The sequence below is a fragment of the Ruditapes philippinarum genome, unplaced genomic scaffold, assembly GCF_026571515.1.
Source record: "Ruditapes philippinarum isolate M1 unplaced genomic scaffold, ASM2657151v2 ctg1703_1_1_1_1, whole genome shotgun sequence".
NCBI lineage: Eukaryota > Metazoa > Mollusca > Bivalvia > Venerida > Veneridae > Ruditapes > Ruditapes philippinarum.
In genome coordinates this window covers 1-144,179 of record NW_026866780.1, presented here as the reverse complement: position 1 = coordinate 144,179, position 144,179 = coordinate 1, and the positions used below count along the sequence as shown (strand labels likewise).

Genomic DNA, 144,179 nt, shown 5'->3' with positions numbered 1-144,179 from the left:
GGTAAGGTATTTTGACCCTTGTTATTATTCAACAATTCATGGATTAGTTTGTCATCTTTTAATTTTGAATTGCCAGCATGCTGATGCCATGATGAACTTCATTACTTAGCCTAGTTATCGATAAATTAAACACTTGCCAGCATTAACTTGATGATTACTTTCATTACTTACCCTAATACATGTATAAGATTATTAAACTTGACCCAGCCATTAATTGTGTACTATTATTAACATTACCCTACAATAATCAATGTATAAACTTGCTGCCTTTATCATTGAATGATACAATTATAACTCAACCTATATATCCTTCATAGCATTGCCCTGCTTCACTTATGATAATATAAACTTACTATATAATCATTATAAACTTTGACCAGCATTAACTGTGATTACTATCATATAAACATACCTAAATAATCATTATAAACTTGCCCTGTTTATTTCTTGATGATACATTTTTATAATCGAGCTATATAATCATTTAAGCTTTGCCCTGACTTTATCTTGACTGATACAATTAAATCAACCTATCATTAATAAGCTTGCCCTGCTTCACTTCATGCATAATATCGATAACTTAACCCTATATAATCATTATAAATGTCCAGCATTACGTGATGACTATTCATAACTTACCCTAATACAATATATAGGCATTATAAACATTTGCCCAGCATCAACTGATGACATATTAATAACATACCCTAACATACCCTTTAAAACCTAAATAACATTAATAAACTTGTCCTGCTTATCATATACTCAACTATATAAATCCATTATAAGCTGCCTGCTTCAACTATGATCACATACATTATTATAAATCTTACCTAATATATATATATATAGACAGATTATATGATGCTATATTATAAACTACCCTTTTATCTTATAAGACTTGCGCTTACTATGATCACACATATATTCTATACCTGCCATGGCTTATTGAGTATATTTATAACTCCTTATCATTCATTATTAAACTTGCCAGATTAACTATTATACTATTATAACCCTATATATTTATAAGCATTGCCCTGCATACTGATTGTATATTAATAATTACCCTATTATAATCATTTATAAACTGCCAGCATTAACTATTTGATACTATTTCATAAACCTTATTAATATATAGCTTGCCCCGTGCTTCACTTTGATCGATCAATTTTATAACTACCCGTATATTAATCATTGTAAAACTTGCCCAGCTTAACTATTGATGCTATTCATTAAACCTATATATCATATAAGCTTGCCCTGATTCAATTTGATTCTAATATTATAAATTACCCTTTATATTTCATCTATAAACTTGCCAGCATAACTATTTGTAACTATCATCAACACACCTATATAATCATTAAGCTTGCCTGCTTCCTGGACTTGATATCTATGTAACTTACCCAATATAATCATTATAAACCTGCAGCATTAACTATTGATACTATCAAAACCATATATAATTATTTATAAGGACTTGCCTGCTTTCAATTGATGTAATATCTATATCTTACCCATATATATTCATTTATAAACTTGCCCAGCTTTAACCTGAAAATAGAAATAAAAAATCTGTTTATAGAAGTCATACATTTTTTTTACAATCATAAAATGATTGTATAATACAATGTGCAGTCAACATACCGGTAATTATAATAATGGTATTGCTTTATTAAGTTTTCATTGTAATGTATACACTTTAACATCAACATCACAAATTGATGTGATTCCTATACTTATATATTGTTGCAGAATAGTACACATAATTACATCTTTAAATGTTTCTGCAATAAGGAATACTATTGTTAAATGATCTATTTCAAGTGATTGATTGATCTCTATTAAAGTCGACATATGGCTTTCAGGAAGTAACACAAACTTTGACCTTCATTTACTTAGTTGTTTAAAAGAAAACAGTGACCTTGACTGTGGTAAAATTATTTCTCCTGCGCAACTAACAGGCTCAAGTTTTAGAGTCACTACATTGGGTTCAGGACCTGTTCATCATATGAAATAAGTACTTCAGTTTTCTTGATTACAAAAAATTGGTCAACAATGTTGAACAAAACAAAGTTAACAGAATCTTGTTTTTCACTTTCAATCAATTTTAAATAGATGATTATAGTTTTTAACTTTAATCTTTTACTTAACAATGTTGTATTACCCAACAACACCTTACACCAGAACAAACTTACCGAGCTATAACAGTTTTGCACTATGTGAAAGACAACTATCTGTAGCTAGATCAATTTTCCTAATTAAATAACACTTAAATGACTATTTCTCACCAATCCCACACGATTTGACAATCAGCTATGTACTCAATTGTTCCCAATCTTTTACCTCACTTTCTTTGTGCTGACTTACTTCCTATACATTACTTTGATTCAATAAAATTTTAGGTAAAATGTTCTCCATGGTAAATTGATATAGGTCATTTGGCAATGTTCCAGCTTTACTGGCTGGAGGGGAAGACCTCAGGTGCCTTTTTGCAATCAGGCATGAACGGGAACCTGAGGAAGAACCACCGTTTGAATTCATTATTTAAGACAACCAAATAATGTATAAGGCAATATTGTCGCACTAAACAAGTTTGTTACACTCCCTGTACCTAAAACTGTTTATCTTTTTAAATTTAATTTGACATCATGTTAAGACTTTTAGACTACTGGAGGAAACTCTGTAAATGATTTCAGTAGGCCCTGAATTAGAACAGTCATAAAGTAAGGCCCTGATTAGAACAGTCATAAAGTAGGCCCTGAATAGTAACAGATCATAAGTAGGCCGCTTGATAGAACAGTCATAAGTTAGGCCTGCATTAGAAAACAGTCATAAATTAGGACCCTAAATAAAACAGTGATAAGTGGGGGTCTAAATAGAAAAGTTGGGCCCAGATAGACTTTACTCGCCCTTGATAGCTTCCCACGGACAGAGCTGATGTTAAATACTACAAAATAACTTATATTAAACACGACTTCAATTTGTAAACAGGAAAATTTTTACATTGCTTCAATGCCAGGTGATACTTAAATAATTCTAAAACAGAATAGGAAATCCATCTACTTATTGCATTTGTTGAATCATTTTAGAATGAAACAGTAAACAATCGCATGTTCTCTTTCAAGATAATCAACAAGCCCAGTAAAACCTGGATTCAAACATCTCAGGAAAATATTCATTTGTAAATTAACTAACAGTTTGACAATTTATGACAACTCTCTGGTGCTAAACTTGACATTTTTAATGAAATTACCTGTATTTTTATAATAGGGACAACCTATTAGTGGTTCTAGCTAGGAGCTAAATGGATTTACCAAATAAATAATTAAATTATTTCTTTCTTTACATCTTTTTACACCCTTAAATTTGGACGTATGGGATTGCCATTAGCTTTATTTTTATACACTAACAACTTTAACTAGTCCACTTAACTACCCTGATTTGTAAGAGGCAGCACATACAGCTGTCAACTAACGCCCTTGTTTGTAAGGAGGTCTCACTATCTGGAGCAAACATTAACAGTTTTTTGTCAACATTACTACACTTGACTTTGTGATGGAGAATTTTCCCTATCTGGAGCAACACTACAAACTAGTATCCTAGTCATCAAACTACCTTATTTGTAATATCTGACTTCCTAAACGCCACCACAACTTTGTCACATAAACGTAACCCTTTGATTTGTAAGGATTATATCAATATCTGGAAGCCAACATACAGCCTAGTCACACTTAACTGCCCTTGCTTTGTAAGGAGATCTCACTATCTGAAACCAACACAACAGTCTAGTCACACTTAACTGCCCTTGATTTGTAACGAGATCTGACTTTCTGGAGACAACACTACAGCCTTATCACACTAAACTGCCCTTGATTTGTAAGGAGATCTGACTTTCTGGAGACAACACAACAGCCTTTTCAAACTTAACTGCCCTTGATTTGTAAGGAGATCTCACTATCTGAAACCAACACAACAGGCTTGTCTTACTCAACTACCCTTGATTTGTAAAAAAGATCTGACTATCTGAAGCCAATTAGACTACAGACATTTCTGATAAGACTTTTCTATACAAGGCCTTTTCGGATTTCCTAGATTATAATGAACTTAAATACGAATATGTGATATAATCAGACATATACAAAATAATTCCCATCCTACTCACTTTTAATTGCCACAGATTCTTCTTTAGCTTCAACTTTAAAGATGTTAATATATACTAACTGTATCAAAAATCTGGGTAAAAACCAGAAAACAAACAACCAGTTGTATGGCATATACATCAAAACATTTCAATATGGAATATTGTAACTATATGACACCATCTATAAATATACAGTTAATTGGTTGAATTTACTGACTGATTAATAGACTTTAACTTTGGTCAATTTGTTTTGGTAGAAAACTCTTTTTAACAATGAAATGAAACATTCAAAGATAATTTGATGTCCATCTTGCAAACCTTTAATACTAAACTAATCTACATCTGACATTAATTTTCCAATGAGAAATACCATTTACACTTGAATTATGTTATTGCATCATTATATATAATTCACAATAATGCAGTTTCTACAGCTACATTGTATAGGTGTTATGGTCGCTAAATATGATGTTCAGACAATGCCAATAGTAATATGAACTTGTAATATGAACTTGTGTGATTGATCAAAGCCCTATTGTCAGAAAAAAAAAATTACAGTAACAATGAATAAAAAATGTAATGTACTCTGCTGAACAGGTGAATGACTGCAGATAATGTTACAAATTGTTCTTTTAAACATTCAATAACTGGGAATGTAAAAAACAGAAATATTCTTTCTTTGTTGAAATTTCAGGAATCAATAAAATATCTAAATTAAACAATAGAACTTTCATTTTTAATGTTCAGAACAAATGAGCAGAATAAATATTTGTCAGTATCTAAAGTGAAGGACAAATTGTTTTTGTCTTTTTCTTTCTTTTTTTCGATACCTAAAATCATCTGCAGTTGCAAGTCTGCACAACATATCAAATTTAAATATTTAATTTGAATACCGTTAAATCTAGCCTCAACAAATAGATATCAACTTTCAACAAGCCTTTATCTATGTACATCATGTTCTGGCCATTATCTTATACACTTAAAGTACCAGGAAATGTAAGATAAAATTTACTTCAGCTTATCACACACAATATCTTGTATATTTCATAATCTTCTAGGTTATTTATATTATAAACTTTTTCCCATTACATTGCTGGGTTATAATCACATCTATAATTTAATGAACATATGCAATCTTTATTCACTGTTGGGGAGTAAAATCACTAAATTTTAAGCAAGTGTTGAACCACAAACCTTATTATACAAGCTAGTAAGATAGCTTCTTCATACGAAACACAAAGTCTCTGCAGGATTTAAACCCACATCAGTGATTTAAATTATTTATATACCTAAATCACTCTGCAATTACTTTCCTTATAAACAATACAACAGTTATTTTCCTAAAATTATAAGACATTTATTTTCTTTTTTCTAGAAGTTGTTTACAAGTTTCAAGTAGGTATCTATAAAAACAAAAAACAAAAACAACAGTTTTTCTTACATCATCTGTTTCAGTAAGGCAACATCCACATAAACATTCCGGTTGAGGAACTGTCACTATTTCAACAGATTCAACTAAACTCCAAACACATCCAATATATATAACATTGCTGAAAACTTTCACTAAAAACACCGAGAAAACAACACTAATATTCATTATGACTGTTGCAATTTTACTAATAACAACTTCAGGAAGTGTGCAATTTACATTTGCCCTGTGCCCGTTAATTTCAATGACAACAAACTTTGAGAATTTAATAACCAATAATAGATTAAATTCTGCTGCGGGCCAACTCAACTGAGTAAGTCAATGTTAATTTACCAATACATATAGACAAATTTGTTGACAAACCTGCTATCTTATAATCTAGGAATAATTGAAGGTATGTGTGCGTCAAATAAGTTATAATAAGGGCAAACTTTTTTTAATATTTCCTCAAAACACATAGAACATTTTGTATAATGTAGTGTCATATCAGTCCACTTCAAATTATTATAATAACTGTTTAATATTTCACGCTCTTTCTTCAAAACAGCCTCTATCTCTTTTTACAGCAGCTTTTACTAACTTGTTAATAATATACATTTACAGCTTTTTTCTTGCATTATCAAATTTACAACTTAATATATCCAATTATCAAATTCACAGCAGTTTGTTTTTCTTGATAACAAAGTTTTGAATTTTTCTTCATAAACCACTGTTTAACTGACACACTGTTCTACAACCGTTTTTGTCCATCAAGCAATTTTCATCTTTCTATGATTTAATTTAAATTTGTTCCCTCTTCTTAAACTTGCAACTCTGACTATCTTCATCAAATCAAAAATAAAAGTGCATGTAATCCTGACTTCAACATTTTCACTAGTCATCACCTTAGCGAGTGCAGTAAAGGAATAAGTCCTTCTAAATTTAATATGAGTTAATCAATTTTTGCACTAAGGTGACAATATAACAAATTTACATTTTTGGCTCCATGGAAATTTAGACAAAACTGTCAACATCCTTATCTTAACATTTTGATATTAAAATTACTACATTTTTAAATTGAAAACAGGACATGTTCATTACACAAATTTGGTGGGATTAAGATTTAACAAGCTATATGAATTTATGGTGCTGTAAAGAAGTGTATTAGAAACATTTTAATTGCTTAACCCTTTACATAATTATAATGGTATCTTTTTTGATGTAGAAAGTATCAACATTATTTTGTCACTATTTGTACTCACAACTGCTTGTAAAAAGCAAGTAAACAATTTAAACTTGCATATGTATATTCAGATATATATTAACATCACAATATGTTACAACTGCAAGCTATAGCTGTACTTATTACTGGCTATCAAATATTTCAACAAGAGATGATAAAGAACACTTCAGATATCATAAAATACTGCACATTTAATGACTTCAAAAGATAGTAAACATTTGAAGACGAGTTTATAAAATGCATAAGATGTATAATATAAAATGAAAAAGATTTTAAGAGTTAAGAATTGATTGTGACATACAGCTTGTACACACTTGTCTGTCTTCTTTTTTTAACAATAATCTTACTGCATGCGTAAAACTGTACCGTGTAACCTTAGATTAAGCAATCTTTGAAGAATTTTCAAGGACAAATAGTGGTTTTAGCTTCTTCTACAATCATCTGTTACATGTAATGATTTATATTGAGATATATTTAATTTTTGACACCCCACCCCACAAAACAATACTAAACACAAGCATTCTTATTTCATATGCTAGTTTCAGTTTTATAACTCCAGGTCACTGCTCCTCTTTGATCTGGAATAAGTCATTGATTCTATTCAAATCAATAAACAATAAGCTGCATTAACCTTACTTATTTAAAGCAACACAATATCATGCATCGGTTTGTTCTCTATAAGGAAGGATGTTTTCTGTTGAAAAACAAAATACATGAAGTGAAAGTTAAACACAATAGCATAAGTAATCATCAGACTCATTGTAAACTTAGTTCAATATTAACTCTCTAAACTATAGTATTTATTACTAGCAGAATACAGCCAAGCAACAGAGACAAACCTCATCTAATGTGCAATCTGACCTTACTCTGTATAAATCTAGCCTGCTGAGGCTAAGCTCAACAAACGTATAACGTCACCTTACTCTATATAAATCTAGCCTGCTGAGGCTAAGCTCAACAAACGCACAACGTCACCTTACTCTATATAAATCTAGCCTGCTGAGGCTAAGCTCAACAAACGTACAACGTCAACTTACTCTATATAAATCTAGCCTGCTGAGGCTAAGCTCAACAAACGCACAACACCACCTTACTCTGTATCAATCTAGCCTGCTGAGGCTAAGCTCAACAAACGTACAACGTCACCTTACTCTGTTTAAATCTAGCCTGCTGAGGCTAAGCTCAACAAACGTACAACTTCACCTTACTCTATATAAATCCAGCATACTAAGGATAACCTCAAAAATGAGCAATGTGTCCTTTCTCTTTATTAAACAAGACTTCTGAGGCTAACCACAACAATTGTACAACCTGACCTTACTCTATATTAAACCAGGCCACTGAGGCTAAGCTTAACAAATGTGCAAAGTGAACTTACTCTAAATAAATCCAGCCCACTGAGGCTAAGCTTAACAAATGTGCAAAGTTACCATACTCTATATTAAACCAGGCCACTGAGGCTAAGCTCAACAAACATGCAAAGTGACCATACTCTATATAAATCCAACCTACCGAGGCTAAGCTGAACAAATGTGCAATGTGACCTTACTCTATATTAAACCCGGCCACTGAAGTTATACTCAACAAATGTGCAATCTCACCTTACTCTATATAAATCCAACCTACTGAAGCTAACCTCAACAAATGTGAAAATGTGACCTTACTCTATATAAATCCAGTCTACTGGGGCTAACCTCCACAAATCTGCAATCTGTCTTTCTGACCTTACTCTATATAAATCCAGCCTACTGGGGCTAACCTCAACAAATATGTAATGTGACCTTACTCTATATAAATCCAGCCTACTGGGGCTAACCTCCACAAATGTGTAATCTGTCTTTCTGACCTTACTCTATATAAATCCAGCCTACTGGGGCTAACCTTAACAAATGTGCAATGTGACCTTACTCTATATAAATCCAGCCTAATGGGGCTAACCTCAACAAATGTGCAATCTGTCTTTCTGACCTTACACTATATAAATCTAGCCTACTGGGGCTAACCTCAACAAATGTAAGCTGACCTTACTCTATATAAATCCAGCCTACTGAGGCTAAGCTTAACAAATGTGCAATGTCACCTTAGTCTACATAAATCCAGCCTTCTGAGGCTACCCTCAACAAATGTGAAATGTGACCTTACTCTATATATAAAGCCAGGCTATTGAGGCTAGCTCAACAAATGTGCAATCTGTCCTTACTTTATATAAATCCAGCCTTAACTGAGGCTAGCCTCAACCAATGTGCTACCTGAACTTACTCTATATTGAACCAGGCTACTGAGGCTAGTGCTTTGACAGTCCCTGTATCATGAGTAATCAACATACTTAATAGTACTAATGTAAGGCATTTTCAAAATTTGAAAAATATATTTATTGACACTTTAAACCTGAACAACCATTTTAAGGTAGGAAAGAGGTCAGTCTTAAGTTATACTCCAGCCGCTCATCTCATACCCTATTGTTCTGGTTAACTAAATGATGAAGACTTGAGTATATACTCAAAAGACAGGATTTGTACCATTAGGAACAATTATAACCAGTATTGTTCTATCCTTCCTATGTTTGCTATTAGTATTTCTATGAATCAACCTGGAAGAAATTGATTATTTTTATATAGACTCTATATTTCTAAAAAAATTTAGTACAGATTTAGTTAAATGCATCCAGCTATATTGTGACTGTGCATGATATTGTAGTTGTTGGGCCTATGTAATTGGGAATGTCTTCCAAAAACCATTTTGTTTTTGCCATAAACTTTCATGCCATTATTTTCACCTTGCTACCACAAGATATGGCAAAAATGAGATTATTGAGTTTACAGTCACCTCAGTACAGGAAATTGATGGATCTTTAACAAAACTTTATAGGCTAAGTACTGCATGTCACAGTATGTTGCCATGACAACAATACAGTTCAACAGTGCAATGATAAGAGAAACAACAGGGTGTTGATACAACAGCAGAGAAGTCATAACTCATAAGTCAATCATTGCAACAGTTATAGTCATACAGTATGAGATACAAGTTTCATAATTCAATACCCAAAATTACAGTACAATATTTTTTTCACATGTACCGGTATGTTCAGGATTGCTGTACTCTGTGCTGCACATGAGAAGTGATTACATAATTTTTCTGTAGTCCTAAGACAATGTTTCATTTTTTTGACTTAGTGTTGATAAAGTTGATATTGACAATTCAATTCTTTTCCAGAAATGTTTCAATATATTGAGATCAATCTTAGTGAATCTAGCAGTAAATAGGCAATAACTCTAAGGTACTTTAACAGTATAACAATTGCTCAATTAATGCAACATTTCTATAACAGTGTAAAACCTTGTACAAGGTAACAATTTCAAAATCATGCTAAATTTATGTTTCTATCCTTGATAAAATAACAATAAATGTATGTCACATAATACTATAAATATCACGCTTAAACCATTGTTTTTATTAAAGACTTTATCTTCCTCTTTTTACAATTCAATGAAAGTGCTTGGAAGTAAAATCATCATTTGATCGTGTTATTGACTTAATTACATGTCAGTGTATCAGCAAAATTTAAATTTAAGAAGTCAAGCATTTGATCTGCACCATATACCAGTTAAAATTACACAAGCATTCCTATAAATGTGTTTTATTGTTAACTCTCATTCCTCACAACATCAGACCAATATTAAACGTTTTAAGAATACATGTATTTGAAATGGTGGCTTACTGAACTATTTTTATGAAATTGATTGATTATTGATTGAATATTAATTTAATGGAATATAAATCACTATTTTCCATCATGATGTACAAGCAAGCTATATTCAACTCCACTTATAACCAACTCATTTATAACGAACTATCATTAATAGCAAACTAAATCTGAATCCCCGACCTATTCCTTCTTTATTTTATATAAAATCTCATTGTTTAAGATGTACATGTACTAGCTTATTACAAATTTTCGGCAATAGAGAACCATTTTTTCAAGTCCCAAAAAGGCAAAAAACATGTAAATTTCCTTGGTTAAAACAAAGTGTTGTAAGTCTACTGTTACAATTGAAATATTGGGATGCACTCGATTAAAGATCAGAACATAAATACCGCTATCCAATAATTATTCAATCAAGTGTTATGGCTTCAGGGAATAAAGATTTTGGTAAAATGTTCTCACAAAATATTGCAATACAATTGCTTCCCCAGTATTTAAACTTTGTAACATTACAGTTATAAAATGGCAACAACATCAAAAACTGGAATAAAACGAAAGGTGATTTCTTTGTCTTTGAATTTTTAGTGCCATAGATGCTGTTTGAAAATTTTTAGGAGATCCAAAATAACTGATTTTTTTTGCATGTTACTTTTATAGAAAGTGCCTAAATGAATGTGTTCATGAAGTTCAACCTTTTGTTTGAATTAAATACATGTATACAATAATACATTATGCACATTAACTGTGAAACTTTCATCTGCAATAAATTAAATACATGTACATAATATATTGTTCAACAAATTGCCCAGAATAAAATTACCGCTTCCGTAAAATACAGATTACAGGTCACCGTAATTGGTGACTAGTGACAGGTATGGCTTTTTCCACCCAAACAAAGCAGTTGTTACTACTTCGCTTTTAGCTCACTTTAGATATAACGATGATATTTTAATGTCCCATTGAGTTCGTTATAAGCGGAGGTTGACTGTATATTAAAATACCCTTCATAAGAAGATGTATTAGCAATTTTATAACTAACCCTAATTGACTGAAATATAAATTAATGATTATTAATATTCAAAGGGCAAGTACAAAATATTCAAACAATTTTTTTCTCCTTTTGAATGCAAAGCATAAAGCAGTCATTAGACTTTTTCTTGACAAAATATAAACATTTTTATAGCTTTCTTTTCATTTCAGTGAGATTGCCTCGCTATAAAACTACAATGTAAAGTAATAGAAGAGCCTTAGTTAGTTACAAAACTTTATCTTAACAAACAGACTTCCTGGTCAATCTATTTCCAGTAAATTGGAATCTCATGTTAATCAGTTTTATTGATTTGAAAACCTTCTCAAGTAATAACGGCCCTCATTAATTCATACACAACAATCAGAGTGGAAATTCCTACAATTTACATTTTGTTCGTTTTCAGAAACAGATCTAAGTAAATTACAGCTTCCTTTTCTTTTTTTAAACAAAACCAGGGACAATGAAAATAAAATAATTTCAGAAGAAATATAAAAGGCCAGCCACTTTTTTTTTCTAAACATAATCTTAATTACTGGAATATGGGCATGTATTACCAAGGAGGCCTACAATTTTATAACCATCAAATTAAGTGAAGTTTCTTTGATGTTTATCAAAGTTGAGAGCAACAATGTTTTCTATTCTTTCTGAATGGACATGTCTGTGAGAGGCAGACCAAGACAAAGATGTGAAACTAAAAGCATTGATCTTATTGCTGAACTAGCCTTTGGAACTCCCAACGTCCACGTTACTGAACACAATGTAAAAACAAAATTCTCAATATAACTTGTGTGGCAATGGCAGTGTGTAAATATATACACGTGTGTATATTGTTGGATGAACATCTGTTTTCTTACATTAATAATAATTATTATAATGTCTGAATTCCAGAAAAAACTGCGAAGACAACTGTTACAAGAAATACTATTTTAATATAAAAATCATTATTTATTCACCATTTATAAAGTACATGTATTCTACAACATGACACTCAAATTTCTAACTTTTAATAATTTATAATGTACATGTAACAGTACATAAACAAAAGAAAAAATTGCCAAAACAAGAAAATTATATATATTTAACAAAATGAGATTAATTGAGTTTTCTCAATATTAAAAATCTTGCTTTATTTCCATGAAAAAATGAATGCAGGTCGAGTGTTGTTTAAAGTGAGCAAAGCTTATCAAGTTAGCGGTTCCTGCTCATTATGATTATCATCCTTGTAATGGTAGTCTAAATGAAGAGAACAGTAATTATTGTGCTTACACAAGAAATGTATACATGATTGATGAGAAAAATAATTACTATGCCTATTGATATAAAACTGCTTATTTGCTATTTCATAAATGGTTACAATGACCTTGACCTTTCAAACAAAATAGATGTATGACCTCAACCTTTAAAACAAAAAAGATGTAACAGATAGAACACAACAAGATGCTAGCACATTATAAGTTTCAATGTCATACTTTAAAATATTACTATAAACAAAGTTTTGATAAAAAAAATATTTTTGACCTTTTGAGCCAACAATTTAAACATGACTCTGTATTTACATATAAAATTTGAGGTTCATAGGTCAATGCATATTAATTTAAATCAGTGGCCAGTTTTAATAATTTTTTAATATTACAGGTCCTAGTGACCTTGATATTTGACCTGAAAATGGATGTAAAAGGTAGAACTCAGCAAGGTGCATTCACATAACAAGTTTAAAGTTCCAAGGTCCGTGCACTTTAATGTAATGGCCAAATGGACTCAAGGTGCATTCCCAAGTTACAATGTGACAGCATTGTTAGTATTGATGTCAATGACTATAAATGAAAACTTTTACAAAAAAGGTTATCCAACAACAAATGGGTCATGACAATAGCTCTGCTTTTTCTTTGAAAAGTAGAGCTAAAATTCATAATATTTCATACCAGTTTCATGACTTACGCATCATCTTAACACTAAACATGACATACATCTATAGATATAAATGGGGCTAATGATTTGATGTGAAGAAAGAAGATATAAATTTTTTAACTTATCTAAGTAAAGAAATTTAAATGACAGACTTCTTACCTCAATTGGAATTCCTGAACTAACATCCCCTACTATATATGTTAAATGTTTGTCTGTCTGTATGAAAGCTGAAAGTAAAAAAATAGAATACCATTAAGTCTTGTATACTTATTCATGTAATTCCCACAAAACTTTGATTTTTATGTTTCAAATAGTTTCTTTTATTATATATACAAGTCATCTTAAATTAAGACAATCTTAACAATCATAATAAATTATTTTGTTTTTTCTTTAATTAACTTTATTTACCAAAAACTACTTGTGAGTTATTTCTGTTTTAATTGGATGGTGAGAAAAGTGTTCAATTTAAAACAAATTTATTAGGAATGAAAATAACATTTAAAAAAACTGTAATGTACTGTTGATACTTGTATTTGAAGATGATTATGATAATTTTCATATATGTATTATACACAATATGTGCTACATAATCTAGAAAAAACGCTACATAATTTGGGATACAGTTCAGTGATTTTTTCACTGTATTTTACAGCCGAATAAAGGCTGTTTCCCCTAGCCCAAAATAGGTATATTTTCCCCTAAAAATGCTAATATTTTCCCCTAAAATGCCTTGTGCTCTTCCTTACCAGAACCATGACTTAACAGCATCTGACTTATATCATCTAGAAGACAGAAATCTGTCCCTATATATAGCCTCTGCTATGTACCATGCATGTTAAATTGAATTGATATTAATTTTTTTTATAAAATGTGTGGGTAAATTCCATTTTCAGTTGTTGGAATTTGATTTCAGGTTTTCCCCCTTTTCTGATTTATCACGCGATATTTTCCCCTTCGGAAAAGCACAGGTTGTTTTGAAAATTGGGAAAAAATCACTGCAGTTAAAGTATTGTTCAATTTCTTCAATACCATTTAAATTTTATTTTTTTACGCATAGATCTGCTATTGTTAATTTATTTTTCTCGATTGATTTCTGGAAACAAGTGCGTTGTAAACAGTAGTTTTGCTATGATTAGCGGAATATCCATTTAGATAAATCATCACATTAGAGATTAAATTAACAAAAATTGGCTTACAAAATAATCTGAAACACTCAAAATACTTTGATGATAGGTTAAACAGCACATATTCATTCATATCTATTTAACATAACAAAATATCTGCATATACTTAAAGGAAAGATCTGGTTTGTATGTCACGGTTCAGAACTGTCTAATATATAGAGGGAAGATGTGTAAGCGGCCAGGTAGCTCGGTCAGTAAAGCCAAGGAACAGTATTCCAAGGTTCCCAGGTTTGAGTCCTGGTCAGACTGCACATTTTGCTCACCCTGTGACATTTACATTGAAAATTGTATACTTGTTATTAAGTCATATAAGCTTTCTGCATCATAGATAGCACCAATTTTCATATTAAATCTTGCACAACTGATGTTAGTTACTGTTCCAGCATGGAATTTTTTAATGATCTTTATGACTTTAAAAAAGACAAGTGTTCATAATCAAAATAATATGTTAACCTTTTAAATATCTACATATAGATCTATATCACTTAAACTTTAAAAGTACCAAAACCTGGAAAACATCTGTTTACAGCACCTGTTTCTAAGGTATGACACATAACCATGCATAATAAACAAATAATAAAATGTGAATTAAAATGTATATTCATGCTAAAACTTGCTATCTTAGATTTCAAATAAAATTGTTCAATGCATTTTATTTAAACTACATTTTTTTAAATAAATCTCTACTGTTTAATATATCAGGTCATACTTTCGTGAAAATCTAGCACAAATTATGACAGAAAATAACAAAAATACGATGCCTGTTATTTTCAAATATTTCCAATTATGTGAGCTAAAAACATTTCCTCACCTTGGTTGTGACTTTCTACTGTTTCCAGACTGTGACATATTTGACATAGGGTTTGAAAGAATAGGAATAAAATAGTAAAATGTTTTGACATTTCTTTTCTCTTTATCCGCGCCATGCTGTCTTTTTTATATTTACAAACAAAACGAATTTTCATATACGAAATTCCTTATATCTGCTCATATAAACATAATTCTAAATTATTTTTATCATATAATAGCACTCAGTTACTTTCGATGACGCTCTAAAATTCAAGAAACATTCTTAAATTATTATAAATTTCTACGAATATGCGACTTTATTAAAGGTCAGGAAACAAAATATCACTGTTACAAAGGATTCTATTGGCTGAATGGTTTCTAATGTCCTCCTGACCTATATTTATACATTACGGAAGGAAAGGCTTCAAAGCATTTAATGCATCCTATTATGACAGAAAGTTCGTTTGGTTTTTGGACTTAATGATATAAGCTCCGATGTAATAGCACCACCATTCAAATTTGTGATCAGAAGTCAATATTTTGTCTCTGGTTTCTGTGGAAACGCTGACCAATCAAAACACGCCATGTATCTGTAAATATTATTATGATTACCATTTTATTAACACGTTGTGGAAACTACATCATTAATTACAATTGAGAAAGAAAGCTGTAAGTTTTAAAGGTCTCAGCTGTATTTTTTTTATAAGTGTCACTCTTAATGAAATTTAATTTAAAGTCTTTTTTGTTTTTAAGTCATGCTCAAGTTTAAAAAAAAAAACAAAAAAAACCCCAATAATATGATGGTGAGAAACAAATGACAGACTATTCTCACCCTTAGGCTTAGTTTCCGTTCCTCACCGGTCACCCTGACCGGTTCTCTCCAGGCTTAGTTTCCGTTCCTCACCCTGAACAGTTCTCTCCCAAATCGTTTCCTACCCTAACAGTTCCACCCCCGCAACAGTTCTGCCCAAAATTTGTTGACAGTTTTTCTCAAAAAAGATTTTTATTTTTTTTGTACAAATGTGTTTTACTATTACTATTTTTAACATGATAACAAGTGGTTAAAAGGAACAATAGAGAGGACAATAGAGTAGCCACATAATTACTGTCCTTAACAGAATTATGGCCCTTTGTTGATTTTTAGTTTTCAACTTGTGGCACATGTAGTCCAAAAAATATTTGACCTAGAGTCATAAGATTGACAGAACAGTGGTGTGTGGGGGCATCCGTGTCCTATGGACACATTTCTAGTTTTTTTTCTGGGGTGAGGTCAGAGGTAACTTTTGTACTACTACTCCATTCAAGTCTTTGTATTTTGGATAAACAACCTTTTTGATTGGTTGTTTCATCAGTTATGTTAAAGGTCATTTTAAGATTACTACTCCAAACTGTTTTTTGGTTCGGTTTTGGCGCCATTTGGTTACAGTTTTTGTCAAGACATATACACAGACAGTTGTTTATTCAAATTTGACAACATTTAAATAAATAATGAAATTGGTCACTTATTTAATTTTGACAGCAAAAAATCTTTGGTTTATTGGAATACTAGACCAATTACCCGTTTCTATTGGAAATCAATAATTTCTTGTTCTGAATTTAATTAAAAAAGTACAAAATTTGCAAAGTTAAAAATTCAAATCCAAATGTCTTCAAAACTCTATAAAACAAACTTTTACTCGAATTTTCAATTTTGGAATACCACTCGTTTAAGATTTTTTTTTTAAGATTTGTTTTACAGAGAGTTTAAGCCACTCAGTGTTTATAAACCTGTTGTCAAACCACACTTGTGATAGACCACATTTGATTAAAATAGTTTTGAAACTAAAAAAACTTGGAATATTCTTTTTAAGCAAATTATCACTTAAACCAGCTGTTGAGAGTAGTGAGTTCTTATAGACAAGGATTTACAATTTATTATTCTATATTTCTACATTCATGTATGTATTATTAACACCATCGTTATTACATGATTTTGACCAGAATGATATTATCCTTCCTTCAATGTCAATAGATAGGCATACATCCGGTTTCTCCATATACAAAATAATTTGTTGTTGACTTCTTTAACCTTAGAATAAGTTTTAAAACCTTAATTGTACCACCTCAATAATGTCAATATTACCAAATCCCAAAATTTCAACACTGCACACTAAAATTGGCTTGATTGTTTTGTAAAATAGCTCAATTTGTAAATCTATCAGAAGATTGAGACTATCAAACTTTTTTTTATTTTATAAGATTAAGAATAAAATGGGAAGGAACAGTCTGCACATGTGCAACAGTCAGGGAGCAAACATCAGGGGAGGAACTGGAAAGGAGTACTGGTCAAAGTTACCATATTAATCAATAATGACCCAAGTCTTTTTAATTGTTTTATTTAAATTGAATGTTCCTTTAAATTAACACAATTAGTCTATAGACAGACAACCATAGCCTAAAATTTTGACATCCAAATATTAACAATTCAATACAAAAGTCCCCTACCAGTAAGAGCAGCACAAGAAGTATGTCAGCAACATTTTGAAGGGTCATAGCCATTCATACTGCTATCTTGTCATATTTCAAATTTCATAAAATTTCAGTACTTTTGGAAAAATTAAGCATCTAGCATACAGACATTAATTTCAGTAAATTAAAAAGATCAGCATATATTAAACTTGGCAAAGAGTATTCCAATGTTGCAAGCATTATGGGCTAGTTTGGTTGCTACACTGTATGTCTACCTAAGACCAATGTTCAAGTGGATTATCCGCAGGGTGACTGGTAAATGTGAACTCCTTCGTATAACATATCAGTACCCTAAGGGAGCTGCAAGGACCAAATATGTAGGTATGTATTTATGATATAATGCATTCCATTTCACTTTGCAACATAGGTTTAGGGGCAGTGCATTACAGTGTAATGCAGTACAAAATATATTAATAGTATTGCATAAAACATATGCATGAAACATCAATGCTTGAAGCAGATTCATTATAAAGAAGTATTGTATAAAATAACAGATGGGGAAACCAAGTTTGTAAGCCTTATTAGACTGTCATAGATTTCCTACATACACTATTAATTACAAGGTTGAATTAATTTTAGGGTTATATAAATGTTCGGGTTGTTTCTAAGATGTGTTGCTGGAAGTTTTATGAACACACATACATGTGATATATAGGAACATGACTGTGTGTTATCATTTGAATTTGTTCTGATACAGACAGTTGCTTGTTTTTGTTGTAGAATACAGTTTAAGGCATTCCAGTCAAAATGAGCTGAAGAGACTTGTAAAAGAGACTGACACAAACATAGAGGCAGCAGTTGTCTTGGTAATGAAAACAAAAATGATATTGCCAGAAGTACATTCACAGTAAGTCTTGGTAGTAAATTGGATTATTAAGTCATGTACACCAAAACCTATTTTATAGAGACCTTAATTACATGATGGATGCTAGATACATTTCTGAAGTGGATAAAGAACTCTATATACATCTTACTCTTCATAAGCAAGCAAGACTTTAGTCAGACCAAGAGAGAGAGAGCCAGGTTGCACCCAAAACACGCTTTATTGTATCCCCAAGCTGCCATAAAAACAAACATATTTTCCCTCATGATAACAATTTATGACACAGAAAATTTTTTTTCTCTTTTCTTTTTGAAAAATTGAAATATTCATTTTTAACTCATCACCTAAATCCCTACTTTCAGGCAAGTCATTAAAGTAGCTAGGATAATAATAGTGTATTTCAATAAATTCTGGTAAAAGTTAATGATAAAATATGGAGAAAAAAAACATTATTTTAAATGGCTTTGTCAAATTTATGATAGACTGAACAAGTTACTAGTTATTCTTTTTCATTTTGGAAATTTATCACTTTGGTTATACAAAAGTAAGTAAAGTATAATGATAAATCAGCAATTGAAATGAGGATTTTATTGTTTTAGATTTGAGCATGTATTTCGACAATGTTTGACCCAGATAAATGGATATATAAGATTACAGCATACAGTGGAAACTATAAGACAGGTGAAATATTCCAGTGAAAATTCTGACCACGAAGATAAACTGATGAAGGTAAATTATTGATGATTCTAATTTAAACATTTACATATCTATTTAGGTTGTTAAAGACTTAGTGCCTTTGATGTTTTTTGTTTTCGTTTTTTTGACAGTTACATCAACATGTCATTGCTTCATTTTAACTGTAGATGCCTAACTTACATTATATAAAGATGTTTAATTTTTGTAGCTATGGACTGTACTAACAGATGGTGAGAAGTTAACATCAAGAACTAGTTCACAGTGGTCTCAGCTTGGTTTCCAAGGTAACGATCCTCAAACAGACTTCCGTGGCATGGGACAGCTTGGTCTGGATCAACTTCTGTAAGAAATGATTTAATTATACAGATCATTTATTGAACAGCCTTTAAATTATACTTTAAAGGAACTCTCTGACGTATTAAAAAAATTATAATCATATTACTCATTACTGTAACATGGAGAATTAGACTGTCTTGTCACATAAATCTAACCGCTAGTTTTGTCATCTAGTAAGTCTTTATTGTCGGGTTTTCCTGTAATTCATTCAACTATGGATAACAGTTCTCTGAATGTGCTGAATATTTCACATTTCAGATATTTTGCTACAAAGTATACAGCTGAAGCAAGATCTATGCTTTCAAAATCTCACAATCAATATTTCGGGTAAGTTTCATGCATGACAAAGTTGTTAAATGTGATAAAATATTTAATAATTTTACTTCACTTTATTACATTCTGATGTTGATGTTTGTAGCAATCAGTTTGTATTCATAAACATGTAGTGTGAAAAAAATTATATGTTCTTTAAAAGAGGTACACATGTAGTCTGTCAATTAAACACTCTAAGCAAAAAAATGGTATTAATGTGATATGATTACATGCTCATTGGAGAATAACTCTAAACTCTCACCACACTAAATATCTTAAATGGACTGGTCCATCTTTCAATCTGGACAAAACCACTTGTCTTTCTTAGAGAAAATTTAAAAATATGTAAACTAAATAGCAAATTGTAGATCGTGGTGGTGTTGGTAGTTTTTACTCCAGATCACTACAGTAAGCCACATGGAATTTACCAGAGCACAGTTCATCTACCGCATCATTCCTGGGCAGACTGTCAAGCAGTTTACCAGTACTAGTTGCCTTCACTTTCACAAGAAACTGAAACTTATGTACATGCCAGAGCAGAGCAGAATGACCATGAAAGTGACCTGCACCATCTGGGAATCGAACCTGGGTCGCCTAATTCACAGTCCAACGCTCTACTCATTGAGCTTACCGACAGCATGATCAGATGGCACAGAGGTACTTGCTGATCTTGATCTGTACTGGTCCTATGGGTCTAACCATTTGTGACCAGCAGGGTGAAGGAGGTAAACAGTACTTGTCACCTGTAATTTGTTTAATTCTATAATATATCAAGGAGAGGGGAAATACAAGTGTATTCTTTGTATGTATTTCAGGTATTCGTTTGCAATAGTAGGTATAAACCTAACAGAGCTTGTTTATACATTATTGAGATATGGTAATCTCCGGACCCATTTCTATAACAGTAAAACTGCTAAACCTACTCTAGAAGACTTTCATGAAGTTTATTGTAAGTATATCATTATGATCAGTACATAGTTTGTTGATGAATGTTAAATATAAACGATCAGTTCTGGAAGGAAGATAGAAAATTATTTCATCTATCTTTCAAGGCCCAACATAGTTTCCTGCTTGTGCTTGAAATTACTGAGAACCAGTTTCCTTGTTAATGTGTAGTGTTGTGGACAACCATACTTGTGTGTAAGGTTGTTAAATACATTATGAGTATTACATGCATATTACACTATAGTAATAAGTTGACACTACACTTTAACTATATTTCATGCCATGTTGAGTGTATTTTGGGCTGAATGCCTAATAATGCAATAAATACATCATAGTAACATGTAATGTGGATGAAGCAGGGTGGGGGGTGGTTTATATTGGAATTATTTTGTTTTGAGTGTAGGACAAAAGCCCTCCCAGACAAAAGCCCTCCTGTCCAAAAATGACAAAGCAGACAAAAGCCCTCCTGTGAAAATGACAGGGCATTTTTGGACGGGAGGGCTTTTGTCCGTGTCACTTTGTCCTATCCTATATGTTAAGTCTGGATTGTTTTTCTTTAATTCTTTAATATAAACTTTTGAACCAGTTTAGGAATTACTTTTAGCTTTAAATAAATGTGGAAGGTCACAAATGTGCTATAATGGCCATTGGAGCTTCATATTCTTCATTTGCATTTTGACAAAGTAAAGCCCCTTTCTTTAATTTGTATTTTTTGAATATCTCTAATGAATTAATAAAGGTATTAACTTGAACCTACCAAGGACATTAATAATATCATTCTTGGAGAGTTCTACTTGTTGTAAGAAATGTCACCATATGACCATATATGTGTCAGAGCCCCTTCCAAACTAACTAACAAACAAATTAAGCACCAATTCCTCCATCATAGAAAGAATAGAATTACTTTTATTACCAATCAAGGGTCATATTAAATGACATATAAATTACAATAATGAGATCAAATAAAGATGTTAAAGAAAATAAGACTTGATTTGTATTATAGCAGTAATAATGAACTGAGAAATATAACAAATCATCTGTTGCTATCTATTTTATAATTTTAGGTCATTTTCTTACAATTTCATCCTGATTTTTCTTTTGTGTCAATTAGTTAGTTTAAAATGAATGTTTGTTTGATAAATTAAAAATTGTATGTTGATAATTGATCATGAAATATTTAATAATTATACATGTATGTTTAAGTTTTTGGCAGTAGATAGAATATACTATTGAAGCTGTATATCATATATTACAGGCTATGTGTTCTATAACTTTGATTCATTCTGGTTTGCTGAGAAACCCAAGGACATTATGGAGTTTGGCAGACTACGGGAAAAATATCGCAAGAAATTGGTGGCAAAATTACGTGAAAAGGATACAATTTTTACAGCAGACTTCCAGAACAAGCAGAATTCTTGATCTTACATCAACTTGTTTATGCAAAAATATGTGATTTATCTTAGTTTTATTTATGCCGGTACTTCAATTTTTAGCTCGACTATACGAAGTATATGGAGAGCTGTCCTACTCGCCCCGGCGTCGGCGTCCGCGTCCATATTTCAGATTAAAGTTTTGGTGCAGTAAAATATTTTTCACTATAACTTTGTCATTTCTTAAGGTATCAACTTCAAACTTCAAATATATGTTCCTTATCATCAACCACATCTTATGTGACAAGGTTCATAACTCTAGCACCAATATTTTCAGATTTATCTCCCCTTGAACTTAGAATTTTCCTTAAAAAATACTATTTTTTACTGTAACTTATTTATTTCTTAAGGGATCACCCTCATACTTCAAATATATGTACCTTATCATCATCCCCATCTTATGTGACAAGGTTCATAACTCTAGCACCAATATTTTCAGATTTATCTCCCCTTGAACTTAGAATTTTCCTTAAAAAATACTATTTTTTACTGTAACTTATTTATTTCTTATTTATTTCTTAGTGGATCACCATCATACTTCAAATATATGTACATTATCATCATCCCCATCTTATGTGACAAGGTTCATAACTCTAGCACCAATATTTTCAGATTTATCTCCCCTTGAACTTAGAATTTTCCTTAAAAAACATTATTTTTTACTGTAACTGATTTATTTCTAAAGGGATCAACTTCATACTTCAAATATATGTACCTTATCACCATCCATATCTTATGTGACAAGGTTCATAACTCTAGCACCAATATTGCAAGAATTATCTCCCCATCAACTTAGATTTTTTTACTAGAAAAATGTTATTTTTTACTATAACTTTTTTAGTTTTAAAGGTATCTACCTCAAACTTCAAATACTTATTTCTTATCATCAATTACATTTAATGTGACAATGTTCGTAACTCTTGAATCAATATTTACAGATTTATCTAACTTTGAACTTAGGATTTTCTTTAAGAAATATTATAACTTATTTACTTTTTAAGGTATCTACTTCAAACTTCAAATATATATTTCTTATCATAACACACATGTTGTGTGACAAGGTTCATAACTCTAGCGTGACTATTTCTAGAATTATTTCCCCTTGATCTTGGAATTTATGTTAACAAATTTTATTTTTTTACTATAACTTAATACATTATTATACATAATTGATTTTTCTTTCATAGTTTTGTCCTCCTTACTGCGTCCAGTATTTTATTAGTCGAGCTTGGCTGTCTCCTGTGACAGCTCTTGTTGTATGTACTGTGATGCACATTTATCACATACCAATGCCCTTTTTGCGACTCGGTAAAAATGGTATTGCACGGCCGTGCATATATTTTGATGTGACGTCATTTGCGTAAGATAAATATAAACATAAGATGCGCTAAATATTAGCGTTACTCTATAGGCGTGCGTGTCAATGAAAAATGTTTTTTTTTCACTTCAAACAGTCTATATTTTTAGTATGTGATAAACAGAATATAAAATTTGTGTAAGTTCATAACTGAATTTATTGAACTTTTTAATAAAATAATAGATCTATTATGCTCGCCAGAGGCTCGCATAATATAATTTTATTCAACTCGTTATTAAACTTACACTCATTCAATATCCTCTATATATATCACACTATGGTGTATGGAAGGTTATTTCATTGATCATTTTATCATACATTAGTTTATTTATGAACATCTGTGATTAGTTACAAATGTTTAACTTGAACTTGTTAAAAGAAGTTATTTTAAAGAGGGTGTTTCTCTTACTGTTGTCAATGACAAATATATGAAAATATTTTCCTATGAATATCTAGATTTAATGAATGGAGTATATTTTATAGATTATACATGTATCAGTCAGTATATCAGATTTACCTGCTATATCACATTAGTTTCAGCAAAATTTTGCTTTGAAATAAATAAGTTTTCTTAATACAGACAAATAAATAGCCAAATTTCCTTCAAAATGCAAACCTTTTGCACTATATATTTCATAACTGCATTTCTGCACAGTTCATGATAATTATAAATGTACTGTTTATGGTATAACTACATATTTAATCACATTTCTACTCTGTTTATGACATACCAACAGCCTAACTTGCCCAAGCGATCACATGTACTAAGCAACTTTTGACTTACATGACCACTTTCTCTTTGTATCTTTAATGTGTTAAGCCAATAGCTCAAGGCACCAGCTATCTAATTAGTCTTTTCATCAAGCATCCATTTTTACCTGTCATGTCTATAGTCTTTGTTTTTTTATAGAACGCTACCTTATGCGATTACAAGATTCAACATCCAAAGTACAATGTATGTGTGAAAACCTTAAATTCCCAAACTTCTAGCATATGCAAATGAAGTTAAGTATGATGTGTGATGTGTATTATCCAATAAAATCGGTAAAGCAAAGCAACGCTCTGCCCCTTCTGTGATGATACATATGATGCTTTGTTGATACTTACACATGTATATAGTGTTGAAAAACTCCTATTTCAAAGGAAAGATATCAATATTAAATTTTTACGTTTTTTCATGCTTAAAAGACCATCGTATTGAAAGAACTTTTTTTTGTGTTTCCCTTGCTTGGTCGCTTAATACAAGTTTGACTGTACATTGTTGTAACACAAGTATACTGTTCATGACATCACTACACTGTAAATGGCATAAATACATTGTTTATTTCCATTGATTGTACATCTCCACATGCTTGCTATGTAATATTGATAACACTTATCCCTCGAGTTGCCTCAATTTTAATTAACTAAATTTCCTTACAGTTTTATTTCAACCATTCATTTTTATCCTGGACTTTATATTTCATTACATGTAATGGTTAATGTGTTTGTAATACTTTTCAGTTTTCAAGCCTTTATAAATGAGAGTTTACAAAAATTATTGATATCTTAATTGTGAAAAAAAAAATTCAACTTTTCAAACTATGTTACACAAAATGCTTGATTACTGCCATTGAATTGATCAGCTGAATTATTGTTATAATAACATATTGTTCTATTGTACTATTCATGTTTAAATACTTGAGAAAAGTAAAGAATTTAGTTTCAAGTAGTATATGTGTTGTTTGAATGTCTTATACATTTCTTTAAAATGCTGCTATCTTTCCAAGAGAATTATTACAATACTTTAAAGTAAACCGGCATTACTGATTTCATGCTACCTGCATTGTTCACTACATGTATTACATTTGTACATTGATAGAATCCTATATGGCCCTAACCTGTCTTATCCAAAATTATCAGAGTAGATCATTACAATAAGAATTCACCAAAACATGTTTGTTAAAAATAGAACACATGTCAGTGTTTGTGGTGAAATTTAGTGTAATTTAAATAAAAGGCAAGAGTAGGAATCTGTCAGTAAGGCTTTATCACAGAATCTTTAGCCAGTCATCTTCCTATTCAACCTACAATCTGACTTTTATCATTTACATTTGGTAAATAACTTGCTAACTAATCAAGTCTAACCATTGAAAAATTTCCACCAGTAGTTATTCATTCACAACAAAAAGCTTATGATGTCCTGTGATTTCTCATATACGACCTGTTGCTAGACAATGTCTTTATTTTAAAAATCCAGTCGTCATTATGTCATTTTTAGGGGTTACGGTATCCTAGTTCAATACCACATGCAAAACTTTTTACTTAAGTTTCAAGATTGTATTATAGTACATTTCAAATATCGCGCCTTGAATGCTCTAATGCAAACAAAGCAAGAAAGTTAATTTTACATAATAGGTTAGAGCAATATCATTACACAATTTGAGAAAGATGTATATTCTGACTTTGGACAGGAATATTGAAAGTATTTTATGCACCTACTAATAAGGTAGGGTATAGATTTGCCTGTTGGTATATGATGCTGTCCTGCTAACCATCAACAGTGAATTGTAGGGTTATCTGTGCCTAGATTCTATATATTTCTACTTCAATTTCTAGTTTATCGAGAAATTTTATCAAAATCAGATAGAATGTGGACTGACCAATGTAAATTGTGAGAGCAAGAAAAAAGGTTTTAAAACCTTGCTACCTGTTGTTGTTGTGTCTGTTTTATCTATCTAATTTAAATTACCACAATTCTTCGACAATTTTCATCACCCTGATTTTTCTTCACATTAAACTGGCCACTTGTTACCAGTTATTCTAATTTAACATTGTGAACTCAATGTTGAGAATAGAAATTGGTGGAAAACAAAACAACAAGTTGTCAGTGCTTATCTTTATATTTTGATAGAAATATTTTTGATCTATAAACAACAAGATGATTCTCATTAACATAATGAGTCATCTTTATAACAACAAGTGTCTTTACTATACAATATAAAGTACATGTATACAATAACAGTACCTGATTTATTGTATAAATCTACACAACAAAGTATTTAACAAGAGCTCAGCTCCTGTACTAACTACAGTACCTATCATAGGTATTCAACACAGTATCATAACCTTCATATACAAGTTAAATAACTAAATACAGGTTCATTCAACAGTTTATTCAAATATTGAGAAGTTAATTCATGAGTTGTGCATTAATTGTTTTATTCTATGATTTAACATGAGAGTCATAATGCCCTTAAACCTGAAAACCGTGATTAGACAAAGCCATAATTTATACACTTAATAAAAATGTCATAGGGTCATGGATTAAGTACAAAATCACCACTGTAAAGAAATGCAAAAGTAGGTCACTGGGTCAAACAGTAACTCAAGGTGTAAGTTCACTTCCAAACACAAAAATATACAGTCCTTACAATCAAAGTTAACAAGTACTGCTTTAAACTAATACAAGGAGTCAGTGAAACTGAACAACTAGGTGGTACTACAAATCACATTCCTAAGTTATGCAGTCAAGACAAAAAGTGTTTCAATCTACATACTGGTAAAACATGTCTACTGGGATAGGTTAAATTATGTTCCAATGGATTAAGTTGAACTGAGGACAGACCTACTCAAATGCTCTAAGCCTTGACAGTTTCTGGCAAGATAATTTTCATAAGATTTTTGCTATATGTCTATGTAAAAGAGTGACCCAGGATTGGGCCATTATTTTCACAACTTGACGAGAGGTGAAACACAACAGACATAGGACAATCATGAAAGCACTTTGCTCAGTTGATCTGAAAGAGGATGGGTATTTTTCTACTTAAAAGAAAAACACAAAAGTAACTTATCTTGCACCAGAAAGGGTTGCGATTCTCAATACTAGACATATATAAGTAATATAAAACAGAATTCCTATCAGGTTCTGTATTTAACAAGAAATGAAGACCAGTATTACAGTTTAAGCAAATAAGCAAAAACCCTGAAGGTAATAAAATAATGCCTATACTTGTGTTGCCATTGGTAAATGGTCTAAATGAACTTAAATTCTACTGACACAGTCTTTGGAAAAAATTTGATTGTTCCATCTTAAAACAGACACTAAATGTACTAGTACTAATATAAGATATTCATCTAGTATTAGTACTAAATTATAACTATAAGAAATACTTCAATAAACACAAAATTTTACAAAGAAGCATTACACTACACAACAAAATATAAACAAATGGCAAAAAAACAGTAAAACAAATACAACAATTTCTGTAACATTAAAATAAAAGACATACTTCTAGATAGATTATGGTAGTGTCATACAAAGTTAAACACTGATTAACATTGGTGAAAAACGGTCTGTTCTTTACATCTCAATCTTAAATATCTCCTGTACAGCTATATACACTAGTTAGTATCTATCCCCGTTTCCTATAGACAATCTACCACACAGTATCCCATACAAACTGCCCCACAACTAGCTACTGTACTTCAATCTAGCCGCCATATTTTTTATCAAAAGCAGTATGCAATTAAGCAAAAATTATGAACACAAACTAGTTAAAATATAACAAAATGAACAAACAAACGATACCACTGTAGAATACAACTTAAAAAAGAAAGCAAAAACAATGTTTTATATTATTACTTAAAGTAATGTTCTTTATATTATACAGGAATTATACATAGAATATCTATCTCTAGGCATAATGGCAGCAACTTGCCAATTCTATCATTAGAAAGTCATGCCAGCCTGTACAGTATTTAAGGCTAGTCTAAATAAGACCAGACTGTAATAAAGTCTAGTCTTCAAAACATCAGACTCTATAAAGGCTGCACAGGATTAGATCAGACTCTAAAATACTAGTTGATTACTGTTTCAATAACTAACATTTTTCTTACAAAATTCATATCAAATTTATTTTATAAAATCAGCAAAATATAATTAACTATACAAACTATACCTTTTACAATCCTTTGAAAAATGCAGTAAAAATGCTTGTAACAATCTAATGTACATGGCAACTTTAGTTATATAACTGTTTAAGTGTTTACAAAACAGAACTCATTACAATAATCAACCATGGAATTCAAAGTAGAGAGTAGAAGAGACAAAACTTCAACGAAAAGCAAATATACATGTCTATTTCTATTAAAAATGTTGGGTTTTTCGTATAATATATTTTAAATCTAAATCTTGATTCTTTTATCCAAAGCCAGTAACAATAAATCAGGACCAGCATGACATTATTGGTTCCCAAGTAGAAATTTGTGTTGAAATTAGTTCCTGACAAACATTCCAGTTTCACACACAAAAGAAATTAGAATCAACACTTAAAATTCATAAATTCAAAATATATGTTCTTCAGGTAACATTTAACATATAAAAATCTATATGTAATAAAATATTTATTATAAAATTTAAAAAAAGGAAAAATATGTTGTAACATAAAATGTTTATTTTATTCAACACACAGGAATATTGCATACAAATGTATTAAATGTTCCAGAAATCAATATTATGCAGCTATTTTAATTAGGATTTTTATCGTTTACAATGATTTTGTGCATGTCCCAATTGCCCCTAAGGAAATATAACAACAAATTTCTTCCATACAGGTATTTTGGGATAAAGCTTTATACACTTTAACCTCTCTATAAGAGAAGTAAGGAATGGTTTTTCTCCATAGGAAACTGTAAGTTAAGAAAACAGGGAATGTAAAATTTTGTAAAATTTTTGCATATATCATAGGATATGAATATGATTGTAAAATATGACCGCTCTTTTACAAGTTACAAAGCAAACATCTGTCTACATGAATTTACACAAAGCAGGCAAACATCTGTCTACACACAAATTTACACAAAGCAGGCAAATATCTGTCTACATGAATTTACACAAAGCAGGCAAACATCTGTCTACATGAATTTACACAAGGTAGGCAAACATCTGTCTACACAAATTTACACAAAGTAGGCAAACATCTGTCTACACGAATTTACACAAAGTAGGCAAATATCTGTCAACATGAATTTACACAAAGTAGGCAAACATCTGTCTACATGAATTTACACAAAGTAGGCAAACATCTGTCTACACGAATTTACACAAAGTAGGCAAACATCTGTCTATACAAAGAAAGCAAACATCTGTCTACATGAATTTACACAAAGCAGGCAATCATCTGTCTACATGAATTTACACAAAGCAGACAAACACTTCATGAATTTACACAAAGTAGTCAAACATCTGTCTACACAAATTAACACAAAGTAGGCAAACATCTGTCTACACGAATTTACACAAAGTAGGCAAACATCTGTCTACATGAAGTTACACCATTTGTCTACAAGGAGTTACAAAAAGATGGCAAAGATCTGCGTACGTGAAGTAACACAAAGAAAACAAAATGCATAAAGTTTACTAAATGCAAAGTGACACCTGATTTTAAAAATATCAAATAACACAATTTTGTAACATTGCACATTATTAAAATAATGATAGAAAAAAATAATATTCTTAAGAAATACAGTTTAGCTTATTACAGTATAAACAGTATTACTGAAAATGTGACCATGCTTATAATCAATTCTAAATTTATACACACAAGAATAGAATATAACTTCATACATATCTAATGTACTAGATGTTTCTTATTATTGCAACATGACGTCTTAGTACAGGTTGCAAATTGATCAGTAGTCCACTAGCCCAGGCTAGAAGAATAATATCAGTTGAAAAATTACAAGTAACAAAATCAACTGGCCTCTGAAAAATTGACAGTCAATCACCTTAATTTCTGAAAATGAATTTCAAATGAAACAACTTATTTATCCTTGGTTCTGGGAAATTAATTGCAAAATAACTGTCATTTTTCTAGATTTCACTATCCACTTTAATTTTTGAGGCTTGTTAAAAGCTAATGGAGCTGGTAGATTTTTCCTACCACTAGTCTGAATGGCTTGTGGTTTTCTGGCCCTATATTCATTGACTTCAAAATTAATAAAATTTTGTTGTAGTGGTTTTTGTATGCAATTCAGCGTATTAAAGAGAAAAAAATCGATCACAGACAAATTTAGAATAATTATTCAATAAAGGTTGCCTATAATTGACTTTTGTTGAGCAATATACCATGTTTACTGATAAATTAAAATAATTATTCGATAAATTAAAACAGTTTTTTTAAATGCAAGGCATGCACATTTATTTAACAATGTGTTAAGTTATAACTTATAACTAGGTTTAAAGGTTTATTTAAAAAATAAACTCTTTAAAAAACACTATGACATATTTATGCCAGAGTTATCAACCTGAACATAATAAACCAGTTTGAAAATTGTTCTTAACATGAACTTAAATATGTATAACATGTTTATAATCTACAAATAATTTGAGATCTGTAGAGACTGATAATTGAACATTTAAGGGTTTACTAAAGTCCTGTCATAACTGTACTCTCATAGGTCAATAAGACAGTACTTCAGTAAACCCAAACTTTCCACTTCAAACAACTACTAACAAATATCAAAATACACCATTTTTCAATACTTGAAATTTAGACCATACAAAAATAACAGATAAAAATCATATAATTACATGATTCCCATTGACAACAAAATCATTAAAACCTTCTATAAGCTATAATTATAATAAATCAATCATTATCTTTGTGTTAAATCTTAAATATGTCCACAAGATTTAAAACAAAATATCCAAATTCCATGACTTGAAAGACAAGACTTCTGCAATGTGCATATCACACAATATTGTAGAGTTAAACAAAATCACTGGGTAACTTCTCCTCTCCCTTTCCATCTTTACTGGTAATCAATTGACGCTCAGAATTAAACTGACCATCTGTTGCACTTGAACTACCTTCCGCTTTTTGCATTGTATACATTTGTATACTTTCCTCAAGACTGGTGCCCTGTTTGCTTTCCTGTGTTTCATCTATCAATGAAAGACAGTCTAAACTATCACTAACAGATGTTTGTGGATATAAACTGGTATCAGCAAACCCTGAAGATTCGCTCGACAAAGTTTTTGAAGATTTTAGCAAATGCTGTCTCTCATGGTGCATGAGATTTGGCTCAGAATGTACATTTTTTCCTCTGGAGGATTCATCATATATTGCTGTCTTCCCTGTTGAAAGGTTCATACTAGATGCAGGGTCACTGAAACCAGTCGATTTCTTCCCACTCTTTGCATGTGCCAGAAGAGGTTCATTTTCCGAGTCCTGACTGTTTGAAATGGGTGACTGATTTTCATCATCAAAATGATGTTCAACAGACAAACTGAACTCTACAGGTGATGTTTGAACTATATCACTATCTGGTCTAATTAGCCTTACTACATCTCCATTTGGAAACATTTCCTCATCGCTTTCACCTTCAAAGTTATCATCTTCACCGGAGTTATTCTCTGTAAAGTTATGTACAAACTCATTCAACAAACTAGATTCATACATCATCTGTGCTACAACACTATCATTTCTCTTCATTGGCTTTGCTCTTGCTTTCATTTCTTCTTCTTCATCATTAATCTCTTCTTCAATCGCATCAAATGCAGAATTAGAACTCTTTTCTGTGTCTACAGTTGACTGGCGTCTAAACTTTCCTCTAGATCTCACTTGTTCTGCACTATTCTTACTTTCAGGTGGGCTGTTTGTATCAGAATTAGAAAAGTGAATGGTTCTCGGTACATTGTCTGAGCTAGACTTACTCTTTTTTGTGGCAGGAGGTCGAATTTCAATGTCATCCTGTGATGAAACCTCTGGCAAATTTACTTCAGCATCTCGTAATGATTTTACTGCAGTGCGGAAAAGTTGCCAATCTCCGAATTTCATTTGTAAACACTTGCCAAGATCATCAAGGTCACAGTCAGTTAAAACCATACCATTTATATTATTGTCTACTACAGCTTCCTGATATATTGGTAACTGTTGGAGATTTATACCCCCAATACGAGCTAGAAGATTTGACACTTCCTCAGTATTTAATTTACTCAATACCTCACCCGTATATCCCTGCAATATAAAACATACTAATACAATAGGTTACAGTAACACTTCAGATTTAAATACACACTCTCAAAAAATCTTAACAAAATTGAAAGATTTACATTTTTGTTCACCTTTTTTAAGAAATTACAAATGAAAATAAGAAAGTTCAAAATCAAGTTCATTAATCTAGTATTTTGTGTTTTAACTAATAAACTAATATAATAATTGTACTGACTGTGATATATTGCCTTGGATTGACAAACTTCTTCACCGATTCCGTTTGCTCTGCGACAGGTCGATGATGACTTGACCCTGCCATTCCCATCCCCATCATATAAGGATTTTGCATGCCCATTAAATGAGGATACATCATTGGTCCATATTGCATCATGTGACCTGGATACACAGCTCCTATTGGTTGTTTCCCTGGAGTTCTATGGAGGCTAGATTTCAAATAAGGATTTGATTCCTGGTTGGGTTTTGAGGGAGTCAGATTTGGAGGTTGACTGTATATGTTCATGGGGATCTCAGACTGGTTCAACTGTTGCTGAAGATCTGTAAACATAATAATTTACAGTACATGTATAACAGAGTATGTGTATCCTGATAATAAGAAGTCTTATATGTGTTATATTAGCTGATTAAATGTAGAAAATTTGTTTTCAAGTATAACAAAATTTACAACATTGGTGAATAAATATAAATCACTATTCTCAAAAAATATACTGTTTGACATTCTGCATAATCAGATCATGTATCCAGATTATCCTTGACAAAATTAAAACATCATTTGCATGCTTAAACTACTTTCATAAAGCAAGCAGTATTATGCAAACAGATACATATTATTGTAAAATGTTCTCCTTTCAAAGCTGATAAAATTCCATTTAGGAAAAATATGACTTTGTCTAGTTTATACAAATTTCTATTACTTTGATTGTGTTGGAAGCTATAAGCTTACTGAAACACTAGAATCTGCTCCTGGAACCAACCAGTACTAAGCAATGAATGAATGGCAAACCCATTCGGCCAGCAATCTTTAGATTACTAGTCTGATATGTTTACCACCCAGCCATGCTGCCCCTCGAAGACGTTCTTTATACAAACCAATAATGTAAGCAAGATGAAAATACAAGATAATGAAAGAAATATAACAAGAAGACCATAATTAACACTCACTTCTGATAAGTTTTCTCAGGTAGGGGTCTAGATTTATTGTACATGGAAGGAATTTCTTCAGGTCAGCAATGCTTAACATTGGTGAACTAGCCGACTTGCTACCGAGGAAAACTTGTAGTTTTCGAACGTTCCTGTCAATCTCTAACAGAGGTTCTACTTCACTTGAACTTGGCATCTGACCTTCAATCCTTTAATATATAATACAAATAAATGAACATTGTTTTCACATACTAAGTGACAATTGTCACTTGATGAAAGGAACATTTAATATTAAAGTAGACTTACATAGGTAGGAAACAGACTACAATGTTACTAAATTACTGCAAATCAATAGCTGGAAACCTGTAGAAACAAGAGCTGTCTGAGTAGCAGCATGATGCACTTTTCTCACTGCTGGATAGTGAACTGCACATGTTCTAATGCACATGTTCTAAATGAAGAGATAGTTTGTAATTTAAAACAAATGTTTATTGAAATGACCTATTTTAATGTAATGACCTATTTTAGTTTAGGTGTAAGACATAAAGGTGACCTTCACATTTGACATTTTGATCCAAAAATGGGCGGGATTCATGAAGGTGCATCTACATACAGATTAAAGTTCCCAGGTAAATGCCTCTAATTAGATGGCCAGTTTTATGTTTTGTTTACAGGTCCAAGTGACTTTGACCTTTTGACCTGACAATTGATCTGGCAAGTAGAAGTCATTATGGTGCTACCATTAAGTTTCATTTCAATAGCTCTGTGAGAATGGAAGTAAATGGCTAAAAACGAAAATACATAGAAATTTTTACATATTTAAACAAACAGAATTTTATATATTAGTGCCATAATAAATCAATCAACCTAACATTGCAATGTCAATTTGCAGATTTCAGCTAAGAAATTAGTTTTATACATGTATTTGTAACATGTAACTGCAAGATGTAAGTAAACAGATGTCAAATGATTGAAATATTATGAGACAATATGATTAATCTTTTTATGATAAAAAATCTTTTCATAAATAGACATAGATATATAGTTGTGTACATACTTGTCATATATAAACTTCAATGTAACATCATCATTAAGATCATCATGTTCCTCAAAGAAGAGAATACACCAGGACAATCTGTATGGCCACTGTTCTACAAGGTTTACCCAGGCTGCCAGGCGATACCAGTTAAAATCTATGTTATATGCTCTCAACAAACGTCCTGAAATATGATTTGAGCCGAGTCATGACAAAACCAACATAATGTGTTTGCGACCAGCATGGATCCAGACCAGCCTGCGCATTTGGCAGTCTGATCAGGATCCATGCTGTCCGCTTACAAACCCTATAACAAGTAGAGAAACTGATAGCGCACAGCATGGATCCTGATCAGACTGCGCGGATGCGCAGGCTGGTCTGGATCCATGCTGGTCGCAAACCCATTATGTTGGTTTTGTCGTGACACGGCTCATTTCTTATATCAGAGTGCAAAAATGAATTATCTGTCCATATAAAGCTGTTTTAACTGTCAACCTAAATAATGAAATAATTGAGCATCAAAAATAAATTTAATCACTTTAAATAATACAAAGAGTCCAGACATATTAAGAAAAATCTATCCAAAAATTTAGAAGAGAGAATATTCAGTGTTGTTTTACTGTTATGATTAAGAATACTCTTGGTAAATGATGTTTTTAAGAACTTTCTATTTTCTGGTCTGAGAGTCCAATATAAGACAGTAAAATCATACAGATTTCTTTTCGACTTGATCCTTTTAGATAATAAATTTAGAAATCACTGTATTTGTACAATGTATAACTTTAAAGATATACAAGAGATATAACTTACCAGTAACAGCAACTATATTCATTAATCGTCTCATACTTTTAGGATTGATATCACTAAAATAGTCGTTCTTGGTTAACGTGTGTGAAATATCGAAGTTTGAGTGGGTTACTTGTGTCAGACTGTCATTACGAGGTTTGGAACGACCCTTCTTTATGCTCGGATCTATAACTGAGAACCCAGAGATCTGTGACACCGTTGAATCTTGGTGCTAGAAATACAAATAACTTTACATTAATTTTAGTGTGCATTTACTCTATAACCTACTTAAAAATTTTCCGTAACACTAACTTTTCACATAGAATATAAAAATTTAGTATTAGAATTATTGTCTGGTCAACTAACGTATTCATTACAGTCTGACAAGACATAATACAGAATCAGTCTAATGGTTAACATTCCTGAAAAGTCAAAATGAGAAATGTCAATAAATGGATTAAATAAATAATACTTATTATATCCCCCAGATGCAACTCTAAAACTCATTCTTCAAAGTAAGCCTTCAAATAAACATGAATTTAAATTTCTACAAAATTAACGTAACATGATCTGTTTACACAAGTCACTCTATACAACAGAATTTGTTCATACATAGTACATAACATATCAGTCTGGTGCAAGTGTAGACATTCAGAATGTTAAAATAGTCATTTACAGGGAATGACTTAGGTGTAGAAGCCAACAATATCCTGATCCAGTAATGATATCCATGCTGAGTACAGCTGCCAGGTAAGCACAGGTGCCAGGTTAGCACAGATGCCAGGTGAGCAAATATGACAGCCAGAAAATAAAGATAAGTGCATTGTATAAACAATGCAAGCTGAAAGTTTGAAATGCTGATCTCACTCCAGTAACATCTAATGAAAAGTAATCGTTCATTTCCTGCTTAAACCAACTCTATGTCAATCTAATATTATCATTAATAACATTGTTTTAGATTAATGTTGAAGAAAAAGTTATGGAGAAATTAAACAGTTGATAGAGTATATAAATAATGTTTGACTCTAATTGAATTTACAATAAAAAGAGCAAACAAAGATTGTATATTATTCCAAACTAATATGTTACCTATTTAAGTGTGGAGTTAATATGTTCAGTTTTTATATTAAATCATTGCTGTACATATGAGTGTAACTCATATTGCAACATCCAACTGATGATTTTTTTACTACACCATATCATTTTAATTATTTGAAAATAGACTATTCTCTTTCTTTTGACTTAAATATCACAAATTTACAATAATGATAACTAATCTACTATGCTTAATTTAATCAAAGTAAAAGTAAACAAAGCATCTCTGCCAACTGCTTTATATGTATATTGCAAATAATGAAAATTAGGAAAATAAGCTACTGGTTGTAAAAAAAAAAAATAAGTTTGTTATGTGAAACTTAAAATATTCTTTCTATTAAATTTTTTACCTTCATAAAACTTGTTCAATTATATAAAATATGTAAAGCAAACTGAGTGAGCACGTCAATTGCCAAAAGGATATCCAAAGTCTGTGTGCACTATTTACCTTGACCTCTGAAATATGACTTTTAACTATTAAGGACAGAAGACACTGTCTTAAAGTGGTTTAACTATTGTGCCACATTATTACTGAATTTCTACATGTCAAACTGGTCAAGCAAAATTAAACCAGACATTGACATTTGCCCAAAGTTTGACCTTTAAATGTCCAATCTGGTTCTTGCAAACAAGAGCCAATCTTACTGAAGCAAATATTCACACCAAATCATATTTGGAATTACTTAATGCTTGGGTAAATTACAGCTCTGAGAAGCGAGCAATTCTGCGCAAAATTTTGACCTTCGGCTCTTTATTGTAACCCTGACCTTTGACAACCAAAATGGTTCTTGCTTACAACATCTTATATCATTCAAACTACAGACAAACATTTGTACCAAGTTATTTGAGCTATGTCTGGAATCATTTAAATGAACAAACACACACATAAATGAAACTATGATTATGCCAAATTTGTTGGCCTCACAATATACAGACTTAAAATTGACTCTTATCCAATCATCTCTAAGGTTACTTCCTGCTGTCAAATATTCAATATCAATACACTGTATATGTATGATTTTTCACAGGAAATCAACTCTGTCAGGGTAAAATCAAGAATAAGCACACAAAAAAAAAACAATCAAAATTAGAAAAATTTTAATTTTCATAGTTAATGATAATCAAAGAAGTTAGGTAAGAAACACACAGGAAAAGAAATGAATCTTATGTACATGAAATTATCATGTTAATTTTGATTACACTTGCTTCTTCTTTGTTAAGGTATTCAACTTTTCAAGGGACATTTTTTTCATTCAGTCACAGTTCTTTATCCATTTTCAAAAGTTTTGTGCTTTAAGTACAAAATAGTTAGCCTAAATGAAATTATGATATAAGAACATAAATTATAAAATTATATTTCTACTGAAATAGAAGCAAAATAAACAGCACTGTTTCTAGCAATTTACTGATGAAATATTTTATCGGAAATCATTTTTTTCAATATTCCATAAATAAAAGCCAATCTCTGAGTGAAGACACTAGGAAAAAAGGTCAAGATACTAAAAGTGAGGTAAAACTGAAGTAAAGTGAAGCAAACTCAATTAAAACATAAGCTGAAAGCACAATACCGAACCTGGTAGACTGCTTCACACAACGAGAACCCAGACACAGTCGAGTCCTTACGCTGTAAGTTAACATAAAAACATGAGATATATACCTGCTCAAGTAAAACTGCAAATTAATAGAGTGAGATTGGTTTGCAAATAAATCAAAGGACAGATTGCATTGCATACAAGCGCAAAGATGCTGATATATGTGATTTATGTGCAAAAGTTGTGGGGGGAAAAAGCTACATTGATTTTAGATCAGTTCTGTGTTTGACTAGATAAACCTGTTCCCCTATTGATTTAATCTTAAATGTTCCATTCAATAAATAAAATGTTATACTGGTATTGGTAACATCACCCTGTCCTAAGCAGTAAATTTTTAGAATAACATGAATATTGTTGGTGTAACACTATGCCCACTTTTGTAAAACTTTATCAAAATAGTATTGTAAGTAATTGCAATTTTTTCTCCCAATGTATTCCTGCGTTTCATGTTTATTCCCCATGTATTTCAGTCCATATAAACTATATTTTACTATGGTGGCTGATTTGTGCCATTCGTATTTTCGCCCTGCGACCCCGCAAAGCGAAAAGTGTAGAACTAACCAATTAAAATGGCAGGGCCAAGAAGCAAAATATTTATTGTTATAGGACGCTAACAAAAGTGCTGTTGTTCGTCTCCCTGCCAAATTATTCATAAATAGTTCAACTTTTAGCTCCACACCCCTGCTAATTAGTGTGTTTTCTCTCAGCACCCACGCCTTATTAGTTGTTTAAATCTTGATTTTATGTCCCATGCCCCTGCTAATTAATGTGTACCCTTTTTTTCACCCAAATATCCCTGCCCACAAAAGCTACAATGTACAGTTTTTCCCCCATGTATTCCTGCCAACATAAACTACAATGTATAATGTTTTCTTCCCATGTATTCCTGCTAACATAAACTACAATTTATCATGTTTTCTTCCCATGTTTTCCTGCCAACATAAACTACAATTTATCATGTTTTCTTCCCATGTATTCCTGCCAACATAAACTACAATGTATAATGTTTTCTTCCCATGTATTCCTGCTAACATAAACTACAATTAATCATGTTTTCTTCCCATGTATTCCTGCCAACATAAACTACAATGTATCAGGTTTTCTTCCCATGTATTCCTGCCAACATAAACTAAAATGTACCATGTCTTCTCCCCATAAAGTACATTAATCATGTCTTCTCCCCATGTATTCCTGCCAACATACACCACAATTTATCATGTTTTCTCCCCATGTATACCTGCCAACATAAACTACAATTTATCATGTTTTCTTCCCATGTATTCCTGCCAACATACACTTAAATTTATCATGTTTTCTCCCCATGTATTCCTGCCAACATATACTAAAATTTATCATGTTTTCTCCCCATGTATTCCTGCCAACATACACTAAAATTTATCATGTTTTCTCCCCATGTATTCCTGCCAACAATGACTACAATTTATCATGTTTTCTTCCCATGTATTCCTGCCAACATACACTAAAATTAATCATGTTTTCTCCCCATGTATTCCTGCCAACATAAACTACAATTTATCTTGTTTTCTCCCCATGTATTCCTGCCAACAAACACTACAATTTATCATGTTTTCTCCCCATGTATTCCTGCCAACATAAACTACAATGTATCATGTTTTCTCCCCATGATTCCTGCCAACATACACTACAATTTATCATGTTTTTTCCCATGTATTCCTGCCAACATACACTACAATTTATCATGTTTTCTTCCCATGTATTCCTGCCAACATAAACTACAATGTTTCATGTTTTCTCCCCATGTATTTCTGCCCACATAAACTACAATCATGTCTTCTCCCCATGCAATTCCAGTCAACATATACTTCAATTTATCATATTTTCTCCCCATGTATTCCAGTCAAAATAAAGTACAATTTATCATGTTTTCTCCACATGTATTTCTGCAGACATAAACTACAATTTATCATGTTTTCTCCCCATGTATTTCTGCCAACAAACACTACAATTTATCATGTTTCTTCCCATGAATACCTGCCAACATAAACTACAATGTATCATGTTATCTCCCCATGTATTCCTGCCAACATAAACTACAATTTATCATGTTTTCTTCCCATGTATTCCTGCCAACATAAACTACAATTTATCATGTTTTCTTCCCATGTATTCCTGCCAACATTTACACTGTTTACTCCCCATACATTTCTGCCACTCAAACTACAAATTCAATATATCATGTTTACTCCCTTTTTTCTCAGAAAAGAGAATTCCTGTTAAGTATGATAGTGGCAGGCCACTTGGTTTAATACATATAGTTCATAAAAAGTGTGGACTGGCACCATGTGAACATCAAGTGATCCCACTACCTCACTTTATCATATCATGCACTGGTGAGGCAAAAAATGTGCAACATGTGTTAGCTAAACTGAGAGACAAAACATAACTTAAGCATTGAAATATTCATTTAATTTTCAGCATTCAGAGAAGGGTATTGGCAATAAATAAATTTCAACAACCCAATGGATGGTTCAAATGCTAATATAAAATTTCTTTCTCTTGACTTGGCTCATTTAATATTTGGGAATGATGTAAGTATTATAACATCAAAGTTGGAAAGTATTAAAATAGCATAGCAAGCATTGTGTTTTGAAAGTCCTATTTTTATTAGTGTTTTGTTAAGAAACAAAATGCAACAAAATGCGAAGTTGTTTCAATTTATGTTTCTTTCAACCTCTTTTGTTTAAATAAACTGTTGGAATAATAAAGAATGAGATGTCTAGCAAAATCAACTACAACTTCTCACTTCATACTGGTTATTGTTTAATTACCACATCATAGTCAGTAAAATGTATATAGTGGACTATTTAGCAAATATCTGAACCTAGCTTACACTACTTTAAATACAGTCAACTATCGTTATCTCGACATCGCTTTTCTCGATATTTCGTTATCTCGATCAAATTCTGAAAGTCCTGTTTTTTCCCCTTCTTTATCTATATTGAATATATTTCTTTATCTCGATATTTTTATTTCGATTTTTTCAGTATCTCGATGTGATATTTCAGTCCCAATAGTTATTTTCACACTATAATCCTTTGTTTATCTCGACAAATAATTGTTCGTCTGCGCCCTCTCGCAGAGGTGTGAAAAACACAAAGCGGACGGTTATCACTCAAAGCGCGTGTCATAATAATTAATGATGATATGTTTGTAACAAGTCAAGGTGTTTTGAAAGTATTGTTTATCTAATTAGCGTGTTGATTGACTTATGTCGAAAATGAGTGAATTTTCCGTTATGTATAAAACATACGAACACTGTATTTAATTCATTATTACTGTAAAAGTCCAAGAAATACGATACGAAATATAAATACGTTATATAAACACATTGGGAAAATGTCGGAGGCAGATGATAATATAAAGTTGTCTGAGAATCTAACACCAGGTGAACGATCTAGAGAAGGGCCCGGTAACCAACCCGGGAGGATATCTGGATCAATCACAGCTGAGAAATCTGGAGAAGGACCTGGTAACCAATCCGGGGGGATATCCAGACTCTCAGCAACTGGTGGTAAGGGTACCAAACGAAAATTGAATACCAAGTCATACAGCGAGAAATACAAGGCAATTATAGAAGTTGAGGAAGGGAAAAAGAGCAGAAAGCAAATAGCCGCAGAATATGGTGTTCCGCAAAATACGTTATTGACCTGGCTGAAAAACAAGGACAGTATCAAGTCAAAGTATGTATCGGTAGACATTGAGCCTGATAGAAAAAAGTCACGTACAGCGAAATTTCCAGAAGTAGATGAAGCGATGTTGAAATGGTTTGAAAATGCTAGATCACAAAACATATCTGTTGAAGGTCCTGTACTTCAGATGAAAGGGCGAGAGTTTGCCGAACAACTTGGCATCCCTAGTTCTGACTTTGAGTGTTCTAGTGGCTGGGTTGAACGATTTAAAAATCGCTATGGCCTTGTTTCCAAAAAAGTCAGCGGTGAGTCAAACTCTGTTGACAAAACAGGTGAAGAGTTTGAAAACTGGCAATCCAGACTCCCGTCCATTTTGGAAAAATATCGGCCTGATGACGTATTCAATGCAGATGAAACTGCTATTTTCTATCGTGCTATGCCTGATAAGACGCTCGAGTTTAAGACAAAAGCTTGCCATGGTGGAAAAGTGAATAAAGAAAGGTTAACAGCTATGGTTTGTGCAAACATGAGTGGCACTGAAAAATTGCCATTGCTTGTTCTAGGAAAGTCAGAAAAACCTAGATGCTTCAAAAATGTTCGCACCCTTCCCACTCAGTATAAAGCAAATTAGAAAGCTTGGATGACTGCAAAATTCTTTAAGACATGGGTCAGAGAGGTAGACGAGAAAATGCACAAGCAAGGGCGTAAAATAGCCCTAGTTATTGACAACTGCTCGGCACATCCCAAAAAGATAAAAAATCTGCATGCTACAGAGCTTGTCTTTCTTCCTCGTAATTCCACAAATGTCACTCAACCTATGGACCAAAGTGCACTATAGGAAGCAGGTTGTAGCTAAAAAGATAAAAGCAGTTGATAACAACAAGGACTTCAGTATATCTGTCCTAGACGCTCTTCGTATGATGCGTCATGCCTGGTCTCAAGTCACCAGCACAACAATTAAGAATTGCTATCGTCATGCTGGCTTTACATCTACTCAGACAACAGATGTTGAGTCTGAAGATGAAGCTGATGATGATATTCCTTTGAATCAGCTCGCTAGCATCCTTGGCACAAGGGTGTCAATGGACGATTACGTCAACATCGACGATGAACTTCAGGCAACTGAAGCAATTTCTGATAATGACATATTGTCTGAATTATTGGAGGCTCGCTCAGTAGATGATGATTCTGACAATGACGATACGATCGAATCCACGGATCCAACTCCAGCACAGATTTCTACTAAACAGGCGACTGAGGCATGTGACACAATTCGAGCATTTCTGGAATCCATAGACAACAACGACCATATCATTTCCAAATTCGATGACATCGAGCGATACATTTCAAGGAAACACCTAGCAGTCAGATGCGGAAAACAAACGGACATTACATCATTCTTTAAGAAAAGTGATTAAAATGTGTTTAATACTGTGTGCTATCATTAGAATAAACTTTACTGCAAGTGATATCAGTTTGTAAACTTGTTATCGAATAATCGGTAAATTAAATAAACGTGCTAACTATTCATAAATTGTGTGCTTTTATAAATGTGCTATTACTCTCACAAAATGATTGCTATGAAATGTGTTTATGTAATTTATATGTGTTATTATGCAATGTTAAAGTACTAAATAAATAAATAAACAAGAAACATGGCAATGCCATGAAACCAGGTTTTCAATTATCACCATTGTAGATAAATATGTTGTATTTGAAATACAAATACAAGCAACAAACAATGTAACTATGTGCAATGTAAAACATGAATAATGTAGGAGGAATTGCCACTGAAGAAGTGTTCACTATAATATTATGTATAAGGAAAAAAACAAAGGGCCATAATTAGGTCAAAAACTATCCAATCACAAAACCCCGACAATATGTGCCAGGGTGCTTGATGACAAAGCTTCTGTGAAAGTTTGAACAAAATCCGTTGAGAAATGTAGGACGAGTTCAGCACAGAAGAATTTGTTCACTATAATTATATTGATAATTCTGTATAATGAAAAACAAGTTACAAAGTAGACATGAAATAATATATCATATCTTTTTTTTAAATTACCTCCAAAGATGATATGACCTTTGACTGCCAAAATCAAGTTAAAATCATGTAAACAGGATTTTCAATGTTAATGTCACTGTGACCTTGACCTTGGAGCCAGCCATGCGGAACATGCGTTCTGCACGTCATCTTGATGTGGTAAACATTTGTCTGAAGTTTCATCAAAATTCTTCAAAGGGTTGAAGAGTTACAGAGCGGACAGGATTTTCAATGTTAATGTCACTGTGACCTTGACCTTGGAGCCAGCCATGCGGAACATGCGTTCTGCACGTCATCTTGATGTGGTAAACATTTGTCTGAAGTTTCATCAAAATTCTTCAAAGGGTTGAAGAGTTACAGAGCGGACACAATTTCGTTTGACGCCCGCCCGCCCATCCGCCCATCCGCCCAGCCGCCCATCCGCCCGCCATACCCCAATCTAATAACCAGGATTTTCAAAATTGAAAACCTGGTTAATAAAGTTAGAAAACAACGTTTTTGTTTTAGTGGTGTATAACTAAGTAAACCTCACTATGTGTTAATCACATAGCACCTAAATAATGTATTTCCGCTGGTAAACATCCGTTTAATTATGTAACAAATTGTTATTTTTATTATAAGGATTGACACAAGATTATGAAACATCGTACTTATTTGACTTATAAGGTATGCGCATGTCTTTTGTAAAAATTAGTTTTTGACATGTTCAAACCCTCATACGTTTATCTCGACATTTCGTTATCTCGATATTTTTTTTACGGTCCCGAAGACTTCGAGATAACGAGAGTCGACTGTAGTCACATCAGTAACAATTAACTCCCTTTTCTGTTGCCTGTTTTATTAACCCCACCCCCACAATTGTCAAACCCCTCCTCTTTTGTCACAATACTTGACTTTGTATGATACAACATGCATAACCTATCATTGAATAGGTAAACTTATGTAGAATACCATAATCAGGTAATGTAAGTGAACATAAAAAATTATAAATAACCTTTTAACCTAAAAGTATGGTTTTATAATATTACAGTCAAACCTGTGGAAAGCCATCTCCTAATACAACCTATATTATACAAAGGCCGTAAACAACAAAAAAATGTTCCAAGAATAATCATACACAGTGATAATTAGACATTTTTGTGACTGAATGTCAATTTATGATTTCATTTAAATTATGAATATACGTAAGAATTAGCCTCGTTAAAAGGACCACTTGCCATCACCATTTTTATATGAAGATTTGACATTACAGAGGTTTGACTAAGTGTATTATAGGAAAAAAGTAAGAACTTACAGTTTTTGTTTCAACCTACAATTATTGTCTTGTAATTTAAATATATTTTATTTACCAGTACTAGCAAAAACATTTAAAATCTTGAATGCATACAATATATTACAAAGTTTCATTAATTTTAGAAATAAAGTGTATTACCAATGTTTAACAAAATCATCAAAATACTAGAGACATGTCAGTCAAAAATGTTATGTTTCTAAAAATCTATCAAAATTCGTGAAAACATCAAAAAGGCTATATGTAAAACAGCTGTAATAAAATGCATTGGAGAAGATTTGTGCATATACCAAAGTTCAAAGAGTGTTCTACCAAGAAGTACAATTAAACTAGAATTTAAACACTAACTACTCTCAAACAGCAATTACAAGGTTGTCATGGTAACAGAATATGAAATTTTAAAAATACATACCCTGTATGATTTATGATTATGAGTTGGTGACTCGTGGTTCAATTCATACGTTGACACACTCTTTGTTAAACGCTGTTTCTTAGCTTGCAGTCCCTGACTTTGAAAAGGGAAAAAGGCAGGTGACAATGTTATAAAAAAATCAAAACCCTTTTACACTGTATCGTGGGTTTCTGGACTTTTAAAATTCTGGTCAATACCCTTTTAAATTTTTAATTTTGTGGGTCTACCCGAAAATATCAAAAACAAAGGAGGAATCTTTTTGCCCCTTTTAAAAAGTGGGAAAGGAAATTCTAACACCTGTAGCATTTTTTCCTTTTCACGGGGTATCAAAACCCCGTCAAATAAAAAACCAAAAAAAACCCGTTTTGTGTTCTTTCGTAATTTATCAAATAGTCTCACAACCCTATTCTTTAAAACAACTTCATTTTTTCAATTCTGAAATAAACCCGTCAAATTTTAAAAATGTCATGAACTGCTCCGCAGTTTTTATTATTCTAGGGTCTCTGGGGGTATAATCATGGATAGAAAGGCTCGACCAATGTTGTGTATATTAGTCAGCAGCGACAGACCTACGACACATGCTAATGCTATCATTACACCATTTACAGCATGTGTCTCGAGTTTATATGTCACTAATAGAGATATACCAACAATTATAACACAGTAAAAAAACCCCAACGATCAAAATTATGAATAACAGCCTTATAGTTTTAAAATCGTCCAATGTAAGTTTGAAAAATTATCATTAAGGGCAATAATTTCAAAATGGCTATAAAAAAAATACATTTTTTTTCCTTATTTTTCACAAATAATTTACCCACATTTAAAATTTTTTGAGAGAAGAAAAATAAAATTCCACTAGCTGGAGTAAAAATTGAAGTAAGTATTAAAACTATAAATACTTAAAATTAATGACCCTTCAATTTCAGCCTTTTTTTCATTCGCAAAAGTGTGAATATGTTTGTTGATATGTTTTATACAAAATTTTAAGTGAATATTTATAGTACCTACTTGTATCTACTCTATTAAATAAAACAAATTGTGTACAAAATATATCATAACATATTCACCAAAAAGAAAATGAGGTAAACAAGAGCCAATGTCAACATGGCCATCCCCCGCGAAGTGTGTTTTGCTCATTGGAAGAATGTATATGTAGTAGAGCCAGAATAATTCCATTTTTAAAGAGGTCTTTTGGTAATGAAACTGATGGCTATAGTGATTACAGATTTGAAACATATGTGAATACTGATGGCTGAAAATAACAAAGGGCAATAACTGAAAAATAATGCAGGTAAGGTTATCATTCTTGTGTGCTGCATCCCTCCTCAGTAAAATCTATCCACCTATGAGGTTTCAAGTTGATACCTCAAATACTTTTTGAGAAAAAAATTGAATTGAAAAATTAAGTATGAAAAAGGGCAATAACTCAAAAATTATAAAAGGTAGAGTTATCATTCTTGTGCACTGCACACCTCCTGAGTGAGATCTATGCACCTATGAAGTTTCATAATGATATCTCATAGGCTTTTGGAGTTATGCTCTGGACAAAAATTAATTTTGAAAAATAAAAAAAGGGCAATAACTAAACATTTATGCAGGGTAGAGTTATCGTTCTTGTGCACTGCACTCTTCCTCAATGAGATTCATCCACCTATGAAGTTTCAAGTTGATACCTCAAATACTTTTTGAGATAAGCTCCGGACAAAATAGTATAAAAATAACAAAGGGCAATAACTCAAAAAATAATGCAGGGTAGAGTTATCAGTCTTGTGCAATGCACTCCTCCTCAATGAGATCCATCCACCTATGAAGTTTCAAGTTGATACCTCAAATACTTTTTGAGATAAGCTCTGGACAAAATAGCATGAAAAAGAACAAAGGGCAATAACTCAAAAATTGTATAGGGAAGAGTTATCATTCTTGCGCACAACATTCCTCCTCAATAAGATCTATCCAACTATGACATTTCATGTTGATATCTCAAAAACTTTTTGAGTTTTGCTCCACTCAGGTGAAAAATTAAGTATAAAAAATAACAAAGGGCAATAACTCAAAAAATATTAAAGGTAGAGTTATCATTCTTGTGCACTGCACACCTCCTGAGTGAGATATATGCACCTATGAAGTTTCATGTTGATATCTCATAGGCTTTTGGAGTTATGCTCTGGACAAAAATCAATTTTGAAAAATAACAAAAGGGCAATAACTCAAAAATTATGCAGGGTAGAGTTATCATTCTTGTGCGCACTGCACTCCTCCTCAATGAGGTCTATCCACCTATGAAGTTTCAAGTTGATAACTCAAATACTTTTAGAGATATGCTCCGGACAAAAATGTCGGACGGAGACTATTTCTATATCCCCCGCCGCCTTTTCAGCGGGGGATAAAAAATAAACAACGAGAAAAGTTTGAAATACACTAACGCTGAAAATTACATATGGTTACTTATGTGACGGAAAAGAACCTCAAATTGTTGTCAATGCATTATTCCAGACTAGAGCATGCTCTCAAGTAAAACCACCAACTTTAAGTAAAACTTCCTCAAAAGATCGAAACCAAAGTCGCTGGCATGATTTAAAGCTGTATTGCAGATGCACAAATGATACTATGTCAGCAACTTTAACTAGCCAGTTACAGGTTTCTAAAAATCCATTTAATCTGTTATATAGATATCTTATTTGTAAATGCCCACTTACTACTATCAGATACATGTTTTAGCACCCCAAATAATCTAGAAGACACCATGCCAAACTCTTTCTCTACAGATTCACTAAGTCCAGCAATCATTGCCGCCAGGGCTTTCTCCCCACCAACACTTGTTAACTTTGTATTCTCAGAAAATAAAAACCTGCGGTGAAAAATTTTTTAAAATGTATAAACTATATAGTTAGCAAAATCTTTTGGCAAACATTATTTGTTCATATTTTTTTCTCTTAAAATAAATTTAATTTTTAAGACAACATTGAGTTACAGGAAATCGTTTTCTTTAAACTGTTCTATTGACATATTTCCTGAATATTTGTATCATTCATGTGTGAAGAGTGAAGATATGCAAGACTTTTAAGAATCTACAAATGTTTTTTATTATTTATTCTAACAAAATCAAACATCTTTTGAATATAGAAGGACTGAAAGTGTGTGTTATTATGCAATAAAATCACTGTTGATGTTCTTTAGTTAGACATGTGACTTAATCATTAGATATGTGAGGTAATCACTAAAAATGCGAAGCCCTGAAAATAATTACGGAAACAAATCAGGCGCAATTTATCTTAATATCAGGTACAGCAGCATTTATCTGTTAATGTCCTGTTAGAATCGAAATAATATATCCAAATCAATAATTTTCTCGCTTGATAAAATCACAGTTTCTTGTTCGGATGTGTATCATTATATCACTCGGGTTACGCCTTTGTGATGTTATTCCTAGCATCCAAACTCCAAACAGTGATGTTATTGAGTAATATAATCACAGTTTGGGATACATTATTTCTTAAACCATATTAAGTTTAAAGCATGTTGACAGGTACTATATCAATATTAAGTGTCTTACTTGACTAAAGGAACATCTGTACTAGAACTTATTCTACTGACTGGATTACAGAATAATATCTGTAGAAGTAAAGTTAGTATCTGTAAACGTTTTCCTATTGCCCGACTTATCCGCCAACAAAAATGTACATTATACCTTGTTGAACATATCCAAATAATACCTGCCAAATAATACAAATACATTGATTTTAACAAGTTCAGCCAAGTTGTATGTGAATAAACATAATAATGAATAGTTTATCAGTATTTTTTTTTTATTTCCTATTCTGAACAGCCTGATATATTAAGTTCGATGAATGTAATAACCCAAACTGTTTAAATTAATTTCACAGAAGGGCACAAAACAATAAAAAGTTATAAATTTAAAAGAATTCAAATTTAAAAATTATTTACTTCAATTTAAACATTTTCATCCTTTAAAATACCCAAAAAAAAGGGCACAAATAGAACCCTAATTTTTCCCTTTTTTAAAGTGCAAAGGAAAATTTAAAACACCCTCACCTTTTATCTATTCTAGTTTTAATTTTTTCTCTAAAAAGTCAATTAACATGCACAAATTTTAATATTAAATTTGCCCAACTGAAACCTAAACAAAAGGGGAAAATCAAAATTTTAAAAGATTTTAAAGGGAAAATATAGTTTTTTAAATTTAAATAAATTATTTTAAATTTATTATGCAAAAAATTTACCCCCGAAATCCAAAATTCCCAAACCAAAAAGTCCAAAACACCCAAGCCCGACCCCCCATAACTGCAGTGACAGAGCGATGGGCGGCCTAAAAGAAACCCTTGATGATGAAAAGAAATATAAATAAACGATGGGGAATGTCGCTGATTAATTCAAATTAAAGGGCCCTTTGTGAATGACTTTTTCAAACCCAAAAAAATACTAGGATTATAAAAATTTTATAACAGTGTATATAAAAATTTTTCAAAAAAAAAAAAATAGTTCAGTTTGTTGATTTTTGTTCATGATTAAAATAAATTTTTACATCAAACTAGTTAAGAATGGTATTGTTTTTGTTAAGAATGGTTTTGCTTATCATGCTTAACTTACATATTGGCACTTCCTTACTTTATATTTCATTGTTTAAACATCATTCCTAATACCAGAATCTTAATTGTTCACCACACTTAATCTTTATTTTTTTTTAAATAAAAACTATATCATCAATAACTTACTTTTCAGTTTGCCAATGAGGAATGATTTACCGCTCCCCCATTTAGCATAAAGTCCTACTGTAATAGGTGTGTTTAACGAAGGTTCACTCAATATATCAGCCAATGAACTACTGTAGATCTCATAACCTAGTAAATTTTCTCCATCACTTGCATTTAATTGCCCTGTAAATTATAGACAATATTTAACCATAACTTGTTGAAATTTTTCAAAGGACTTGTCAAGAACTGTCCATAATCAATTTTTGGAACAGAACAGACATTTTATTAGACTTATTCATAAGTATATCATGTATAACATGTTATACACATGTATAACAAAGACAGTAAGGTAATAAGTACTACAGCACATCAGGTCATATTATTTATAAATGAATCTCAAATAACAAATGCCTCTTTCATATATTTGCACAATTTAACAATATTAATTTTATTTGAAGAAGTAAGCAAATCATGATATTTAACAAGAGCTGTCGGTAGGACAGCACGCTCGACTATTCTAATTGCTTGATAGTAAAAGAGCCTTGATAATGTTAAATTTTTTAAGTTCACAAAAGGGCTAATTTTTTTTTATAAATTCATGTTATAGGTCTTAGAGAGAGTCTAATTATACAGTATTGGCTTGACTATTTGGAAGGTAATGTCACAAGGGTGCTTTATTGAGTATAATAATACTAATTACCTATGAATACATAAAATTGACAGAAAAGGTACAAAGGCTTGTTATTAAGATGTTTTATCAAGTAAATCACTGCTTTATTATTATGAATGCATAAAATTGTCCCAAAAAAGGCACAAACCCTTCAGTAGTTATGGAGATAACAGCTTACAAGCAAAACTTTACCATGAATTTTTTAAGTTGAAAAAAGGAAGAAAAATCAGCCTAAATGCAAGATAGAATTATGGATCTTTGTCAGTGACCTACAATTCTGACCCTAAATGCATATGTGAAGTTTTAAATAAATATCTTTAATAGTTATTGAGATATGTAAAACTTGAATGTAAACATTAACCAAGAGACTAAGTAGAAAAGGGGACATGAATCAGCCTTAATGCAAGATAGAGTTATGGAACTTGGTCAGTGACATACAATTATGAACCTCAAATTATAACCCTAAGTACATGTGTAAAGTTTCAAGTAAATATCTTTGAAGACCTTTAACCTTTAACCAAAATCTCTAAGTTTCAAAGGGGCAAATAATTCTGCAAATATTGCAGACAGAGATATGCAATTTAGCAAAATGATGTACATTGTTACTATAAAAAAGTATTGTAAATTTCAAATGAATATCTCAAGCAATAATTGAGATATTTGACTTTTACAAAAAAAACTTTAACCAAAATTTCTAAGTTTCAAAGGGGCATAATTCTGTCAATATTGTACGCAGAGTTATCCAACTTGTCAATCTGATGTACCTTGTTACTATAAATAAGTATTGTAAGTTTCAATTGAATATCTCAAACAATAATTGAGTTATTTGTCTTTATAAAAAACTTTAACCAAAATTTCTAAGTTAAAAAGGGGAATAATTCTGGCAATATTGTAGATAGAGTTATCCAACTTGTCAATCTGATGTACCTTGTTACTATAAATAAGTATTGTAAGTTTCAATTGAATATCTCAAGCAATAATTGAGATATTTGACTTTACAAAAAACTTTAACCAACGCAGACGCCGACGCGGACGCTGACGCCGACGCCGGGGCGACTACAATAGCTCTCATATTCTTCGAATAGTCGAGCTAAAAACAGATGGGTTGACAAAATAAACGAGATACAAGAAAATTAAAGTTAGTCAGCTACCAGAATATAGCCTATTCAGAGTGCAGGCTAGTCACTTCTGATTTTAGCAGCTTTTGACATTAATGTTACATTATCATTCTATTAACTGCTTAATTAAGTAAGTACATGTACATTAATATTTTAGATATAGAGACTGAGTGGTCAAAGCAATGTATGGCCATAAAAGGTGTGCTGCTTTAAACACTGCTAAAAATGCTGTTTTGTTGTATTTAAATATACACATTCACTCTGATTTGATAAATCTTGGATAATCAATGTTAGTGTAACAATACAGTCAACCAGTTTATGTTACCAGCAAGCCATCAAAATGTTTGAGTGATAAAAAAAATAAACATCTTAAGAAAAAGGTACCGGTAGGCATCAATGCAAAATAACCCTAGTGCAAATCTATTGTAACAGCGTATAAATAAATAATAAATGGCCCTGAGTCGCTCACCAGAAACAACTGTTTTTCAGTTTTGGAATGTCAATATTTTCTAATATTAAATTTGAGCATGGAATATGTTTAAACAATAATTTGAAGAAATGCCATGACCTGGGGCATTTAAGCTTTAGCTTAAACGGGGCTAATCAAATTAATATGAGAAAACTTGATAAAAGACTACCCAATAATGCTACAGACAAAGTTTGGTGATCATCCATCAATTAGTTCTGTAGTAGAAGATGTTGACAGGTTTTTCTATTTTTAGCTTAAGTGGCCCCTCAAAGGGGCCAATCAAATTAATATGAGCAAACTTGATAAAAGACTACCCAAAAATGCTACAGACAAAGTTTGGTGATCATCCATTAATTAGTTCTGTAGCAATAGACGTTTAAACATACTTCTTTTTTTAATTTTAGCAGCCCCTAAAAGGGGCCAATCAAAATAATATAAGCAAACTTGATAAAAGACTACCAAAGAATGCTATAGATAAAGTTTGGTGATCATCCATCCATTAGTTCTGTAGAAATAGACATTTAAAGGTATTTCTATTTTTAGCTTTTGTGGCCCCTAAAAGGGGCCAATCAAAATTATATTAGCAAACTTGATAAAAGACTACCCAAGGATGCTACAGACAAAGTTTGGTGATCATCCATTCATTAGTTCTGTAGAAGAAGATGTTTAAAGGTTTTTCTATTTTTAGCTCTGCTGACCCCTAAAAGGGGCCAATTGGAATGACATGAGCAAATTCAAGTGTGACTGTCACAAGGATCCTACAGACCAAATTTGAAGTAAATCTGCTTAGTAGTTTCAGAGAAGAAGACGGTTGTTGACGCATGACGACGGACAATGGACGCCGGAGCATCCCCCTTTGATACTAATAGCTCATCCTGAGCCTTCGACTCTGGTGGGCTAAAAATTAAATATAATAATCTCACAATTAGGGGACAGGATAACAGGAAAAGTCACTCACTATGTCCATGTATTTGTGTAAGAATTCCTTTCTGATGATAGGCATCAATACTGTATGGTGTTTCTCCAGATTTGTTAGGTCTGTACAGCAGTCGACTATTACGAGGATTTCTCAACAACAACTCTGTTATACGTTTACTTCTAGCTCTTAATGATATATGTAGAGCTGTATCCCCTTTCTGTAAAATAATCAAAATATATCTATACAAAATTGTTTAACATTGAGCATCTAAACACAAGACAATCAATTAGTGAATAATTATGTAACTACAAAATCAAGACTCTTCCAACAAGGTATTTACATTTTGTACTTATTCTTGATTAAGTATTGTTTTCAAAGGAGCTGAACTGACACATATTTTGGGAGGATCCTATTGTGTATACCAGTAAAGTCATGCATTTTTCATTTCAAAGGTAAATATAATCAAGACAGTGAACACAGCAATTTTTCATACATACTTTTTTTTAAACTGTTTCATTATGTCATTATTTTACTTCACATTGCTGATTATTTAACAGACAAGTAAAAATATCACAAAATAGTTTTTACAACTTAAAACAATTATTAAAATTTTGAAATGAGATAAAATATTAAAGGTTATCTTGCAATACCTTATCATAAACAGCGACCTTTGCCCCTTTATCTAGCAGTAATCTCACAATCAGCTCATTTCTGTTACGTACAGCTCTCATCAGTGGTGTGTCTCCATCCTTAAATAATATACACACACTTTAACTAGGTTGTCAAGATTTTAGTGATATTGACACTGGTTAGTAGAAATAATGGTGACTTTACAGGTTTTGATGGTGGCACAGCATAAGTAATATATGCATCATTTCAGCAATAAGAGATAGAATTGCTCTTTTTAGCCAATAACCTTTACCAGATTGCCATGAGATCTCCACATTTATACAGGAATTATATGAATTAAATAAGCTTTTAATATTTTCAACTTCATAAAATTTTAATACTTTAATCATTTTGCTAATAAAAAAAAATTAAATACCTAACATTACTAGACAGATAAACTTCAAATAAATAAGAATTTTACATCAATCACAACCAAGTTATCATAAATCATTAATGTTTAAAAATTTTCCTGCAAATAACAGAATGTATACAACACTGAAAGTATTGAGATAAAAGTTACTATAAATACAACAATATTTACTTTATTGGAACAATATTTACTTTAGTAGATATTTCCATATCAGCATCATTTTCTAGCAGTAACTTGACAATGTCAGGATGGCTTTTCTCTACGGCCCAATATAAAGCTGTTTTTCTCTCCTGTAATATAGCACACAAGCGTTAATATGGGTTTCTAACAACATATACACAACATATTTAACACTTTGGTGGAGTCACTATTACAAAACAAAGTGTTTTCCTTACCAATATTACATCAGTTTCATGTATTAACGAATTCTCTCACTTTTGAATTCTCATGCGTCAAATTTGGTTTAATCTTAAGGTACTAAACTAAACTTAACTGATATCTCAGTTTATTATTCTCATCATGTTAAATACCTACGCAACAAATATCATCTTTATGTATTGCTCTTAACATGGTCAATATGATGATTATCAAAACCCTTTTCAATAAATCTAAATCTATATGATTCATGGTCTATATCTATATATTGTAACTATCAAATGTTAACAGATATCTAATGTCTATTACAATAAATATTGGTAGTATCAAATGACACGATGAAATTTTACTCCATTCAATGTGGTCATTACTATAACTCTCTCATGCGTGTTAGCCACTTTCAAAATATTATACTAAACAAGGTCAATATCACTAGCATCAAAATGTCCCATTGCCAATATATGTAAGTCTATCAAACTCAACTCATAATTAATCTTATGTCCCTTAGCCAATATCTTTATTTTTCACACTTTTACAAGAACATGGTGAATACCATATCAAACTTTCCTGTGCACCTTTACCAATATATCAGTTTGTAACACTCAACCAAAGATGTTATACCTCTCAACATCTAAACAACACTTTAATTTATTAACCATTTACTTTAGTTTCAAGCAAATTTGTCCTTTAATACCTTTAACTATAATAATATAAATACCTTCTATTCTAAATATTCTTACACTAAAAGAATTTCATGTAATCCTTGAATATACCAAAACCTAAATAATCAAAATGTTCACTTAGAAAATCAAAACTTTATAAACATGCTGTGAAAAATATATAGACATATTTAAAAACAATTCTTACAATTCACAATACAACATAACAAGGGCACCACATGCGGTGTTAAGGTTCGTCTGTTAAAAATTCTAAGTTAAAAAGGGACATAACTGCAAATATACTGCTTTCAGAATGATGCCCCTTGTTTTGTCAAGATATGCAAGTATTCCAAGTTTCACATTGATAACTTTTGAAATGTTTGTATAATGGCTAATAAAGTTTTGCACCACAACAATGATGACAACGATGCCCCATCAAACATAATAGCTTGATTTTTTCTTCGAAACAGACAAGCTAAAAATAGGTAACAGTTAAATATTATTAAGAGTCCAAACATAAAAGAACAATGTTTCAATTTCTTTTATTTTAGCAACAATGTTGGCACTACAAATACTTCACACTCTACAGACAACTTAACACAGAAATGTCAGTCTATGTGCTTTGATTTACAATTATGAGCACAAATGTGAACATAGTCTAACCAGAACAAAGTGTGCAAGCATCTTGTATATTTAGTATGAAATATCTTTCTAGTATGAAAATAATTTCTTATAAAATGGATTTTTTAATAAATTAAGTCAAGCTCTACAAGTCTAAGATATCTTTTCCTGTATGAATTATTTACGGTATAACCTGAATATATCATTTGTAAAATATTACTCTGTTAAAATATAATTATCATAAACAATTGTAATCATTAATTGAAATACAAATTTGATGTATAATATTCAAAAAAGTCATCCATGAGACTAACTGTTATAAAAAGTCTTGAAACTCCTTGAATTCTTGTCTTTATACAGTAGAACTTCTATGTGTCGAACTTCAAACAGTCCTTTTTCTCGATGTGTTAAAGTAAAATGTAAGTCCTGACTTTATCTCTTATATATTCTTTATTAAAACCTATATATGAGTCAATTTTTTACATGTTAAAGTTTTTACTTGGTCTGAAAAAAAAAAAAATTTGAGAATCTTTTGCCATAAATAAGTAAAAGTTTATCAATCAATTTGAAACCTATGATCTCGAGTTATATTTTATTTATTTTTCCTATGTGTGAAAACATGTTTTGTCATTATTCTAATTGCCATAGTTGTATTTGAAAGTCAACAATACAAATAAGTTTGTTTGAGATCTCCCGAAACCCTGTGTTGTGTGATTATCACATACGATATATTTACTATAAGCTGGTTTAGTTATCTCCCTTTCCTTTTATTAGGTCTTTAAGTTTTGTATCTCACTGGTAAACATTGACGACTCAAAATTTTGTCATTAAATTGAGTTGAAGTCCCGATATGTTAAAGTGGGGATTTTTTTTGTTTCTTAATACAATGGTGAAATCTAAACATTCTATCAGTATTAATTTTATCTAAACATTCATATCTCTTTTTTTGTTTGATTTTATGCAAATCTTCAACGTGAGATATTTCCCGGTCCATACCATTAAAGAAGAAGACCTAAGGAACACCCCAGTAATTGAGTTTAGACCCTGATGGCCATTTTAGTATACATTCTGACCTCTTAACATGTAGTCATATAAAATAATACAATTTATAATAAATTAAATCAACTTCATAAACTCTGTTTCACTATTATTTGTATAGCAACTATTTCACTTGCTCAATGTGAAATAGACATACAATACAGATAATTGTCTTGTTAATGTGTAACATGTTTTATAACTAGTCAAGTAAACCATCAGTGTCTTATAAAACTTGCTGTTGATATAAATCCAGCTATTACTACTTGTTAAGAAAGGACTGAGAAATTATCCAACAATGAAGTAAGTAAATGATCCTTCAACAATAAATTTTATAAAAATCCTTTGTAATTCCACAAATAAGCAATATTATTCTATTACTTTAAACAAAGAAGTTCATAAATTATAAGAGTTTAAGGTTTCTTGGTTTTATTTTTGAGAATTTTCTTGTTATTTGTTAGTATTCATTGTACCTCTTTAAAGAGGAATTTATTTATAGTGCAGAATGAATGCACACAGAGACATTGGACACATTCACAATAAGCCTAGCAATAGCTTACCTTAGGCTGCAGAAAAAAATATATAGACAGATGAAAAATACAAAAATACTTAAGTTCATTTCATAGTTCAGGACAAGCTGATGAAAAAACATGCTAAATCATCACAGCCATTTTAATTTATAACATAAATTGAACTTGCAGAATAACAGATCTACAGTGAAAAACAACAAATGAAACAAAAATTCTGTGTATAAGATAGATAATAATATGAAATAGAATATATAACAATATAACATAAATTGAACTTGCATAGTAACAGTGAATAACAATGAATGAGACAAAAATTCTGTGTATAAGAGAGCATACTGATATATAATAATATAAGTATAAAGTGTTGGTATTGTAGACAACTGTGTAGAATATACTTACATTACCCTCCACATCAAGATCAGCATATCTGTTGAGTAATGCCCTAACTATACCAGTATAACCTCCCTTTACTGCATGTATCAATATAGTATCTCCAACCTAAAATAGTATATATAACATCTTCATATGCTGTATGTATAACCTAACATTGAATACTTTAACTATTGTTTTCTCTACACTAATTTCTATATAATATTATTTTAGAATACAATGTTTTTTGTTGTTGTTTTTTTGTGGGTTTTTTTTGTGACCTTCCAGCTTTACAAGTGGAGGAAGACCTCAAGTGCCCAACTAAGGACTATTTCAGGCACAAATGGGCACCTGAGTAGAACCACCAACATTCTGTATGCAGGCTGGATAGCTTCCTCACAAGTCCCTGTCATGATTTCGACCCACAGCGGTGAGAGCACTGTTATCTATATATGTATATGTAATACATATAACAAGTATAATCCTCTCTATTTCCTTTCTAATGACCATTTAAATTTCATAAATCAAATCCTAATACATTTTTGTATATTTGTAATTGGTCTTTATTTAGATTTTTACATCATTCTGTTGCACAATATCTGTGGACTGAGCCAGAAAATGAAAACAGCCTTATTATCGGAACTTTAAAATAAGTACTAAAATGTTACCTTATCAAACCTAATATATATTAAAGTATTAGTTTACCCTATCAGCAATGTTGACATAAGCATCTTTAGCAAGTAGTTCTTGTACAATATCTTCATATCCCTCCTTAGCTGCTATTGTAAGAGCTGTGAAACCATCCTGTATATAATATATATATATATCATTACATCTAGTCATTTATAAACATTTCTATCAATTAGGGATAGAGCAAACATTTGTAATTTGATCATGTTAATATGATATTTGTGAAAGAATAAAGCTTCTTCTTCCCATAAATTAATGTATGATAATGTTTGGTATCAGATGTAAAGAAATATAGCCACAAAGTCTGTAAGCCTGGAAAATTTATTCAAACTCTTTTATCCAAACAAAACTAAATTTAAAATGGAATAACTCAATTAGAGCAAGGGCCAAGTATAAATCGTAACCTTAGTGCAGTAACAGGTTAAGTCCTTCTAAATCTAATAAGAGTTAACCAGTTACTGTACTAAGGTGACGATACGTAGGAAACTAGGTCATATGTAAGGGTTACCTTATCAACAGCATTAACATTTGGATCATGTTCTAACAGAGCTTGTACAACTTCTGCAAAACCTCCTTTAGTTGCCACTAGTACAGCTGTCAGAGAGTCCTGAAAAACATTCATAAATTATCTTAAACTAGAACTCCACAAGTCGGATGTGAAGCCTTGTGAACAATAGTTTAGGAGAAATGGCCAGGACAAAAATGAAATATGAAAACTAACAAAAGGCAATAACTCAAAAAATAATGCATGCAGAGCAACAGTTCAATAAGATCAATCATCCTATGAAGTTTCAAGTTCATATCTTTTTTAATTTATGAGAAATAGCCTGGACAAAAATAAAGTATAAAAATTAATAAAGAGTTATAACTCAAAAAATAAGAAATGCAAAGTACCGGTTCTTGTGCACTGCACTATTTTTAAATTAGATCTATCATCCTATGAAGTTTCAAGTCCATAGCTTTCATATTTGAGGTGAAATGACCTTGACAAAAATAAAGTGTAAGGATCTGACATTCTAGCATTATTCTGAAATGTACTTACAACAGAACTTATAATGAAATCCAAGTGACATTGTGAAATCCTATAGCTCCATAATTTGTTGACTTCTACAATAACAAGATTCACTTACCTGATTGATCTGAAGGAACACTGTATTAACACTTATTGACTTTGCAATTTAAGCTGATAAAATTGTTAAACTTACCTTTTATGTATAGCAGATAACTGATTTTCTCTTTACATTTTTGTGTAGCAGACGTCGAATGCCAGACATCTTTGAAATCTGTCACTTCATATTTTATATTGAAGATTTCTTATTGTTAATATCAATTTCAGTCAAATTCAATTCAAGAACCTAATTTATGTAAAGTTTATGATTGATTAAGGTCAGAAATCCTTAAGTATTCACTACATGTTTCTGTATATTAATTATTTTTGTATGTAGATTTTATATGAGATTTCAATATGGCCGCCATTGAAATCCAAGATTTCAGATTCAGAAATCCGGCCTTCTGTCCATTGGAGGATTTCCGGATTTCTGTTGTGTCATTGGTGGATTTCAAACATCGAACCTTATAAAAGTCGGAATCCAACCAATGTTGTCACTTCGGTCTTGACCTCCAAGTAATGCAAATAAAGTTATAAAACCGCCAAAGTTCAAATACAGTAAACATCTTACAAACGACATTGTTATCCAAACTTGTAAGTTGGTATGCATTTATATCCAGTATTATTTACTCACTAGACACTGTTGTCGCCGAAATACTTGTTATAAACTTAGAAAACTTTAAAAGAATTGTATTTATTTTCCCCATCCTGACATACCTTTACAAAAGTATGAAAATTAACAAAGGACAATAACTGAAAAAATAAGAAATGTAGAGTACCAGTTCTTGTGCACTGCACTTCTTCTTAATGAGATCTATCATCCTATGAAGTTTCAAGTCCATAGTTTTTAAAGTTGAAGAGAAATGGCCCGGACAAAATTAAAGTATGAAAATTTACAAAGGGCAATAACTAAAAAAATTAAGAAGTGCACTGCACTTCGGGTTATTAAAAGAAGCATGCATACCAAGTTTGAAGTCAATCCGACTTATAGTGACTGAGTTATGCTCCTGACAAGCTTTAGGGGAGGCCAACAACGACGCCGAGGCGGCCAACAAAAGTAACCCCTATATGCCGCCTTTTTAAGGCGACACAAAAATTGCTCCACAACAAAAATACAATGAAGATATATATTACTTTGGTAAAGTGCCATCCTTAATTTGTGTTTCTTTTCTTTCATGTATTCTTTTCCATATTATTTTATTAACTTTATATTGGTTTGTAAATGTGTATAAATGAAGTCATTTCAACAGGTAGAACTTAAGATACATCCATCTTGCTGGCATAGGTTAAACATACCTATTTTCTAAATGTTATAAAATGGAAATAACTGTGGAAATAGATACCACACTTCAATAACTTGCCAAGATAATTGACTTTGTATTGGTAAGGGTGTAAGTCACAAAGCCATTGTCACAGGTAAAACTAAGGAACTTGCTATAATAGTTAACCTTGTATTACAAAGGGGATGGCTGGTTCAGTTATTTTATGTCTATTAGTAAAAAGGCTTCTAAACAACTTTAGAATAAATGTAGTTGAACATGAAGAGCCAGACATAAAATTTAATAGGGGTAGTACCATAATTCACACATAGATTTAACATAATAACACACCATTCCTGTATTGTCAACATAAGCACCATGTTGTAATAATTCTGTCACTATATCAGCATGACCTTTCCTACATGCCCAGATGAGAGGTGTCGTACCATACTGAAATAATAATAACATAATCACTTGTACAAGTTAAACCGTAATATGTCCTTAGTGACGTGATTTCAAAATCCCATTTACTGTACACTTTGTGATAAGGTGCAGCAGGTTAAAAGTAAGTGACCTTAATCACTTGACCAAAGGTCCATCAAAAGAATCTAAACATGAATTATCAAGAAAATTTAATAATTTGCTTAAAGGCACATCATGCCTCATAAACAAATAAATTTTTACTTCTTCAGAAATTTAAAAGCTTCTGAGAAATGAAAATAAAAGGTTTACAAGACATAATGGGCCTTTAAATAACTAAATAAAGTAACTAGACAGTAGAAATCTTAAATAATTAAAACATATCAATTCTTTAAATGTAACTGTTAGAATAAAAAATTGTGTAAAAATCTTTCTAATTAGTTTGGTCACACAAATGAGGGAACTCAAGACTACCTTATCAGTACTGTTAACTCTAGCACCTTTCTCTACCAGTGCTTTAACTACACCAAGATGTCCTCTACCAGATGCCCAGCCTAGACATGACATATTGTGCTGAAAAATACAGAAAAATTATAAATATTTTTGAATAAATATTACTAAAAAAAGGACATTGGAACTTCCTTTAATAAAGTCAAAATAAAGTAAAGCATGAAAGAAGTTCAACTATCGCATGTATGTTTATAGTAGAGTGCTTGATAAAACAGGAGTAATTACAATTAGAGACATAGAACTGTATCCTGTTCTAAGACACTTACACAAAGCATGTAAACACAAAAATGTAAATATGCATATTTCTTTATCTATATTTTACTGCTGACTGAGCTCATGTTGAAATTTTATTCACAATTATGCCTATTAATAAAGGATTTGACTCATTACAGGACTGGAGCAGACGCTTGCAGAAATCATGATCACAAAATAGACAAGTATCTTTTTTTCCCCTGATTATTGCATTTTTCATTCATAATAATACATAAATCAGTGTGAAAAGATGAATTAGACCTTTAAAAGTTCATTCCGTTAGGTAAAAGGGCAAGATATTACCATTTTATTATTCAAGCACATTGTCCAGTATATACTAGAATACATAATTTAGTGTGGTGTTCCAATCCTTTTTTTAGTATCACTCTTTAATATACCACTTAAATATTTTATTAGCAATCTATCTCCCTTGTTTTATTTGGTAACATTACAAACCTCAGCTTTAATGTTAGGGTCAGCATCTCTGTCAAGTAATTCCTGTACAACTTCATCTCTACCTTTATATGATGCCCACATTAATGCTGTCCAATTACACTATAAATAGAATAATATAATGTAATAACAAAATAAACTAAATGACACAAATTACTAGATGTCAAATATGGCCTTAAATGTAGCCAGGTAAAACCATCTCCATATTATATAAAGGTACTTATGTCATATTATCAAGCATAGTTACTTGTTAAAAATAGACCACAACAATAAATTAATTCCTATATGGTACAAGAAAACACTTATCAGAGAAAACTCTTTAGTTTATACAGTATTTATTTTTAGGATGTGTAAAATGCTGTAAGTGTATGGGCACAATCTTGAATCTGTTTCTTGAACCAACAAGTACTAAGCAAGTTCTTTAAATGTGTCAGAATCTAATGATCCCTAGCCGCATGGGATCAAACACCGTCAGGGGCAATCGTTGTTTCCTTGAGCAAGAAACTTTACACACATTTCTCACTAGTGTTTCTATAAGCTTATAGCTTCCTACACAATCAAACTAAAATAAATTTTGTATAAACCAAGTTCTGTAAAAAAATCTTGCAATACTGTGTCTTTATAAATTAAGTTTTGAAGAGTTATAGTGAGGCTGCATGCATGTGCAGGATGGCGTAGTTTTACATTGAAGATATATGCCTGTATTTATTACTGCTAGATGGAGAGTTAATCAATTTACCAGATCTCTATGTTCTATATCAGCATCTCTCTCTAACAATTCTATACAGATCTCTAGATGACCATCCTTCGCAGCATACAGTAGAGCTGTCCAGTTATCCTGTATATAATAATATCATATCATTACTACAATAGTGAATTAGTACTGCTTACTTTATTTATGTTGACAAACAGTGAAATATCATTTATGCAATTAATGCTACTATGTCAAATAAAACCATTTGTTTTCAATTATCACTATCAATTGACAATGATTGAAAGCTTGATATTTTGTTATAGAGATATTCATAATCAAAGTGTATGAAGAAATTTTTGGGACCATAACAAGAACAAATTCCTTTTTATTGTTTGGCTATCAGTTTGTTGACTCCTGACATGACATACATTAAAAAAGAAAGAACTAAACATCAGTTTTGTAAAATACATAGTTATCAGAAGGTAAAATGATGTAAAATACATAGTTATCAGGAAGTAAAATGATACAAGAAAGTAAAATATTAAGACAATACATGTATATACACTGTACATAAATCTTTTTTCTCTGTGATCAAACTGGGTTGTTAATACAAAGAGATATAGTGAAACTTACATTATCTGTTGCATTAGGGTCAATCCCGGCATCCAGTAATTCTCTTGCTAGACTTATCTCCCCTTGTTGACATGCCACCATCAAAAATGTCTGACCATTCTGAAATGGAAACAAACAATATTTGTTTTCTTAATTAGGATTTGTTCCCAATATTCAAATGAGCAATGATTAAAAACTTCAATTATCAGATATCTGTAGAATGTAGATAAATTAAAAAAAACACCATTGAAAATATTTTATATTCCATTTCTTTTATCTTTCTATCACCTTATATTTATTATTTAGGGCCTACAGCCAATAGTTTCAAGCTCTGTTCCATTAGATAATATACAGGAGCTTTCAGTTACTTAATATTAAGCTGGTTTATAAAGGCACAGAATCAAGGAAAATTAATTGGGTGACAGTTTCTCAGAATATGACTGAAAACATTGATACTGGAACTGTGTAACAAAATAATCTAGCAGCTTACCTCGTCCCTCTCCTCCAAGTTAATTGTTCCATTCTCTAGTAGGTTGACAACTGCTGACAGATCACCTTTCCTGATGTTCTCCCATAACATCTGAGAGCGAAAATTACCTATCAATGCCATGTCTACACCCTATTTTTTGATTTATATCATAAGAAGTATACCTCAATCACCTGAAAATAATAGTATGATAATTAATAAAAACAAAACACTTATAGTTTCAGGAAAAAGGTAAGAAAGTCACAAAAACATCTTCATCTTAAAAACTGATCCTTTGACTGTAAACAGTACCTTGACATCTGAAGCAATTTTAATGATTAAATGTAACAAATCATGTACATTTATTTCATCTTCTAATACTGCTTGCTGTAACTTAGACTTTTTTAGTATAAAGCTTCAATATTGACAAAAACATTTGACTCATGTTTTCAATGCATCACTGCTCTATAAACATCAGTGGGTTTGTGTAACTCTTAAGCCTATTGTTTGTTCTGTATGTGTTGCTAACACTAATTTACTTTGTAAGAAAGTTGCAAACTTACTTTGTTTGCTAATCTTGTAAGAATTTATATAAAGACCTGCCAGTATGAAAGTGTGCTCAACTGTTCTTTAGAGCTTAGTAGTAAAATTAGAACAGAACAGAACAGAACAGAAGTTTATTCAACAAAATTGACTTGAACACATCGGTTCATCGTCATTCACATATACAAGTACATGCATGTAATATAGCGAGAGTGAATATAATATTATCAATCATTTACTTTACACATCATATATACATGTGTACAAATGCAGTACCAACAAGAGCTGTCCGTAAGACAGCGCGCTCGACTTTTTTATTGCTTGCCAATAAAAAAAGTTTTTGCAGTAAAAGGCAATACAAGAATCTCTGTATTTTAAAGTGAACTAGTTGTTTGATACCCTTGAATATTACAGCAATGTTTATATGACATAATTTATGGTAAAGTGAACAAGTGGATAGGAATGAATTTTTTTAGATTTTTTAAGTTTTTTAGTGCTTGCCTATAATACAAAACATTGACAGTTAAGGGCCATAATTCAAATAAAATCTTTGACAGAATTACCTTCTCCTGGACATGTTTGGGAATCATGATTGTAAACAAGTATTCCAACTTTCAAATTAATATCTCAAACAGTTCAGTCAAAAGTGGACTGGTACTAAAAAACTTAAACCAGATTCTAAGTCGATAAAAGGCCTTAATTTTTAAAAACAAATCCTTGACAGAGTTACCTTCTCTTGCGTACAGATGGGGTAATGATGTGAAATAGCATTAAAAGTTTCAAAGCAATATCTCAAAGGGTTAAGGCAATAAGTGGATTTTACCCATATTCAATGTATTTTCTAAGTCAAAAAAAGGGGCATAATTCTGTCAAAAACCTTGACAGAGTTATGTCCTCTTGTCTGTTGATGAAAGTCGTGATGGTAAACAAGTATGGTCAGTTTCAAAGCAATACCTCCAATGGTTTGAAATAAAGTGAGGTGGTACAAAAAACTTAACCAAGCTCAATACACTTTCTAAGTCAAAAAAGGGCCATAATTCTGTCAAAAACCTTGACAGAGTTATGTACTCTTGTCTGTAGATGGAGGTTATGATGGTGAACAAGTATGGTAAGTTTCAAAGCCATACTTGTAATACTTCTGAAATAAAGTGGGGTGGTACGAAAAACTTAACCAAGGTGTGACGCCGACGCCGGGGCGAGTAGGATAGCTCCCCTTTTCATAGAAAAGTCGAGCTAAAAACAGAGAATATCAGCATACATATTTAGGTGTATAATCATTTACTCGAACATATTCTTTTATACTATAGATATAAATTAGATATAGTAAAATTAGAATGCGAGTGAAGTAAAATGCTCACTAAAGGGGAATAATTCATGTCTGACTTATGGATCATTGTATAATAACCTATAATTATAATCATGAAGACAAGTCAAGTTACCAAGTGAACACCATCAAAAAAATGTGCAGAATGATCCTGCATGAACAATTTTCACACAGAAATTTTCGAATTTACACAGGGTTATAACATGGGGTTTGTTAAAATGATCTACAATAATCACACAAGAGTTTCAAGGTAATATCTTCAGTAACTGAGGAGGTTAATCTTCAACAGTATACAAAGCCATAACCAGGAATGTTTACAATGGTATATAATTCAATAATTTGAACAGTTGTCCTGAACAAATAATGGAGACATACACCAATTGTACTAAGGAAATAAATGCATACTGCTTATATCAAAACTAAAATAATATTTCCAAATAGACTGAAAAAATCCTTAACTTAATAAATAAGCTTTTGAAAACATTTCTTCCTTTTTTAATTGTGACTTAAAAACTATGTAAGAATACATGCACATAGTCAAACCAAACCATATTCTAAACTCTTTAAAGTTTTACTTTAAAAACTTAAAATCATTTTATTTCCTGTATATGTAATTAAACATGAAACTATTTTTATCTTTTAAAACAACAATATAACCCATCATTGACAGTATATATAAAGATAAAAATGTTAATGAATCTTACAACCTTGAACTAAAGCCATGTGATAATATTTACGAAAAGGTGGTCAGTTATCAAGCCATTTAATAAATACCATACAAAGATTTAGCCACTAAATGTAAACATTAGAGATATGTGCTGAGGTATTAACAGCCTAAAAACATAAAATTAGAATTTTTACATAGATTAGCTGCGATACCTAAAACAGAGAGATTTGCAAAAGATCTTTAAGAACTTACTCGGAAATAAACTGAAAATCGTATCTAAGTCCAGTTGAGTGAAAAACATTTTCAATTTGGGTCATTTTTCACAATTAGAATTATCCTTTTTGAAAAAAAGGAGTGAGTGAATGATCTGAACTTTTGCAGTTCTTGGTCTAGACCTACATCAAATGGAACATTAATCTCGAAACGATTCATATACACGCCTTTTAACGCCTTTTTCACCCCCCCCCCCTTTTTGTTGTCTCAAATGATGAAAAAATGCCTTATTTAGGCCCCAAACACTTGTTTTTGTTTGAGAAATTTTGTTAAAAAAAGTGACCTCTTTTTCGGCGCGGCCCCCCAACCAAAAGATACATCAGGGGGTTGCCAGAAGGGGGATGTGCCCCCTTCTGTTTGGGGGGTTTGAAGGGGGGCGGAGTCCCCCTCATCGCCAAGAAAATTTTGGACTTGTGAGAGGCTGTAAATGACCCCAGATTGATCATAAGGTAACGTGTAACCAACGCTGAAAAGCATTTGACTCTATCTCAATCCATTGAGAAGTTGCAGCACTTTGAAATCAATTTTGATGGAAAAAATCAACGCAAAATAGTGATTTTTGGCAATTTTGAGATGTCCCCTCGTTGCCATGGTAACAGAAAATTTAAGCCTGAGCATGTTGTTGCAAGGGCAATGGTCCAGTCAACATTTGTGCCAAGTTTGATTAGTGTTGAAGCAGTTTTTATAGTATTATAGCAATTTGAACTTGTAACGGGAGACTTTTCAATGAAAACAGCCATTTTTCACAAAAATGCTCATGAAGCAATGGGTTAATGAAAAAAATAAAAAAAATCTACAAAACAACAATTTTTCTTCAAATTTATATGACAGGCCATGTTTAAACATGAAAAAAACGCGATTTAGGGGTAATTTCAAGTATTTTCAATCATTTTCTGTTAACCCATTACTTCATATACACGCCTTTTAACGCCTTTTTCACCCCCCCCCCCCTTTTTGTTGTCTCAAATGATGAAAAAATGCCTTATTTAGGCCCCAAACACTTGTTTTTGTTTGAGAAATTTTGTTAAAAAAAAGTGACCTCTTTTTTCGGCGCGGCCCCCAACCAAAAGATACATCAGGGGGTTGCCAGAAGGGGGATGTGCCCCTTCTGTTTGGGGGGTTTTGAAGGGGGGCGTCCCCCTCATCGCCAAGAAAATTTTGGACTTGTGAGAGGCTGTAAATGACCCCAGATTGATCATAAGGTAACGTGTAACCAACGCTGAAAAGCATTTGACTCTATCTCAATCCATTGAGAAGTTGCAGCACTTTGAAATCAATTTTGATGGAAAAAATCAACGCAAAATAGTGATTTTTGGCAATTTTGAGATGTCCCCTCGTTGCCATGGTAACAGAAAATTTAAGCCTGAGCATGTTGTTGCAAGGGCAATGGTCCAGTCAACATTTGTGCCAAGTTTGATTAGTGTTGAAGCAGTTTTTATAGTATTATAGCAATTTGAACTTGTAACGGGAGACTTTTCAATGAAAACAGCCATTTTTCACAAAATGCTCATGAAGCAATGGGTTAATGAAAAAAATAAAAAAAATCTACAAAACAACAATTTTTCTTCAAATTTATATGACAGGCCATGTTTAAACATGAAAAAACGCGATTTATGGTAATTTCAAGTATTTTCATCATTTTTCTGTTAACCCATTACTTCATATACACGCCTTTTAACGCCTTTTTCACCCCCCCCCCCTTTTTGTTGTCTCAAATGATGAAAAAATGCCTTATTTAGGCCCCAAACACTTGTTTTTGTTTGAGAAATTTTGTTAAAAAAAGTGACCTCTTTTTCGGCGCGGCCCCCAACCAAAAGATACATCAGGGGTTGCCAGAAGGGGGATGTGCCCCCTTCTGTTTGGGGGGTTTGAAGGGGGGCGGAGTCCCCCTCATCGCCAAGAAAATTTTGGACTTGTGAGAGGCTGTAAATGACCCCAGATTGATCATAAGGTAACGTGTAACCAACGCTGAAAAGCATTTGACTCTATCTCAATCCATTGAGAAGTTGCAGCACTTTGAAATCAATTTTGATGGAAAAAATCAACGCAAAATAGTGATTTTTGGCAATTTTGAGATGTCCCCTCGTTGCCATGGTAACAGAAAATTTAAGCCTGAGCATGTTGTTGCAAGGGCAATGGTCCAGTCAACATTTGTGCCAAGTTTGATTAGTGTTGAAGCAGTTTTTATAGTATTATAGCAATTTGAACTTGTAACGGGAGACTTTTCAATGAAAACAGCCATTTTTCACAAAATGCTCATGAAGCAATGGGTTAATGAAAAAAATAAAAAAATCTACAAAAAACAACAATTTTTCTTTCAAATTTATATGACAGGCCATGTTTAAACATGAAAAAACGCGATTTAGGGTAATTTCAAGTATTTTTCATCATTTTCTGTTAACCCATTACTTCATATACACGCCTTTTAACGCCTTTTTCACCCCCCCCCCTTTTTGTTGTCTCAAATGATGAAAAAATGCCTTATTTAGGCCCCAAACACTTGTTTTTGTTTGAGAAATTTTGTTAAAAAAGTGACCTCTTTTTCGGCGCGGCCCCCAACCAAAAGATACATCAGGGGGTTGCCAGAAGGGGGATGTGCCCCCTTCTGTTTGGGGGTTTGAAGGGGGGCGGAGTCCCCGTCATCGCCAAGAAAATTTTGGACTTGTGAGAGGCTGTAAATGACCCCAGATTGATCATAAGGTAACGTGTAACCAACGCTGAAAAGCATTTGACTCTATCTCAATCCATTGAGAAGTTGCAGCACTTTGAAATCAATTTTGATGGAAAAAATCAACGCAAAATAGTGATTTTTGGCAATTTTGAGATGTCCCCTCGTTGCCATGGTAACAGAAAATTTAAGCCTGAGCATGTTGTTGCAAGGGCAATGGTCCAGTCAACATTTGTGCCAAGTTTGATTAGTGTTGAAGCAGTTTTTATAGTATTATAGCAATTTGAACTTGTAACGGGAGACTTTTCAATGAAAACAGCCATTTTTCACAAAATGCTCATGAAGCAATGGGTTAAGAACTTACTCGGAAATAAACTGAAAATCGTATCTAAGTCCAGTTGAGTGAAAAACATTTTCAATTTGGGTCATTTTTCACAATTAGAATTATCCTTTTTGAAAAAAAGGAGTGAGTGAATGATCTGAACTTTTGCAGTTCTTGGTCTAGACCTACATCAAATGGAACATTAATCTCGAAACGATTACTTCCTGTTCCCTTATATTAAGAAACCTCCGTTGAGTCCCTTTAAAACACAGAAAAATATTAAGACTATCAGATCATAAAATGTGTAAGCACATTATCATCATCATCCTCATCATCAATAAATCAATTATCATCATCATAATTAATATCATATAATCATCATCATCATCATAATTAAATTTACCATCAACATCATCATCATTATCATCATCATCATCATATTATTATCATCACCACCACCATCATCATTATCATCATCATCATATTATCACCACCACCATCATTATCATTATTATCATCATCATCATAATTATAAGGTAACATAATTGTAATTACAATGAATTTCAAATGATCATAGCTAACTTGCATCTTGGTAACATGTGCAATGTTGATAATAAATCCAGGGAATGATATGGTAGGTAATATAAAAATTCACCATGTCATTATCATTCATGACGTATTTTCAAAAGATTAAATTATTTACTATTAACAAATTAAATTATTAATATCTTATACAGACTGACCCCTCTCACCTGTCAATTTTAAACTCAATTATCTTCTACTTCAACTGTCTAACTTTTGATTAGTTAACATCATTAACATGTCATCATAAAAGCACATGAGCTGTGCATAGATTATATTATTTTCCAGCAGAATGTATCTATACATTGTGACGGCCTTTCTCAATTACAATAATTATGGTAAGTTTGCACAAAAGAAAAAGGATAGAAAACGCAAAAAGAAATGTACTTTACTTACTGTTTACATAAATAATATTTTTAATTTTTCACAAATTAAATATTAAATATTCCTTTTGAAAGTAAGTAAAGTATGATTATGAAAACTTACGGAAAAAGCACCTAATGTTGTGATCTAGCTATGTTTTTGAATATATTAGCTTAATTTTTTCACAAAACATAAAAGATCACAAAAGAAAGGTGGCAAAGTGATCATTTGATGTGGGTTTTTCTACCACCTGCACATTGCATGTATTGCAGTAAGACATATTTTGTTATGTCAGCTTCAATACATTATCTACTAACTTCAATCAACACCACTCTCATAGTATGTAGATAAATAAACAAAAACAGTGACAGTGTACTGTATCATCTCTATAAGAAACACTTATTCTTTTATATAACGTATGTGTTTATTGTAACACTTAAACTAGAGACCAGGTTATTAATTTCCATATATTTTAAGAGTTGAATTAAATTATGCAATGATTTATGAAGATAATTTATCATATATAAATAGAAATCATATAAAAATTGCTGATACAAATTTTTCTGAAAAATAAAAAAATAAAGATACTATAAATGTTACAATAAAGTGATTTTACTTAGCCCTGCAGACGCACTAAACATCTACAGTAATTATCTAAAGTGTGTCAAAATACAATGTATTATAGTGGAAGTTTGATGATGTTTCAAATTTGACCTCCTCTGGACTGGCCCTATAGGAAGGAAACCATTTAGTGATTTACCCTACCTCAACCTTTCCTTACTGTATACTGACATATTATATCAAGACATAGACTGTTCTGCTGTTTTTATCACATCTATGTTCAAAGCGCATACTTCTCGTTCACTTACTTGATCAGTAATAAGATTCCTATATAATCATTCCTTCAAAGACAGCAGATATTGTATTATAACAGTATATTTCTTTAACTTCTGTCCATTGCGAAATAACTCCAGAAAATATCCTACATGATCAATATGGTAAAACATCTTAGTTATACACTGTTACCATGTTTACGACTGCCACTAGTGTAGAGCCAGGCCAGCCTGCACATCTGTGCAGCTTAACTGGACTCTATACTGATACGTGTCCAGCTCTTGACACCCCCAAATTTGATAATGGATAGTTCTAAAAATGAAAAAGTGGACAGGTTAGTTTGCAGAACTAAGCAGGGTATAGGTTAATATTTGTTCAAGTTTTTAATTTAAAGTTTTAAACACTATGTGAATTAAATCAGTACACTAAGTATTACAGTGAGTAATAAATAGGTTAAATATGCATAAGATACATGATTGTTTAAAAGGGTGAAATAAAAAACAACTTACCTTCTTATCTATCAATAAATCCACTCAATGTTTCTGCATGACACATCTTGACACTTGAAATAAATGTACAGACCCTGAAATATTTAGCAAAATAGATAATGTATTAACAATGTTACACATAGATCATCTTTATGTTGTATAGATAATGATATTATGTAAGTAATCTACAATAGGTTAATGCATGTGTTATTTGTCACTAGAAATGTGTCATCATGCCACGGATGCCCCCGCATGCAGCCAAAATTTCAGATGGTGCATTAATAATTTTTTTCATTTTAAGTTCAAAGCCCTCAAAACTTTTCAATGTTAACACTAACCATTTTCATACAATGTTCAAGGCACTGAAATTATTCAGTCTTAACCTTTTAAAAATAGCATATTGCATATTTGTAGCCAAAATAATGGCTAAAAGTATGAGTGCTGAAACTGAAATTTTTCCAACATTCAGGAAAGATAAGTTTGTCTATAATCATTGAACCACAACCAAATTCAAACTTAAACTGCTTATTCCTTAGATGTATCTATATTATTTTCAAAAAGAAAGGGACATAACTCTGCCAAAAAATCATCAAACCCTGACCAAATTCCAACTTAACCTGCCCATTCCTTTGACATATCCATATGTCAAATTTAAGTTGAATATGTAACACTGTTGGGTAAATAATGAACAGAAACTGTAAATTTCATATTATTTTCAAAGTGAAAGGGGCATTATTCTGCCAAAAATCATTGAACCATGACCAAATTCGAACTTGGCCTGGGCATTCCAAAAACATATCCATATGTCAAATTTGAGTTGAATGTGTTGTACCATTGGGGAGATAATAAACGGAAACTGAAAATTTCATATTATTTTCAAAGTAAAAGGGGCATAACTCTGCCAAAAATCATTGAACCATGACCAAATTTAAACTTAACCTGTATTTTCTCATGACATATCCATATGTCAAGTTTGAGTTGAATGTGTTGTACCATTGGGGAGATAATGAACGGAAACTGAAAATTTTATATTATTTACAAAGTAAAAGGGGCATTACTCTGCCAAAAATCATCGAACCATGACCAAATTTGAACTTGACCTGTATTTTCTCATGACATATCCATATGTCAAGTTTGAGTTGAATGTGTTGTACCGTTGGGGAGATAATGAACGGAAACTGAAATTTCATATTATTTTCAAAGTAAAAGGGGCATAACTCTGCCAAAAATCATCGAACCATGACCAAATTCGAACTTGACCTGTATTTTCACATGACATATCCATATGTCAAATTTGAGTTGAATACGTGCAACCGTTCTTAAGATAATGAAGGAAACTGATGATGAGGGAATGACAGAATGACGGAAGGACGGAAGGACGGAACAGGGTAACACTATATGCCCCGGCCATTACATGGCGGGGGCATAATAAAGCTACAAAGTATGTATAAACATCCACAGCTTAGCATGATTTTTTTCTCCCTATAGCCTAAATCTATCTATTAATAATATTTCTTTATCATTTACAGACACTTGTTATGTGGATAGAAACTCTGACCCCCAACTAAGCCTACTGTACATACCTTTAAGGTATGATATAAATGACAATTTTTCAAGTCATCAAAAAACTTTTTATCATTGAACTTTATCATATTCTTGACACAAAAACAAACAAGAACGTGTTTGGTAAATAAAAATGCCCCCGTCCCAAATTCTTGTCATTAACAAATTTTCAAAAAAAGTTTACAATTTTTTGGCATTTTTTCCATCAGTAATGGGTAAACCTTTTTTGTAACAACAACAAATATTTTCTAATCAGTTTATTAATAATTTCTTTATCTAACTTATAAGAAGTGGTTAGACAGAACTACAGTTTAGAAATAATAACAAACAAAAAATGCTGAATTAAAACATTTATATATTAGTTATGATGTAAAAGAAAGAGGGCAGGTTCAGATAACCCGTCAAATTTTGTCATCTATCACAGGAACATCCCTTTACATGTATCTTTAATAATTATCTACCATACATACAATTCAGAACATTTGTGCATAACATACAGGAGGTTTACTATCCAGATTTTCATTTTTAGTTGTAAAACTTTTTTTTTTATTCATTTTAACTCATATGTATATAAAAATGCAAATATTTCTTCATTTAAGATTTTTTTAAAAAGTACAAAAATTGAAGAATAGTTTGCCTCCGGTGGGTATTGAACCCACACCCGTTGTGAGGTGGTACTACATCAGGCATCTAATACAAGTACCTTAAAACTACATAGATTTTATCTTCATAAATCACACATTGACATAATTTTGTAATAACACTTGTAGTCCTTGTGTATTTCACAGGTTGAAAAATGATTTTCCTTAACAACCCAGCTCACAAATTATCAAAGTAAACTTTCATTCAATATGAGAAATCAGAGGACTGGTGCAAGCTGTTCAGCACAATTTCTTAATGTATATTATATAATGTATAAAGTAATTTTTGTTGAACACTTTGCCTTTAGCTGATTTAAGTACAGAAAGTCCATTTTACCAACTCTAATGAAACATTAGAATTCATTAAGATTTTACTTGTCAAACACATATCAAGCAAGAAATAGTAACAAATGTTGTTTTAATATCAACACAAAGAAAACTATTCTTACCCTCTAATATTTTGTTTTCACACAACAATGGAATTTTTGTACCAAAATATTGAATTGAACAATTGAAGCAAATTTAACAACACAATATAAGCTTGTAAAATTCATCCTTAATCCAACCTTGCCAATTGCTTATTTTACTGTTTTAAGTTTATTACTGCTCTCAGCTGGATGGTAAAGTCATGACACCAACACAAAACCAATCTAGCATGATAGAAAATATATTCTCCAGTTTCACTGCACAGCTTTTATTTCAGTAACTGGACTCGTCATTTTAAAGCAATGCAGATAAAATTTCATCTTTATATTGTGACCTCAGTATCTAATTTAAAATGTCCCTATCTTATCTTAAGTCATATTTCAAACAAATCTTTTTTTCAAAGAATGACAAACAATATCTCATGGCAACAAGTAATACTACAGACAAATAACTTGACCTTTTGTCACATTATATTATATACATACTCAAAAGTAATAAGTACTTAGTATGTTTACTTTTAAGATACTTTTGATAATTGAACCTTAGGACATTATACTGAAGAACTTTATTTTCAACAAATTTTCACAAAATAATAATACTAACAATAATTTTATAAACACTTGTTTTTTTTTTCATTAATTCAACAAAAATTTCAGTTTCAAATAATGTATTTCCATTTCAATCAATATTTCTTATGTCCACCTCTTTGATTGAAACGTCACCACAGTAAAAATTTCATATCTCTGTAGGGCTTTTTTTCACAGGTTAAGGTACATGTAGCAGCCATGCCCTTAATTTTGGGGGAAAATTACATGATATGTTTGCAAAACGGGAAGAAAAAACTTGATGTAAATTCAATTTTTGGGGAAAACTGCATGATTTTAAAGAATTTTTCTTTGGGGAAGCAGCCCTATAACGGCCCCTGCTATAGAAGGGGCAAAAAGCGCTGCCCTGTTGCATGTCTGAGATATCTGACAAGTTTTGATGTGGTCATCATGTGATAGCATTGTGATGATGTCACTATAAACCAGTCTTTCTGTGGTCTTTCTGGTCACTTCTAGTCTGTCCGAGTATATTTACTACAGTCATTCCTATCTCATAAATTGATAAAACTTTTTCTTTTCCTTTATCATTTAAAGATATATGTATACTATGCACATCTTTGAAAAAAATATTTTTTATCGCAGAAATTTATTGAAATATATAAAATTCTTACTGCTGAATACTCATAGTGTGTAGGATTTAATGCATAACAATTAATTATCTACTTCGTGTGAAGTCGAAACATGCTCATTTTATATTAACAAAGAGAGCATGTAACAATTATCAATATTTTCAAACATCAAATTTGAGCATAGTAATATACATGTATCTATGTGTAGATATGGTTTAAATATAACTTAACCTATTACTTGCCTACACCACCATATCCTACTATCATAAAATTTTCTAGAATATATTAACTACAATGTTTTAATTAGTTTAAGTTCTGGTACACTAATCATACAGCAGTTAAAATTTCATTTACAAGCATTTTCCCCACTTTATTACTATTTTTTTTTATATATTATTACCAAACTATAATATACAAAATATGAAAACTGAACATAAATTCACCTATAATATCATTTTATAAAATAGTGCAAATTCAAGCAGAAGTATTTTGGCTATGTATATTCATTATCTAATATATTTTTTTTCCTGAAAAAACTTCAAAATAAACAAATCTTGAATGATTTTAAAGGCTGATTTAATGCTATACATGTAAGCTACATGTAGCTTTCACTATAACTTACAGTTCAAAGTATTTAATATCCGACTTAACAGACTGTATAAGGAAGTAGAACTCAAAGTTCAAGTAAAAACAGCGAGTGTTTACACATACAAATCATTCTAGACTTATTGGCGAGAAAATGTGAAACGTTTGCAGTATTTTCAACAAGTACATCGTCATGTACATTTAGTTGTATGTAATCATATAAATAAAAAATGTCAAGTATCACTAAAATAAACTTTTAAATATAAAATTTTTATGATGTAAAATCTGTCTTAAAAGATTTGATTTCTACCTTGAAATATATACCAATAATAAATACTAAGGGCGTATATTAATGAGTGGCAACGGCAGCACATTTTTATAAATTACTATACTTGAGAGTAAAACTAGAAATGTGTCCATAGGACACGGGTGCCCCCACCACGCCACTGTTCTGTCAATCTTTTAACAAAGTCAAGGGAAATAACTCTACAAATACTGTATAAATTCACAAGCGAAACCCCAGGTGCAAATCTAAATATGCTGAACAACCTACCCATAAGGTTTAATGACTATGTCAAATCCTTTTTGAGTAACTTGCGACACAAGTTGAAAATTGCAAAAATTTTCTAAGTGAAGGGCAATAACTCTAAAAATACTAAATAAATCCAGAAGAAAATACCTGGTGCATAACTGCACATGCTGATCAATATTCCTGTAAAGTTACATGACTCTAGATAGGTCAAATACTTTTTGAGTTACGTGCGACACATGTTGAAAATTGCAAAATTTTACTAAGTCAAGGGCAATAACTCTGAAAATACTAAAAATATCCAGACAAAAATACCCAGGTGCACAACTACACATGCTGATCAACATTCCTGTAAAGTTTCATGACTCTAGGTCAAATACTTTTTGAGTTACATGCGACACAAGTTGAAAATTGCAAAATTTTACTAAGTCAAGGGCAATAACTCTGAAAATACTAAAAATATCCAGACAAAAATACCCAGGTGCACAACTACACATGCTGATCAACATTCCTGTAAAGTTTCATGACTCTAGGTCAAATACTTTTTGAGTTACATGCGACACAAGTTGAAAATTGCAAAATTTTACTAAGTCAAGGGCAATAACTCTGAAAATACTAAAAATATCCACACGAAAATACCCAGGTGCACAACTACACATGCTGATCAACATTCCTGTAAAGTTTCATGACTCTAGGTCAAATTCTTTTTGAGTTACGTGCGACACAAAAGTGAACGGACGGACGGACGGACGGATGGACGGACGGACAAGGGTAAATCTAAATGCCCGCCACTAACGTGGGGGCACAAAAATAAATAAACAAGAAACACGGCAATGCCACAAAACCAGGTTTTCAATTATCACCATTGTAAAGAAACAAGCAAGTATTTTGTAATAACAGCAGATGGAAAAATTAAAATTATCTTGACCTGGATCCTAGGGTCATAATAAAAATATCTCATTCCTAAATCTAGTTATTGACTGGGAACCGATTCTCTATTTTAAATAACAGTAATGTTGACCCTTAAGGGGGCCAAATAGCTATCTTAAGCATGATCTTCACATAAGCCTAATTTAAAGCAAGTGTCATTAAAACATCTCCTTTCAAACTCTAGTTATTGACCAGAAATCAATTTTCTATTATAGTAACAATACCTTGACCTCAATCCTATGAGACCCAAAAGCAATCCCCAGAAGATCTTCACAAAAGCTTAATATACGCCAAGTTTTACTGAAATATCACTTTCCAAACTCTAGTTATTGACCTGAGAATGACTTAAATGATATTGACTTAAGGGGACCCAAAAGCAATACTAAGAGAGATCTTCAGTAAGCTTGCTATACACCAAGTTCCAATAATATACAATGTATTCCATTTTATACTGTAGTTATTGACCCATTTGACCGGACACCAATTTTCTATTTTTAGTAACAGTGACCTTGACCCTAGCAATAATATGCATCAGGGCACATGATGACAAAGCTTCTGTGAAACTTTTAACATCCCTTTAGAAATGTGGGAGTTGCACACAGAAGAGATTGTTCATTATATATTCTATATAAAGAAAAAAAAATGGCCTTAATTAGGTAAAAAATTATCCAGTCACAAACCCCTACAATATGCAACAGGGCACTTGATGAAAAAAGCTTCTGTGAAAGTTTAGTCAAAATCCCTTGAGAAATGTAGGAGTTTGTGCACAGAAGAAATTTTTTATGCCTGCCTGTCTGCCCGCCCATCCGCCATCATACCTCAATCTAATAACCAGTTTTTTCCTTTGAAAAAAAACCTGGTTAAAATTTGAGACTAAAATAAGATTTCAAGCTAGTTTGTTAGTCTCAATTTATTAATTTTAATCATCAATCTATTCTTGATAAAATTTCAACAAAATCAACTGCCAGTGGTATATCAGATACTATATCATTATAAAAAATCAACCACATGTCATTCCTTAAACTTATTGATTTAGAACATGTTGTTCAGTCTATAATTGCGGTAAAAAGTAGGGCTGGAGCAATTATAAGGATAAATATGGTAAATGTAATATGCAAATTGCTGCAAAATTTCATTTTGATAAATTTCTTTGTCTGACAAAAAGTATTACAATTTATGATGATTATTTATATTCATTACACTAATGGCTAATTATGAATCGCAATAACAATGAATTTGATATTGCATAATTATTATGATGTGTACATTATTAATGTTTAGGTTAACATTTCTTTAGTCAATTTATAAAGGTGTCTTAGTTTGATGCATCTGACTGTGTAAACAATGTTTGGCAGTACTGACCCGAGATGGATTAATTTGCTGGTCATTTTTCTTAGTTTCCAAAATTATTATGTTTTTTTTTATAATGAATTCATTATTCTCTATACTTAAATCTATAATAACAGCCTGGTAGCTTAGTGTTAAGTACAATGTTCAAATGTATGACAGAATTGTAAAAGTGAAGTTGCAAGTTTGAATTGCACTTAAACCTTTTTTTATTTCTTTAATTATTTCTCTTTTAAATGATTGATAGGCAGCAGGTGTGAATAAATCATTTGTTAAATTTCTGGTGTCATATTTCTAAATTTCATAATTTTGATAAATGTGCAGTTTACAAACTCTGCTGATAAAATTTTTGTTTTGTTTGGCAATAACATTTTTGGGGTAACTGATTTTTATGGGTAGGTAGCGGAGGGGAAACAAACAATATTTTAGGCCAAAATATTCAATTCCAAGAAAACTTGTAGTAATTACCAGTGTGTCTAGTTGGTAAGAATGGCAATTCAGAGTTTTCTCTAGGAATTTCAGACACGCCTTATTTCATTCCAAATCCATGCCAGAGTTCTAAACTAACAAAGGGCCATACATCAGTGAAACTCCATATGTCACCTTAGCTATTATATCAAAAAATTGCACAGCTAGTGGTGAACAGACTCAATCAAACGCAATTCTTAAATATTCTTGTGAATATTAGAATAATTCCCCCAATATGCAACAGTATCATGGTTAGTTTCTGCTACCTTAAAAACTGGATTTTAGGAAAGTGAGCCCTTTCTGCTGTGTGCTTTTGAATTGATAAAACATCTTTGATTTATTATATAAGTACTTATAAGTTTTAAATTATAAATCTTATGATAAAACTAACTACATGTATAAATTCAGTAAAGTTAGAATTAAGAATTGAAGACAAAATCTCTAATCTTGGACAGATCTTAACCATTGATGGGAAAAGACAAACATATAGGTGGTTAGGCAAAGGGCATTTTGTTTTACATTTGAAATGTGTGACCTATAAAATTAGATCAACAAATAAATCGAGAATGAAATTTTAAAACAAATAAATCAATAATGAAATTTTTAAGTATATGCATTTTGTACCGACAAATACATGGCTTATATTCATTCAAGTAGAATGCCATGTGAAGCATATACTGATAAAACAAGTATCAACATATAAAAAACTTATATCAAACCTAAACAACCTAATATGAATAAGGCACAGCCTAAAAGCGAGCTCTTTGATAGAAATTATAGATCTAATACATTTCACTATTATGACTATATTTATTCAACCCATCGGTGGCTGCACACTTTTTACTACACATTTTATGATTACACTTAGAACTGCACAATTCACTTAACACTTCTACACACTATTTTTTCTTTCAAATACAGCCATTTCATGTTTTATATATCTTAAATGAATATGCCCGTCAGAAAACATTAATTCACTTAAAATCCAGCATCTATTTATATTAGACAAAAAATATTGTATACAGTACAGTATATGTACACATGCATGTATACATTTATAAATACTCAAACTGCCAAGTAAGTATGGATTTGTCCTTATGCATTTGTGCTTTAGCACATTTAAAAAATATCAATTTAACACATACATAGTTTTAACAACTCAGACTGACAAAACATTTCCACATTTATTAGAAAACATGGTATGTACACAGCCAAATTAGTTTTTATTGTCAAACCTTTACGCCTAATTTTAAGCTAATTTGAAATGTCATTTTTACGCACAGAAATTTATCGGTATCACTGTTGCTATTTTGAATTAATTCAAAATCATTTATTTATTGTAAACTAAATTTCTTCCATAGTAACATATTGTGACATCATCATAAAAAATCAATTCCGTGATAATCTTTAATAAAAATGAATATGGACAATCTGGTATACTGTCCACCTGACTTTTATATTTGTGTGTAATTTTTTTTCTAACAAATGACATGTTCATGATCTCATGAAAAGTAGTTAAAATAATTAACAGCAACTTTCTTCAATTTTCTAAAACAAAAACGGAAATCAATGCCAAAATTACCTCTCAACAGTCAATTATTATGAATTGGCATTTATGATTTCAAAGGGCCAATAAAATCAACACCACAATTACCACTGATAGACTATGCTGTGTTTGTCACTTACCAAAACATCATAAACACAATTCAATTTACCGCACAAGTGCTTTTTTCTGCGGTGACTTTATTTCTGCGTATTCTGCAGCCAGTTTCAGCACCGCAGAAATAAATGCTGTAGAATATTTCCCTATGCTTTTGTTTTTAACCCATTAAAGAAATGTCTGCCTTAATTATGACCTGTTTCATCTAAGTAATGACTTACAAATTATAAAGGTTGGCGGGTCATTGAGTTGTATAAAATTGCTGTGGGTGGGTTAAGTATATAATCTGTGTTTGTAAGGATGTATTTATTGTTAATTATGTCAATTTATGAGTAAAGATATTAAAACATCATAACTGCTTTACATTAAATTTCTATCAATTTTGTAAAATCAAAGATACTACCGGGTATATTTTTCACACATCATTTCACGCTGATCAAAAGATGCATACTTTTCTATTGGTGTGCATTATATTTGTTTTCATGCGAGTATTAATTAGTGTACCATTTGGCGGTGACAACAATAAACAAATGCCAATGTGTACATGCAAATGTTATAGGTAGTGTAATGTGACTTAATCTTGATAAGACGAATCGCACAATTTAAATCATGTTTTGTCCAAAGAATGTGCCGCAGAAATAAAGTCTGCAGAAATAAAAACATGCCAAAATTTGGAAAAAACGCAGAATTTGGAGCCTGTAGAAAAAAACACTTATATGGTAATAGATTATTGGAAAAACTGGCACTCTGATTAGCTGAGGAGGCATGATGGTTGACAAGCATTACACTTACACAATGGCATATTGCATATTTTAAGGACACAATTATATGCAGATTTGGAACTTCTATGCATACAAGGGACTGACAATCATACTTTTTAGCATCCTTCTGAAGAAAATATGCATAAAAAATGCTCAAAAAAATGTTTCCGAGCGTCCTGAACATGCACCGTCACATGTGCAATTATATTTTCCTTTTAAAATCAATATGTAAAGTGCTTTACTTAACCAGTATGATGTTTGGGAAAAACTAATTTGTTGTTTGTATTTTATTTTAAATTTATAATTAAACTGTTTAAGATTTTTTAATGATGATTGAGCACGACATAGAAAGAAAAACAGAGCTTTTTATCACACGTTCAGGAAGCAGCCCTGTCCTGAATTTTGGGGGAAAATTACACGGTATATTTGCAAAAGGGGAAGAAAAAAAACTTGAAAAGTTAATTAAATTTTTGGGAAAAAATGCATGATTTTAAATGATTTTTCTTTGGGGAAGCTTTAGCGCGGAGGAAGGTAGCCTAGTACTGGTGTAACTCTCCAAGAACGATGGTTAGGAAACTACCCGCCTATATGACTGAAATATTGTTGGGAAAAGGCGTAAAATGAAACAAACAAACAAACTTTGGGGAAGCAGCCTTATAACTGTCCCTGCGGAAAAAAGCCCTAAGAATATTTGATATTTTTTTGATATATATGACGTGGGACTTGACCATCATAAACTATAAACTGGTAGTGTTAAAAATTCCTAATCCTATAAATATGACATCGCTTTGAGATATTTTTGCTTATCGGCAAAAAAAGCAACATCATCGAAATTGCTCAAAAACAAGAAAATCTGGCGGAACGAAAAAACACTTAAGTCAGCGTATAAAGACATTAATTTTGACCAATTCATGAACAAAGTAAAAAATAAATTCCTTTTAACAAAATAATTAAACTGTCACTTCTGAAAAATCATAATTAAATCCTATTATTCAATTAAATTCCTTATACCCGATATACAAATGGGTATCACACAGTGCATGAAATCTGATTAGCTAATTCAAATGCAAGCATTTAACCCTTTCCCCCATGAGCAAAATGTTAAAAAATGGCCATTTTCACTGAAAAGCCTCCTCTTACAAGTTCAAACTGCTAGGAAACTATGAAAAATGCTTCAATACTAATCAAACTTGGCACAAATGTTGACTGGACCATTGCCTTTGTAACGACATGCTCAGTCTTAAATTTCCTGTTACCATGGCAACGAGGGGACATCTCAAAATTGCCAAAAATCACTATTTTGCAGAGTTGGTTACACGTTACCTTATGATCGATCCTGGGGTCATTTTAAGCCTCTCACAAGTCCAAAATTTTCTTGGCGATGAGGGGGACTCCGCCCACCTTCAATCCCCCCCAAACACAAGGGGGCACATCCCCCTTCTGGCAACCCCCTGATGTATCTTTTGGATGGGGGGGGGGGGCGGTGCCGAAAAAGTGCTCACTTTTTTTAGCAACATTTCTCAAACGAAAACATGTGTTTGGGGCCCATATATGTTTGGGGCGTATATATGAGGTAAAGGGTTAAATGTCAAGCCAAAAGTTTCAAACAAAATATTTTTGAATGAAATATTTGCCCATTCACCGCCAGCTTGTACAAATATATTTTTCCGTTCAAAAATTTGGAACCAATCTGCAAAGCGCTTTACTTAACCAGTATGGCCGATAAACAAAATTAGATATTTTTATGTTTCTATTTTATATTAAATTAATAACTACATAGTTTAAGAGTTTTTGTTATGATTGAGCATAATTTGGAAGAAAATTGGATAAACTTTTAAATAAAACTTGAAAGGCAAGACAATTAACATTTTTTTATTACTTATAATGCTATTCATTTATAAGCAATAACTATTAGACATTGGGCTTGACCGACATAAACTACAACAAGCCAGTGATTTTTTTCCATGTATTTTACAGCCGTATAAAGGTTGTTTTCCCTAAAATACCCTGTGAACTTTCTTCACTTAACAGCAGCTGACTTGTATCAGCTAGAAGACAGAAATCTGTCCTTATAGAAAGCCTCTGCTGCCTACCATGCATGTTAAATTGAATTGAAATTCTCATAACTTTGTTAGAATTTGATTTCCCCTTTCCTGATTTATTGCGCTATATTTTCCCCTTCAGAGAGCCACAGGTTGTTTTGAAAATTGAAAAAAACAAGAGCTGTCACTCAAGTGACAAATGCCCCCGAAAAGGTTTCTTAAGCATGCAGGTAATGGTATTATGAAAAGAAAAGAGAATGAAAGTAACTGATTGCTGAATATTGTTCTTTGTATTATTGTAACTGTAATCTCTAATTGTGATAGCATGAACCTTCAAAATATAAGTGTGACCTTGACCTTTGAAGAAGGGACGTGGTTCCTGGATGCGACAAAATGTTGTTATGAGATAGACATTTGTGCCAAATTATTTCAAAATCCCTCAATGCATGACATTACAGTCTGGACATGATTGTTGTGTAAGTGGGGACACACGGACAGAAGGACATGAGCCTTAGCAGGGATACATTGTCTTGATGTGGAAGACATTTGTGCCAAGTTATTTTAAAAATCTTCCATGCATGACAAAGTTACATTCCGGACATGAATGAAAGTTACAGCCTGGACACGAATGTGTGTACCTATAAACTCTAATTGTGATAAAGTGAACTTCAAAATGATAGTGTGACCTGGACCTTTGAGGTAGGGACGTGATTCTTGGCGCAACACATCGTCTTGATGTGGTAGACATTTGTGCCAAGTTATTTCAAAATCCCTCAATGTATGATAAAATTACAGTCCCAACACAAATTAAGTGGGGACGCACAGACGGTGCGATTATAATATGCCTGCCTTTGGGGGCATAAAAATCACTGCAACCAAGCCCATTACGTCTGATTCCTCTGATATATTGGACTATACAAATCCTGTAGCCTGGAACTCTATTGTATAGATCTATATAGGTCATATTCGGTATTTATAGTGATATCCGCGGATATCACTCATATTTGGTATTAAGACATACCGTCTATTTACCCATAAATCAAAGCCGCAGTTAAAAAATTTAAATCTCCCTGAATCTTTATTTTGTATAATTTATTTTGATCCTTTTGTCATAATATTTTCATGGCAAACATCACTGATATATAGTTTTTAGCTTTGGAATATACAGATATTTACAGACATGTCAAACAGGTTGAAGAATTAGGTCACGCCATTGTATCGATGCATTGTGAGAATCGCTCAGTTAGTCAAAGTTTGGGAAGTCTGAACAATCTTTATGTTAAATTTTTTAGTCAATTAGAAACAAAGATGTCTGCTTTAAAATAAATTAAGGAACTTTTAACAGACAGTAAATGTACACACTATTTATAAGTCGATTTATTATCTACAATGGCTTACGTTTTTGATCATTTTTACGCCACAAAAACAAATGCGAAATATTTTCGTGACACTGTTGTAACTGTAAACAATCAGTAGGTGGCGCATTTTGCAAGAAATCGAATGACTTCACTTGTAAATAGATCGATAAAATGAATAGCACGATAAAATGAATAGCACGATACAAAGGGGGTTCACTATATTCTCAGTTAAAAATTATAACTGAACAAGAAAACATTTAACACGAAAAATGCAACCGCAAAAAATTCTAATACCTAATTATAGTATGATAAACATATACGCCAATACTCTATGGATAAAGCGAATTCAATGTTACTTACAATGAACAAAATTTTCAGTTGTTGTTGTTGTTAATGATTGACCCGGAAGCAAATAACATCATTTGCGCATGCGCAGTAAAATAACTATATTTGCGGTTGAACACCATAAATAAATTATCCTTTAGACTGTAAAGTATTAAATATGGCTTGTATAACACACACACACACACACCAAGATTTCAAGAAAAAAAAGAGAAAGAAAAAAACACGGCATAAGATATCATATATTAATTAATTGAAGATTGTAGTCATAGCCATGTAAATATTTTAGTGCAAATAGTCATTTCACTCATCTCTGAAAAAAATCTGACAGTCTGTAAAGTTAAAAGACAAGTTAAAAGCCTATAGGTTTTCTGGAACCTCGTGCATTCTTATGTATCTTATCTATCAGATAGAAAACAGCAGCAAATAAGAATAGAAAACACTTTAAGCTCGTGAGCTGTATAGGAGCCCCCAGATCAATCCTTCGCCATAAGTTGTTTAATATCTTGGTTAATTCGTGATTTTTTTTTTGTAAATAAATGCACATTATATAATTATGCAGATGACAACACCTTGAAGAACAGACTTCCACTCTAGAACAAGAAAACCATTCCCTTGTAAATTGGTTACACTTTCATAAAATGGAAGCAAACTCAGACATTTGTTTAAAGCTATCGCAGTTCGTAAAAAATTCAATTTCAATTTCCAAAACATTATTTATTTGTAAAAAGGCAGAAAATCAGTTGAATATCCTCAAAAGTCTAGCTCATAAATTAAATCAAACAAATAGGTTAACAGTCTTACATAATGATAACCGCTGTATGAACACATCTGCAGCTGTTTCTAAATTAAAAATTTTACCATTTCATGTTTAAATGTTGAATTCTTTAAGTCTGTGCTAAGGGGCATGGACGGTAATTTGCACTTGACAGTACCGTCCATGGCTCAATAAAAACGAGCCTGCAACATTTACAATTTTGCCGTTTTGGACTTTCTTTATAGATTCTTATTTTCTCTATTTTACAAACTTTTATCTTATCAAGCTTTCATATTTGTCCATTGGCATGGCCTGCTCGGAAAATAGTGTAAGAAAATTAGCCTCTTGTTTTATCAGATCTTATAATTAAAAAAAACATATGTTATGTCTTTAAAATTTATTAGTTTTTAAGAATCTCATCAATGTACTAAATTAAAATATATTTAAAATACAATTTGTATGCACATTGCCAATCTATAAGATTTATAGGAGACTAAAAAATACTATTTAAACATAAAAAATACTCTTGCTAATTTGAACCCGAGTCATGAACCTGTGTTAACATGCTGGTGTAACAAGATACCTTAGATATGAAATACGATACGATGGCACGACGGTGAAAGCGCGATGGCACGATGGTGAAAACGCGATAGTACAATGGTGAAAAACGCGATGGTACGATCGTAAAAGCGCGATGGTACGATGGTGAAAACGCGATGGCATGATGGTGAAACGCAATGGTACGATGGTGAAAACACGATAGTGAGATGGTACGATGGTGAAAACGCGATGGTACGATGGTGAAATCACGACGGTACGATGGAGAAAACGCGATGTAACATCGCGTTTTTACCATCGTACTATTGCGCCATCGCGATTTCACCATCGTACCATCGCGTTTTTATCATCGTACCATCGTGTTTTTCACCATCGTACCATCGTGTAATCGCATTTTCACCATCGTACCACAGTGGATCGCGGTAACAGACTAAATCAAAAATCACGGCTGTCCAAACGGAACACCGTATTAAACAGCTTTTGTTTTTGTAACAGGTTTTCAACCATACAAAATCGTTCCATATAGTACTTCGTAAACAACATACATACTTTGAAATTCCAATTCTTACATCTATTACCTTAAAGGGAATTATAGAATTTGCAAATGACTACTTATTTTTACTATTTATCTACCTTACATATTACTTGCCCATAAATATATTTGTTTATTTAACCTGCTTACATTCATATTACTTAAAAATAGAGAAAATCAGAATCCCTTAAGAAAGTCTAATACGGCAAAATTGAAAATGTTGCAGGCTCGGTTTAATTGAGCATGTTCATGGACAGTACTGGAAAGTGCAAGCTACTGTCTACGCCCCTAGCACCGGCTTAAGCAGAATTCAACATTTAAACGTGGTAATGGTTAAATTTTAAATTTAGAAACATCCGCAGATGCTCCTCTAGTTTGCTAACACTGTTTTCCAACAAAACAAAAATTACAGGCTTCCAACCAATATCGATTGCTACAAACTGCTGCATTTGGAGCATATCTTCCAACATGCAAAAATTATCGCCCAGCTCTACCTGCTAAGCATAAATACAAGAGAACGTATTACATCCCCAAACAGTCGATGTATATGTAATTACTGGTACAACAGTAGCTCCTGTACATTTTTGTATTTGCTTTATTAGGGATTCCTCCAAAAGCCTTAGTTTAAGCAATAAACATTTTTATGCTCAATGGGCAACCTGCGCAACAGACTCTGAACGTCGTGTGGAGGTTGCGTTCTTTGAAGGCCGCCCTTCCTTGTTGATCTTGTTTTTCATATTTCAGCGGTAATAGAATAATCAAGATGTTCGGTCAATACACGACCAATATATTTATACTGTGTAACATAGTTTAAAGTTGTATCACCGTTTATAAACACATAATCTGAACAAGTTAAAGATGAATTTTGGAAGTGAAGAATGTTGGATTTTAGTGGATTAACATCCATATAATTTGTAACACACCAGTTGCGAAGAACATTGAACATAGTTTGAGCATCATTTTCACTCTCTCCTATAAATACAAAAAAAAAACATCATCGTCAATTAACAGGACTGATACGTGTTCACCATCAATATCAACCCCACTGCCTGTGGCTTTCAATTTCAAAGCCAGATTGTTAATACACAGATTAAATAGTAACGGTGACCAGGAGTTCGGTTTTAACATAAAACCAATCAGCATTAAAGTTATTCAGTTTGACAGAATGATGTACATTTTGATAAACAGCATTTATCAGTTGACCGTGAAAACCAAGTCTTGACAGGCTAGTGTAATAAAGCTCTCTAATGATTGAGTCAAATGCCTTTTTTAAAATCTATAAAGGCAGAAAAAGTAGACAGGCGTTGTTTCTTTCTAGTATCAATAATACTGGTTAAAGATTGAATGTGATCTACTGTACTCCGACCTTGTCTAAATCCATTCTGACACTCAAAAATTATACCATTTAAGACATTTGGTTGTAACTTCATGCTGTCTTTAAGATCCTCCAAAATAGAAGATTCATGGTCATTTACGAATGGATTTTGACAGAAATATGGCCCATTTGGAGCGTAAAGAATTCCCATTTTTATTGTTGGTCATTTGCTTATTAAAAGTTTAGATATCGTTTAATTGGGATAGAATTAAAAATGTTAAAGACATTAGGACAAACCTCCGTGTTAGCGCTGTCTATATTTAAATAAGATACATGGTGTCGGATTGCTGGCACAATGACTAATGGGTACCCGTCATGTCACAGTATAAAACGAGTACTACTTACGTTAGTATGATGTAGGCCTAATCATGGAGTGTATGTATATCTGTGGCCTAATGAAATTTTCGTGTCGTTATGCCTCCCCTTTAATTTCAACAACTGCGCAGATCTAAACAGACTCACGTCTACGTAGCAATTTTTTGGTTATTCTTAAAGTATGCAGTGCACAACTAACCATTCCTTCAAAGCCATTTTACGCGTGCGTAAAACCTTGCTTGTTAACATTATTGACTATTTATGATCATTTACGCTGAAGGTATTCACGTGAAGATAATTACATTTCTTCGGGATCATAATTGCATGCCACAATTCAAGACGAAATTCATCCAAGACATAAAACTCTGACATGGAAATTGCTAAAATATGGCCCTTTGTAAACTTATATCTTATCTCGTCAAAACTGGCACGGTAACAGCAAAGATATTGATTCTCAGCTATCAATGAAACTGGACATGCTTTTTGTATCGACTAGCGCCAAATAATAGTTAGCGCCCGGGCCTGCAAGTGAGGTAGCTCCGTTTGACGGAAAGGCCGATAATTATTATTTCTGTGCTTATTTCCATGTATATCATATTTCAGAAATGCTTTGATTAAAAATATATTGATAAGGAATTATCTTAACTATTTCAGTTGTTGAATTGTTTACATAAAACTATATATTTATGTTTTTGTATAAAACAGATTTCGTGATGAGGATGTGATCTTGTGAAAAATGCGGATAAAAATCCTTAATTTCAACAAACGGGTACTAAAATATATTCAACTGACAAGTGAACTTGTCAAACCGAGCCTGCAATATTTACAATTTTCCCGTTTTGGACTTTCTATAGTGATTCCCATTTTCTTTATTAAATTAAATGAAACTCATTAGACATTATTACATCTTATCTTGGATTTAAACCATTTTATCGTTTAAACTACTGAAGTAACTTAAATCTATGATAAAAGAAATAATTTTGATTGAAATATCGTAAACTATATCTACATTAATATTGAGATGTACCTCATGCATCATCATATTGGATATATACATGCATTTCTCTGGTCATTAGATTTTCTAGGGTGAGCAGTCATGTGGACGATTTAATGAACGAAATATATTTAATACTCGCAAACTTCTTCAACAAGGCTATCGCTATCATTATTCACGTTGATATTTTACTATAATTAAAGTTGTAACTAGGACATTATTTAGGACACGGCCTACTGAATTTTCGACCCATATATCCTATAGTAAATCCATCACATTTAAGGCTAAATTCTGGACAAAACAAATCCGGTACCTAAACTTCATGACCATTTCTTTAAACACCAATGCAGTCCAAGTAAATTTAGCACAAAAAAATAATACATTAGCCCTTGGAGTTTTTCTGCAGCTTTTAATTTCTGCACGGATTTATATTACATAAATCCGTGATTTCTGTAATCACTATAGAATATTCCAAATAGTAACTGGTGTGTATTCTTGTGCATAGTGCCTCATGAAACCTTCCACCCAGAAATGAAATCCTGCAAAAATACATCAAAAACAACCTTTAAAGTACTCAGAAATGATACTTCATGTACATAATTACTAAAGATATACTTAAAATATAACCAGTATCAATTAAGATGATATGAAATAGGCCATTTCAAAATTTAAAAGAACTACTTTCTAGACTACAACGGGCTGGGTCTAATTCCGTACCGGGGTGACACCTATTGTGAAATGTACAAAAGAAGAATTTGATTTGGTACTACAAAACCTCTTCTCAAAACGGAATACAGCACGGCTTAGAATATAGTCCTTCTGCGACACGAATGTCAGACGTTTCACTCCCAAGACGTTTCACTATTGAGACGTTTCACTCCCAAGACGGTTCACACCTAGACGTTTCACTCCCATTTTGTCAATTGTATGGACGTTTCACTCCCAATTTTTAGATGTTTACTAGGAAAGTTGACACATTTTAATTTCATTAATATCAAACATTGTAAAAAGGAAATTCAATTTAATGTTTCATTTTGTTGATTTCAATGGTATTGTTAATACAAATTATTAGAAGATTACTCATTTAATTATGGGTTGAGTGATAAGAGGTGTAAATGAAAGACAAATTTCTTCAATATCACTTTTATTATAAGTGTAACAACATGAGGAAATTCTATTTACTAAAGTAAATTAAAAAAAAAAATAGAATAACATAGACAGAACAACAAAGACTTTTTATAAGTATCAGTTTAAATATTGAAATCACTACCAATAAAGTTACTAATATAATTCAAATAATAAAAAATATCAATATCTTAAATAATAATAAATATATTGACTATATACATGTAATGATTTTTTTGTAAGTCTTAAACAATGATATGCGAAACATGCGTATAAAATATATTATTTTTTTTAAATTATTTTCTTCATTAATTTATTAAACAGTAGCCAATAAACTAACTTATGAACAGAACAGAACAGTTCTCTGTTCTGTTCTGTTCTGTTCTTTACAAACTTAAGTAATTTTGGTGTTATCTCATCGCCTAATTAGTTGTATAAACACTGAGACAATCAACTTACAGTTTGACACCACTATTAAATCAGTTGTATAAACACTGCACTTAAGCATCAACAGTTTACTAATCAGTGGTTTATTGGACCATTAAACTATTTTTTGACAACAGCCAATTTAAACACAGAAACTTCTCCATAAGTTTTGTTTATATAATAATGAATTTTAGTCACAAAAAATGATTATACATGACAAATATTGAAAAAGTCCCAATGCTTCTAATTTAATTTAAAGATATTTCTGATTTCAATGGACATTAAATTTTTTTACATAAATGTATATCGCAAAAGCACTACTGTATAGTATACAAGCATTAAATAATTTAACATTTTTTATCCCATCATCATGTTTAAAATTAACAACAAAAACACACGTTACTCAAAGTTAATTGTTGTCACAAGATTGTTATGCTTTAAATTAAATATTGCCTGTTGAGTCCATTTTTACAAAAGATCAAATAATTAGTTATATTAAAGTGTTATTTTAATCAAAAATATTTTTTATTTAAGTGAAATAATGTGATAATTGCACATATGGATCAAAGAATAGAAAAACACCTTATTTCATTACAACAATAAAGAAGATAAAATAACTGAAATGATAGAACTTAAGGTAATGAGTTTTAAGCCATTGAAAAAAAGTGAAATCCCCATTTTTAATTGATTAAATTTAAGGGTCTATTTTAGTTCAATCCAATATTTTATGTCTATTTTAGCATATCATAAGTATCAAAATAATTTTGGTATAAAAAGGGAGTGAAACGTCTTCAAGACGTTTCACTCCCATTTGGGAGTGAAACGTCTTGGTGTGAACCGTCTTGGTGTGAACCGTCTCAATAGTGAAACGTCTGTCTACCCTGCGACACGGTGCAAATGTAGAAATAAATTAGTAAATCATAGAATAATGAAATTTAGTTGATTTAGAATTTTACAAAATGAGCGAAGGAGAGCAAATTACGCTAGAAGGGTATTTCATTTTTGTTACACTTTGAATAGCAGATATGTGTTCACAATATACTTTGAAATGCTTGCTTAAATATCGATACACGAATGCACACAATCTACTCGTTCAATTGGTCCTACCTACTATATGGGTGCCTGATATTTCCGTGGTACTTAACTGTTTAACACAGACAACAAAAGTTATAAGAATAAAATTCTGAATAAGATAATAAGTTGTATATGTTACATTTCAATAAAAATACAATAAAAAAATGAAAGTAAAACTCCTGGCAGGTGCATGAAGTCTATGAGGCACTTTAGACTTAATGCCTAATACCTTGGAAATATGGGTACCGCAGAAATATGAGGCACCAGTATACCTAGAACCACAGGCGCTAGTCACATAATCAAATATTTTACATAATCAGCCGATATATGTATATCAAGATATCTTATTATAGTCCATTTGGAACATAAAAAAGTTTGTTTCAAGCGCTTGTGCATAGGACATTCTATAAATAATTGAAAAATATAAGCAAATAACTAGAAAATAACGGCAAATATACCCCTCTACAATAAATTACTGAAAGGAATGCAACGCCTCACACTCGATACAAATTTTATCTAATTACACATGTGGAAAATCAAATTTCAGCAAACTGGTTTAGCCATTCCGATACACAATACCTTTTACAACAGCTGATATTTTAAATCAAAGCATGACATAATAATAAATTGCAAATATTCACTTAAATATCCACAAAATGTTTTGTCTGGCACTCCATGCGCTGATGTCACTGACTACACTGCTATGGAGATTCTTTTATATAAAAAATCAGTTCAATCTATATTTTAAAGTCATAAGGAATATTTCATAGTGTTTGTTTAATAAAGAAATTCTTTATTTTCCACAGACAAGCTGTTGAAGAAATTCTGAAAGAAGCGAGAAGATCAAAGGAGCTTGCAAATGACTTGGGAGCATTTGGATGGTATAAAGTTTCTCTGTCTGAATCTTTCGTTTTCTGTCTGAATCTTTTTAAATAATAGATGTTTTACAAGTAGAACTAAAAGTTAAAATTGAAAACCATATATATGAATGCTGGAGACAGGTATAACAAATATTTATAGATATTCAGTATAGAGCCAGGCTTATCTGTACACTTTACAGTCTGATCTGAGATGTTCAAGCTGTTTTCAGTTTTGATTTTGAATTCTCTTAAAGTACCAATAAATTGTTTAAAAATAAGGACAGGTAAGTTCATTACACAAATTCAACACCATATTTGGAAATAATAACCATTGTGTGAAAACAATATGTAGTTTAAATTTAATACTTTACGCTAAATATCTCTTCCACATTGACTTTTATGTTATAGATGTACCACATGTTCATCAGCAATAATTAAACCAGGCATCATGGTTTAACTGATATTTTCCTGTTGCACTTTTGGCACTTTTATTCTTTATAAAGCGATTTGAAAGAACAATTTAGTTTATGTTTATGTAAACTTAAAAAAATGTATATTTGGATAAGTTATAACAAGATTGATATTATATTTAAGGTAATTATTATTATATTGATAAGTGTATTTTAACATTCTTTTGCATAATTGCCGTATACAAACTGTCTGTGCCATTAACAGTCTATGATAAAGTGTTTTAATTTATTTCGTACTCTAGGAAGAAACGAGATGCTCTGCCAAATAAACGTTTCCTAAATAACACCTTGGTAAGCACACTTAGACATGGCTACAGGGAAGACAAAAAGCACAGTATTGGAAGTAATAGAAAATATAATGATCATATGAACAAGCGGCACACACGGACCAGAAATTATTATGGTAACCATGGTAACAGACAAGAAATCATTGAACCTGAACCGGACGGCCCAGAACCTGACTACGGAGAATTCGATGCAATTGCTTACTCGGACAAATGTACAGATTTGTATATTAGAGATTCACATCGGAAACATTCCTTTATGAAAGGCAACTTTGTAGAGAAACGTCACAAAGGTAGTTCATCCGAGTCAGAGGAGTCTTACACAGAATATGACGAGCCTCAGTCAAACAAACATCATCATGATAAGTGTTAATATGTATTTCAAACTATTCGATAGTATAACTTTGCAGTAGATGTCTCTCGGCTAACCATTATTTAATGAAAGTAATTTCAAGCTGTTGGTTAATTGACGACCACATACATTAGACAGAGAGTAACTCTATCAAGATTTTGACAGAATTTGCCTTGACTAATTTTGTAAAGACAAATATTCAAATTTCATGAATATGATATCATAGAATGGGGTTGCTGTCTCGAAGTCTTTCCACCTCTTGTATAAAATGCTGTGAATGGAAAAAGAAAAAAATTATAAGAATGCTTGTAAATAAGCAGTGATTAATCTAGATGTGCGTCTTGCGTAAAATACGCTTAAAAATTGAAAAAGACGCACAGTTTCAAAATATGTGCGTTCAATTTGACGCATGCAAATCTGGTAGTTTATAATCCAAAATATCACGATAAGTGATTTCTATGTACCGTTTGATTACTTTAATTTCATCAGTTGAATAATTTATCAATTTCTTCAGTTGAATAATTTAATTTCCGATGATTACAGGTGCAAGACTCATCCCCCATTTGCTTAAAACATTAAATCCCAAGCAATTGTTGCTTGTGATCGGTAACCGCCTATTATCGGCATTAGCCAATCAGAGCGTCCCTTTTACATGAGAGCGAATCGCCTACAATGGTGAAATATAAAACGAAGTTGAGGCAGAGATCTGCCTGCGCCATTGGCGCTATTAAAAATAAGAATGGCACAGGAAAATCGTCAGCAAAGAACCAAGGGCGCATCTAAAATCTGTGTCAGACTTATATCATATGTTAATTTGTCATCCAGACAAAACTGGTACTAACAGCAACAGGTTACCCATTCCCCTGTAATTACGCATATTCTTGAGTTTATCCATTTCCCTATAGCATTTTTCCAAGTTATCTACTTATCCCTTTCCCACACAGATACGCATTTCTACTACCGTAAATTTAATCCAATAAAGCATACAAAAAATCATAAATCTACTTAATATTTAAAATAATTATCGGTAACTGAAAAAAAAGTGTTGCTATTTTAAGAAATGCTGTAAGTTACAGTATAATCTGACAGGTGTGCAAATTGATTTCCCCTAAGGTCACTCAAGTTCACGCAAGCTTTGGCTGATGGAGTGTAAAAAAAGATGTCTATTTCGTCATCAGAATATTTGACAGGGTGATTTACCAATCAGAGAAACATTGTGCAAGACTTTTTTTCATGATCAAAAGGTCTGTCTGTGTATGCTTTCTACACAGAGGCATACAAGGAGCAATAATTTAAGTCATCAGTATACAGTGTGACACGGACATTTTGTGCAAATTACGAACAATTAAAATTGATAATGCACAGTATTAGACATAAGTAGTAAGAAAATAAATTATGCAAATTAGAGCAGCCAATAAAAAATGTTTTGCCTGCAATTAATATTAGTACCAAAAATAACTTTTTTGTACACTAATTTAATTACTTAATCCCTTGTTATAAAAACATGCAAATCATGTCAAGGATTAAAAAAATTTATAAAAAAATTCTGCTATAACACATTTATTTTGCTACATGACTCATTGATTTTGCTACAGGACTCATTGTTTTCAATCATGTGCGTCATCTGACGCATTGTAAGGAATTTCTAGATTAATCACTGAATAAGTACATGTATATATCATCTCAGCATCATACATGTAGTAATAGAGTTGTCTAATATTATGATCTTATGTAAAAATTGAATAATAAACAATAGAGAATAATGAAAGAACAAGAAGAATGTTATTAAATTTGCTTTCTTAACAGTAATACCCAAAATATAATGATGCGAAGTGTAACCAGTTAATCAAAAACACTATCGAACATCCAAATATCAGTTAACAAAATTGATACTTTAGGACTCAGTTAATAATGTATCAATACATTTTTCCATCATAAATATTGTGGAGTAAAGTAATTCAGAATTGTTCATATAAATCTCTACTCCCAGAGTTAAATATATTAAAAACAGCCATATGACAGTGTTTATGTTATACAGCAAATTGACAATGGTTAACAAAGACAGGCAATCATCAGCTTGACAGGTGTATTCAATAAAAAAACTTGTCACTTATATGATTTTAGTCGCCTTTTTTAAATACTGTTACTAAAAAAAAATTTATTCTGAAGTACTTGATACATTCACCACTTAAGGTCAGATTTAAGTAATTACATGGATGTCAAAGTATTTTTTTTGAATTTTCAAGATTCATTCCTTGCATTTATCGTACTTGTTACAGAATATTTTTCAGTGTATCAAAACAGAAAGTAAAGGTTTGTTGGATTGTGAATGGTGCTGTTTCTATAAACAGTCAACTTTACAAAAATACCAATGTTATTGTCAAATTTGAACTGTTTGGGAAATTCCCAAGGACTTTTAACTGAAAAAAGTATGAATTGATAATTTAATTTTTATTATTTTTTTCTCAGGTTTAAAAGCAAATGGTCAGATACTGGCTCTGCTGATGAGTATGCTGAGGAGTTTAAGGAAACCTCTAATAAAAGAAATCCAAATGATGAAAAGAAGCACAGTCCAAGGACACATACTTCACACCGTCCTCACAGAAAAGACAAAAAAGAATCTCACAGACACTCAAATTTCAATGACAGTGGTAAAAATAAAACAGGTCATTCTTATAAAGACTATGATTACAAAAGAAAAAACTATGAAAGAATTAATGATGGTGCTGGAACATCAAGGCAGAGTGAAGGTAGTGAGTATACTGAAGAGAATGCCATAGAACATTATCAAAGTAGAAAGAAAATGAAGAAAGAGAAAATATTTATACCAGAAACTGATGAAGAGACTGATAAAGAATGTTTAAATTCAGGTACAGAATCTGCTGATAATACTGATAAACCTGTAAAGAATAAAGGTAAAGGAAAAAAATCCAGAAAAATACCTCATGATGGTAAAGATTTGTGGGAAAAAATCAGTTCCAGAAGCATGTATGCTGATATAGAGGAAATGAAAATGAATAAAGATGCAGGAATTCTTGATCAAATAGATAAAAAGGAAAATAGTAGAAATTTTAAGCAAATGAAATTAGATAGGGAAGAAAGCAGACGGAAATTTCTGAAACAGAAACAAAGAGAAGAGGAAGAGGAATTGCAAAGGTTAGCAGAATTAGAAAAAGAGGAAGAAGAAAAAAGAGATGAAGCTGAGAGGGAAAGAAAAGAAGAATCATTAAAGCGCCTTGCAGATAGGAAAAGAAAAGAAACAGAAATGCGACATGAATCTGAAAGAGCAAGAAACGAAGTTAAAATGAGAAGATCAGCTGACATGCACAGGCAGGAAGAACAGATGAGATTGGCAGCTTTTGAGCATTTTAGAGGGCGTCCTCAAAGAGGACCATTTCGGGGTAGGCCATTTATGAGAGGTAGACCTTTCTTTAGAGGTAGACCTCCAAGAGGTTTTAGAGGAGGGTTTCCCATGTTTCCTCCAGTAAATCCTTTCTATGCAGGTTTCTTTAATGAAATTGATCCATACCTGTTACAAAAGTTTATTAAAGAATATGGTCATAAACTAATAAGAAAATCCAAAAGACGTGGATATAGTTCGGAATCAAGATCCAGATCACGGTCAAAGTCTAGGTCTCATAGATATAAAAAGAAGAAAAGAAGACACTATTCGGACAGTGATACAAGCAGTTCAAGAGACAGATCTAGGAGTCATTCTAAAAGATACTCTAGGTATAGTTCAAGCTCTTCAAGAAGTCGCTCAAGAAGTTACTCTAAACATAGGTCTAGAGGCCGAACAAGAAGTAGCTCTAGAAATAGATCCAGAAACCGTACCAAAAGTGGTTCTAGGAGGAAGTCTAGAGAGCGCTCTAGGAGCAGATCAAGATCACACAGGTACAGCTCAGACAGACATTCAAAAAGTAGATCTAGAAGTCATTCAAGAAATAGAAGATCTGATAGTTCTTATTCAAGTAAAAGATCTGATTCTCATAGAAGTGATTCTGAACAGTCAGAGAGTCATAAAAAACATAAAAAATCAGGGAGACATAAAAAGTCTAAACACAGGAAACATTCAAAGAGTAAGAAAAAGTCAAAGAAGTCAAGTGAATCTGAAGATGATGTGAGTAGTAACCATGATGATGATGATTTAGATAATGAAAGTAATATAGAAGAAAGTGAAAAATCTGTAGACTATGAAAATGATATTGAAGAGAGTGAAAAATCTGTCGAAAATGAAGAGCAATATTCAGACACTGGTGTTGAAGCAGAGGAAGGAGAAGTATCTGATGGAGAGATTGTATCAGATGGTAATGGTGGCCTCGAAACTGTATCTGATGAGGAGAGTGGGGAAGCTTGGAGTAGCTCTTCAGAAGATGGTGCAATAGACTAATAAATTTGCCAAAATTTGTGGGATATACATTAATATTTGGTCTTTAAGGTGCCATTATGTTCATTTTCTTTCTTATGCAGTTGAGCTGAATTGGTGATATGTAACAGTTGATACTGAAAAATAATAAGGATGAAATATAAATCTGTCAAAGTTATAAAAAAAATACACTTTTTATAAATTGAACATTACAGGTAAATTCCTATGGATATTTACAGAAATTTTCTTTGATCATGTGAGTTATTTATCATTCTTGCCAAGTAAATTATTGAATTTAAAGGAATTATGGAAAAATGTAAACTTATTTTGACTTTTACCAGTTCAATCACTATATACCCTTAGATGGGCATTATGTCACTTTGAATATTATTTTTTTTTGTACTTGTGGATAATTAATTTTAGAGATATCTTACAAATTCTGATAAAACAACATAATGTTTTTGACAAAAAGATGAAAATGTGTGGCTGTTGTGTATGGGTATATAAAGGATGTTGATATCAATTTTATCCACATTGTGATCATTTCTGTAAGAGGGTAGAAAAATTTAAATGTTTTCATAATAAAAGAATTGTTGATTTTTGATAAAAGAATTGTTGATTTTTGATTACTTTATTGATGTATTTAGATATGTTTTATAAAGGTTGTACAAAATCTGATGTTTATTGTGGCATATTTTATTTTTCTAAACTTTTGATTTTGAACTTTTTCGGCAAAACATGTAAATATGGTCTCAGAATTGGTCTTACTTTATGTCACTTCACACTTGTGATTCTCAGGTACCCCTTTCAAAAATTGTTCAAACATTTTGATCTTTATAAAAATTGTGGTTGCTTTGAGATAATTATTGGTAATATAATTTTGTAAGACCTACTTGAAGGTATTTTTCTAAAAGATTTTTGTGTCTAAAAATAAATAAATACATCCAATAAAAAGAAAACTACATGTTTGTATTGAAAATTCAATAATATGACTCAAAGGTCAAGGTCATTTTCAAGTTAAGGTCATTCATATATTGCTTAATTAGCATGAAGGTTTTTATGCTAAGTGTTTTATGAATTAAATTGACCGACAAGTAACAAATGTATGGTCAATTTTAGCAAAAATCATTAATGTTACGATTAAGGTCAAGCTTTTATGAAGGTTAAGTTAAGTTTGATATATTGAAGTATCTTCCTGTATGAAGACACTTTAAATTACAGCCAAATAAGAAAATGTTATGGTCTGTTTCAGCAGAAATCAAGAAAACAACCTTAATGGCCAAGGTCAGTTATTAGTCAAACACTTTTACTCCTGTCAAATGTTATCAAAAATAGTTCAGAGGTTTTTGAGAAGCTCACACAGACATTCAGGTGGTCAGACTAACAGACATACCACCACAAACCATTTAACCCCCTCACAATTATAATATGTGTGATGGGGGTGGGTGTGTCAACATGTGATTTATAGATACCGGTAGTTATTTTTGTATGCATAAGATAAAAGATGTTCCAGATGTTGTATAGACTGGTAATTTAGAATATAATCTGAGGGCAAGTGTCTCTCTATTTAATTGAATTTTATGATTATCTTTTGTTTATTGCAGGATTTTTCACATATAACCTTACATACTTAAATTATGTTACAGCTGAAATATGGGGATATTTAATTAAATTGTAATTTGGTTTATTGTTGATATTATTGGGGAAAACAAATCTGCAGTATAACGATAGATATAATATTATATGTGGTTAAAAAGTAATATTGACAAAACAGAATTGGAAAATTTGTTATAAATAATGTGGCAAAAACTATTTTAGTGAATTAAATAAAGCAATAAAAAATGTAAAAAAAAATTGTTCATTTTCCAAATGTTCAGGTCAGTAAAGACAGTGCAAGTTGAAATTTTGATTTGATGTGTTTACTGGTATATATACCTGTAAATATTTTTGCATATACATGTAATGTAATGAACTTTGCCTTTCATGTGGTAATAATTTTGTGACAGCTGTCTATTTTTAGCTCACCTGTCACAAAGCTTTTGTGATCGCTTTTCGTCCGACGTCCGGCCGTAATCTTTTACTTTAAACAACATCTCCTCATAAATCACTAAGCCAATTTCATCCAAACTTCACAGGAATGTTCCTTTGGTAGCCATGGCAACCGAAAGAAAAAACTTAAAATATCTTCTTTTAGAAAACCGTAAGAGCTAGAGCTTAAATATTTGGCATAAAACATCATCTAGTCAGTGTCTACCAAGTTTGTTCAAATAAATGCCCTGGGGTCAAAATTGGCCCCGCCCGGGGGTCATTGATTTTCCTTATTTGTATATAGTAAAAACTTAAAAAATCTTCTTTTAAAAAACCCAAATAGCTAGAGCTTAGCTATTAAGCATGAAACATCTTCTAGTGGGTGTCTACCAAGTTTGTTCAAATAAAAGCCCTGGGGTCAAAATTGGCCCCACCCCAGGGGGTCATTGTTTTTCCCTTTATGTATATAGTAAAAACTTAAAAAATCTTCTTTTAAAAAACCTTTAGAGCTAGAGCTAAGATATTTAGCATGAAACATCTTCTAATGGGTGTCTACCATTTTTGTTCAAATAAGGGCCCTGGGGTTAAAATTGGCCCCGCCCCGGGGATCATTGATTTTCCTTATATGTATATAGTAAAAACTTAAAAAATCTTCTGTTAAAAATCCAAAGAGCTAGAGTTTAGATATTAAGCATGAATTATCTGCAAGTGAGTGTCTACCAAGTTTGTTCAATAAAAGCCCTTGGGGACAAAATTGGCCCGCCCAGAGGGGGGGGGGGGCATTGTTTTTCCCTATATGTGTATAGTAAAAACTTAAAAAATCTTTTTAGATCTAGAGCTTAGATATTTATCATGAAACATGTTCAAATGGGTGTCTACTAGGTTTGTTCAAATAAAAGCCCCTTGGTTAAAATTGGCCCCGCCCCGGGGGCCTATATACAGGTAAGCGATTTCAGGGCCATCATGGCCCTCTTGTTTTGAACTAGGGGAAGGAAATTGAAACCTACTTAGCAGAAATATTGAGAAATATAATGAGATTATGTGAGAGAATGCAGGTTTGACCTTCCTCTGGTCAAGGTCACACTAACAAGTTTCATGAATGGTTCTCTTCCCACATTTAAAGATTACAAAATTTGTATATTGATTACTCAAACTTTCATTCAGATGTATATAGTCCTGCCTTTGTGATGCTTATGTTTTTAAACATTAAAAAAATTTAAACCTTAAAAAAGAAAAGGATGATAAAATGTTTTTCCCTTTCAAAATTAAAACTGATTTAGGACATTTTAACCCCCCCCCATTTTTCTTGTAGAAACAATGAAAGGTTTTAGCTATATTTTCATCCATATAAACATACAAATGTTGCAGAAATTTTGCTATTCATTCAAAGAAAATATGTTGACATATTTTACTTTCACACGGGGGGGGGGGGGAATCACGTGACCTTGTATAGTAATACCCACGAGAAAATGGCTACTGCTGAGCCCCGGTAAGTACCTTATTATGTTAAATTAAGGTAGCAAACGTTTCTTAAATCAAAATAAAGCCTAGCGTATCATATGCGCGGTAATTTTTATGCCACCGCAGCATCTGCGATGCGGTGGCATATAGCGATTCACCTGTGTGTGTGTGCGTGTGTGTGTGTGTTTGTTTGTTTGTTTGTGTGTGTGTGTGTTATATAGATTATATAGTGAACTTAAAAAATCTTCTTGTGAAAAACCACTAGTCCAATTTCAACCAAACTTGGCAGGATTGATCCTTGGGTGAAGCGCTTCCAAAGTTGTTCAAAGAATTTCATTCCATGCAGAAATCTGGTTGCCATGGCAACCAAAAGGAATTATAAGAATAAATTAAAAAAATCTTCTTGTAAAGACCCAAAAGGCCTAGAGCTTAGATATTTTGCATAAGGCATTGTCTGGTAGACCTCTACCAAGATTGTTCAAATTATAGCCCTGGGGTCAAAATCGGCCCCGCCCCGGGGGTCATTGATTTTCACTATATATAGATATAGTAAAAACTTAAAATACTTTCTTGTAAAGACCCAAAAGGCCTAGAGCTTAGATATTTTGCATAAGGCATTGTCTGGTAGACCCTTACCAAGATTGTTCAAATTATAGCCCTGGGGTCAAAATCGGCCCCGCCCCGGGGGTCTTTGATTTTCACTATATGTACATATAGTAAAAACTTAAAATACCTTCTTGTAAAGACTCAAAAGCCTAGAGCTTAGATATTTTGCATAAGGCATTGTCTGGTAGACCTCTACCCAGATTGTTCAAATTATAGGCCTGGGATCAAAATAGGCCCCGCCCCGGAGGTCATTGGTTTTCCTAAAATGTATATAGTAAAAACTTATAGTAAAAACTTTAAAACAATTTCTTCTAGCAATTGACAAATGCTAGAGGTTAGATATTTGGCATGAAACATTGTGAAGTGAACTTCTAGCAAGATTGCTCAAATTATAGCCCTGGGGTCAAAATTGCCCCCGCCCCGGGGGTCATTGATTTTCAATATATACATATAGTAAATAAAAAAAAATCTTATTGTCTGAAGGTACAAGGCTTAGAGCTTTAATATTTGTTAAATGATATCATCTATAGGTACTCTACCAAAGTTGTTCAAATTTTGCCTCTAGTGTCAAAATTAGCCCCGCCCCAGGGGCCATAGGTTTTCCTTATATGTATATAGTAAAAACTTAAAAAAATCATCTTCTCTAGATTTACAAAGGCTAGAGTTAAGATATTTTGCATGAAACATTATGTAGTGAACCTCTAGCAGGATTGTAAAAACTGGTCAAAATTTTCCCCATCCCCAGGGGTCATTGATTTTCACTATGTACATATAGTAAAAAATTAAAAAATCTTCTTGTCTTAAGGTACAAGGCTTAGAGCTTTGATATTTGGTATATAGTATTATCTATTGGTCCTTTACTAAAGTTGTTTTAATAATGCCCCTAGTGTTAAAATTGCACTGCCCCAGAGGCGATAGTTTTCCTTATATGTATAAAGTAAAAACTTGAAAAATCCTCTTCTCAGAATTGAAAAATCCTCTTCTCTGAATTGACAAAGGCTAGAGGTTAAATATATGGCATGAGACTTTGCGAAGTGAACCTTTACCAAGATTGTTCAAATTATAGCCCTGGGGTCAAAATTGGTTCTGCCCCGGGGGTCATTAATTTTCATTATGTACATATAGTAAAAAAAAAAAAATATTTTTGTCTGAAGGTACAAGGCATAGAGCTTTGATGTTTGCTATATTATATATATCATCTATAGGTCCTCTACCAAAGTTGTTCAAATTTTTCCCCTGGTGTTAAAATTGGCCGTGCCCGGGGGCAGTGATTCTCATTATGTACACATAGTAAAAACAGAAAATAAAACAAATGTTTTCTGAATGGGAGAAAGCTACAGCTTAGATATTTGACTTGAAATGTTGTTTGGTGGACCTGTATCAAGATTGTTTTGAATTAAACCCTTGGGTCCAAAATTTTGCCTTGCCCAAGGGGACAGTGACCTACTTTCTTGTCCTTTGATGTACAGCAATGAAATTTTGACCATGTGCACAGTTTTAGTTGTAAAATTGAATTTTGATATCAGGTGACCTAGATTTTGATGATGTGACCTACCTTCTTGTCCTTTGATGTACAGCTATGAAATTTGAACCATGTGCACAGATTAAGATGTAAAGTGAACTTTGATATCAGCTGACCTAGATTTTGACAAAGTGTCTTACTGTGTTGTCCTTTGATGTAGTCATGAAATTTAGGCTGTTTGAAATATGACCTTCACCACCAAATTCACTAGACTTGAGTGCATTGATATATTCCTACTCTGATCTTTTATTGAGTTAACAACAGATTTAACCACTAATCTGATAAGAATTAGATAGGTCAGGGATCTATGCATTATGACAATCTACAAAATTGAATAGAAACAAAAAAAATCGGTTCCTACACTACTATTTAGTGTTGTATTAATGCGGTGGCATAGCATTTTTCTCAAATGCAATCTTGTCTTCAAATGACAATACAAAGTGCATTATCCTACGTTTTGTGGTTTTTGAGAACATTGTTTGAATTGTGTCAAAATTGCACATTCAGCGATAGTAATTCGCACGAAGCGATATAACTTGGTACCAAAATAAATGAAAATAAGCCTTCTTTTTGCACTTAAGACACCAAATCAATCATTTTATTGACATCTTTTCTTGTAGGATTCCATATAAAATTTTGTTCGAAGGTCTGTATCCTACAAATGTTCTTTGCAAGTGTTTAGTAAGTAAAACGAACAATTTCTGGATAGTAAGTTGCACGAAAACAAAATAGTAAGTTTCACGCACAGTTTCCAATAGCTTACTAAAATGTGACGAAACTATCTTATAATTCTTTTTGTTACCAATTTGCAGAGACATAGATAACAGAGATAAGCAGCTCCTATTACTCCATTGAAATATCACTCATGCTTATCAAAAAGTGAAAAATTGGGCATTTTGTAGCAAATAAAACTTAATGGATGTACATTTGATCCTTTAATATTTTATACCATTTGAAACGTAAATCTTTTATCTATTGCTGCATGTTAAAATATTGGTAACTTTCCATGCCTTTCACTTAGAAAATGGGAACTGTAAATATTTTTACCTGCAGCCATAAACAAATGCATAAGCTCTCAGAAAATATATTATTTTACTGCTTTTGATATTTGGTTAATAAGTTTTATTTGCTACAGCAGGCACGCGTGATATTTTAACTAGCTAGGAAGTTGCCTATCTCTGTAACCTATGTCTCTGCAATTTGCAAGTATATTCCGTCTACGGTGACAGAGAAACAAATATCGAGAAAGTATTTTAATTATATTTCATATTATTTCATAATACATGTATTCATATATTCATATAATTTCATAAAAGATTACTTAATTTAAAAAAAAATAAATGAGACATTGACATTGATACTCAACAATGTACGTTACACTTGGCCCTTTTTCACATAAGACTGGACCCACATCCGTTATCTGTAAAACAAGATATATAAAATAATAACTGTGCAGAAGGAAATTTTACAACACCATCATTTACTTTTCAGTATCTGCAATTTGGACCAAAAACGCAAAGGAGAAGGAATTCGCTATATCACATTGATATTTAATGCCATCATAGAACTGGTATACAAAGTTTTTATTAAATTCATTCCTTTATACACTGGCAGATTTTATAAATAAACCTAAGAAAGTTTGTTAAAACTTTATGTATTACTATTCGCTTATTTTCTTACCATCTGCAAATGTGTTGCCTCGTAAACTCTTACTTTTTGTTTGTGATAGAATAAGTAAATAAGATATTCCGGGCGTCCATGACCGAGTGGTTAAAGTCCCTGATTTTTATACACATGCTTCTCACTGCTATGGATTCTTTCATCAAACTAGCTAAGAAAACGTCAGTGCTTTAACTCAGGTGTTTACTCCACTTGCCTTCACTTTAAAAAGTATAAATATCTTTGACCGTTTGATTTCAAATATTCGTTTTTCTTTAAAGGTCCATTATGCCTCTGAAATGCTATCATTTTTATTTTTAAAAAACTGTTTATTTTTGGTATCTTGTTACAGTTTCCGAAAACATACTCATTTGCTAGATACTCAAACTATCTTTTGCATCTTTGGTTCTGTTGGCAATTGGTATACCTTTAGTGAATAAGCATTTTGTATGGAAGTCAAAAAAGTCAAAATACTACTTTGTTTACATTTTGCTACCTTTACGACACATCACTTAATGCTCAGTGCTACCTTTTTCAATTGTAATAAAATACTATTATGCGTTTCATCCATTATTTGAACATTATCAAACACGTGTTTGACATTTCTAAAGAATTAAAACGATATGGATTTCTGAGGCACAATGTGCCTTTTATCATAACTTGAATCACTGTATCATTGTATTTTTTTTTTTTTTTTTTTTTTTTTTTTTTTTTTTTTTGTAAGAAGTTATTTTGTTCTTGCGAATTCTTAAATATATTTTCATAAAATTAAGTAACATAGTGACTAAATGTAACAAATACCGCCATATAAAAAACATAAGCGTTCAATTTATAAACATCACCATACCAAATAACAAGTAATTATATTTGTTCATCTTTTTTTATAATTACAGTTAAATGAGGGCCAAGACACACCTGACACTGCAGAGGTCAAAGAACTACTATCGCAACAGAAAAATAACACTGAGCCGTGTAATATTAAATCCCATCAAAAGTTCATTTGATATATTAGAAAAACAACCAATTAAGCATTCATCCTATAGACAAAAAGTAAAATATTTGATCTTGAATAATTGAAATAAGTATTTTCTATCTCTTTACATATGAACTTTAACTTTCTTTTAATGTATATGTATGCTAAGGGAAACTGTGCGTGAAACTTACTATTTTGTTTTCGTGCAACTTACTATCCAGAAATTGTTCGTTTTACTTACTAAACACTTGCAAAGAACATTTGTAGGCTACATACCTTCAAAAATATTTTTTTATGGACTTCTACGATAACAGATGTCAATAAAATGATTGATTTGGTGTCTTAAGTGCAAAAAGAAGGCTTATTTTCATTTATTTTGGTACCAAGTTATATCGCTTCGTGCGAATTACTATCGCTGAATGTGCAATTTTGACACAATTCAAACAATGTTCTCAAAAACCACAAAACGTAGGATAATGCACTTTGTATTGTCATTTGAAGAAAATTACCGCGCATATGATACGCTAGGCTTTGTTTTGATTAAAGAAATGTTTGTCACCTTAATTTAACATAATAAGGTACTTACCGGGGCTCAGCAGTAGCCATTTTCTCGTGGGTATTACTATACAAAGTCACGTGATCCCCCCCCCTCCCGTGTAAATAGTTTGAGAAAAATACAAATGTGAATGTTGAAAATCGTTTTAAAATGGAATATATATTTCATGCACTCACAGATTTTGTGATTAATAATAATAACTTTATTTTGAGGTGTAATATTAAGATGATTCATCAATATGTCTTCAAGTTCCATTAAGTAGCTATACACCAATTAATAATAAATAACAAATTGATGTATGTAAAAATGTATTTCATGACATATGTATTGCGAGAAGGCATCAACATTTGAACAAGATATTAAACATAATATATATATGTATTATATGAATTATCTCATTGATACAGAGATTTTATTGACAAACATAAGTACAAAATGTTGATATCAAGATACCAAACTACTTCACTGTCACACATAAAATATAATAATTCTGACTAGCTTAGTGTATGATATTTGTGCATACATTAATATAACGCGAGTCCTTAGATTCAATAAATTTTACATAAACAACATTTTAAAATATTGCACAACAAAGAAATTCAGATTGGATTGGAAAACAAGTAAAACATACTTAGTCTATGTCAATTTCTCTCCAATATTTTCAAAAAAGATACAAATATGTTGCAGTAAGATGTAAGTGCCAGCTTGTACAATGTACAATGAAGAATAAGATATTTGAGTGTAAAATTATCACTATAGAGAGACTATTTTAGTAAGGTAACACCAGAGTACTTCTTACCCAAGTTAATAGCCTACTTCTACATTAATGTATCAGTCTTTGTCAAAGTTCTTATTATTCCAATTAATTAACATTATTTTAGGTAAATATTGTTCAACTGAGTGTAGAATATTTACATGATCACATTTTCATTCTTCAATTTTGTTTATTATGCACTAAGAAAAAACAAATATTTAAAAGTATAAATTCTATCAACAATTATAACTCACAATCGTTTTCATGTAAGTGATTGTGACATCTTGTTTTCCCCAAATATATCTAATTGTGTTACATGTTAACACAAGTTCCCATTAAATGATTTGTTGTCTTTAAGATTATGTCATACATGAACTATGGAAATGAATTTATCTTTCAATCAAAGACTATAATATATTAAAAATTGATTATTAATTATTACCATTTTGATACTACTTGTACTTTCAAAGTATAATGTAAAAACCACGTTTTTTCCTTTAAAATGAAAAAAGGTTTGAATTAATGTAACATGTACAAAGAATAAATGCTCTCAATGTTCACCTGACAGTGAACTTATAAATTTTTCTTTATGTTGCAGTAATTAATTCATGGTAAAACATATTATTTACAGTTGTATTAATTGTTTAAGTTCTACATATTCCGCCTAAATATCAATAAATTACAAAGCTTCGATACAGGTCGCAGATTATATTAAAATGTGAAAATATAGATCTAGTATATGAAGGAACATATAGTAACTGAATAAGAGTTAAAACAGGAAATATTTTGATGGTTAATATAATGAAATACTATCTCTATATTGGAAGCAATAAATAAAACCCTATTATTAAAACAAAGCTCAACTGAGGAAAGAAAGTATCTTTGAATTTTTTTTAAATTTAGTCCAGCAAAAAGATTGATGGCCAAGCGTTATACATCTCTATGTAAACTTTTGTATAAATATATTTTTATTTCTTAAATCATTTTGCGCATATGTATAATTCCTTTATAACAGTTTTATGTGTATAACACCGAAAAAACGTTCGCACTTTCTAGAGTCATTATGAAGAATGTTCTTTACATATAGACATATTAAAAAGAATAAGGGTTGCAATGTTACAAGAAAGATCTTATTTTAATTTCTAGTATTTTTAACCCACCACAATTTTTATTACTACATATTATGCCCTTTGTACTACTTATTGTTTAATTAAGTATATAACTAGAAAATGACACAATATATATCACATTGCTGGATTAATCACCATGATTTTGTCCACAGATTGCCAACAGTCCTTTCCACATCTCATGTTTAACATAATCTTGAAGATCACAATTCATCCTCGGAATCACTTTCATACATATTTGGATCTTTTTGTAGAGATTTATATTCACTACCACGATTGTTTATGTTTTTAGTTCGACTTAATTCTTGTGTTGTGTCGACATAGACCCCTGCGCTCTGTGAAGATTGCATGAGTACTTTTGTTCTACGTGTATACTCGAGATCTCGTTCTCTGGAATACAAAGAATGCATTACTTATCATGTACAATAAGTTAACTAATCTAACCCATTTATATTCTTGTTTTATTTATTTTAGAAAAACAGTATACATGTGTTTACGATAGGTAATAAATAGTAATTTAAGGTACAATCAACTAACATCCATTGTCATGTACTCATTTATCCAAGATTCTTTGTACATTTCGAAACAACATGATGGGTTCGTTAGTTCAATCTCCTTTTATTTTACAAAATAGATCTCTGTGTTTGAAATTTATTTCTCAATGATAAAAGTTATCCAGACAAGATTTCATCTATCACGTCAGCAAACATTTAAATAGCGTTTTGATAGACATATCAACATGGTTATTGGTGTTTCAAATAGTTGTGCAGCATTGTTACTTGCAGTGGTAAACTTTGTGATTGCTAATCTTAATTGGATTATTTGCGATAATACCATGCAGTAAAGAGAATGTGCTTGTAAATGAGACATATGGCGACAAACAAAGGTAGCTAGCAATACGAACCTTTTCTTCCTTATATACATGACACATGCAAATGTTATGAAGCCTATTGAAATAAGAACTCCAAACACTGCACCTGCTATTGCACCTGTAAATAAATAAGTAAACTTACCAGAAAATACAAAATCAGCACTTTCGATTGTTATTTGTTTAATGAGTATTGTTTAACAAGTATTCGACGTAATAGTTAATAGTCATTTTATCGGACTCATTGGTTGTCACCTTCTTATACTTTATCCTCACTGTTAAATAGGGAGGATAAAATGTGGAAAGTTCTATATATTGTACATTTTTTTCAATAAGAAGACTAAGGAAACATTAGAAGACTAAGCAAACATGATGTAAGATACATGTATATACAATTTCACATTAGCATACCAGTCAAATAGGATACCTGTACACAATGGGAAACAGGAGAAGCAACTTCGTTAAATTTTGCCTCTTTAATGTATACATTGTATTTCCAGAGTCCAAAACACCCATATCAAATGCATATCACACTTCATAATTTTATAGCTTCGTTTTCATTTTAGCGTCTAAATGCATATCGTATCCCATACAGTTATCCAAAACATCTATATCAAATGCTCCATCTAGCCTCCTTTTCATATTAAGGTCCCAAAATTCATATCAATTCCTTAAAATCTTACTTTAAGTAACAAAGTTCTGTCAAAATGTCAAAAAATATGCAATAAAGAGGTCATTATACATTGTTGAGTAACAATACTGGTTCTATTGGACTCGTACACAGCTACACAACCTATACCCGACTCGGCTAGCGTCTCGTCCAATATAAATTTGACAATTGTGTACTCGTCCAATCGAATCAGTATTGAACTCAACAATGTATAATAATCGCATTGTAACCATATAAGAAAAAAAAACAGTATTCGGGGAAATTTCATATGTTACAAGATTTGACAAAGCATTAAAGGAACTCCACTGAGGTACAAAAGCCTAAAACACAAAAGTTTCATTTCTAATATCAGCTAGGGCACTTAAAACAGAAATATATGTAAAAGATAGATAGAAATAAATTCAAAAAAGGCGTATTTTGTGCGCTCCTTAGCTCGATTCAAGTAAAAAGCGTTGATTGGAAAAAAAAAACGCTTTTCAATTTCGGGTCATTTTGCACTTTCAAATATAATATTCTGGAAAAAAACGGAGTGAGAGAACGATATGAAATTTTGAACACGAGTTATTGGTCTAGATCTACATCAAATTGAAAAATTATATTCAGTCCCGTCATGTCATAAACCTTTTTTTCACGACTGTGAAATAACAGGAAAGAGGCCAAATTAGCTAGCATCGTAAATGGGTTACAGCAATATTTGAAAGTCCGCACAAATCCCTTACCTGCCTCAGCCTTTACCGGATCAAAGTCGTTACCTGGCAGCTCTGTAGACTGTGTGGTGTTGACATGATCTAAAACTATAAATACATGTATACCATTAATATACAGACTTATATTAGTAACTTCATAAATACAAAATAGGTGTGACAAAAATAAACAACTTCATTAATAACATATCGATATCTTACTTATTCCCTAGCTCCTATAAACGGACGCAAGATGTCCGAAAACACGCCCCTTTATCAATTTTACAGCGTTTCTTCATAAAACAATGTTCACTTCTGTATCAATTAATATAATTATATGTACATAAACAAATACCAGATATGTTTTTATAATCCATGTTTGAAACCAAACCAAATATAAATGTAGAACACTGGTTTTAATGTTACTATATATAGAATTTATAGCTGTTATCTAATGTCTTAAATTCACTACCCTCTTCCTGTTACAACTCGACTTCGATAACAGTTACATACTTACACCGTAGTACATATATACTTAGTTACAACAAGTAAAATGAGATCATATGTATGCGTGAAACTGTGTGAATAAATGCATCTTTAATCAGCTGATTAATGTATTATAAAGAAAATGCACACTCGGTTAACATTTAAGTTTAATTTTACTTAACGAGTACAATAGCGTAAATCGAATAATCAGTATTTAATTAAGAAAACTAAAGTTATATTATATATTTCCCGTGTGATGTGCTATATAAATATCTAGGCGTGCATTACAATCTGCGCACAAATTCCTTACCTGCCTCGGCCTTTACTGGATCAAAGTCGTTACCTGGCAAAGAAAAAAACTGATTTTCTCAACATAACTTAATATACTCGTATAATAGAACGTTTTTATGAATAACTGTTTTACACGTTCCCTTAAATAAAATGGGCTATTGGTATTTTTTAAATGTTACACAATTGCAACATAACTTTGCCTTGAAAACATGATGTACCGTGCTTTATTTGGGGAGAGGTGATATATAAGTTGGATATTACAGTCGTCCACACTGCATTATTTGAATCTATCGACATTTGTTTTTGTAGATATTTATATCAGTGATCAACAATGGGTTCTTCTGCCTTAGCGGTTTGATTTATCCAGTTCAATAAGAAAACTCGTTTTATTTGGGAGGTTCACGTATAATAGACTATGACAATGGAATATAGAGTGAAAACTTCGAGAAAGATAATTAGGTTCTCTACTGTTTTTATGTAAATGGTAATTTCTGTCTCTTCGAACTGTTCAAAATATTAATAATAGAACAGAACAGAACATATACTCATCATAACATACATATACATGTATATATATTACAATGCACGTATCAAGAAATAATGTCATAATAGATTCAATATTATATTCACATATATAAACTACATGCAAAACATGACATAGTTAAAACAAGTTGATTGAGAATATCAAAATATAGATTTCTACATTAATAATATCATATTGATATGCTAATGTACCAAATTGTCTCGTCTTTCAAACGCTTAAATACAAAATATTGCTAATTTTCTAATAACCAATTTTCTTTCTGCGTTTAACAATTGTAATTGCAATTGTAAACTTTAGGATTTTCAGTAAAGTATCTTGAAATGTACATACTTTTAAAATCGCTATAAATTAAACATATTAATATAAAATGAAATTCGTCCCCTGTATCCCCGGACATACATAATGCGCATTTTCTCTGACTTCTTCCAATACCCCATGTGTCTTCCATATTCAATATGTAGTTTATGGAAACGTGAATCTTATTTTTGCAAGTACTGATCTGTGTTTTGCATTTTCTAATAAATTAAGATAAATAGACCTTTAATATTTAACTTTAATATTTAATACAATTGCAAGGAAGAGCATAACGCCATGTCAGCTCGCCATTGGGTTACATAATATATATCTCCGAGACGTGATCTGAATACTGGTATACAATTTTTAATATTAATCGATTCTGGAAATAATCAAACTTCGGCCTTTTTAAAAATGTCTCGAACTTTTGATATCCAATTGACAACATTTGAGTTATTTGATAGATCATTTCTTTGAGAACTTAGAATAGTTGTTAAAATGCAGTTTTGACTCTTATATAATTATGCAACAATATTTTGCTATTCTTACATATCTTTCAATATACAGAGGAAATGTACCTAGTTCAGAATAGAGTAGTTGTTGACATTTTAATATTTATAACCATTTACAAAATTTTCTTTGCTCACGTTTGATATTTTCTGATTTGTTAAAGCCCCATACTTCACAACTATAATTCAAAATAGATAAAACATAAACATCGAACAAATTGAACATTATTTCTATAGATATATCTAACTCTTTTGTACTGTTAAGTAAAGAGTTCATTGCTCCACTATGGGTATTCGTTGCTGCTACAGTAAGTAAGTAAGTACAAATGAACCTATAGACTGATTCATTTTTTGATAAAATAATAAATAAAAAACAAATAAAAACAAAGCAAAGGAAAACAAGTAAATAATTGCACCAAACTGAATATGACTTCATTCAAACAATCAACAGAAACACTTAAGAACATCGTTATACTATATAACTGATGAATAAAAAGAATCGTCTTAATTGTATTTTAATTAAGTTTTCTCTTAAAACCGGAAAATGCCACATTTTAATTCACTTTTTATCACAAACATCAAAGGGTCATTATGCCCCAGAAATGATTTTAATCTTATTTCTCAAAAGCTTTTTCATGTATTTTTTATAAATTCCATGCAAAAAGTAACTCATAGCCCAACTACCCCAATCATCTTTTCCTTCTGTTGCTTTTAGCAATTAATACATTTATATAGTGATTTTGCATGGAAGGCATGCAAATACTACTTTGTCCGGATGACAAATTATTTCACATTTACATACATTTAACTGTATTTTCTTCAGGTAACAAGCATTTAACATGCTATACAACCATCGTTTATATTTTCTAAAACTCATATGTGCTATTTCAAAAGAAGTAAAAATGTATTCGTTTTCTGAACATTAAGGCATGTAGAATGTTTATCAAGTAAACTAAATTGTTGCTTACGTGTTTTGGTAGTTATATGGTTAAAAATAAATCCGTAACAAACTGAAAACAAAACACTTAGATATAAAGATACACCAATGAGAGACATATTCACAACCTAAAAGTCAAATATCTTCAGCTTTTGAATACATGATGGTTAGTAATTTTATATCAGATTCAACCTGATAGTGATAATAAAAGTAAACACTGTACAATTAGATAATAAAGAGGGCATAGTCAAAAGGGATAATTCAGAAAACAAATATGGTCGATTCGGCATGAACTTTGATTGATAAATGATAAAAATGAAACGAACTAGTATCCAACATTAGTTCAGTAATTTAGTTATTCTTGCTTCACTGTGTTGCAAGCTCTACGGTCGCAAATGTGTGGATGGTGCACTGTCAAATTATTATCGCAGGGCTCTGAGCTTTTCTTACACTTCTTCTATCTAGGATTTGAAAACTGTTCTGATATATTACAGTACAGTTTTTTCACTTGATTCATATAGGAAAAAGCTCGATTGATTGAGGGTTTTTTTTTGCACCTGCTATATATCGGTTGAGATTTTTACGGAGATTCAAAGGGGCATATGGTCAAAGGGGGCATGGGGTCAGACCTGGGGATGATTACATTGATCAGTATTTGATTTAATTACAATTACTTTCAGATTTTATTGCAATTGATTACAATTGATTACTTAGACTTGCTTCTGTAATCAATTAAATTACAATTACTTTAAGAAAGTAATTGATTGATAATTGATTACATTCCATGTATAACTATAAACAAAAGTTTCTTAATGCTATTTAATATACAAGTACACATTATATACATTATATACACAAGGGATTTCCAGCTCATTAACAGTCATTATTTTAACACACTTTTAGCTACTGTCACATCACTTTATCATATTTTAGCATTGCACTTTAGCAACGGTAGGCATGTTGCTTCGCATTTGCAACGGATTCTAAAATCTGCTTTAAACTGTAGTCCTTTTTTTCGACTTGGAACTGGTGCCAGAATTGACAGAAATAAAATATTTACGGCTATTTTCTTTTCCGAATCGAGCAACATTTGTCTTGGAAATTATGCCGAAAATGACGTCAATGCCACGTGGTATTGCCACACTGTATCTGGTATTTTTATCTGGGGTTTCCATTTGAAACTTAAGTGATTTCTGTAATAAAAGAAAAATATTGATATTGCGATAAAACAGAAACTCGTAAGTAACCGGGGTATAACAGTGGCTGGAGCGATATCTCGGGATGTTTCTGCAAAAAAATCGTCCCGGGCTTACGGCTTCCGACATTTTTTTGGCAGCAACCAGGTTTTCAATAAAACGATTTTTGTAATAAATTTATTGCAAAACTAGTTGCTATGACATAATTTTGTTGCAGTTTTTTTGACAACCAGTTTGTAACATATGCCTGCACACTTACGACCGTCTTACAACTCAGTGTGCTTGATATGTAAAATACTTTAAAAATGCATTGGAAAAATAAGTTTTAATCGTAGCCATTGATGTTAGCAAAGTGATTTATGGAAAGCACAATACGAGAGATGATCCAAAATTACGCGAAATTTGTTTATAATTCAGTTGTTTTTTTATTAAATTTATACCGGCGTAATGTTAGATGTTTCATCTATTTAATTGCAAACTATAATCGGTATAATGACATCCAGTAAATTATATACATATGTCATTTGAATGTTGAATTCTTGTGGAATAAAGATTTATGTGTGGAATGCAGTTTTGAAATAGGGAACCAAGACAAAGCCCTTGAATGTGACCTCTGTGATAATTGGCTCTGTTACGACTGCATAGGGCCTACATGTACGAAATTAAATTTAGCAAAATTTCCAGCGCATTGAACAACAGCATAGATAATTCGAATTAAGTCTTATAATATTATGTTTGATTTTGTGTTTTTAGCTTATTTTCATTCATTTTTGGTAGATCTAAAACGCGTCATGTGAATTTTTAAAGCTGAATTCAACGTGCAATTTTCACTCTGACACAATTCAAACAATGCCATAACTTGTTCTCGAAAATCATAAAACGTAGGAGAGAGTACTTGGTATTTAAATTTGAAGAAAGTCACGTGTAAGCTTGTTCCCCTGCCCCCCAGCCCCACCCCCCCCCCCCCCCTCGTGAGTGACGGTTGCTACGTGTGAAATGTGATTATTTTCATACCACTAGATGAAAATAAATCCCGTCTTTATAGAAAAAAAACTTTACAGTGAAAAATACTTAAACTGAAAATATGCATTTAAGATCTAGATCTATAGATCTATGTTACCAAAATTTCATTGATAACTTGGAAGATCCCTCCCCGATCACTCCTTTTATAGTTTGTTCTGTTTGTTTGTTGTTTTTTTTTTTTTATTTATTCTTTCAAAAAATAAGAAAGGAAAAAAAGATATCCCAAAGAACGCCAAAAACAGCAACTGAAAATGTTGCAGGCCTGGTAAGATTGAGTCTGTCCATGGACGGTACTTGAAAGTGCAAAATACCGTCCACTCCTACTGGCCTAGCACCGGCTTTATCAGAATCCAACATGTGAATTTTTAGTTTAGAAACATAAGGGAGACGTGTTGTCTATTGCTTTTATTCTGATTTTCTATCCTTTTCAAAATAAATTGAAATGACGTCATGGTTTTCTTACGTGACGTCATTGACAACGCGTTTTGTTCAATATGGCGGACGAAAGAAGGAAATTCCGGGAATATTTTAAACAATGATAATAATCCGACACTTTTAATCTTCGTCCATCACCATTGCCACGCAGATAATGACGGATAAAGACGATAAGAAAGGTAACGAGGAAAATAATGCTACAGCTGGAAATGGTTCCCGAAAAAACGCCGAAAAATGTTGTTTTACATTTAGACGTAAGAAAAAGGAAGATCCAGTTACTAAAGCTCGTTGGGGGAAAGCAATAACCGGTGTTAGGGAGGTAGGTTAATTGAAAGGAAATTCTTGAAAATGATCGATTACATGTTTTAACTAAAAATGCAAAACACTTGCCATCACAAACCTGATATCATAATGCATGACAAGTCATAGTTCTGGCTTCCATAAATTTATATATCGCTTTTATTTTGAAGTTGTGTCCCCTTGTTGTCCTGACAATCACATCTATATAGTTCTCCCCGCAGGTACCGCGTCCTTGCCCATTCCGGTTTACTTTACACACTGAACGCCACAAATAATGTTTCCACCATTAGAGTGGAAGTGCTTCTTTTTATACCCCCCCCCCCCGCCCCGAAACGAAATGGGGGGGGGGGGTATATAGGAGTCATCCGGTGGTCGATTGGTCCAGCAGTCCGTTGCATTTTCTTGGGTGCATAGAAAAACCGGAAAGCACCGGATAGCACCGAAAAACCGGAAAGCACTCAAATTTCTCATAAAAACATATGAAAACGTTAATTAATCGGTTTGAAAGTGTTACCAATCGATTTATTAGATTAAAATCTTTCAGAAAAATCATTTTTTAAAATATATATTGATAATTATTACGAGTATTTAGGAAAATAGATATATCGAGTGCTTTCCGGTCCTGTTAAGATACATGTACATTACCGGATAGCAAAATTGTTTATCAAAGTTATACATAAAATTTTTATTTTATTGGTTTGAAAGTGTTACCAATCGATTTATTAGATCAAAATCTTACAGACAAGTCATTTTTATAAAAATATATTGATAATTATTACGAGTATTTAGGAAAATAGATATATCGTGTGCTTTCCGGTCCTGCTAAGATACATGTACATTACCGGATAGCAATATTGTTTATAAAAGTTATACATGGATACATTATTTCATTGGTTTGAAAATGTTACCAATCGATATATTATATCAAAATTATTCAGACAACATGTTTTTATAATTATAATATGATTATTATTACGTTTGATTAGGAAAATAAGATATATCGAGTGCTTTCCGGTCCTGCTAGGGTACATGTACTTTACCGAATAGCAATATAGTTTATCAAAGTAATACATGAAAACTTTATTTCATTGATTTGAAAGTGTTACCAATCGATTTATTATATCAAAGTCTTCCAGACAACATGTTTTTATAATTATAATATGATTATTGTAACGATTATTTAGGAATGTTAAATAAATTGAGAATGCTTTCCGGTTTTGTTAAGTATATGTACCGAATAGCACTCGAATTTTCCCTAAAAAAACGTACAACCTTCATTGTATTGAATTGAAAACCGTTACCAAGAGATTTATTAGGAAAAAATCTCCCTGACATTATTTTTTTCATAATTAATATTACGAATAAAAAGTTTTAAAATAGATATTAAAATAGATATATCGAGTGCTTTCCGGTCCTGCAGCATTCCATTTGCTTTCCGGTCCTGTGAAGTAATAGTAATACATCACCGAAAAGCACTGGGTCCTCTTACCTCTCAGACATACAGATGGTATATAAATATTTAAAATGTATGTACCTTGTCTAATATATTAATATATTTATTTGTTGTAGGCTATATGGAAGACAAGAGGATTCAAAATAGCAGGAAGAGAAGAACAATAATTGTTTCAGTGACATACATGCCATAATTTTTGGACAGCTTTCCGGGACACTTTTCATCGCGGCAATAAGTTGTGGAAAAGGGGGGGGGGGTATCAATCGTATAACGTTATTAAATTAGGACGACTTCTTCTGAATTTTAATGATAAACAGTTAACTTACTAGTTTTATAAGTAGTCTTTTAGGTCGACATATTTATCATTGTATAGTATTTCTTTATTTCATTTATTATTCACTAAAAGCAAGTAAGTTGTAAGTTATAAACCCGGTGAATGGGCGCAGCCATGTTGTTCACCGGGTGTGGTCCGTTATATTTAAAGTCGTGATAATTACTACATGTAACGTAATGCAATTCTTCCAGTCATAAAAACAAAACACAGCAAGGTGATTTATTTGACACCTTTAATTTTTTATTTGATAGATATATTTACATTGTTTTGAAATAATTAGACTTTCGGCAAGTTAGCAATTTGATCTAAAAATTAATGATTATCGGGGATTTAACGATAATTGTTAAGGGCCGTAAACCATTAATTAACCCGACCATTAAACGCTGCCGAATTCAACAGAGAATGTTAATTGCCGATGCATGAAGAATCTATTGCCGAGGGGAATGACAGTCGATAATTGGGGGGCTGTATATTGTAAACTTGTAAGTGTCAACGTTCCTGTGTATTATGTGTACCAGGTCAGAATATGTTTTACGATCGAGAGGTGAAATGTGCGAGATTTGATTTAAGAAAATTTATGAAAATTTTGCAAAATATCATGATTTTTTTTCCGGGATCAAATCGATGCCCGGGACATCTCCGGGACAGACATCCGATTTCCGGGACAATCCAGGGCATCCGGGACGTTATGGCATGTATGTTCAGTGATGTTTTTTTATTTTTGACAATAAACAGTGCAATAAATAAAAATAAACGAAACTAATTACTAAGAACAAAATAAACAGATATAAAACAGAACTTGGCAAACATATATACATACATAATTGAAAAATAAGTATGATATTGAAATCAATCAAGGCACACTTCACGCCTCGTTTATTACACGTGCACACGCTGATTGAACGGACACACGCTGATTTAATTATTCAAACCTATTTAAAGAGGTGTTAATAATACACAATAACTTGATGTATTTAACTGATTGATTAATTGAGGTATTATATATGATATTGAAATGTTCATTTAAACTTATAAATTTTAATTATATTTACAAATAGTGATGTTTTAAAAACAAATCAACAAATAAACTATCTCATTATTATATACATATAAAACTACAAAATATATATACATAGGCAGACCCTAGATTTTTTTTATGTAATATTAATATCAATGCATATTATATTATGGTAATCCCATTTCAGTTCGAGTATGGGCTAGACTACAGCCTGATGAGCATAAATGACATCTTAAGACACACTCGAACCTACTATTGCGGTCGTGATATAAATTTTTATATAATATACATTAATATTGATACTTAATATTTATGTTCAACATATTTTTTCCATCATAAATTTTCAGGGCACTGTGAATTGGCAATTCCAGACAACAAAATGAATGTCATGTCAATGTCATCGGTCATAGATAAATATCAATACATAATATATTGTGTTGTAGTATATAAGTTCGAGTATGGGCTTGACTATAGCCTGATGAGCATAAATGACATCTTAAGACACACTCGAAAATCTTACTTATGCGGTCATCTATAATATATTTATGCATTGATATTTAAATCCTGTCTTTGGTTTTCTTCACTGTCACAGTTCGAGTGTTAATTTTTCTTTTTCGTTGACCTGGTTTTTTACCGTGGGTTCTTGTGCAATTATCGTCGATTGTCCGTCCGTAGATGTCATGTAACCGGGCTTTTGATACGGGTGGCGTCGAAAACGGACAAAATGCTTGCGTCTCTGTTCGTCCGTCATGTCTACATACACAGATTTGGTGAGTTGAAATTGTGAATGAAGTTTGTGCGAGTCTGAACTCACCAGCACCGATAATGGCAACTACGCAAGTCCAGAAATTGACCTTGGGACCAGGGAATGGAGCGTCTCAACCAGGTCAGTCAATGGCTTGGACTTCCAGTCTATGGCCTGTTTAAGGACATGGTTCATTGACTCACAGTTATTGTTCGTCCAATGTCCGTCAACCTTATCAGATAGTGAGGGGTCATTAACCTTTGTTTTCATATGTGGTCGAAGTCTGTCTTGAAAGTATTTCACAAAGTTTTGTGACATTTCCCTACAGTGATTTTCTAGTCGGTCACATTTTTCGTCAAAACAAATACTGTCGTCACTGTCCAAGATTCCACCGTCACCAAATATCATGTCGAGTATGTCAGTCCTGTTCTTGTCGTTTACGCCGTCGTCTATCAGTCTTTGTTTTGTGTTTGTGTACAGATGTCGCGTGCAAAGTACGTGCGTCGATTCAGGGAACGCCGTTGTAATAGCCTTTACAAGAGCGCGTTCGTCGTCACTGCCGATAACCAATTTGTCCAGGGGGGAGCTACAAAGTTTCATTTTTAAGTGGTTAAAGAATTGGCAGTACGACTCAAAGTCACTATTGTCATGTAAATAAATTGGTCCAAGGAATATAGGATGTTCGTCCGTCCGTTGTCTGTTAACACTGAGTTGTTTGTAGCAGGTGACCGTTACGTGCATGTCACATACATTAAATGTCTTGTCAGTCCCAATTACAGTGTGGCCCTGGCAACAGAAGTTATGTAAATCGGCCAACTGTTCGTCCGTGTAAAGTATGATACATGGTGTCTTGCTATTATTTCTAATGATGGACCTAACGTAGGGATGATTATTGGACACCATGTTTCCTAAAGTCTGTATGTGGTCAGCAACATTCTTGCGTGAGGATGAATGTTGCGCGTCGGTCTTTGTCATATATTTTTTTCTGTCACGGATTTTCTGAATGTTGGATGGACGGGAAACTTCATCATATTTGGCTGCTAACTTATCATACACTTGTTTGGGTTTGTTCTGAGATAATAAATCCGTGACTTCGTCCATTACATAGTCGGGCGTACGTAAAAACTCACCTTGTTGTCTAGAATTGCCGTGAGGACCTAAACCCGGGAATTTACCCACATATTCCACTAAAGCCAAATTACTTTGCAACCCCCCCTCTCCCAGCCAAGTGACCTTTTTCTTATAGGAAGAGTCCAACTTCAAGGAAGTATAGTATCTATGAACTACAACAACCCGAGATAACTCCTGTTGTGGGTTCATAGGTACATACTCCCTTTTCCGCTGAACTCTTGTTAATTTGCAGAATAAATTATTTTTTTTGTAAATGACGGACAGGTCACCGGCATTACCCAAAAGATAGAATGTTTTGGGAGAGGTTCCATTATCTGAATTCCAGACGCCACGATGGTCTGAAAAACTGCTTTTTTTGCTACGGGAGCGCTTGTTCAAATTTTGTTCATTATTTAATAAAAAATATGTATTTTCTTTAGCGCCCCCTGGAATTTTGCCCAGCCCCTCACCCAAAGTTGTAGTTAAAAGTTTTACTGCTTTCTCAGTGTCCATAAATTCCGAATTTAGGTCCCCCCTGTAGGGGTCATTGACACGGTCATTGATGGGGTCTGCCTCTGAAAATGAAACAGCTGACTGATCATGTGAAACCTCATCTGCTTCAGAAGCAGGAGCACAACTTTCAGCGTACGATGTTTCACATGATCTGTCAGCTGTTCCTGATACATTTACATCAATATGTATAACATTTGCATCTGTTGGTATAGCTGAATTATTTACATTTTTAATTGTTACATTTGTACATGTGTCCTCTGATAATGCATCTTTTCTTACAAGTGGCACGAAATGATTTGGATTTAGTACAGATGCAGTGGCATCTAAATTCATTTCAGTCCACATCACAGTAACCTCAGGGCAGTGTTCGCGTTTACTGAGTAAACATATCAATTTACTCGCTAAAATTGCCAGGGAGGAAAGAAAAAAAGGGCTGTTGAGTCCCTGGGACGAAACACTTTTTCCCCGATAATTGGTCAATTCTCTCTTAAGTTTTTTTGCTCTGCTTGAAAATGATTTTCTATTCACTTTTAATAAATTGTATTATAAGAACTTGACTTTCACCTCATTTTCATTTGTTCCTTTCTCATTAGCAATGCAGATTTATATCCCAAACGTAGACTAGGAGCAAGTGCTCGGCCTCGTTTTGGGCCAACCTATCAATGGTATCCGCGAACATCAACAGTCACAAATTTGATTGTATTATGAAGTTATGCAAACATTGACATTTTTGTAATTGAGGACTCGTTCCATTTGAATTGGGACGTAACAGATCTATTAGCACTGAGTCCCAGGTACTCAGTAAAGTTAGGGAAAATCGCTAACACTGCTCAGGGGTTAAATCTTTGCACTGACGACCAATTACCCGTCTCGTGAGTGGTTCTGACGTGAAATCTGGATAGTTTTGTGGCGGGTAATATGACTTTATTGTTTGATTGAGAACAGCACTGACTAAATAAAATTGTTCAATCCCAGAAAAACTGTTGAGAATTATAACATCATGGAGTAATTGATCATAATCATTTTTCACAATTCTGTTGTCTGTCAAAAAATTATCTGATTTGTAATAGTCTTTGTGTTCAATAAGCTCTAATGCTGACAACAATCTTAATAATATGTGTTGTTCTTCACTACCCGTAAGCCCTAGTGCGATTGCTCTATACAGACAGTTGCCGTCACCAATTGTAGATACGGGCATCACTGTACCAACCATTGCTGGATGATACAGTCTCAAGATCTGTGAGGACGTTTTATCCTCCTGATGACTACTTATTACAGACTCTGACCTACAGAAACCTACATTGTATGCTTGTAACAATTTCCTTTCTGATTTTGCTGCATTAATCAATGAGTTTTTCTTCCTTGACTGCATCGCAGATTTTAGTCTGTAAAAAAATATTAACTTTAAGAAAAAGAGACCCACAGAGAAATTACGCTTCGCCTAAAAATATAATGGCACATTTTTAACTTAATCAAAAGCATTTGTCTTATTACACTCTTTATTAATGACATATTGTCCTCCTATGCGCATCATCAAATAAACTAATCGCGATTGCAAAATACATTAAAGGCACAATAAGGTTTATATACTGAAGCACCTATGCGCATTATCAAATATACTAATCGCGATTGCAAAAAACCTTAAAGGCACATTAAGGTTTATATACTGTACATGTAATAACTCTAACTAAATCTAAAAATAACTACATAAATAAATATCTGTGTATCTCGATTTAACTTTAATTGATATAATAGTACGTAGCATCATACTTCATAAATAGATAAATTCATTTTTAACAAGTCTATATTTATAGAATAGTAGAAGCATACCTAATTAAATAAACGACTAGATAAATTATTAAATATCTGAATAAATAAATAAATACATGGGCGTAATAAAATGTAACTTATAATGATATAATATTTGCATTATACATTCATAAAAACATAACTAAATAAATGAATTAACGAATGAATGAACTCGCTTTAATTTTAACCCGTCTAAATACTATTTTTCTATGCACCGCATTTTCTTTGTCCGGAGCATAACTTGAAGATTAATGGATGGAATTCAATACAACTTCATACAATGGTCAAGCACATTTAGAGGAAGTGCAGTGCACAAGGACCATAACTCCATCTTGACTAATTACAGTGTTATTGCCATTTGTTATTTTTCCTTGTCCAGTGCATAACTTGAAAAATACTGGTTGAAACTTCATACAATGGTCAAGCCCAATAAGAGAAAGTTCAGTGCACAAGAACCATAACTCTATCTTAAGTAATTACAGAGTTATTGCCCTTTGTTACTTTTCCTTGTCCGGAACATAACTTGAAAACTACTGGTTGGAATTCAATACAACTTCATACAATCACCAAGCACATTAAGAGGAAGTGCAGTGCACAAGAACCATAACTCCATTTTGAAAAATTACAGAGTTATTGCCCTTTGATATTTTTTCCTTGTCAGGAGCATTAACTTGAAAAGTACTGGTTGGAATATTCAAAACAACTTCATACAAAATTGGTCAAAGCACAATAAGAGGAAGTGCAGTTCACAAGAAACATAATTCTTGTCCAGAGTAATTATTTAGTTATTGCCCTTTGTCTCTTTTCCATTGCTTTTTTTTCTTGTCCAGAGCATAACTTGAAATACTAATTGGAATTCAATACAATTTCATACAATGGTCAATAAATTGAGAGGAAGCGCAGTGCACAGAAACCATAACTCTTTCTTGACTCATTTTAGAGTTTTTGCCCTTAGTTTCTTTTTATTGTCATTGAAAAATAATGGTTGGAATTCGATGAAACTTCATACAATAATCAAGGAAAGTCCACCAAAAATAGTGTCAGGAATCTGACACGCTCCTATTCATTCATCTAGCATGCCATGAAGTAAAGTGAAGCATTCCTTGATAAAACTATGTATTATAATCTGTTGATAAGCCAAGGATGGACATATAAAAAACTTATTACGAACATAAATTACCTAAACTACCTAATAGTTTCCGACAGGTAAAAAATTCAGCACTTGGCAGCCATTATTGCCAAAATGTTTGACCACATGCTTACGAGATTGACATTGTGGGGGTTGCGTTCATTGAACGCCGCCTTTCCTTGTTGATCTTGTTTATCACCTTTTACAGGTTAACTGTGGGATGGTTAAGAAAACAGAATCCATGTGCTTCCAACATTTTTATTTATTACTTTTTTTAAAGATATTGAAAAAAGGTGATTTACTAACTTAAAAATTGTATCCAATATAATTTTATTTAAGTACTTAAGAATTAAAGAAAATAAATAAAAGTATTATCTTGAATTATAATATTGAAATCATGTCAACAAAGATGTTCTAAATATAGTATGTACACGACTCTACTCTAATTGGTTCCAAGGAATTACCGTCATACAAGGTCTCTCGTAGCTCCTAAATGTCATGGCCTATGTAATTTGATGTTTCACAGTTAAATAGGCAATTTTAATGACGGTATTAATATTTTGATTCTTTAAATGGTAAAGAATGATATTAAAATGATTATTTTATCGCAAAATGCACAATAATTAATTGAGACAAGGGTTTTTGCAAATGAAAAATAAGGTTAAATCAATGTACAGTCTACTCATGTTATCTGGAAGTCATCGGGACTGTCAAAAAATATTGAGATAATGAAATGTTCAGATAAACGTATTAGGGTTTGAACAAGTCAGAAACTGATTGTTACAAAAAACACATGCATACGGGATATTCTATTCTCCAGTCTGGTTGTTTCCTGTCTCCCGTCTTTCCCGGTCTATTTTGACCAGAATTTTCTGGAGACTGGCGAATAGTATCATATTTACTGGCCGGCGCTCAGTGCCAGTCTATTAATAATTATGTCTCCCCCACCTCGGGGGGAGACATATTGTTTTTGCCCTGTCCGTCCGTCAGTCCGTCCGTCCTTCCGTCCGTCCGTCCATTCTTCGTTTCCGGACGATAACTAGAGTTCCTTTTGACCTACAGCTCTCAAACTTCATAGGATGAATGGTCTTATTGAGCAGATGATCCCTATTGTTTTTGGGGTCAGTAGTTCAAAGGTCAAGGTCACAGTGACCGTTGGTCAATTTCTCGTTTCCGGATGATAACTAGAGTTCCTTTTGACCTACAGCCCTCAAACTTCATAGGATGATTGGTCTTATAGAGCTGATGATCCCTATTGTTTTTGGGGTCAGTAGGTCAAAGGTCAAGGTCACACTGACCGTTGGTCAATTTCTCGTTTCCGGATGATAACTAGAGTTCCTTTAGACCTACAGACCTCAAACTTCAATAGGATGATTGGTCTTATTGAGCAGATGATCCCTATTGTTTTTGGGGTCAGTAGTTCAAAGGTCAAGGTCACAGTGACCGTTGGTCAATTTCTTCGTTTCCGGATGATAACTAGAGTTTCTTTTGACCTACAGCCCTCAAACTTCATAGGATGATTGGTCTTATAGAGCAGATGATCCCTATTGTTTTTGGGGTCAGTAGGTTGAAGGTCAAGGTCACAGTGACGTTGGTCAATTTCTCGTTTCCGGATGATAACTAGAGTTTCCTTTTGACCTACAGCCCTCAAACTTCATAGGATGATTGGTCTTATAGAGCTGATGATCCCTATTGTTTTTGGGGTCAGTAGGTCAAAGGTCAAGGTCACACACTGACCGTTGGTCAATTTCTCGTTTCCGGATGATAACTAGAGTTCCTTTAGACCTACAGACCTCAAACTTCATAGGATGATTGGTCTTATTAATCAAATGATCCCTATTGTTTTTGGGGTCAGTAGGTCAAAGGTCAAGGTCACAGTGACCGTTGGTCAATTTCTCGTTTCCGGATGATAACTAGAGTTTCTTTTGACCTACAGCCCTCAAACTTCATAGGATGATTGGTCTTATAGAGCAGATGATCCCTATTGTTTTTGGGGTCAGTAGGTCGAAGGTCAAGGTCACAGTGACCGTTGGTCAATTTCTCGTTTCCGGATGATAACTAGAGTTCCTTTTGACCTACAGCCCTCAAACTTCATAGGATGATTGGTCTTATAGAGCTGATGATCCCTATTGTTTTTGGGGTCAGTAGGTCAAAGGTCAAGGTCACACTGACCGTTGGTCAATTTCTCGTTTCCGGATGATAACTAGAGTTCCTTTAGACCTACAGACCTCAAACTTCATAGGATGATTGGTCTTATTGAGCAGATGATCCCTATTGTTTTTTGGGGTCAGTAGTTCAAAAGGTCAAGGTCACAGTGACCGTTGGTCAATTTCTTGTTTCCGGATGATAACTAGAGTTCCTTTTGACCTACAGCCCTCAAACTTCATAGGATGATTGGTCTTATAGAGCAGATGATCCCTATTGTTTTTGGGGTCAGTAGGTCAAAGGTCAAGGTCACAGTGACCGTTGGTCAATTTCTTCCCATTTCCATTCCTGTTTCCATTCACAGTTATTCTCAGCAGTGGGGGAGACATGCGCTTTTTTACAAAAGCATCCTCTAGTTATTTTGTAAAAATGGGTCGATCTTTCCAGATGAAAAAGGGTGTTGATATCTTATATATTATTTTTGGTATATAATATATTATGTTTCCAATTAATTGTTTTTAATTGTAACCACCTCCGTGGTCGAGGGGTTAGAGTCAATGACTTCTAATCCAGTTACCTCTCTGGCGTGGGTTCAATCCCCGGGAGATGCTTTGGTAGTTTAGCACGGAGGAAGGTAGTCTAGTATTGATGTAACTCTCCAGGAATGATGGTTAGGAGACTAATTTTAACTACCCGCCTATATGACTGAAATACTGTTGGGAACAGGTGTAAAATGAAACAAACAAACAAACGTCTTTTTTGCTGTTGTATTTATTCTTTTAAAATTATCAATCATTTGAATAAATGACAAAATCTAATTAAAAATTAAATAAACTGTTTCAAGGTTGATTATGTGTCATATTAATAGTCTTTTTATTCAAATATTGTATATATTATAATTTATTGTTTTTATCTGACAAATAAATGAAACATGATATAATTGATATTGCTATTTTCAGAATTGTATGTTTATGTATAATAATAATAAATATTTGAGAGATGATCTGTGTTAATTAATTATTGTAACCCAACTAAGTGACAAACATTCATTTATGGGAAAAAAAATCTTATTTATTTATAAAATATCTACTCCAAAACAGAGAGAGACCGGGAAATTAACGTGTGATACTATTTGCCGGTCTCTCGTAAATTCCAGTCAAAATAGGAGTATAGCGAATAGTACATCCCCGTGCATACCTTAAGTCAAATAAATTTAGTATGATGTCTCCCTGTCTTGTTTTCTTGAGCCTTATATCGCAAAGTCAATATTGAACAAAGTTATATTAGGGGATGTTTACCAGCGGATGTATCATATGGGAGTCTGTGTTAAAAACACATAGCGATGTTTACTCAGTAATACACCACTATGGTGAAAACATTTTTTTCAGCGTGGTCGATCTAGATATCCTCCTGAGCTGGTTATCGGGCCCTTCTTGAGATTGTACGATTTTTTGAATCATGCTAGTGAAATGTCTTTTGGGCTAGTGAATAGTCCAATCTGGTAGTCCAACCAGCCTAGTGGATTTAAATCCGAGTTTCTTACACTGCGATGTCGAGATAACGATAGTTGACTGTATGTTATTCATACATTATATTTTTATATATATAATTATTTATTTTTTAAATTATATATATTTCAAAGTTAATGCCGTATCAGATGAAAAACAACAAGACCTGTCGGAGGACAGTAACCCTCGACTATTCGAAAAGTTGTCACAAGTGTGTTTCATTGAGTATAATAATGCTTACCTATATGAATACATAAAATTGTCCGAAAAAGGTACAAAGGCTTGTTATTAAGATGTTTTATCGAATTAATCATTGCTTTATTATTATGAATGCATAAAATTGTTCAAAAAAAGGCACAAACCCTTCAGTAGTTATGGTGATACCAGCTTACACGCAAAAACTTTACCTAGAATTTCTAAGCCTGAAAAAGGGCATAATTATGCAAAAAAACAATCAGAGTTATTGGACTTGTGCCAATCATGTTAGATAATCACAGAGAACAAGTGTGTGATTTTTTTTTAGTTTCAATCCATTCCCTTCAGTAGTTATGGAGATACTTGCTTACACACAAAAACTTTCTAAGTCGAAAAAGGGGCATAATTATGCAAAAAAGCAAATCAGAGTTATGGGACTTGTGCCAATCATGTTAGATAACCACAGAGAACAAGTGTGTGAAGTTTCAATCCATTTCCTTCAGTAGTTATGGAGATACCAGCTTGCATGCAAAAACTTAACCAAGAATTTCTGAGTCGAAAAAGGGGCATAATTATGCAAAAAAGCGAATCAAAGTTATGGGACTTGTGCCAATCATCTTAGATAATCACAGAGAACAAGTGTGTGAAGTTTCAATCCATTCCCTTCAGTAGTTATGGAGATACCAGCTTGCATGCAAAAACTTAACCAAGAATTTCTAAGTCGAAAAAGGGGCATAATTATGCAAAAAAGCAAATCAGAGTTATGGGACTTGTGCCAATCATGTTAGATAACCACAGAGAACAAGTGTGTGAAGTTTCAATCCATTCCCTTCAGTAGTTATGGAGATACCAGCTTACACGCCAAAAAACTTAACCACAGGGATGCCGACAAATGGGTGACTGCATTAGCTTGATTATTCTGCGAATAGTCGAGTTAAAAATGTAAAAAAAGTGTTATAAAGTTTTGGAAGCCAGAACTAAAGCTGCTTACAGACAGATGGATGGACCATAACAATATACACCGGAATATTCTTTCTGGCGTAGAACAGGCAATTCTGGTATACAAATCTCTTAGCAATCTTTGCATGCCAGTTTTGTAATTTCAATAACCAAAACAGCCAAATATCAACATCAAAATATTTAATAGGTATATGGATATTTGCTCCCTCCACCCCTGGACAGATGTCCCCTTTGACGTTTGCGTCCTTCTTTTGCTGTAGCAGAAATTGCCCCCTCATATTTTGAAGGGGCAGATCATTTTTTGTCAATAAATGATTACGCATGTTTAATTATTGCCCAAGAGGAAAAATATTTTTGTTGGATAATTATCGTGTCAATTATTGACTGATCATTTATCGTGCATTAAAAAGTGTATTTTGCTTATAAGAAAAACATCCCTTTTTATACCCCCGCACAACAAAGTTGTAAGGGGGGTATACTGGAATCAGCTTGTCCGGACGTCTGTCCGTCTGCACTCACAGGAGAGTAATTATGTGGCTAGAAGGACAATAGGTTCTCTTTGATGTCATTCATTCCGTAATGCTTTTATGTGGCTATTTTCTTTTGCGTGGCTAAAAAGAACAATAGAGAGAACAATAGAGTAGCCACATAATTACTGTCCTGTGAGAATGTCCGGCTGTCCGTCAGTTTTTTCTTGTCCGCCCAATAACTTAAGATTCCTGTGACCCACAGTCTTCATATTTGGCATGGAGGTTAGTCATGATTAGTAGATGACCCCTATTGATTTTGAGGTCACCGGGTCAAAGGTCAAGGTCACAGGGGCCTTGGCTTCAAAAAGCTTGTCCGCCCAATAACTTAAGATTCCTTTGACCCACAGTCTTCATATTTGGCATGGAGGTTAGTCATGATTAGTAGATGTCCCCTATTGATTTTGAGGTCACCAGGTCAAAGGTCAAGGTCACAGGGGCCTTGGCTTCAAAAAGCTTGTCCGCCCAATAACTTAAGATTCCTTTGACCCACAGTGTTAATATTTGGCATGGAGGTTAGTCATGATTAGTAGATGACCCCTGTTGATTTTGAGGTTACCGGGTCAAAGGTCAAGGTCACAGGGGCCTTGACTATAAAAAGCTTGTCCACCCAATAACTTAAGATTCCTTTGACCCACAGTCTTCATATTCGACATGGAGGTTAGTCATGATTAGTAGATGACCCCTATTGATTTTGAGGTCACGGGGTCAAAGGTCAAGGTCACAGGGGCCTTGACTTCAAAATGCTTGTCTGCCCAAAAACTTAAGATTCCTTTGACCCACAGTCTTCATATTTGACATGGAGATAAGTCATGATTAGTAGATGACCCCTATTGATTTTGAGGTCACGGGGTCAAAGGTCAAGGTCACAGGGGCCTTGGCTTCAAAAAGCTTGTCTGCCCAATAACTTAAGATTCCTTTGACCCACAGTCTTCATATTTGGCACGGAGGTTAGTCATGATTAGTAGATGACCGCTATTGATTTTGAGGTCACTGGGTCAAAGGTCAAGATCACAGGGGCCTTTACTTCAAAATGCATGTCTGCCCAAAAACTTAAGATTCCTTTGACCCACAGTCTTCATATTTGGCATGGAGGTTAGTCATGATTAGTAGATGACCGCTATTGATTTTGAGGTCACTGGGTCAAAGGTCAAAGTCACAGGGGCCTTGACTTCAAAATGCTTGTCTGCCCAATAACTTAAGATTCCTTTGACCCACAGTCTTCATATTTGGCATGGAGGTTAGTCATGATTAGTAGATGACCCCTGTTGATTTTGAGGTCACTTGGTCAAAGGTCAAGGTCACAGGGGCCTTGACTTCAAAATGCTTGTCTGCCCAATAACTTAAGATTCCTTTGACCCACAGTCTTCATATTTGGCATGGAGGTTAGTCATGATTAGTAGATGACCCCTGTTGATTTTGAGGTCACTGGGTCAAAGGTCAAAGTCACAGGGGGCTTGACTTCAAAATGCTTGTCTGCCCCAAAACTTAAGATTCCTTTGACCCACAGTCTTCATATTTGGCATGGAGGTTAGTCATGATTAGTAGATGACCCCTATTGATTTTGAGGTCACTGGGTCAAAGGTCAAGGTCACAGGGACCTTGACTTCAAAAAGCTTGTCCGCCCAATAACTAAAGATTCCTTTGACCCACAGTCTTCATATTTGGCATGGAGGTTAGTCATGATTAGTAGATGACTGCTATTGATTTTGAGGTCACTGGGTCTAAGGTCAAGGTCACAGGGGCCTTGACTTCAAAAAGCTTGTCCACCCAATAACTTAAGATTCCTTTGACCCACAGTCTTCATATTTGGCAATAAGGTTAGTCATGATTAGTAGATGACCCCTATTGATTTTGAGGTCACTGGGTCAAAGGTCAAGGTCACAGGGGCCTTGACTAAAAAAGTTTGTCCGCCCATTAGCTTAAGATTCCTTTGACCCACAGTCTTCATATTTGGCATGGAGGTTGATCATGACCATAAGGTGACCCCTATTGATTTTGAGGTCACTGGGTCAAAGGTCACAGGGACCTTGACAAAAAAATAAGTTTTTCCCCTCAATTGCTTAAGAATGCCTGTCCGCAGTGTATTGATTTGATATTTTCACATTTGAAGCATGTAGAATACATAACTTAGCAATGCACTGGCTTAGTAACCTCAGATTTGGCAGGGAAGTTTGTCCTTGAGCTCTAAATGGCCACTGTTGATTCTGACAAAGACTGGTATGCGGGGGTATTCACGCCATGACAGTGGCAGTTCTAGTTTAATCTGTTTTAAAATTATCTTTTTTCAAATCTGAAAAACAGATATAGTTACTTTCAAACAAGCATTGTTTGGATTAAAATTTTCTTTCATAAGGTTTCACTCGCCCTGAAGTGTGATTACTCGTATATTTAACTTTTTCGTTGTTTTTTTTTTTTTAGATTTTTTTGTTTTTTAGATTTTATTTTTCATATTTCATTTCAACAGTCGGCAGGTTGGTAAACAGAAGGTTATAAAAATAATGATCTTATGCATGAAGTAAGACCAACATTTGTTTAAGATCACTGACCAAACTTTTTAATACAGGGAGGGCAGGCAAATGTCACCCTTCAAAATTTGTAGGGGGCAAATGTCCACCATCGCAAAAATATGGGGACAATAGTTACTGTCCAGGGCAAATGTTTATTAATTTACATTTTGTAAATTTATGAACAAGTGTTAAGTTTCAGCATAATATGATGACGGTTCTGTAAAAGAGTGGGATAGCTGAAAAAATACTTAACAAGCGTGTTATGCTCAGATGTGGTCGCCAACAAACAAATGAGTAAGATATCTCTCCCAATATATTTCTATAAAGTCAAGCTAAGAATACCAAGAAACAATTTCAAAAAAGGACTTAATATGTATAAACTGATTACCATTTTAGATCCAGAAGACAGCGGCTGAGAAAGATACTTTTTTAGAAAGATTTACTGTCACAGGAAGATCATTTTCAGCAGAAAATGAGGCTGTAGTGTATACTTTCAAAGACTACTTTACAAAGAAGTAAGTTTGTTTCTATTCCTTTACTTAAAATAATAATAATATTGGGAGCATACTGTGATGAGGGCGGGTAGATATGTTTGATTGGTGGTCTTCTAATTTTGGTTGGATTTGGGGTCTTTGGGGTCAAGGTACCGTAGTGTCTTTTAACCATTTTGCACATACTACAGTTTTAAGCTATTTGCTGATGTATTTTTTATTTAGTTGTGGATGGTGTTAAATGCCGGGGTCTTTTGGTCTCATGTGCTTAAAATAGATTTTTATGTTTTTGCTTTAATTGCAGTCTTTATTGATGTCTTTAATATTTTGTTGGTAGAACAATTGTTGGTAACAATTAGGGTCCCTTGGGCTAAGGTCAAGTTCACTGGTGTCAAAAATATATTTTTACTCTTTTGCTCATACACTTCTTTATGTGTGTCATGTTAATCTGTTTAACTTGATCTGATTGGGGTTTTTTTAGCAAAAAAACAATTCAGGGGGTAACTGAGGTTTAGATAATTATTATACCACTCAAATTATAACTATGTATGAATAAAACACTAATATTGAAGTGGTAGTTTATTGAAATTTGACCAAAAAAGAAATGAAAAAATTCCCCCTGCTGAGGGTAGCGACCCACTTCCCCCAAACTGAATTGAGGGCCCTGACAGAGAAATACACTTCTGTTCTCAACTCTAACTACATTCCTCAAGCACTTTTCACTAAACATTTTACAGAAGCATCATCATGAAGAGCCCTGGCGTATATGTTCATTGTTTTGCAAACATTTTTGTGTCGCCTCTAATGGCGCTATGGAGTAGTGGCAACATATAGGGATCACTTCTCTGTTGTCTGTCTGTCCATCTGTCACAAAACTTGTCCGATCTTACCCCTCATAGACTACTGGTGCAATTTCATCTAAACTTTACAGGAATTATCAGTACCAAGTATAGTTGTGCAAATTATCAGCATTTTCCGGTTCAATGATTTTTTTAGAGTTATGGCCCAGTGATTTTTTGCACTTAATTGGGAAGAGACATTAATTAGCCACATGATTTTGAGGAAAATAATCGCTAAAACTGCTTATTTTGGAAGTAAAAAAGCATGTTTAAGTTCAGATTTTTGGAAAAACTGCATGATTTTAAAGAAAATTTCAATTGGGAGAAGGCCTTTTATCGGAGTCTGTTACATAAGCACGAAAATCACTGGGCCCTTTAATAAATTTTATTTTTAAAGTTTGTACAGACTACTTCTCTTATACCACTAATGCAATTTCAATGAAACTTTACAGGATTGGTTTGTAGGTCAAGTACTTGCGAATATTACACAGGTTTTCCTCCTTAAAGATTTTAGCCAAGTTATGGCCCTTGAATGAAAATGGGTGTTAATAAAGTTTGTCTGGACTACTCCTGTTATACCACAAATGCAATTTAAATGAACTTTATGGGATTGATGGTAGGTCAAGTATTTTTTCACTTACATAATTTTTGGCTGAGTTATTGCCCTTGAATAAAAAAGGTGGGTTTTTTTGTGTTGTGAGCCACACAGAAGTTTGTCTGGACTTCTCCTCAGAAACTACTGATGCAATTTATCAAAAAACTTTAGGGGAATAATCAATACCATGTCTAGTTGGGCATCTCATCAAATTTGTGGATGCCATAAAATTTGTTGTTCTTAAGTTTGTTGTTAATTAGATACATTGTAACAGTTATAATTTAAATCTGTAGAAATATAAAAGATACAAATTAAATCATCACATTTAAAATCTTATGGTTTTCGGACCTCAATGTAGTTCCATTAAACTACAAATACTATCACACTTTTCACTTATTTATTGTTTTAATTTTCAGATTTTGGAAGACAGTTGTTGTAGATCCATCAAATGAGAACTATTTCTACTGGTCAATGATAGTAATGTTTGCAGTTCTGTATAACACATTATTTATTGTACTAAGGTGTGTCTTCCCACAGCCACACAAACCAGAACTTCTTCTATTGTGGTTCGTCCTTGACTATATATGTGATTTTATCTACCTTATAGACATGTTTATAAAGTCTAGAATAGGTGAGTAATTTGAAATAGTAATTTGTGTCAATTAATAAAAAAACATTTACTGTCATAAATGAAAATTGTTATATGGTGCACAAACAGAGGGAAGTATAGCATTATATAAATGACACTTTAAAACCTCTTAGAATTAAGATATATATTATGAGGCAAATTATTTTATGTGCCAAGTGGAGATTGAAAGAACCATTTAACCTTTTCCCTCATATAGAAGTTTTTTTGACGGCTTTTTGCCCCCGTGCCCCCCCCCCTTTTTGAGGCCTCAAACAGTGAAAAAATGCCCTATTTAGGCCCCAAACACTGTTTTTCGTTTGAGAAATGTTGTAAAAAAAGTGACCACTTTTTCGGTGCCGCCCCCTATAAAAATGGTACATCAGGGGGTTCTCAGAAGTGGGATGTGCCCCCTTCTGTAGGGGAATGTGCCCTCTTCTGTTTTGGGGGTTTGAAGGGGGGGGCAGTAGTCACCCTCATCCCCAAGAAAATTTTGGACATGTGACAGGCTTAAAATGGCCTCAGGTCGATCTTAGGGTAACTAGTAACCGACGCTGAAAAGCCTTTTACTCGATCACAATTCACAGAGAAGTTGCAGCACTTTTAAATCAGTTTTGATGGAAAAAAACAATGCAAAATAGTAATTTTTGGCAATTTTGAGACGTCCTCCCATTGCCATGGTACAGGAAATTTACGATTTAGCATGCTGTTACAGAGGCTATGGTCTAGTAAACCTTTGTGCCAAGTTTCATCAGTATTGAAGCATTTTTCCTAGTTTCATAGCAGTTTGAACCTGTAACAGGAGGCTTTTCAATGAAAACGGCCATTTTTCACAATATGCTCATGGGGTAAAAGGTTAAATGTACATGTATTGGGTGGGTTTTTTAACCAGGTTTTCAACAAAAACTGGATATTGTATTGCTGAAGTGGGCGGGAGGGCATCAACTTTTGGTTTCTGTTAAAAACTCAGCTTTGGCCTATTAACGCCAAACTTGGTATGGGGTAGCTGTTATCAAGAGGCGGCTTGGGACTGCTTCCCAGGTGTCTCACTCTGTGATCAAGGTCAGGGTCACTGTTGCTAAAAATAGAAATTTAGAATTTTCTTTGGCCTATTGACACCAAACTTGGTCAGTGTTGGATTCAGGCCCGGGCTTCAGGGCTGCAGCCTCCCCCAGCTCGGCCCAAAGATACGTTTACCAGCTGGGCTGGAATATATTTTTGTCAGTTTCAAACTTTATCGGCTGTAGTGTACTCCCTTATCAAAACATTGATTGCTGTTGACCATCCAGTTGTTAATCTCCTGTCTGGGGGCTTGGCAGAGATCTTTATCTATCAACATGCTTGAATGACTTGAATGTTTAAACTGCATAATTGATTGGTTTATTACTTTCCTATAAAGGTCTAATGAAATTAATAGTCACAGAAAGTGGCAAATAGATGAGTTATTGTTTGATTTTATTAACCTGTCAATTGCATACTGATTACACGGTCAATGCACAAAATATATTAATCTTCGATAAATGATTGTTAAACTTCGTAAGATGTACTCAGTTAGTGCAACAAAAGAATGAATGAGAAGTAATGTATACATTATAGGACATCTGTTCTTGTAAAAGGTACAACAGGGTCAGAAAATACAAGTATACTGTAATTGAAATGAAAGAATTTTTTTCTTGTCATTTCTTATATTACAATGTATTTATGTAGCCTCAGAATGGTGTTCACATTAAAAACAACCAAATACACATCAGTGAATTCACGTTTTAGCTCACCTGTCACAAAGTGACAGGGTGAGCTTTTGTGATCGCTTTTTGTCTGGTGTCCGTCCGTCCGTCGTCCGTCCGTCCGTAAACTTTTACTTTAAATGACATCTTTTCATAAACCACTTAGCCAATTTCATCCAAACGTCACAGGAATGTTCCTTTGGTGGTCACCTTTAAAAATTGTTCAAAGAATTTAATTCCATGCAGAACTCTGGTTGCCATGGCAACCGAAAGAAAAAAACTTTAAATATCTTCTTTTAAAAAACCCAAAGAGCTAGAGCTTAGATATTTGGCATGAAACATCTTCTAGTGAGTGTCTACCAAATTTGTTCAAATAAAAGCCCTGGGGTCAAAATTGGCCCCGCCCCAGGGGGTCATTTATTTTCCCTATATGCATATAGTAAACACTTAAAAAATCTTCTTTTAAAGAACCCAAAGAGCTAGAGCTAAGATATTTAGCATGAAACATCTTCTAACGAGTGTCTACCAAGTTTGTTCAAATAAAAGCCCTGGGGTCAAAACTGGCCCCGCCCCAGGGGGTCATTGATTTTCCCTATATGCATATAGTAAAAACTTAAAAAATCTTCTTTTAAAGAACTCAAAGAGCTAGAGCTAAGATATTTAGCATGAAACATGTTCTAATGGGTGTCTACCAAGTTTGTTCAAATAAAAGCCCTGGGGTCAAAATTAGGGGGGGGGGGGCATTGATTTTCCTTATATGTGTATAGCAAAAACTTAAAAAATCTTCATTGAAAAAACCCAAATAGGTAGAGTTTAGATATTAAGCATGAAACATCTTCTAGTGAGTGTCTACCAAGTTTGTTCAAATAAAAGCCCTGGTGTCAAAATTGGCCCTGCCCGGGGGAGGGTCATTGATTTTCCTTTTATGTGTATAGCCAAAACTTAAAATTCTTCTTTGAACAAACCCAAATAGCTAGAGTTTAGATATTAAGCATGAAACATCTTCTAGTAAGTGTCTACAAAGTTTGTTCAAATAAAAGCCCTGGGGTCAAAACTGGCCCCGCCCCAGGGATGTCATTGTTTTTAACTATATGTGTATAGTGAAAACTTAAAAAATCTTCTTTTAAAAAACCCAATGAGCTAGAGCTTAGATGTTTAGCATGAAACATCTTCTTACTTCCAAGTTTGTTCAAATAAAAGCCCTTGGGTTTAAACTGGCCCACGCTCCGGGGGCCTATATACAGGTGAGCGACCTCAGGGCCATCATGGCCCTCTTGTTAGTTAAATATTTCACATCAGTTTTCAATGTATTTTTACTAGTTGAAACTTATATCATTATTTAATTGATTATATGAAAGGGACTTTAAAGCAAAATGTCTATTTTTCAAGGGGTGTCTGTGGCAGAGTTGTTAAGGTAGTTAACTTCACCCCACCCCCGTGGGTCTGATTCTGACTGGGAATTTTAATTCTTTCATGTTAGGAAGCTAACCAGCTAGCTTTCATAACATTAGTGGTTCTACTCTTGAGGTGCCTGGTTGTACCTGAAATAATGCACAGAAGGGCACCCAATATCTTTCTCCACTAGTCAAGTTGGAAAGTCGCCAAATGACCTTTACTGGTCGGGGACCATCAACCGGACACTTTTTGAACATTTTTCCAGAAAGATTTCATAATTTCAAACCTAGAGACCTGAAAATTTGACACAGTACAGCTAGGTTCCTTTCCTAACTAACAAACTAGTTTGACTATTTCTGAATATATTGACACTAATATCTGAGGCTCGTCAAGGAGGGTATCAAAATTACCTAAATTGTCTACACTACAGTACCATGTGTCCGGACAGATATGTACATGATGCTATTTAATTCATTTTTTAATTTTTTATTTTTAACATGATTAACAATATTTCAGCAGCAAATGCTGATATTTTGGATATTCTATTCTTTACTCTGCAAATGATTATAGATGGTATATAAGGTCAGGTATTGCACTCTTAACGCCCAAATTTTCAACATCAACAGTCTTGAAGTTGACATTAAAATATTACTGTAGAAATAAATTTAATTACTTAATTGCATTTATTGTTGTTAAAAAAGTGACTGATAGATCGACAACCAATGAACAAAGGCAAAAAATAAATTAAGCATTTTTGGGGCCTTCCGGGTTTGGTGGTTGTCCGGTTTTGGTGGTCCCCAAGCAGTACTGTGTCGGTGCGACATGAACGGAAAACAAAAGTTGCATAAACATGTACATGTATCTTGGTTGACTGTCAGACAATTATTTAATAAATGCATGTTTATGTATGATTTAAGGTTACTTGGAACAAGGATTGCTTGTCCGGGATGTGAAGAGGCTTACAACAAGATATTTTAAGACTTGGAAGTTTTCTATAGATGTACTAAGTATCTTACCAACAGACGTGGGCTATATCTGGAAACCGTACAGCGCAATTTTTCGTTTTAACCGAATGCTTAAAATCTGGAGGTTAAAGGAATTTTTTCAAATGGCAGAGACTCATACAAACTTTCCAAATTTTATCCGTGTTTCAAATCTAGTTCTGTATATTATCATCATCATCCACTGGAATGGTTGTTGTTACTATTATATCAGTGAACTCATTGGCTTTGGTTCAGATGATTGGGTTTATCCAGATCCTGAGAGTGCAGGCTTTGACACTTTCAGTAAACAATATTCATTCAGTTTGTACTGGTCTACCCTTACACTGACAACTATTGGAGATACCATGTGGCCTGTTACTCCTGCAGAAACATTGTATTGTTTCACATGTGCTCTAATGGGTGTGTTAATCTTTGCTACAATTTTTGGTAATGTCGGAGCCATGATAAACAACATGGATGCTGCTAGAAATGAATTTCAGAACAGAGTAGATAATGTTAAAAGATACATGGAGCTGAGAGGTATAGGTGAAGAACTTCAAAACAGAGTTATTAAATGGTTTGACTATACATGGAATAATAAGCAATCTATTGATGATAAGGAGGCATTACAATTTTTACCAGAAAAACTTCGAGCAGAAATCTCCATCCATGTTCACATGCAAACATTGAGAAGAGTGGCCATATTTCAGGACTGTGAACCAGGTCTACTGGTAGAATTAGTGTTAAAATTGAAACTTCAAGTATACAGTCCAGGTGATTTCATATGTAGAAAAGGGGACATAGGTAAAGAGATGTATATTATAAAACGTGGAAAGCTTCAAGTTGTATCAGAGGATGGAAAGATAATATTTGTAACCCTCAGTGATGGGGCAGTATTTGGTGAGATAAGTGTATTAAACATTGCTGGAAACAAGACAGGTAATAGACGAACGGCAAGTGTGAAAACTGTTGGCTACTCAGACTTATTTTGTTTAACAAAAAATGATCTCTGGGAGGCTTTAGAAGAATATCCAGAGGCAAAAAAGATGTTGTTAGAAAAAGGTAAACAGTTGTTGAGAAAAGATAAGTTGCTTGATGAAGAAGCAGCCATGCGTGAAGAAAGGCGCCAACAAGCATTGAGTTCTAAGATAGAACTTATAGTAGATGCTGTTGATGACATTCAGAAAGGCATTGATAGACTGTATGAAAAGATAGAAAAGATCACACATCAAGCAAAGTCAAAAGTAAGCTTAACTGGTATAGATATAGTGAGACCAATGACATCTGTTGAAGGCCCTGAAAAAAAGTTGTCTGCTGCAAAACTTAGAACATCTTCCCCCATCCAGGAGGAAGAGGAATCTGACTCTACAAAAGACAAGCAAAAGAAAAAATCTGATTAGAATAAAGCAGAGCTAAAGCAAAACTCAAAAAACAATGAAAGCAGATGAAATCTTAAAAATAACTAAAAAACACTGAAAACAAAAGCAAATTCAATTAGAACTCAAGAAATGTTTTTATTTTACGGTTTGGAGACAGCCATGGTGTGTGCAAGAGAAACAAATAAACAAATGTTTTTTGTTTCATATTGAAATAGGCAAATATGTCTGGAAATTTTGTAATACACACAAAGGTATATGTATAGTAAAACATGAATTATAAATCATTATTCTTTTTACTACAATGTATTTAAGATTTTCGTATATAGATTTAAAAAAATTGTCTGACGGTTCTATTAGTATAGTGTTTTAGTTTTTGCTTAAGGGAAGATGACTTTATTGATAGTTTACTTGCGATTGAACAAGAGTATATCATCAGCTTCTTTTTGCAGGTGTATTTGGGAAATCTGTTATGTAGTTAAAGAATTGTCTAGTTTTAAGATTGATCTTTGAATGCTATATATACATGTGTAACGAACCCCTTCTTCGAGCGTTGGCCTGTTAACTCTAAAAGGGGTGTTACTTGAGTTCGCCTGGGCCCGGCTTGTGGCGAAAATAGTAGAGAATGATTAAAGAATAAAATAACGGAGGCAATTTAAGATTTAAACTATAACTTTATTAACAGTTACATAAAATAGTCACATATAACAACATTCATCAATCAGACATAAATACAGTAACAATAAATATATTATAACGTTATTTAATCTGCATCAATAATACCAATTCACAATGCAAAACGTTATATACTGTGGGCACCAAGGTTTTAAGAAATAAAATACACTAATAATAATGTTCACAAATTCACTACACTCGCGAAATCACTAAATTACGCACTTTAATAAATAATCTTTATTTAGAGAATATACACGTAACACTAATCACTTTTCCGTTATTATTAACACTATTCGGGTATCACGATACCAATATCATCAAATGTATATTAATTGCCGTTTTCCAATCATCTTTT

At 32.5% G+C, this 144,179-nt stretch overlaps 7 protein-coding genes across 13 annotated transcripts; 4 read left to right on the top strand and 3 right to left on the bottom strand.

Annotated features, from left to right (window-relative positions):
• Nucleotides 1–1,412: 1,412 nt before the first annotated feature.
• LOC132733693 (uncharacterized) lies at nucleotides 1,413–15,737 on the bottom strand (the record flags this gene model as incomplete). The annotated part of the gene is given in 4 exon segments (XM_060720356.1): nucleotides 1,413–1,429; nucleotides 1,543–1,557; nucleotides 13,599–13,666; nucleotides 15,435–15,737. Coding segments are annotated over 4 exon segments (254 nt in total), but the record flags the coding sequence as incomplete, so codon positions are not given.
• Nucleotides 15,738–15,861: 124 nt separating this feature from the next.
• LOC132733692 (ELMO domain-containing protein 2-like) lies at nucleotides 15,862–25,530 on the top strand. 3 transcript variants are annotated; one of them, XM_060720354.1, is made up of 8 exons: nucleotides 15,862–16,004; nucleotides 18,041–18,241; nucleotides 18,641–18,767; nucleotides 19,343–19,472; nucleotides 19,648–19,781; nucleotides 20,034–20,102; nucleotides 20,903–21,036; nucleotides 22,288–25,530. In XM_060720354.1, exons 2-8 carry the CDS (start codon nucleotides 18,088–18,090, stop codon nucleotides 22,449–22,451), a joined length of 912 nt encoding a protein of 303 aa, XP_060576337.1. In that variant the 5' UTR covers nucleotides 15,862–16,004; nucleotides 18,041–18,087; the 3' UTR covers nucleotides 22,452–25,530. The 3 variants fall into 3 exon arrangements, with proteins under 3 accessions (XP_060576337.1, XP_060576336.1, XP_060576338.1); XM_060720353.1 differs by having other exon boundaries at nucleotides 15,949–16,081; XM_060720355.1 differs by having other exon boundaries at nucleotides 15,985–16,094.
• A 5,276-nt stretch (nucleotides 25,531–30,806) lies between these two features.
• Nucleotides 30,807–86,837, bottom strand: LOC132733694 (kinase D-interacting substrate of 220 kDa B-like). Its single transcript, XM_060720357.1, has 25 exons — nucleotides 86,774–86,837; nucleotides 72,951–73,024; nucleotides 64,890–65,059; nucleotides 64,421–64,519; nucleotides 63,833–63,931; nucleotides 63,097–63,195; nucleotides 62,353–62,451; nucleotides 61,810–61,908; nucleotides 59,600–59,698; nucleotides 59,107–59,205; nucleotides 58,432–58,530; nucleotides 55,004–55,102; nucleotides 54,424–54,522; nucleotides 53,813–53,990; nucleotides 50,619–50,780; nucleotides 49,439–49,607; nucleotides 48,554–48,733; nucleotides 46,373–46,564; nucleotides 45,883–45,979; nucleotides 38,446–38,496; nucleotides 35,802–36,009; nucleotides 35,013–35,175; nucleotides 33,977–34,164; nucleotides 33,033–33,352; nucleotides 30,807–32,821 (listed from the first exon to the last, which is right to left on the bottom strand). The coding sequence occupies exons 3-25, from the start codon at nucleotides 65,007–65,009 to the stop codon at nucleotides 31,571–31,573; spliced, it is 4,269 nt and encodes a 1,422-aa protein (XP_060576340.1). The 5' UTR covers nucleotides 65,010–65,059; nucleotides 72,951–73,024; nucleotides 86,774–86,837; the 3' UTR covers nucleotides 30,807–31,570.
• On the top strand, nucleotides 41,344–42,922 carry LOC132733698 (tigger transposable element-derived protein 4-like). Its single transcript, XM_060720365.1, has one exon. The coding sequence runs from the start codon at nucleotides 41,843–41,845 to the stop codon at nucleotides 42,764–42,766; it is 924 nt and encodes a 307-aa protein (XP_060576348.1). The 5' UTR covers nucleotides 41,344–41,842; the 3' UTR covers nucleotides 42,767–42,922.
• A 6,881-nt stretch (nucleotides 86,838–93,718) lies between the features above and the next one.
• On the top strand, nucleotides 93,719–102,925 carry LOC132733691 (peptidyl-prolyl cis-trans isomerase G-like). Its single transcript, XM_060720352.1, has 4 exons — nucleotides 93,719–93,828; nucleotides 94,718–94,792; nucleotides 95,484–95,891; nucleotides 98,347–102,925. The coding sequence occupies exons 1-4, from the start codon at nucleotides 93,797–93,799 to the stop codon at nucleotides 100,265–100,267; spliced, it is 2,436 nt and encodes an 811-aa protein (XP_060576335.1). The 5' UTR covers nucleotides 93,719–93,796; the 3' UTR covers nucleotides 100,268–102,925.
• Nucleotides 102,926–109,594: 6,669 nt separating this feature from the next.
• LOC132733697 (uncharacterized) lies at nucleotides 109,595–116,395 on the bottom strand. 5 transcript variants are annotated; one of them, XM_060720359.1, is made up of 5 exons: nucleotides 116,243–116,385; nucleotides 113,947–113,979; nucleotides 113,187–113,261; nucleotides 111,834–111,918; nucleotides 109,595–111,319 (listed from the first exon to the last, which is right to left on the bottom strand). In XM_060720359.1, exons 1-5 carry the CDS (start codon nucleotides 116,328–116,330, stop codon nucleotides 111,133–111,135), a joined length of 468 nt encoding a protein of 155 aa, XP_060576342.1. In that variant the 5' UTR covers nucleotides 116,331–116,385; the 3' UTR covers nucleotides 109,595–111,132. The 5 variants fall into 5 exon arrangements, with proteins under 5 accessions (XP_060576342.1, XP_060576343.1, XP_060576344.1 ...); XM_060720360.1 differs by lacking the exon at nucleotides 113,947–113,979 and having other exon boundaries at nucleotides 116,243–116,395; XM_060720361.1 differs by lacking the exon at nucleotides 113,187–113,261 and having other exon boundaries at nucleotides 116,243–116,386.
• A 2,520-nt stretch (nucleotides 116,396–118,915) lies between these two features.
• On the top strand, nucleotides 118,916–143,190 carry LOC132733696 (cyclic nucleotide-gated cation channel alpha-3-like). Its single transcript, XM_060720358.1, has 4 exons — nucleotides 118,916–119,184; nucleotides 135,518–135,636; nucleotides 137,463–137,677; nucleotides 141,708–143,190. Exons 1-4 carry the CDS (start codon nucleotides 119,020–119,022, stop codon nucleotides 143,171–143,173), a joined length of 1,965 nt encoding a protein of 654 aa, XP_060576341.1. The 5' UTR covers nucleotides 118,916–119,019; the 3' UTR covers nucleotides 143,174–143,190.
• Nucleotides 143,191–144,179: the final 989 nt, after the last annotated feature.

Excerpts from the sequence above, each read along its gene's own strand:
- LOC132733694 (XM_060720357.1), bottom strand. The coding sequence starts at position 65,009 with ATGGCATTGATAGGTAATTTTCGCTCTCAGATGTTATGGGAGAACATC. Across the intron at positions 64,520-64,889 it reads ACTTGGAGGAGAGGGACGAG|AATGGTCAGACATTTTTGAT; the intron begins GTAAGCTGCTAG and ends TTTCCATTTCAG. Across the intron at positions 62,452-63,096 it reads ACCCTAACATTAAAGCTGAG|CACAATATGTCATGTCTAGG; the intron begins GTTTGTAATGTT and ends TGTATTTTTCAG.
- LOC132733692 (XM_060720354.1), top strand. The coding sequence starts at position 18,088 with ATGTTGCAAGCATTATGGGCTAGTTTGGTTGCTACACTGTATGTCTAC. Across the intron at positions 18,242-18,640 it reads TGCAAGGACCAAATATGTAG|AATACAGTTTAAGGCATTCC; the intron begins GTATGTATTTAT and ends TTTTTGTTGTAG. Across the intron at positions 19,473-19,647 it reads ACGAAGATAAACTGATGAAG|CTATGGACTGTACTAACAGA; the intron begins GTAAATTATTGA and ends TAATTTTTGTAG.
- LOC132733691 (XM_060720352.1), top strand. The coding sequence starts at position 93,797 with ATGAGCGAAGGAGAGCAAATTACGCTAGAAGG. Across the intron at positions 93,829-94,717 it reads GAGCAAATTACGCTAGAAGG|ACAAGCTGTTGAAGAAATTC; the intron begins GTATTTCATTTT and ends TATTTTCCACAG. Across the intron at positions 94,793-95,483 it reads GACTTGGGAGCATTTGGATG|GAAGAAACGAGATGCTCTGC; the intron begins GTATAAAGTTTC and ends TTCGTACTCTAG.
- LOC132733697 (XM_060720359.1), bottom strand. The coding sequence starts at position 116,330 with ATGTCTCTCATTGGTGTATCTTTATATCTAAGTGTTTTGTTTTCAGTT. Across the intron at positions 113,980-116,242 it reads CCATATAACTACCAAAACAC|GTAACGACTTTGATCCAGTA; the intron begins GTAAGCAACAAT and ends TTTCTTTGCCAG. Across the intron at positions 111,320-111,833 it reads ATGTATATAAGGAAGAAAAG|AGAACGAGATCTCGAGTATA; the intron begins GTTCGTATTGCT and ends TTTGTATTCCAG.
- LOC132733698 (XM_060720365.1), top strand. The coding sequence starts at position 41,843 with ATGTCGGAGGCAGATGATAATATAAAGTTGTCTGAGAATCTAACACCA.
- LOC132733696 (XM_060720358.1), top strand. The coding sequence starts at position 119,020 with ATGACGGATAAAGACGATAAGAAAGGTAACGAGGAAAATAATGCTACA. Across the intron at positions 119,185-135,517 it reads CAATAACCGGTGTTAGGGAG|ATCCAGAAGACAGCGGCTGA; the intron begins GTAGGTTAATTG and ends TTACCATTTTAG. Across the intron at positions 137,678-141,707 it reads GTTTATAAAGTCTAGAATAG|GTTACTTGGAACAAGGATTG; the intron begins GTGAGTAATTTG and ends GTATGATTTAAG.